The following is a 144179-nucleotide window of genomic DNA, read 5'->3' as shown; positions in this document are numbered from 1 at the left end:
TTGAGATAAGAATCTCAAGCTGCACTACGTACCTCGTGGAAGAGGATCAAGCCAACGTAGTTCGAAACGAACTCTCAAACTACGCTTCTAAAAGAAACACTCAACACTTTAGATTTTTTTAAAGGTTTTTTATGTTTTTTTTCAAATATTTTTGATATTTTTAAAGTTTTCAAATGTTTTTTTAGTTTCGAATTTCTGATTTTTTTTGGATTTTAAAGCTTTTCCAATGCTCTAAACCTTTAAATGTTTTCAATCTTAAAGGGAACACGCAAGAACAACCACAAACTAGGGCAAAGCCCTAAATCCAAAAGGGGAAACCCCGAACAAGCAACTAACGCCTCAAAGAGACGAACCACAACAAGAAAGATAGCGTCCCAAGAAGAGAGAAAACGATCCAAGATCTCAAACAAGCAAAGCTCTAATAAGACTGAGTTAGTCTCTAATTAAAATGGAATAACGACAACTCTAAAGGAGAAACTCCTAACTAAAAAAAACACCAAAGACGGAAGAACAAATGAGTCAGAGACTCTCTAATAACACTACCGAGTCAAAGACTCACTCTAAAAGAGGAGGCCACTCTAACATGAGGCTAGGTAAGCCTCCTAAAGGGGAAACTCTCTACATGAGACAAGGCTTGTCTCCGAGACACAAATGACGTAAAAAGGAATAAGAGACCCTGTGCATATTTGGCAAAGGTAAAACACCCAGCCGGGCCGGACAGCTACCTAGCCCTAGGGTGCAACAAATGTGCAACCCAATACCCATAAGGGTAGGGGTATGCTGCCAAGCCGAGTAGGGTGTTCTCCCAAAACCAAACGACGCACAAAGAGGAGGTTTAGCAAGAGAATGAGACTGGGCAAGTCTCCTATATACAAAGGAGGGGTATGCTACTCGGACTGAGCAAGTCCCCTAAGGATGGGCTTGGGCTAGCGCCTTCATCGCCCTCGCAATGAGAGGGGATTCTAGTATCTAAAGAAAATTAACAGAAATCTATAAGACTGTGTTAGTCTATCAAAGAGAGAAGAAAAGGCTACCAGATAATCTCAAATTTTCAATCAATTATTATAAAAACAAAACAAATATCCGCAAAGTATGATTTACAACTAAAGAGTGCACAATCTGTAAGAATATCAACCATAAAATGGTAAACAACATTAATTAGTCCAGACCAGCCGCTGGATAGCCTAATAAAGCAAGAAACAACATTAAACACTTATATGCCCAACCACAAGTACTACTGCCCCAATATGAGGGTGAAATCAGATGATGCTAAAGTAATCATCTGATATCACAAATACACAGGATAATATTTCTAAGCCCGCCTTGAGATCAGACAGTACTCATGTCGATAATATCGAATAGAGTAGTCATCTGATCTCCTTCTTTCCTAAAACAATTTATTTAAATAAAATTAAACAAATATGATAAGCTTCAAGATAATCTCACCTGAACAGTCCATTCATTATTGTCTTCACAACCTAACTCAATGCTTAAGATAAGAAGAGTATTAGAAATATCAAAAGATTATGATAATCCCAACTAGTAAAAATTTCAATGCATACAGGGGACATCAACTTGTGCAGATCCAAGTGCGAAGCGGTGAGCCACAAAACATAAAGGCGGGCTCCAAGTAACCTTATCATTGCCCTTTCAATGAATGGGGCTACTAATATCTAAGAGGCATCTAAAAGACTAAGCAAGTCTACTATACAAATGAGGGGAACGCTACTTGGACTGAGCAAGTCCCCTAAGGATGGGCTTGGGCTAGCGCCTTCATCGCCCAGAACCCAAGAGGAAGATTCCCAAAATCGATGGAAATGCTAAACACTTGCGAAAAACTTAAGCTCTAATGAAAAATCAAGATGACAAAGGTTTGCTCAAGAAATCCCAGATAAACCCGAATATCGATGCCAAAACCCACAGGGGTAAAGATAAAAAGAAAAAGGGGGGGGCTCCGAGTAGCCTCATCATAGCCAGCTCCAACTTCTAGAATAACAAAACCAGTCATGCCGGAGACAACACCTACTTAACACATGCCATTTTCAATTCAAAATATAGAAACCAAGGGTTAACTCAACTAAAGAAAGGTTCAGGAAATATATGAAAATGTTAAACTCCCGGAATCTACAAATGCTCCAGAAATAAGTGAAAACAAATCCATCCAGTAATACCCACAATCATAGGGTAAAGAAACAAAAATCAAGTGATACACACAAACAAACCGTCGACATGGGGTCTCCTGTGAAATCAGATAGTACTCATACCCATGACATGGAGTAGAGTAATAACCTGATTTCCTACATCAGTTAAGCATACATCCCTCCACCATCCGTTCATCACAGAAAAATAAGATTGCCATCTTGCCTTGAAGAATCAAATTAACATACAAAGCCAGAAGCAATGCCACAACAGTAGAAAACAAGATGAGCTACCATGAATCAATGTATTATAATATCAAAGAATAAAACTTCAGAACCACAAAACAATTCAGCTAGCTGAACCCTCAACATGGGTCTCCTATGAAATCAGATGATACTCATACCCTTGTCGGTATGAGTAATAACCTGATTTCCTACATCAATTAAGCCCACATTCCTCCACCATCCATCCATAAAAAAAAAATCAGATTATCACTTCATATTCAAGAACCAAATTAGCACCAACTCATGAACTAATGCTACTATATCAAAGAGACAGGAAAACAACCACATATATATCCTAAAGATGCGGAGGAATGCTAGGAATGTTACCTGAATCTTTAGGAGGGAAGTACAATTTTGAGAATATCACTATGACGGACCTGCTGCAGTGACTGGAGAAGGTAAGATGGAGCTTGAATATGATGGCCGCGGAGTTATGGCCTGATCCTTGTCAGAGTGGCCAAAGAAAGGGATGATGCCGGTGCCTTATCTATGTCTTTCTTTTCCCCAAAGTCAAGAACTCTTCCCTTGATCTCTCTATCTCTCAGCTCTCAATTTTCTCAGCCCTCGACCTCTATTTCTCTCTCTCCTCAATCTCTATTTCTCAGCCTCCTCTGCTGATTTTTCTAAACAAAATTGGGAGAGGGCTTGGGTCTTGAAAATAATGGGTGGGATGCAAGTGATGGATGGCAAGCGGGGGTGCTGGAGATGGTGATGGTGTTCGGCCGGCAGCGACGAGGATGGTCGGGAATAGTAGCTGTGGAGAATGAAAATGGTGGTGGAAGAGATGGGTTTTAAAGAGATGGAGCAGTAGGTGTAAAGATGGAATGAAAAAGGGGGTTTGAGTAGGGGTTTTAATTAGGGAAAAATGGGTTAGATTGGGGAATAAGAGATGGGTGGTGGCGCTCGAATTCCGGTTGGATTACCAGAGGTGGCAAATGGCCGTGGAGATGGGTTTTGAAATTGCAGAAGAAAAGATGGGGGTTTCGATGGAGGTTGAGGCTGGAGGTGGAGGGATCGGGTATTGAAGAATGGGTCGGATCTTGGTGATGGAGGGGATAATTGAGATGGAGAGGGGTTAGATTGCAGAGATGGGGTGAATGATGATGGCTGTGGTTGAAGATGGATTTGCAGAGATCAGAAATGAAGGTGGGTTTTGGGGATGGAGAGATGGGCGAAAATAATGGGGTTCAACTATGGCGAAGGTGATGGTAGAGTCGGTGGTCGGAGGTGGCACGGCTGGAGTGGGGACCTAGGGTAAAATAAAATGGGTTTTCTGGTGGTGGCTGTGAGGAGATGGAGGTTGAGGTTGTGGTGGTGGAGTGAAGAAGAAGGTGGCTAGTGGAGGTAGATGGTGGGAAGTGGATGAAGGACCGGATCTAATGGAGATTATGGTCGGATTCCGGTGAGAATCCGACCGGAGAAGAAGGGTTTGATGGTTTGGGTGAAATGGGCTTTGAGGAGAAAGGGAGAAGAAGAAGAAGAAGATGGAGAAGGAAGGTGGCAGACTCACCGGCGGGGATGGGTTTGGCTTGCCGGATACCGGCCGGAGTGGGAGGTGAAGATGGCGATTCGGATGGTGGTAGAAAAAAAAAACGGTTGAGGGTGGTGGAGCTCCGGTGAAAGGTGGAAGAAGGTAAGGGATTGGTGGTGGTGGCCGGTGGTCTTCTTCTCCTCCCCTCTCTGCAATCTCCCTCTCTTTCTCTGCAAGTCTCCCTCTCTTTCTCTGTTTTTCCCTCTCTGCAAATCTCTCCTCTTATGCGGCTGCCCCCCCTTCAACGAAAATAAAGACCCCCCTCCCCTTTTGCCCTAACTCGATAGGGTTTTTATAAATGGAAATGTCCAAATTCTAACCCCCTCCTAGTTCTATGGACAGCCCTCATTATGCTACTTCACACCCCTCTGCTCATAGAGAGATGCTATTAGAACTACAATATTTTGATATTCGCACACTTTGCCTGGATAATCTACCCTCCCTTTATATAAGAAATGAAACATTCAAGCCCATTTTCTCTTCGGGACAGCCACCTTTTAGCAGTGTATATGAAACCCAAATTTGTAAGAGAGTGGTTCCGGCAAGAAAGGGGCCACTATAAAAATGAAATGCTTTCCCAACTCCTTTCTCTACTAACAGATTCCCTCCATATAGTAGGTGGTGGGCCCACGAAAATGAGAAGCACTGAAGAACCAGAGCTGGTCCACCATTCACTGCTCCTTATTATTATCCATGCATGGCCGAATAGATGCCAGCTCCTTCAATAGTTTAGAACTTCACAAGGTAAACCAATACCGACACTTGACACTACCATGCTTCAATGATGCACCGCCCTTTTCTTTACTTGACACTTGTGACCTTATATACATGCTTCGATTAACACACTCACTCGCCCTGACCATTTCCATCAATTTTTTCTGAAATTTTCCAAAACTTTACTTGGGATCTTAAACTACTCTAGTGCATAGATTGGGACTCTAGATCATTACCCTGGTAGGGTTTTTATTCAAACCGAGCCGATTAGGGTATGGTCAAAATGGGGTGTCTACAGATGCCCCTCTTTGGCAGAGCGTGCTTGTCGCGTGAATGCCAAAGCTGAACAGACAACACATTTTGATCGACCCAAAAACAAAGCAAAGGAAATTTTGGATTTTAATTTCGAAACATAAAGGTAAACTGGCAAAAAGACTTTTCAGAAGACTCAAGATCTGCAAGCATTGGTGAGATAGCCTCTCTCCGACTCTTAACTCAAGAAAACATATCATGATATATCAATGAGATGGCTTCTCTTTTAAACTCTAACCTTGGCAAAACAAATTACACTGGTGAAACTACTTTTCACCTCAAGCATTCAAAACAATGGGGAAACTGCTTTCAAACAAGCATTCTAAATCAAAAGAAACTACTTTTCTCTCAAACAATCAAAACCAAAAGGAAACTACTTTTCCGACAAATATCATAAACACGAGAAACTACTTTTCTCCAAAATCTCTATCTCTGAGAAACTACTTTTCTCCAAAAACTTTATTCATAAGAAACTACTTTTCTCTCACAATCTTCAAAATCACGGGGAAACTACTTCTCGCCCGATCTTTCAATTAAAAGGGGAAACTACTTTTCACCCAAAACTTCCAAACAATGGGGAAACTACTTCTCGCCCAATCTTAAAATCACCGGGGAAACTACTTTTCACCCAAAACTTCCAATTAAAAGGGGAAACTACTTTTCGCCCAACATTTCAATTCAAAGGAGAAACTACTTTTCGCCCAAACTTTTAAATCATGGGGAAACTACTTCTCGCCCAATCTTCCAAACAACGGGGAAACTACTTCTCGCCCGATCTTCAAATCCACGGGGAAACTACTTCTCGCCCGATCTTCAAATCCACGGGGAAACTACTTCTCGCCCGATCTTCCAAACAACGGGGAAACTACTTCTCGCCCGATTTTCAAATCCACGGGGAAACTACTTCTCGCCCGATCTTTCAATTAAAAGGGGAAACTACTTTTCACCCAAAACTTCCAAACAATGGGGAAACTACTTCTCGCCCAATCTTAAAATCATTGGGGGAAACTACTTTTCACCCAAAACTTCCAATTAAAAGGGGAAACTACTTTTCGCCCAACATTTCAATTCAAAGGGGAAACTACTTTTCGCCCAAACTTTTAAATCATGGGGAAACTACTTCTCGCCCAATCTTCCAAACAACGGGGAAACTACTTCTCGCCCGATCTTCCAAATAACGGGGAAACTACTTCTCGCCCGATCTTCAAATCCACGGGGAAACTACTTCTCGCCCGATCTTCCAAACAACGGGGAAACTACTTCTCGCCCGATTTTCAAATCCACGGGGAAACTACTTCTCACCCGATCTTCCAAACAACGGGGAAACTACTTCTCGCCTGATTTTCAAATCCACGGGGAAACTACTTCTCGCCCGATCTTCAAACAATGGGGAAACTACTTTTCGCCCAAACTTCCAATACCAAGGCGAAACTACTTTTCACCAAGCAACAAAAAAAACAGGCCACTACTTTGCACTTCACTGATTAATAATCAAAAGAATTTTTTTTTTCTTCTTAAAAAAAAATGCCCCTTGTTTGGGTTTAACAAAGAAAAGATTTTTTTGGGCCCAAAGGGCTTGCAAACATGATTGATGGGTTTATCGATCTTATATCGAGTTCAATGATAGCATAGCTATCTCCTGCCGAGAATAAATGGGAGTGCATGATCATTGCTGAAGACCAGACTCGAAAGACTTGAAGGAGTTTTGGATATTGACTCTTTTAAAGAGAGGAAAAGCATTCTGCTAAGATTTGAAAACTGCAAAAGTAGGAATTCTAGACTCCGTTGGGTACTAGATTTTCTGGAACATTGACTCTTTCAAAGAATGAGTTCAATTGATGAATTTGATTCAAGAGAGCGTTCAAGCTTCTTTTGCTTATATTTGCCGAAAATATTTATCTCAATTATCTTGTATTTGATATCTTTTATGACGCAAGTCATAAAAGATGCCCCTAGTATGATTACTTCCATGACAGGATTCATTGGAGAGCAAAACCAGGACAGGCAATAAAGCTTGAGCTTGCTGGGTTCTTTCTTTGGTATATAAGCAAAAGGATATCCACAATGGATGAGTCTGAGAGAAAAAAATGTATATGGGTTTTTTTCATTGCTCACTACTCGAGGCTTTGATGTATCCGGCAAGTTTGAACAAAATGTCCCTTGCCCTTTCCTTGATTTCTAAACGAGGATCTACTCTGAATTTTCTTCACATTTCAAAAGGTATACTCTCGCTCTTCCAGTGCCAAACGCTTCGGACATTGAGAGGAAAAAGGATAAAAATAAGAAAAAGACTTCTAAAGACTCAAACGAAGAAGACTCAAATTACTCAAGGGACTTGACTTACTTTTGATTCACCCTTAGACAAAATGTGTTATCTTATTATGGTAAGGCTAGCCACTCTTAGAGTGCTCTCGAAAACCATGTCAAGAGGCTCTAGTTTCCTCCATCGGGACATCCGTCATGGTTATTACCCCCTTTGGGTTGCTCGGTTTTAATGCCCCTAGTTTAGAAAGGTATCAAAGTAAATCTTATCGACACTACTCGGATTCCGGGATCCTGCCCTATGTAGTGGTTGCTTCTCCGTCTCCTCGATTTCTCCCTTCAAAAGAAGTCAAAACCAATGCCTTCCAATTTTCGGTCTAAAAGACCACTTGTCTCAACTTTTGCTTGTTTCACCAGAAAGAGTTTCTAGGAAGGCTTGGGATCAAAAGGGTGGGATATTTAAAGTTCAAATGATTTGGACCGAATCTGGTCTAGCCAGACTACCTACGTACCCCAAAAATGGAGGATCAGATCCGCGTAGTTCGCTTTGGGACTTTTCAAAGAATGGTTTAGCATTTAGCTTCAAATTTTGAAAGGAATTTTATTCCAAGGTTTGACCGAACCTGAATTAATCAAGTTGCCTACGTACCCCTGAAGAGTTGGGGATCAGGTCCGACGTAGTTCGGGTGCATAAATGCCCCGGGTTTATAATGTGTTTAGACAAAAAATATGGTTTGATTTGACTTTTTGGCCCAAAGGGTTTACAAATGGATTTTAAAACATTAGGATTTTGGCTATAAAAGTTCAGACGTTCAAGGATGGCCTCCTGGCGTATTTGATGTACAAGCTCTTTTGCTTAAGGGTCAAAGACTATGAAATTTTTTTCGAAGAGTCTGACAGTTTTTCAGGCAAGACTTCAACCATAATGCTCCATCTCTTGTCTCGAAGATCTTGAAGTTATGCTTAAGGTTTCACAACTCCTTGTCTCTTTCTTCTTCTTTTTTTTTTTCTTTTTTTTTTTTTTAGGGCTCAAATTTATCATACAACTTCCTTGCCAGAAAGTCTTCTCTCAATATTTCATCAGCTCCACAGGATGTCTGATGCTTCACTCTTTAAAATCTTCACTTTTCAACTAGATGTCTAAAGACGATGAAGTCTTGCTTTGCTCAACGACAGGGCATTCCCCTGGTTTATCCTTATAGGATCAAGCAAGACTACCTCAAACCCCTCTAAACAGGTTTATCAATTCTTTGCGCTCCTCGGGAGATAAAATTTTGCCACTCCATCTTTCTCGAGTTTCGAATTTCGATACCATTATCAATGGCTTCGATTTCTTCTTCAAGTGGCTACGCTCGACGCTCTTCCTCTCGTTTGACCATCTTTCAGATCTCGAGGTGAATTTCGTCTGCATTCTCATCCGAGAAGGGGGCGTCTTTAGTTGTTTTAAACATTAAATCCAAGAGTGAATCAAAACATTGAAGATACAGAACCAAATGCTATATTGAATTGAAAACTTTGAAGTACATAGATGACTCACAGACATGCCTCTATGAACTCTTCATCGGTTCTGATAAAAAACAAAACACTGACTCTATATAAGAAAGACTGACAAACATGACAATTCTTTTTTTTTTTTCTCTTTTTTTTTTCTTTGACATTGACACTACACGACTCACCAACTTTCAACCTAGGAGTTGGTATAAACTTCACAAAAAACAAATCTAGAAACAAGATACTTGACATATGACTCTTGAAACATAACAGTTGAACAGAGGCGAGGACTTGGCACACAAGTAGCACGCCTTCCTCCATGATAATGCTGGCTAAGGAGTTCGACCCTGGTTCAGAAACCTTGGAAAGGGTGGTCCTCTGAAGTCCTGTTGACTTGGCCCAAATTGTCTTTGAAAACTGGCTGGTGACATCACCTTCTCTGCCTGAACATTCTCAAGATATTCAAACTCTGACATTTTTTCTTTTCCCTTCGACTTATTCTCTGGCTCTGGAGTGACATCAGTGACGGGGTCTTTGCGAGGTTGAATGGTTCGTTCAAGTGCCTGGTTCACAAAAGCATAGATTTCAGCGAGAGCAGAAGAGTCTTTCTCTATCCGGCTCTGGATTGCATGTTTCAAAGCTAAACAATTCTCCGTCAGGTGACCCGGGCCTCTATGATACTCACAGTATTGATCCATCCTCCAATTGTTGGGGAATGGTACAGGCACAGGTTTAATATCTGGAAGCCTCAAACAACCTTCACTGACCCATTTCTTCATGATGACTATAAGAGGACAAGGCATTTGAGTGAATTCTCTTTCTCGTTTCTGACCCATCTTTTCTTCCTCTATCACTGGCCTCTTTAAAGGTTGGCGAGAAGGTCCAACATTCTTAACCTCCCTCGGAGCAATGAAAGCCTGCTTAAGAGGTTGTCGAGAAGGTCTAACACTTCTAACTTCCTTCGGAGCAATGTAAGGCTTTTTCCCATTATGCAAATCAACATATCTATCAAGGATTAAACTCTGAACAGAGGCCTCTTCTGTCATAGTACCCATATCAACAAGTTGCTTTGGAGCAGAGTCACATTTAATGGACAAGTGCTGCATCTGAATTTTCATCTCTCTTACTTCCTCAGTTAGCATAGCCATCTGACCAAAGAGCTTGACCATCCAGTTTTCCATTCTGACAAGTGTAGTCCTCTCAACAGATTCTTCTACAAATCGAGTACTTGATGGGATCAGTTGGGTCTCAGAAATAGGGTGAATGAGAGATGCAGGGTCCAAGATTGGTCCTTCAGTAGAAATGACATTTATCGAAGCTAGCGGCAGGACAGCATGAACATCGAAAGGCTCTTCAATAGTGAGCTTGTCTTCATCGATCATATCTTGCACTTTATGCTTCAGAGTATAACATTTATCAGTCGTATGACCCGAACCACGATGATATGCACAAAATAAATCCTTTCTCCAATTCTTAGGCAGAGGATTAGGTAGGACTCTTTGTTCAGGCAATTCGATCTTGTTGTCCTTGATCAATCTCCTGAGAATGTACGATAACGAGCAAGGAAGCGGAGTAAACTTTCTTGTTTTCTTTTCTGCCGTCTCTTCCCCTTCCAATACTGTTTTGACTGGAGTCCTAACAGAATTGACATTATGTACCTTCTTTGGCTCGACCATAGGTCTTTTCCCTTCTGTGATATCAGATAAAGTCTTGGACCTCAGGCCTTTTACCAAAGCATCTTCAGTTTGAGTTCCCGTCTTTATCAGATGATCAAAACTTGTGTAGTGCTGAGGTGACATGAAATGAAAATATTCGGAGGATAGGCTCTTTACTACCAGCTTGATTTGATCTGCCTCTGAGAGTGTCTGACTCAATTGCGCTAACATTCTTTTCCATCGCCGGATAAAAGAGGTAAAGGTCTCCTGCGGCCCTTGTTTCAACTGCTTCAAATCCCTCTTCGTAACCTCTATTCCATCCTCCATCGAAAATTGCTCGACAAGTTTGTTTGCTATGGCCTCCATAGTTCTGACTTCTTCTGGTTTCAGGCGCAAGAACCACTGTTTTGCGATTCCCACAAGGGACACAGGGAATAGGTGTGCCATCTGTTCGGGGTTGAGTCCATGTTGTTGGGAAAGCTTTATGAACCATCCTACATGACCCCGAGGACACCCAGTCCCATTATATTTATCATAGTCAGGGGTTTTGAATTTGGGTGGCAGAATAGCCTCAGGAGGTATCATAAACTCAGAAATGTCGAACTTCTTTGGCCCCTGAAATTTCATATTCTCTACATCTTGAGCCAACTTTCTGAACTTGCCGTACATCTCCTTCTCTAACTTGTCATATATCTCTTTCTCTTTACTGACCACAGGTACACAAAATTCTTCAGCATATTGTTCATCTTCTAAATTGATTTCAAAAGGTGAAACAGCTGGTCTGTTCGAATCTGGAGACGCAACTTGAGGAAATTGGGGTACTGGCCTTCTAGAATTGGAGGCCTTGTCAGTATTCTGAACTTTCAAATGGGTAATCTCTTCCTTCATGCTCGCCATGTCGCTAGTAAGATTTCTCAACATCTCTTGAATGGCTATCATAGGATCAACTGGGTCAGCCATTGAATGAACCTCTGGTAATTTAGACAACTCAGACAAAGAGAGTAAAGGTATTCTCGATGTAATGAGAGGATCAACTGAGCCTAGACATCGAAGATGATCTAGACCAAGCAGGTTTGGCTAAGATTGTCTTTTTAGGAACAGTGATTTGCACTCTTTAGAATCCTGAAATGGAGGTTAAAACACTAGGTTAAATGGATGATAACGGAAATAAAATATCTTGTACAAATAGAGACAAAAACAGTCCTAACCATGTTTGAATTACAAAACAGGAAGGTCAATCTATGAAGGTCAAAGGAAGGTAGGCATTGATAATATGACCTACACCAACAGGATCTTAAGGAATCTTCAATTTATCCCTTTAAGTCTTTTTGAGATATGGCTGCTCTCTTTTGAGGTATGAAAAAGTTAAGAATGATAAACACCCCTAATTCTAAATGAGTTTAGACCTCAGCAATAATCATGCACTTGCGACAGATAGGCAAGATTTAGCTAATCCATCAACGATCATGGTATAAGAAGGGTAAATCCATGACGGAAAATATGAATCAATTATATGCACAAAAGATAAAAAATAAATAAAAATAAATTATGACAAAAGTCAAGAATCTGATGATAATCCACAAATGGATAAATAGGAATAAACAAAAAGATCACGATACAACAAACTCATGGTCTATCCCTGACTTTGAAGAATAGCAGTTACGCTCAAAATGCTCTAGGTAAAATCCGGCAGCATAACGGCTATACAAGAAGATCAAGGTAAGGCAAACTCATGGTTTAACTAACTATAAAGGATAGCGGTCATGCCAAAAATATTCTGGATAAAATCCGGCAGCATAACGACTAGACAAGAAAGTCCAAGTAAGGTAAGCTCATGGTTTAACTAACTCTAAAGGATAGCCGTCATGCTTAAAATATTCTGCGAAAAATTCGGCAGCATAACAACTAGACAAGAAAGCCAAGGTAAGGTAAACTCATGGTTTAACTAACTCTAAAGATAGCGGTCATGCTCAAAATATTCTGGACAAAATCCGGCAGCATGACGACGCTAGAAAGGATAGCCACAACTCAACCAAAGTTATATGAATAACGGTGGTAAGATAAGCTCGGAATATGGTTACCAAAGAAAGGTGACCAAATGAAAGACCGACTAACGGTGAGAACATATGACAACGGGTCAAATCCTATAAATAACAGATCGAATGACAGATCATGGCCAAGGTAATGGCAAGCAAAAGCCACTGACTAGATCTAGATCTGAATAAAGAATAGATATAACCAATTGAAAAGAATAAGGAACTCTAACTAAGAGGAGAGCCCTAATACACATAATCAGTATATATATATATATACACACATATATCCTAACCAGGGGCACCAGCCCTAATTCTAATCTAGCGGAGTCAAGGAAGTCTCGACTCAAGACAGACTGATGAGTGTACTAAGACCGTGTTGTAGCCATATAAAATGAGCTACCCTAGTCTACTAATGGGACAAAGTTCCTAACTCTAGGCTCCACATGTGTGAGCAACACATGTTCAACCCCATATGAATGCAATATACTTATATAAACACGGGTACCTCCTAGTTGGGTTTCACTAGGTCAATAAGTATATACATAATATATAAAAAAACAAAGTAGGGCTCCGGACTCAATCTAATGGGTACTATGCGTATGAAACATACTTAACATGTATAACACAAGTACGCCCCGTGTTATACATAGTATGCTTCGTTGCTCATCGGCTGCTGTAGACAAAAGTACGCCCAATGTCTACGACTACAGCTCTAGCGCATAGCTTGGAAATAGATTCAACAGTACCATCAGGGTGAAGACATCCCAGTCGGGTACGCATTGAATCTATCTCGTGGAGCCAAGAAGGAAAAACAATGAAAGAAATAACAAATATGATAATGCATGATGTGCAGTGTGTGAATCCCTCGTTTTAATTACGCACCTGTCTGGTGCCCCTGGATTCTAAGCGAAAAAGTTCCCATTTAAAATGATTTTAATCCAAATTTCTCTAAAGTTAGTAAAAATGGCATTTTTATAGAGTTAGGCAATGTTTCAAGAACTCCCCAGCAGAGTCGCCAGCCTGTGGACCCCGATCCGAGGACGAGTGCGGCGAGGGACGCGAGGTCCCCACAACAATCCTCAAAGATCTCCACGTGTGAAGGAGAGCTCTACCAAGGAACTCTCAAAACGGATGCCACCCTCATAGCATAGCACGAGTGGCGATATAAAAAGAAAGAGATATGTCTCGATCCTGAGCCAAGGCTCGAAACCAAGACATACCTGAAATAAACTCAGAGTCGCCATCCATGGACACGCCATGGAACCAAAACAAATGCTCTGTTTGCAATGGATAACCAGATATACGAAAGGTCCGTGCCTGATGACGAATGGAGAAGGTCCGAAGAGCGCCCCCAATTCGCCCGAGTGCGAACACTTGGTCTCTTATGCCATTTATTATTAACCTTGAAGAGTTTTAGGCGAAAATCATGTCAAATGGGAACAATCCTCAGGAGTCGTCTACCTAAGCATGCATTTCCTGAGAATACAAATAATAAGCACACAAAATAAAATAAAAGATGTGTCGCCTAATGATTGCTAGGTTATGAGTGACATACCTAACTGGTGTCTAAGTTCTGGTGGACGAACACATGCATGCTACAGCTAAAGGTATAGTTCTGCACAAGAAAGTAAGAAAACACAGCAAAATATACAATATAACAAAACAACAAATCCTAAGACTCTAAACGATTTAGCCTGAGTCCTCGGATGGTCTGATATTCATCCAAAGAAGCCTACGTATCCCCGCCTCCACGAGAATCAAGGCAACGTAGTTCTTCGCGCCTATTCTAAACTATGATGTCTAAGACACCTAGACCTCTATCTTAGACTCGATCTAAAAGAACGGACTAGTTATTAAAGCTTCTTGAATGATTATTTAAATTCCGAATGGATTGTAGATTTTAAGACACCCTATATGTCCTAGCTAAATGCAGGTTAGCCCTAAGCTAATGCAGGTGGTTCCTACAACCTATGTGTAACTAGGCTGTGCGTCCTAAGGAAAACAATGGGATCACTAACGCATCTTAGACCTAGTCATCAGTCGGCGATGTGAATCGCCAACTGACCGGACGGAGGCGCTCCTAGCTAGGACAAACTCCTAACTCTAAAACAACACAAACAAGCACACAACAAATAAAAGACAAACTCCTAACTCTAAAACTCTCTATCTAGGACAAACTCCTAACTCTAGAGGAAGATCTTGTTGAAAACAAGGTTTTGAAGAAAAAGGGTTAAAGCATTTATTTACAAAGTTTGGCTGGACTTGAGATAAGAATCTCAAGCTGCACTACGTACCTCGTGGAAGAGGATCAAGCCAACGTAGTTCGAAACGAACTCTCAAACTACGCTTCTAAAAGAAACACTCAACACTTTAGATTTTTTTAAAGGTTTTTTATGTTTTTTTTCAAATATTTTTGATATTTTTAAAGTTTTCAAATGTTTTTTTAGTTTCGAATTTCTGATTTTTTTTGGATTTTAAAGCTTTTCCAATGCTCTAAACCTTTAAATGTTTTCAATCTTAAAGGGAACACGCAAGAACAACCACAAACTAGGGCAAAGCCCTAAATCCAAAAGGGGAAACCCCGAACAAGCAACTAACGCCTCAAAGAGACGAACCACAACAAGAAAGATAGCGTCCCAAGAAGAGAGAAAACGATCCAAGATCTCAAACAAGCAAAGCTCTAATAAGACTGAGTTAGTCTCTAATTAAAATGGAATAACGACAACTCTAAAGGAGAAACTCCTAACTAAAAAAAACACCAAAGACGGAAGAACAAATGAGTCAGAGACTCTCTAATAACACTACCGAGTCAAAGACTCACTCTAAAAGAGGAGGCCACTCTAACATGAGGCTAGGTAAGCCTCCTAAAGGGGAAACTCTCTACATGAGACAAGGCTTGTCTCTGAGACACAAATGACGTAAAAAGGAATAAGAGACCCTGTGCATATTTGGCAAAGGTAAAACACCCAGCCGGGCCGGACAGCTACCTAGCCCTAGGGTGCAACAAATGTGCAACCCAATACCCATAAGGGTAGGGGTATGCTGCCAAGCCGAGTAGGGTGTTCTCCCAAAACCAAACGACGCACAAAGAGGAGGTTTAGCAAGAGAATGAGACTGGGCAAGTCTCCTATATACAAAGGAGGGGTATGCTACTCGGACTGAGCAAGTCCCCTAAGGATGGGCTTGGGCTAGCGCCTTCATCGCCCTCGCAATGAGAGGGGATTCTAGTATCTAAAGAAAATTAACAGAAATCTATAAGACTGTGTTAGTCTATCAAAGAGAGAAGAAAAGGCTACCAGATAATCTCATATTTTAAATCAATTATTATAAAAACAAAACAAATATCCGCAAAGTATGATTTACAACTAAAGAGTGCACAATCTGTAAGAATATCAACCATAAAATGGTAAAAAACATTAATTAGTCCAGACCAGCCGCTGGATAGCCTAATAAAGCAAGAAACAACATTAAACACTTATATGCCCAACCACAAGTACCACTGCCCCAATATGGGGGTGAAATCAGATGATGCTAAAGTAATCATCTGATATCACAAATACACAGGATAATATTTCTAAGCCCGCCTTGAGATCAGACAGTACTCATGTCGATAATATCGAATAGAGTAGTCATCTGATCTCCTTCTTTCCTAAAACAATTTATTTAAATAAAATTAAACAAATATGATAAGCTTCAAGATAATCTCACCTGAACAGTCCATTCATTATTGTCTTCACAACCTAACTCAATGCTTAAGATAAGAAGAGTATTAGAAATATCAAAAGATTATGATAATCCCAACTAGTAAAAATTTCAGTGCATACAGGGGACATCAACTTGTGCAGATCCAAGTGCGAAGCGGTGAGCCACAAAACATAAAGGCGGGCTCCAAGTAACCTTATCATTGCCCTTTCAATGAATGGGGCTACTAATATCTAAGAGGCATCTAAAAGACTAAGCAAGTCTACTATACAAATGAGGGGAACGCTACTTGGACTGAGCAAGTCCCCTAAGGATGGGCTTGGGCTAGCGCCTTCATCGCCCAGAACTCAAGAGGAAGATTCCCAAAATCGATGGAAATGCCAAACACTTGCGAAAAACTTAAGCTCTAATGAAAAATCAAGATGACAAAGGTTTGCTCAAGAAATCCCAGATAAACCCGAATATCGATGCCAAAACCCACAGGGGTAAAGATAAAAAGAAAAAGGGGGGGGGCTCCGAGTAGCCTCATCATAGCCAGCTCCAACTTCTAGAATAACAAAACCAGTCATGCCGGAGACAACACCTACTTAACACATGCCATTTTCAATTCAAAATATAGAAACCAAGGGTTAACTCAACTAAAGAAAGGTTCAGGAAATATATGAAAATGTTAAACTCCCGGAATCTACAAATGCTCCAGAAATAAGTGAAAACAAATCCATCCAGTAATACCCACAATCATAGGGTAAAGAAACAAAAATCAAGTGATACACACAAACAAACCCTCGACATGGGGTCTCCTGTGAAATCAGATAGTACTCATACCCATGACATGGAGTAGAGTAATAACCTGATTTCCTACATCAGTTAAGCATACATCCCTCCACCATCCGTTCATCACAGAAAAATAAGATTGCCATCTTGCCTTCAAGAATCAAATTAACATACAAAGCCAGAAGCAATGCCACAACAGTAGAAAACAAGATGAGCTACCATGAATCAATGTATTATAATTTCAAAGAATAAAACTTCAGAACCACAAAACAATTCAGCTAGCTGAACCCTCGACATGGGTCTCCTATGAAATCAGATGATACTCATACCCTTGTCGGTATGAGTAATAACCTGATTTCCTACATCAATTAAGCCCACATTCCTCCACCATCCATCCATAAAAAAAATCAGATTATCACTTCATATTCAAGAACCAAATTAGCACCAACTCATGAACTAATGCTACTATATCAAAGAGACAGGAAAACAACCACATATATATCCTAAAGATGCGGAGGAATGCTAGGAATGTTACCTGAATCTTTAGGAGGGAAGTACAATTTTGAGAATATCACTATGACGGACCTGCTGCAGTGACTGGAGAAGGTAAGATGGAGCTTGAATATGATGGCCGCGGAGTTATGGCCTGATCCTTGTCAGAGTGGCCAAAGAAAGGGATGATGCCGGCGCCTTATCTATGTCTTTCTTTTCCCCAAAGTCAAGAACGCTTCCCTTGATCTCTCTATCTCTCAGCTCTCAATTTTCTCAGCCCTCAACCTCTATTTCTCTCTCTCCTCAATCTCTATTTCTCAGCCTCCTCTGCTGATTTTTCTAAACAAAATTGGGAGAGGGCTTGGGTCTTGAAAATAATGGGTGGGATGCAAGTGATGGATGGCAAGCGGGGGTGCTGGAGATGGAGATGGCGATGGTGTTCGGCCGGCAGCGACGAGGATGGTCGGGAATAGTAGCTGTGGAGAATGAAAATGGTGGTGGAAGAGATGGGTTTTAAAGAGATGGAGCAGTAGGTGTAAAGATGGAATGAAAAACGGGGTTTGAGTAGGGGTTTTAATTAGGGAAAAATGGGTTAGATTGGGGAATAAGAGATGGGTGGTGGCGCTCGAATTCCGGTTGGATTACCAGAGGTGGCAAATGGCCGTGGAGATGGGTTTTGAAATTGCAGAAGAAAAGATGGGGGTTTCGATGGAGGTTGAGGCTGGAGGTGGAGGGATCGGGTATTGAAGAATGGGTCGGATCTTGGTGATGGAGGGGATAATTGAGATGGAGAGGGGTTAGATTGCAGAGATGGGGTGAATGATGATGGCTGTGGTTGAAGATGGATTTGCAGAGATCAGAAATGAAGGTGGGTTTTGGGGATGGAGAGATGGGCGAAAATAATGGGGTTCAACTATGGCGAAGGTGATGGTAGAGTCGGTGGTCGGAGGTGGCACGGCTGGAGTGGGGACCTAGGGTAAAATAAAATGGGTTTTCTGGTGGTGGCTGTGAGGAGATGGAGGTTGAGGTTGTGGTGGTGGAGTGAAGAAGAAGGTGGCTAGTGGAGGTAGATGGTGGGAAGTGGATGAAGGACCGGATCTAATGGAGATTATGGTCGGATTCCGGTGAGAATCCGACCGGAGAAGAAGGGTTTGATGGTTTGGGTGAAATGGGCTTTGAGGAGAAAGGGAGAAGAAGAAGAAGAAGATGGAGAAGGAAGGTGGCAGACTCACCGGCGGGGATGGGTTTGGCTTGCCGGATACCGGCCGGAGTGGGAGGTGAAGATGGCGATTCGGATGGTGGTAGAAGAAAAAAAAACGGTTGAGGGTGGTGGAGCTCCGGTGAAAGGTGGAAGAAGGTAAGGGATTGGTGGTGGTGGCCGGTGGTCTTCTTCTCCTCCCCTCTCTGCAATCTCCCTCTCTTTCTCTGCAAGTCTCCCTCTCTTTCTCTGTTTTTCCCTCTCTGCAAATCTCTCCTCTTATGCGGCTGCCCCCCCTTCAACGAAAATAAAGACCCCCCTCCCCTTTTGCCCTAACTCGATAGGGTTTTTATAAATGGAAATGTCCAAATTCTAACCCCCTCCTAGTTCTATGGACAGCCCTCATTATGCTACTTCACACCCCTCTGCTCATAGAGAGATGCTATTAGAACTACAATATTTTGATATTCGCACACTTTGCCTGGATAATCTACCCTCCCTTTATATAAGAAATGAAACATTCAAGCCCATTTTCTCTTCGGGACAGCCACCTTTTAGCAGTGTATATGAAACCCAAATTTGTAAGAGAGTGGTTCCGGCAAGAAAGGGGCCACTATAAAAATGAAATGCTTTCCCAACTCCTTTCTCTACTAACAGATTCCCTCCATATAGTAGGTGGTGGGCCCACGAAAATGAGAAGCACTGAAGAACCAGAGCTGGTCCACCATTCACTGCTCCTTATTATTATCCATGCATGGCCGAATAGATGCCAGCTCCTTCAATAGTTTAGAACTTCACAAGGTAAACCAATACCGACACTTGACACTACCATGCTTCAATGATGCACCGCCCTTTTCTTTACTTGACACTTGTGACCTTATATACATGCTTCGATTAACACACTCACTCGCCCTGACCATTTCCATCAATTTTTTCTGAAATTTTCCAAAACTTTACTTGGGATCTTAAACTACTCTAGTGCATAGATTGGGACTCTAGATCATTACCCTGGTAGGGTTTTTATTCAAACCGAGCCGATTAGGGTATGGTCAAAATGGGGTGTCTACAAGACCAAGAATGAGAGACTCGCCAACAGACCAATATGACCCCCCATGTCAAATGACATGTAAAGGTTCTTCTCTGGTAGAATAGCTCAACTGTCTACTGTCCACAAGCTATTCTAATGTGATCAGGTTCAGTACGCAATCTTATTGTCCTACCCATTCTATCTTGCTTAGGGTCCACTACCCTAGTGATTGAGATAAGTCACTCCACATCTCGTGCATGTTGGCAAGATAGATGCTAGTTGTATACAAGAGGAGATGTCCAACCTCAACCCCAACTAGGAACTATTAAGGTCTGCAAAGAACCGAAATCCCATATCTCCTTGCTCCCTAGGATCTGTGAATCTATGAGCATGGGTTTCCTACTTTGCTATCTAAGGACAAATATGTGTCAATAACAAGTAGCATGTCATACATATTTAATCTTTTAGTTACCCAATAATTGTCATGAAAAGAAACTTTTATTGATTAACATGCAAAATATACTGGGTTTTAGGGCACCAACTCTAACACCATGTCGGGAGAGCAAGGGAGCCAGATTAGGAACAAAAGAAATGCTCAGGAATTTACATTTGAAGCTGGAGATTTAGACCTCCTGAAAGACTTGAATTACAATGAGAAGCTGGTGAGGAAGGAACTCCCCCACTCCATGTGAGATTTCTCTTGGTCCGCTAAAAGAGCAATGGGCTCAGATGAGGGTTGAATCCAGAAGTAGAGAGGGGAGTCGTCATAGTTCATCCAAAAAGACAGATGATAAGGAATTGAATGTCCCCCTCCTAAAACTCCCCATTTTAGTAAAATTTTAGAGAAGGAAAGGCGCTCCCATAGACGTCGGTGGGTGGAGGAAAAGAGGGCGGTAATCAAAAACCTGGAGCAGCTACAGGACGGCCCAGTTGATGAGCTTATTATGTCCCATAATTCGTTGGGATTTGAAGTAAGTCAGCTAGTATGGGAGCGCTTGGGGCCAGTCGTGGATACTGAAGGTAAAGGTAAATTGGTGGAAGATAATTCAGGAAAATCCGAGGATCGAGGGTACTTCTCAGAGGAATTTGATGATTTGCTATCAATGGGGGATGTTTTCGGGATTGGATATGAGGAGAGGGGCCACAAAAGAAATGTTCCTGGCTATGGCGGCAAGGGATCTGGAGGGGAAAAAAAAAGAAAGAGAGAAAGAGGCTGAAAAGAAGTCTAGGGAGGGGGTCCTTGATAAGTAACGGGTTCCCATTTTTTATTCGTCCTGGCGACTTAAGTCTCTTCAAAATTAGGTCTTTCTGTATCCTTACACAGTAAACTTTTTTCCAACTCTTCGGTGTCTTAATTTCTGAGGATCTAGAAGCATCGATATATTAGGGGAGACTACCTCAGGCGCCATGGCATAGGTAGACTGCAATCCCTTGAAAAAAGTCGTGTTTTGAAATTGATGGCGTGCCTGAGGAATTGTCGGGGAAGGCGGGTGAATTTTAGGATGGAGAAGAGGTTCCTTTCAGAGTCCTCAGTTTCCAGTATTTTAATTTCAAAATTTGCGTCGATCTTTAGCATGAGTTGAGTTTAGCAACAACAGAAGTAAGTGTTTTATCGGGTTGGTATCCAGATGAACTACATTATATCTATTTAAGACTGGAGAGACTATGGTCTTTCGCCTTTAATGGCCTCTGATCTGGACCTTCCCATTCTCCTATAGTAAGATTTGGGGTGAATATTTCAATAGGCTTGATTTTTTTGATAGGTTATGGAGGGGAGTTCAACCAGCAAAGGTATGTATGGTGTATGAGGAAAGTTTCATGGAACCTCTATGGGTCGCTCTTGGTATTCTTATTGCCTTGGTAGAATGGAGACCATAAGGTTCTGGGTTTTACACTAACTTTTAATATTTAGCCTCCTGGTCCAGGGTATGTCCTGAGCAGTCTTTCTAATACTTTGTCTTATAGGATGGGACTCCTAGTCCCCATTGTAACTCTAGTATTAATGAAAATTAATGAAAAATTGTCATCTTTCAAAAAAAAATTGCAGCTTTACCTACCAAGCGAAGAACTCGATATAATCTTCAATAATTCCTAATGCAATTTAGGTATGAGTTTTTATACAGTGAATGTGCATATATCACCTACCAAAGAACTGGATATAATCTTCAATAATGGATGATGCAATTTAGGTGTGAGTTTTTATTCAGTGGATGTGCATATATTTATTTGGAAAAAAGGGAAGAATACAGATACACCCCCTCAACTATGGCCAAATTCCATTTCTAACCCCATGGTATCGAAGGTACCAAAGACACCCCTTTAGTTTTCAATAATGCTTGCTACGTGACAGGGTGGATAGGAATGAAGAAATTGTCACAAGGTGTCTTGATGAATTTTGAGCTATAGGGTGTAAAGTCAGGGGGTCTACTTAAAAATGTCAGAAAGTTGAGGGGGTGTCTTTAGTACCTTCGATACTGCGGGGTTAGAAGTGGAATTTGGCCATAGTTGAGTGGGTGTATCTATATTTTTCCCAAAAAAAAAAAAAGTATGGCCGGAAGAAGCACAAAGGAGAGGCTAAGGCTACTTCTTCAATAATCAAACTCATTTATCTCATCTGCTAGGCTACTTTTTAAGGATGATGAAACGTCCCTTTTTTTTATTTTTATAATAACTATTTATGTCCAAGTGATTGGGGAGAGGGAATTTTTGTCCCGAGTTGAAATTTGACAAGAGTCCTTATTTAAAGAAAGTCTTATATCAGGAAACTTGATAGAAGGAAAAACTTCCTAGTCCAATAGGATTAGGATGCACGAAATTTAGGAATTGTGGGACTCTTAAAGGAAATCCATAAACTCACATTAAACACAAAACGTGCAAAACTCTTGTAGACACCCCATTTTGACCGGACCCATGTTCATGCTGATTGACCAAAACCCTGTCCAAAGAGTGAATGGGTGCTCCAAATTTAACCCCAGCATAGGTTAGGGTCTCACCAAGGTCTCTGTAAAATTTCATCAAGAACCGAGCCCATTTGCATAGTGAACGAGCTGAGAGAAGGTGCGCAGTAGCAAACTAAAAGGGGGGGTGGATTATCCTAGATGGGGCTGTCCAAGGTAATAGAGGGAATGCAAATTTGGCATTTGTTTTTATAAAACCCATTTTTTCGTTACAAAAAAGAAAAAATTCATTTTCGTGGAAAAAATTTCCACAGAGGCAGAGAGGGAGGATTTTCTTCTCCGGCAACGGTGCCGGAGCTCCGGTCTACACCACCATCTCTCCATCCCAAGCCCCCCGAATCCTCTTCTCCTTTTTTCTTCTTCTTCCACCTCCTCCACCATCTGATCCTTCTCCGACCAAACCTCCATCCACCGGCCATTACCACCCCCACCGTCGGCAACCTCTACAAATCTCCCACCATCGCATCCAACAGGTCCCTAACACCATCTTCTTCTTCTTCTTCTTCTGCATCTCTTCCTCTTAGAAGCTCCGGCCGATCATTGCTAATTTCCAAGATCTGAGATCTGAAATCTCAGATCTGAGATCTTGGATCTCAGATCTGAGACCTTAGATCTGAGAAGTAGAAGGAGAGAGAGATTGCAGAGATGAGGAGAGTATTTCTCCTCCGGCAATGGTGCCGGAGCTTCGATCGGCCGGCCACCTTCTCCTCCGGCCACAAACTCCATCTCCGGCCGGTCGCCATCAAATCCGGCTGCTCCATTCAGCTCCCCAATCAAAACCCTTTCTTCGATGATCCTTAATCCCTAGATCTAATCTAAACCCCATTGATTCCGGCAATCTTGCCGGAATCCGGTCATCTTCTCCGTCAATCCTTTTCGACTGACCCTCCATCATCTACCTCCATCAAACCCCCTCTCCCAGCCACCTCATCTCTGCCTCCATCCCATTTCTGCAACCCTCTCTTCTTCTCCACCATCCCAATACCATCTTCACAGCCATCAGAACCCGCAATCAAACCCTACCTCTGTGTTTCACCTCTGATCTTCGCTTTCCGGCGAATTTATCTAAGCTCAAGCTCTGTTAGATTTGACCTTGCTTGTGCTGGATTTGTTTATTCTGGGCAAATTTCTGCAGCTCAGTGAGATCATAACGATGAGATCCGTAATTTCCAGGTAAGAATATTTCATTTGATTACATGATTCTTTGATGGAATTTCGATGTTCCTGTCATGATTGTTAATTTTGGCTTCGATCATCAAGATGTTGATTATAATGCTTTGGTTCTTTTGATTTTGAGTTTAGTGAATGGATCGAGATTTTGTCAGTAATATGTGAATGCTGTGTATCTTATTTGCTTTCAGAATTTAGGCATTTGTAGCAGGAGATAGCAATCAATTTCTCTAAACTTTGATTCTCCATTAATCACATAAAAAAAAGAAATACCTGGAACCTGTTTATATATTTAGCCCGAAACCTTTTGATCTTTCTATTAGTGAAGTTGCTCAGGTTTTGTTGAATAATCCTTTCTGAGCTGCTATACTTGGTAATAGTGTAGATTTTGCGCTTGCTAAGAGATTGATGACTCACACAATTAACATTATAGGCTGCACTTGATTCAAATGTTACTCCAATTTTGTGCTTACTGTGTCTTGAATGAATATGGAAGAGTTATTCTAATTCAGGAATCCCTGTGTAGTGTTAGAGTATGATTCATATGCTTATTCCTTATATGCTATGCCCTGTGGAATACTTAGCTTGTGTAATATTTGGCGGGTTTAGATGACATAATAAAGCAGTTCAGTTCTGTTCTTGGTTTGCATTGATTTGTAATAATAATAATAATAATAATAATAACAAGGGGGCTATGTTTTCATAGTAGACATGCTTATATTGTTAATATTTTAGGGAATAATATGTTTTAGATGAGAACCGTCCCGTTCAATAAGAAATTGTTGTCAGAGTAGTATGGCCTGAAAATTCATGTTGTTGAATCGGTAATAACTGCTCTATTAATAATCCTTTGAATATGTTTGTAAGCATGCTTTCATCTTCAACTGTTTAAATGCATTAATCAATTTGTTCTTATTTACATGACAGTTGTAGAAATTAAGAAATATCATTGCATTGCATTTGTATAATTTGTTGAAAATTTAAGATTCTTCTTTTATGTTAAGTTTTGAGTTAGGTTATGAAAATGAATGGTGTTCAGGTGAGATTATCTCAAAGCTTATCATACTCATTAATTTTATTTTTAATAAATTGTTTAATTGAAGAAGGAAATCAGATGATTTGCACTATTCGATGTCCTTGACACGAATATCGTCTGATTTCAAGGCGGTTTGTAGAAATATTATATGTGTAGGAAATCAGATGATTACTTTGGTATCATCTGATTTCATTGGAGTCCCCGTATTGGGGTTTGTGGTTGACTTTGAAGTGTTTGATATTGTTTTTACTTTATTAGGCTATCCAGCGGCTGGTCTGGACTAATTAATGTTGTTTATCATTTTATGATTGCTGCATGTTGTGCACTCTTTAGTTGTAGATCTTACTTTGCGGATATTTGATTTGTTTTTTATAATAATTGAATGAAAATTTGAGTTTACTTGGTAACCTTTTTCTTCTCTCTTTGGATAGACTAGTGTAGTCTTCTAGACTTCTTTAGATAATAGAATCTGTACTAGGAGACATACTCTGTCTCGTTAGGCAATCCTCCTTTGGAGGCAAGCCTCATTTGTAGAATCCTCTCTGAGGTTGCACCTCAATTTGTTCTTCTGTTAATTAGAGACCAATTTGGTCAATTAGTTGTCTTAGCCTTGCTTACCCCTTGCAAGGGCAATGATAAGGTTACTTGGAGCCTATCTTTGTGTGTGTTTGGGAGACCCGCCCGGTCTCATTCTCTCGTTAATCCTCTTTGTGTGCTTTTGATTTTGGGAGAACACCCTACTCGGCTTGGCTTCATACCCTTACCCTTATGGGTATTGGGTTGCACATTTGTTGCACCCTAGGGCTAGGTAGCTGTCCGGCCCGGTTGGGTGTTTTACCTTTGCCAAATATGCACAAGGTCTCTTATTCCTTTTGCTTGTAAGCTTCTCCTTATTCGATAGTTCATTCGCATAGGAGTCAGCTTTGATTAGAGAGTCTTTGACTCATTCATCCTTTAGATGGTGTTATTAGAGAGTCTTTGACTCATTTGCCTTTTAGGTGGTGTTATAAGAGAGTCTTTGACTCATTTGTCTTTAATGTAGTGTTATTAGAGAGTCTTTGACTCATTTATCCTTTAATTAGCATTAGTGGAGTCTTTGACTCGTGTTTCTTTCTCTTTTAGAGAGTCTTTGTTTCGTTTATCCTTTAGTTGGTGTTGGTGGAGTCTTTGACTCGTGTTCCTTTTCTTTTAGAGAGTCTTTGACTCATTTATCCTATGTCGGTGTTTGTGGAGTCTTTGACTTGTGTTTCCATCTCTTAGAGAGTCTTTGACTCGTATATCCTTTAGTTGTTGTCACTGGAGTCTTTGACTCGTGTTTCCATCTCTTAGAGAGTCTTTGACTCATTTATCTTTCAGTCGGTGTTTTTGGAGTCTTTGACTCGTGTTTCCATCTCTTAGAGAGTCTTTGACTCGTATATCCTTTAGTTGTTGTCAGGGGAGTCTTTGACTCGTGTTTTCATCTCTTAGAGAGTCTTTGACTCGTATATCCTTTAGTTGTTGTCAGTGGAGTCTTTGACTCGTGTTTTCATCTCTCTTAGAGAGTCTTTGAATCGTGTTTCCATTTCTTTCAGAGAATCTTTGGCTCATTTATTCCTTTGGTGATGTTATTAGAGAGTCTTTGACTCATTTATCTCTTTCGCAGTTTTCTTAGAGAGTCTTTGACTCATTTGTTCTTTCAGTTGGATTTATTAGAGAGTCTTTGACTCGCCTTTCCTTTTGCAGTCATTAGAGAGTCTTTGACTCCATTATCTTATTTTCAGTGTTTTCAGTTACTCTTATTAGAGACTCTTTGACTCATTTGCTCTTATAACGGTGATATTAGAGCATAGTTTCCCTTATTCATCCTAGGGTTTGGCCCTAGGGTTTTGCTTGTATTTTCTCTCCGGTCTTTGGCCAAAAGGAAGAAAACATCAGAAATTTTAAAATCCATAAGCATTGAAATCATTAAAAATCTCAAAAACATTACAAACTTAAAACATAAAAAATAGTTGATTTTGCTGTAAGTGTTTGTTAGTTTGAGAGTTCGTTTCGAACTACGTTGGCTTGATCCTCTCTCACGAGGTACGTAGTGCAGCTTGGGATCTTCATCCCAAGTCCAGCCAAACTTTTGTAAATAATATTTTAAACCTTCTTCAAAAACCTTTAAAACCTTGTTTTCAACAAGATCTTCCTCTAGAATTAGGAGTTTGTCCTAGATAGAGAGTTTTAGAGTTAGGAGTTTGTCTTTGATTTGTTGTGTGCTTGTTTGTGTTTGTGTTAGAGTTAGGGGTTTGTTACGCCTCCGTCCGGTCAGTTGGCGATTCACATCGCCGACTGATGACTAGGTCTTGGATACGTTAGCAATCCTATTGTTTTCCTTAGGGCACAGCCTAGTTACACATAGGTTGTAGGAACCACCTGCATTAGCTTAGGGCTAACCTGCATTTAGCTAGGGCATATAGGGTGTCCTAAAATTCACAATTCACTGGAATTTAAATAATCGTACAATAAACTTTAATAATTGGTCCGGTCTTTTAGATCGAGTTAAGGATAGAGGGCTAGGTGTCTTAGGCATCATAGCTTAGAATAGGCGCGAAGAACTACGTTGCCTTGATTCTCGTGGAGGCGGGGATACGTAGGCTTCTTTGGATGAATATCAGACCATCCGAGGACTCGGGCTAGATCGTTTAGAGTCTTAGGATTTGTTGTTTTGTTATGTTGTGTGTTTTGTTGTGTTTTCTTACTTTCTTGTGCAGACCTATACCTGTAGCTGTAGCATGCATGTGTTTGTCCACCAGAACTTAGACACCAGTTAGGTATGTCACTCATAACCTAGTTGTGATTAGGCGACACATCTTTTATCTTACTTTATGTGTATTTATTATTTCATCCCCGAGTCATGCATGATTAGGTAGACGTTCCCTCGGGGATATTTGTTCCCATTTCACATGATTTTTACCCAAACTTCTTCGAAGTTAATGAAAAATGGCATAAGAGACCAAGTGTTCGCACTCGGGCGAATTGGGGGCGCTCTTCGGACCTTCTCCATTCGTCATCAGGCACGGACCTTTTGTATCTCTGGTTATCCATTGCAAACAGAGCATTTGTTTTGGTTCCATGGCGTGTCCATGGATGGCGACTCTGAGTTATTTTCAGATATATCTCGGTTTCGAGCCCTGGCTCCGGATCAGGATGTATCTCTTTCTTTTTATATCGCCACTCATGCTATGCTGTGAGGGTGGCATCCGTTTTGAGAGTTCCTTGGCAGAGCTCTCTTCCGTTGTGGAGATCTTTGAGGATTGCTGTGGGGACCTCGCGTCCCGCCGCACTCGTCCTCGGATCGGGGTCCACAACTCTACCCTAAAGAAGAAAACTTTGGAACGTGGAGTTTGGAAGAGAGAAAAATTGTTCTTCCCTGAGAGGTATGTGAATTAAATTTATAGTTATGATTAAATAAATAAAGAAAAACAAAATTTATTCTTAGATAGTCATTAGATTGAAATCATGGATTTTCGAAAGACCTAAAATGTTAGTTTACATTAATCTGCCTGAAATCTGGGTCTGATCTCTATTACGACTTAAAAATGAAGGTCCTATGATCTGATTTAGGTTTTAATGTCTTCTGCAAAATTTTAGATTTTTTAGTCTTCTTTCAAATGGCTTTGGTTTCGAAATTTTTGGATTTCAGATGATTATTTTATGAATATTCTTGTACAGTGCGTCTAATCTGCCTGAAATCTGGGTCCGAGTTCTATTACGACTCAAAAACGAAGGTCTTATTATCTGATTTAGGTTTTGACGTGCTGTATGAAATTATAGATTTCTAAGTCTTATTTCAAATGTCTTTGGTTTCAAAAAATTTCGATTTCATATGAATATTTTATGCTGAGTGTCTAGTATGTCCAAAAAACATGTTTGGAAATCAGGCAGCACCTTTGTAGCGGGATTAAACCTAAAGAAAAATATATTCTAAAAGTTTACAAACCTTCTAAATTATATATTACTTGTATTATAGGTGATTTGGAAGATTGAACTTGGAGATTTGCAAGGGAATTGGTTGTTCGAACTGTTGGTACGTAACTTGTGAGTTTGTGTAGGAGTTTTCCTGCATATAAAATCTGTTTTAAAAGCCATGTTTGTGAACTGAAGTTATGTATTTGGAGCTGATATCTTTTGGTTATTTAAAGCATAACTTTAGCATCATTAAATACATGAAAATCGGATCAAGTACTCCGTTGTTTGCATGTTTTAATTGCACAAAAATCCGCAAGTTATTGTACGGTTTTAAAGATGATGGATTTTATTGCATGCAATATCTCTAAACATTTGATCTCTTGTATGATTATTATTGCTCTATGGAACGTGTATGATTGGGTCCGAGTGGGCCGGTTGGTGCCTTGTGCACAGTGATTGATGATTGGGTCCGTGTGGGCCGGTTGGTGCCATGTGCATGGTGACTGATGATTGGGTCCGAGTGGGCCGGTTGGTGCCTTGTGCACGGTGACTAGTGTAGCTATAAATTGGTATCCTGACCTTAACCAGTTGGAGGGTGATAACTAGTGCGTAGTCACGTAAAGATCGGTCTTTTGCCTCCATAGTGAGTGCCTGATAGTGGGAGAGTTCTCAATTTGTTACCTATGCCGGTAGGGGCTATAAAGCTTGGCCGTGATTACATGGGGCCGATCAACAACCACACCAGTATGGGATGTGAAGCAAGCATATTGTGATAGCCCGTCACTTTGGGAGGTGATCGAGGCCATAGCTATGTCTAGCGTGGAATTGTGGACGAGTTGGATTATTTGTATCATGAAAACTGTGTGTATTGTTCCAAACTATTACTTATATTGTTTTCCCGTTCTACCTCATGATACAAACCTCTTTTGAAAAAAAAGTGCATTTATTTTATCAAATGCTTTCGTTCGTATATTGTTTTGTATACTTGATCCAACCTATGCAGATTCCTTGTTATGTATTGAGCGTAAAAGCTCATCCTGCGTTGTCTATCCATTTTCAGATAATGAGGAGTAGCTAGCAGCTCGTGGGGGTTGGGAGTGGGGAAAGATTTGTTGACGTAGGAGATTCCGCTTCCATGACACTGATTAGTAGCTAGTAGGAGTTTATTTTGAATAAGCTGACATTTATTAGCAGTTTATAAGGATTTGTTTGGGTAATGAACATTTATTTAGATTGGTATTTGAAGTTTTATTTAAATTCAGTAAGGATGTGAGCATTGTTTGGCCTTGGATTTGAGATCAAATAATCTGAAGCTTTGGTTTAATAAATCTTGTTTCCGCTAGTAGCTCTGTTTATCTTTGTTTGTGTGGTGTTATTGATCTTGCCTTGCACGTTCTTGTGGTTGATGGAATGGGACGTGTGGCACTGTCACAGAGACCCCGGTTTGGGGCATGACCGATGATGGGACACACCAAAATTCTCTGCATAACTATTTTAATCCTTTTGATTTGTGGAGTTCTCTTGATCCTGTGTTGTCTTTTTATTTTCCCAAAGAGCACAAATTGGAGGCATAGAATCGTAAGATGAGGCAAATATGTGATGCATGGTGCTTTCATAGTAACACCCATCAAATAAATGGTCGGGATCATTGAACAAATGGGCTCCCTGGAATCTATCATATTGAAATTTTTTGGAACTATTCTCTCTCTTGGCCATGAAAATGCTGATCCACAATGGCTTCTCACCACTCAAATATGCCCTCCAAAATTCCTCCCTACGAGAGGTTACTATGACTTAGATAAGGTATTTCTAACTCCTCTAACCGTCTCATTCTTGCCTATGGAATCTCCTCAATTAGCCCTAAAAAATGGGAAATATAAGCCTCTTCATGAGTCACACTTCCGAACAAGGTTCTCTGCTTTAGTCCTTCACCTTTTTTTTTGTTTTTCTATATTACGCTCTGGACGTAAAATTTGTTTTATATTCATTTTTATAACATAAAACAAATTTTACTTCGAATTTTACATCCAAAGAAATGGAGCCGATTGTTAAGGGGAGAAGAGGCTATCTGTTTGGTTTGACTCTTATTCCTTTTGTTTTTATTTCTCTCTCAACCCAACACACCAAATACAAACAGCATCACATCTCTTTCATTTTATTCCTCTACAACCAACTCATCTTTTTTCAATTTTATTCCTCTACAAGTAACATCACATCTCTTTCATTGTATTCCTCTTTTCTTTCTCAACATGGTGTTCATCTCCCATTTTCTTTCTACACCTGTTGTTCATCTCCCCTTTCTTTTATCCCCTCTACTCTTTTATCCTCCAAGGCCACAAAAGGAAAAACTCAAAGCCCTTGGCTTTCTCTCTACTTCTTGTTCTGGAGGTGTGCAGCAGCAAGATGCTGTAAATCAGCGACATTTTCCTGGGGTCGACTAGTGGTAAATTCATGTGAGTCTCTATTCTTCAGGACATTTTAGTTTATTTCATAGTTTTTTTTACTTCATTTATACCTGGTTTAAATTTCTCCATCGCTCGACTTCTGATCTTCTATTGCGGGCGTTCTAATAGTGCTCGCTACATTGATGGAGGAGGAGCATTTCAGAACTGGAAGATTTTATTATTGAAGATGTAGTTGTGTATAATAATCTTACCAGAATTTCTCAAATTATAGATATTACTAAAAAAAATTATGTTTTGTTTCCTTCATTGATTCAGAGTTAGAGTTTTCTGCATTCTTTTTTTTCGATTTTTCTCATTCAAAAATTGATGAATCTAGATTTTTATAGATCAGATTGTAGTAAGCATGATTTTAGTTAGGGTTGATGAATTATTTCATGAGGAAATCTGGAAAAAAAAAAATTCAGAAAACCCTAACTATAATTACTCTAACAACAATCTGATCCATGAAAATATAGATTCATTATTTTTTGAACGAGAGGATCTAAAAAAATCATTAGTAATATCTATAATTTGAGAAATTCTGGTAAGATTCCTACCATAACTAAGGGAAGTGATATATCCGCCCCTTTTGATTACTTGGGACACCCAGCAGCAGTGTATGTGGCAATCAGCCCCATTGAATCGTTCTGACGTGAAGTACATCAGCCCATCTGCATTCATTGATACACTGCTGCTGGGGTTTCCCAAGTAATCAAAAGGAGCGGATTTATTACTTCTCTAACTAGATCATCAATCATAAAGTCTTCTGTTGTGAGAAGTTCGTCCATGACCATAAATTTAAGCAAGCACTATCAGACAACAAGCTCAAAACTCGCGCAATTTTAAAGAAATTTAAAAAGGTATAAAATAAAGTTTAAAAAACTATGAAATGACTACAATGCCCTTATGCGTATTTCCCAAATCCCTAAACCGACCGACCAACAACAGCCCAATGCCAACATGCCTATGAAGAACCAAATTTACCACTCACACCTCGTACCAGAAAAACGTCGTTGATTCATAGCATCTTGTTGTTGCACAATTCCAGATCTAGAGAATTGAATTGAGCATTGGAGCTGAAGTTTTCAGCCAGATTTTTTTTCGGGCGGCAGTACCTCCGCGAAGTCCTGTGCTGCTCAGCCCTTATCTGCTGCAACCTGTCGAGCCTTTCTTTGTTGTTAGCTATTTATCCACGATTGTATTAAGGGGCCTTTTGGATACGCGAATTTTAGAATCCAGGTTTTAGTTTGAAAACAGTGTAAAAGAGGGTTCATGATGAAGCTGTTGTATGTTGTACTAACAGCGTTTCTTGGATTTTAAGTAAGAAATCCATGTTATAGAAATCTCTCCCCGATGCTAAGATTTCTAAAACCTGAAAACATGGGACGATCTCCTGCTCTCTTGGTGTCGGAAAGAAGGGCAAGAAATCCAGGTCTTTCTTCTGTCAGTCTCCCATCTACAATTTTGAGGAAATTCAAGATTCTAAAATCCGCGTATCCAAAAGGTCCCTCAGGGTTTTTGCATTTCTTTGATTTCCATTGTTTGAAAATGCTAACTACAATCAAACTTACAACTCTCACAGATCCATGAAAATTTAGATTGGCGAACTTGTGCATTAGAAAATCTAAACCCGAACTATAATCACTAATACGATCCCCCAAACCTATGCATAGCGGGGACCCACCATTTTACCCTAATGTTATTGATAACGTTGGGTCCACCATCTCTAACTAGACCTATGCATTAGAGTGGGGACTACCATTTTACACCTCTTGCTTTGATGGTGTGGCCCATCATTTTACACAATAGCATGGGCCTTGAATATTAGTATATATAACCATGTTTCTTTCCATTGTAATTCATTTTCTTTCCAAGAAAAAAATAATTATCGAAAACCTTTTCCATAGAGAATTTTTAATGGATATTTTTCTATGGAGCGTGGATGGGACCCACCATTTTGCGTCTCAAGCTTCAATATGGTAGTGGCCAACATCTTCACCCAAACCCATGCATTATGGTGGAGCCCGGAATTTCACTACCATAAGTGGGCCCACCATCTCCACCCCAATCCATGGACAAGGTGAGACCCATCATTTTAGTATTTTACATTTTTACACCCTATGTTTTAGTGGGGGTGGGAGATTAGTATTTTACACCCAATGGGCCAAGAATTCAAATAAACGACGTGACATCTTTGACATTAAGGCCATGACATCTTTGAGATTACGGCCATGTCTTGCTGGCAGGAATTTTTTTTAATGATAAATCGGTGTCTCCAAGTGGGGAGAGAGGGGCAGGGCAGTTGGGGAAGGAGAGAGATTTGAGAGGGCACGATTGAGATGAGGTGGCTAAAAATCAGGAAAAAAGTAGATCCAATTTTGAGTGAAGCTTTTGGTTTCCTGATTTTTTTATCAGATTTTGATTAAGGCCACGTTTGGATACCCACAAGAGATTTAGTTGACATTTTGAACTAGATCAGATCCTAAAAAATTCCAAATCAGATACGACAGTGCAAAAAATTCAGATTTTCAAATCTGTTCTGCGAGACATTATTTGGAAATCAATATTTGTGGCAATTCCTTCACTGTCGCTGTTCCTCGACGTTGCTCTAGCAGCAGCGAGACATCCCTCCCTCCCTCCCTCCTCTCTCTCTCTCTCTCTTTCTCACTCTCTTAAAAACATGTTCAGGAAGATGATGGATGTATTTTGTATCTAAAACTCAAATCCAAATCAAAATACAAATGCATTTGGTATCCAAACGGGCCCTTTTTGTTTCCTGATTTTTTGGCACTTCTCATCACCGGAGACACTAGTTTCTTATTATTTGTTTCCTGATTTTTAGCTACCTCACCCTCGTCTCTACCGGGAGACACTGATTTATCATGGAAAAAAAAAATCATTGTAGTCAAACGTGCCTAAAGATTTTTAAAATGTCGGTATCAGCGAGAAAGATGTCATGACATACCATATAAATAAATCTTCCAAAAAGGAGGATTTAATTTGTCAAAGGAGGAACTGATCCCCAGTGGCTTTGGATAGTATTAGATTTGAAATACCTCCCACTTCCAACCACCTTTCTCTACCATCTAAGCACATATAAATGTGAAAATGAGAATAAAAGGGTTTCCATGTCTACTGGCACCTTGCATGTGTACCAAATGAATCGTATGTAATTTTTCTACTAAGACCCGGTTCGGATTGAGAGAAAAACATTTCTGACGGAAATTTTTTCTTTCACAATTTAGAGGGAAATAATATGGTTATGGTTAATTTAGAGGGAAATCATCATAAATAGAAGCTCCCTCTAAGTAAAAATTGAATAGGATTGATTCAAGACCTAAAAAAATTCTACTAGAGGGAAATAATATGGTTATGGTTAATTTAGAGGGAAATCATCATAAATTGAAGCTCCCTCTAAGTAAAATTGAATAGGATTGATTCAAGACCTAAAAAAATTCTACAATCCAAACAGGCCTAAAAGGAGTATTTAATAGAAGAGGAATAATAAATGGGTTGTCGTGAGACTGGTAATACCAACTGATGTCATGAATGCAAGAGGTTTTTGGTGGATAATTGCCGTGATAACACAACTATATCCACACAATTCGCGCTGACCGATCACGTGGAACATCATCGACCAAAAACAAGAGAGAACAGAGGGAAGAAAATTTTCTAAACATCGGGCGGACTACCTTGGCAGCACTGGAGAAGGATTATGACGCTACGAGTTTTTACTTGGGTTTTGGATGCCACATTATCAAAATCCCGTGTTTAGTTGCCATTAGAAGAATGAAATCCCCGAAGACCATCAGAGATGTATACTGATTGTCTCCTGCAAGTCCAGTCATGTGGCATACCAGCAAACTCCCAACAAGATTCAAACAAAAAAGGTGATTTTTTTACTTGGATTTTCTTGTGATCTGTCTCTCTTATCTCTCTCTATACTGGTAATGACACCTGATACCACAGCTCCACGAGGTTGACAACCAAACTTCTACGAGATAACTACAAGGTAACTACAACTCTACAAGGCTTGTCTCCTCCCCTTTGACTACTTATACCACAACTCTACAAGATAACTACCTGCAACCAAACAGATTGGTGATTTCTACTACCTGACAGTTGCTCACAGCATGCTTTCTCTGCAGATATTACAGGAGCATAGGAAGAAGAAAGCATGAAGTACAGAACCAGAACAGTTTGAAACTCTCTGACATCCAACATTGAGATCTCCATGCTGTCGATAATGAGGAAATAACCTGTGATACCAGCCTGTTAAGATTGCTTTATGTTGGCCTTTCAATGTGTAATGATCTTAAGCAGTTATCATAAATGGCCTCATTGTCAAGAAGATGAATTACAATCTGTGAGCTCCAAAAGAGAAATGGCCCCAAAGGAGGATTGAATTAGATAGGACACTGATGTAGGGCTCAACAACAGAGGTCTGAGACTTGTGGAGAAGGGTAAATAGTGAACCCAAGCTTAGATTTCTTCCCCGCAATTCCAACAGTAGAGATCCAAACCCGGAACCAGTTCCACTGCCAACCTAAGTCACATATCGTTCTCGGGAATTTTTCAGGAAGGGTAAATCTCAGGATATATTAATTTTTTAAAATTTTTTAGGTTTATCTGCGAAAACGATAAAAATAAAATTATCTAAAAATAAATAATTTAAGAAAATATAAATAAAAAAGGCCACTGATATTGGCATTACCATGTTTTACTAATTGCACAGCCAGCTTGTCTTTTCTGTTTTAATTAGATTCTGTGGTTTATGGGAACTATAATAACCTTTGAATAAAAAACAAGATGAGTTAGTGTAATTATCAAAACGTGGTAGTGCCAATATCAGTAGCCAACAAAAAAATATAGTAAAAATATCTTGGTAAATGATTAAACTGAAAATATTTCTCTATTTTTAAAAAATCAAGATTATTTCAGAATTTTGTCATTTTGAAAATGTCGGAGAAATTGTTGACCGGCGCCAACAGCATGGAAAATCAGCTATGATTTGTGGACAGGGACACGAGTGTCGCGTGTCAACACGGACACGGCAAACTCCTAAAATTCAGAAACGGGGACACGGCTAAAATAGAAAGTAAACGTAATCATGATTTGTGGACACCGATTCGTGTGCTGAGTTTCAACACTGATACGAGGTATCTGACATGGAAACCAACCCCCCCCCCCCCCTCTAAAAATCTAGAAATAGTGGCACAATCATACATGTACATACACGTAAAGTTCCTGACACTTCTAGTAGTACACATAAAAGTATCTAAAGGAGTGTCAACACAGGTGGACAAGGGTGTCGTGTCGGACACGACACGACAGGTGTCAGCAATAAATTCAAAGTATCCGCCAAATCATAGAAAATCAGGAACCCTTGGAAACCAGTACAGTTGCCTCAAGCTTTGAGTGAGGTGAAAACACAGACCCACAATCTCTTTCCCAATCACATAATGGTCCTCGCAGAGTTATTTACAGCGTCTTCTTTTCCACAGGGTGGAACAACAGCTGGTATGTTCCCAGTCCTCACTTCGTCTAATTATATGTTAAATAATAGATTATAATTTCAGATGTGCTTGTGCTCTCATACATGGTTGGTGATAAAAGTGTCCCCTGTTCTAACCATGGCAGCCGCCCTCAGTGTTTTTATGACTATTTTCCTTAGTTATAAAACGAGTAGAAGAGGGTGGGGCCCTAATAAATAAAGGGCAGGTTTATCATTACAATTGGAATCAATCAACAAGTAAGCTCAATCAATAATGTGATAAAGGTAAAAAAGAGTTATGCACCAAACAATCACAACTATTTGATCAAAGAACTTTTACATGTTAAGCAATAGACAACTAACTTTTTATGGTTATCAATTAATAATTCATCCATTTAACAAATATCATCCACACCAACTGAACATTAACTATTAGCATTGATTTTAACAAGCCACATTTATCCTTTCATATGTTAGATATAAAAGGAGATCACAAAGAGATGACTACACAAAGAGATGAGGTCTCATGCTGAAAGGGTATCACAATGCATGTGTTTCAAAGCGATCCAAAATTGCGATCAAGACAGACCTAATTGAATTTGTTTTCATTTTTGTGTTTATAATTTATTTCAAACCATTAAAGCATCATTTTTTTTTTTACTTTTAACATTTGTTGTTTCTTCTATTTTATTTTATTTTTCTTCATGTTCATCGCTGGTTTCATCGGAAAACAACCCTGTACAATGATGGCTCATCTTTCTCATGAGGGGCAGTTGTTTCCCGTCGTACCAAGCTAATAAATATACATCTGAGAGGGACTTCCTGCTTTTTTGCATAAACTGAACTACATATATACACAGTTAGCTTATTTTACTTCCATACCTTGATGACACCATCTCTACTGCTGGAGATCAAGAGCTTCTGGTTCAACTTCACAGATGCCAGGGAGAGTATGGAATCGCGGTGGCAACCAGCAGAATCAGTCACAGCTGCAGCAAGGACAGCTTTTGGAGTCAACTTCGCATGAGGTCGCCTGTGTGTCTCCTGTTTAACACCAAGAGGGCAAATCAATCTTGCAAAATCAGACAATGATTGCCCCAAATAGAATGGACGGGCCTTGACCCCAGGACCATTGCTTTAAATTTCGGCAGAAATATTTCAGTTTCAGCCAAGGCCGAAAAGAAATACACCATGAATCGGATTTTTACAGGATTTCGCTGGAATATCGCCTAAATTCTGAAATTTTGCCGAAATTCACGAAATTTCATTTTTCACTCTTGTTTACAAAATTTCTACCAAAATATAAAGATTTTCAACGAAATTGCCGAAATTTCCACCGAAATTTTAGACATTCCAGGGAAATTTTAAAAGGGAAATGTTCTCAGCACTACCGTATTTTGATGAGGGCACTCCTTACTTTATTAAAAGTACGGTATGGCCCTCACCATAGGATGATCCAAACCATCCATTAGATGGGCCACAGCCTAAATAGGTTGTGCCCCAAAAATCATTTCCATAGGTTGATCCTAAACCTCCGATCTGAATGTCAGAGGGTTGAACCTAACCCTCTATAGATCGGAGGGTTAGGATCAGCCTATGGAAATGATTTTGGGGGCACAACCTATTTCGGCCGTGGCCCATCTAATGGACGGTTTGGATCATCCTATGGTGAGGGCCATAACGTACTTTTAATAAAGTAAGGAGTGCCCTCATCAAAATACAGTAGCGCTGATAACATTTCCCATTTTAAAATTAGCGAAATTTTTAATCTAATTTTACATGATTTCGGCCGAAATTTCCACCAAAACCGAAATATTTCGATTTCGGTGGTGGCCGAAACCGACAACAAAACCAAAATTTAAAACCTTGCCCAGGACCCATCCCACCAATTAGAGTGAGATAATTGAAATGGCTTCTGGATCCTTTGAACTCAGGTCTCAAGGCTCGGAGCCAAAGCCAGCCAGTCCACAACTTTAGCATAGACTTATCTGAGTAGACATGAATCCAAAAGGCCAAAGCCATGCAACCACATTGCCCGGTTCATTTTTTTCCTCTCTAAAAACATGAGCTTGCTCACAAGTCAACACATTGATTAAACCTGGTGAGTCGGTTGAGAAATTGGAACTTTTAAACTATGAACATATTGGGGCTCTGCCCCATGTACTAGCTCTAAAGATAAGAGGGTCTCAGCAGCGAGGCTACAGGTTCAATCTTGACTTTCCCAACAGAAAGGAAATAAAACATTAAGACCCATTCCAGTCCCCATACCTGTACAACTTGCACCCCGTAAGTAGATCTTGCCTCATAAAACTCATCATTTCCCATGCCCTTTGTTGAAGGCCCACAGACACAGTAACTACGCTCAGGACTGTAACATGGTGACGAGCAATCAGAACAGTGACATTGGTGTGAAAGAGAATTAAAATTATGGTAGAAGATGAAATATAAAGCACAACCTGCTATGGTCCCAACGTCGTATCTTCAAGTCGGTTCCCCCAGTCAACAAATCTCCTCCTGGTAAGGGAAGTAATGAACGAATGCCAGGAAGACGAGGTGGCGGCTCATTCAACTCATCAACTCTGTACTTTGGATTGGTTTTCCGTCTCAGATCCTGTTTAGAACTCGACTTGCTGGAAGATCTCCCTAAGGCCCAAGGAATGTCGGACACTTCAGCATCACCATCAGTGTTGGCTAGTCTCAATACCTGCAAGAGAATGAAATGTAAAATCCTCTGATGGTTAAATTAGACTAGCAACAAATCGTTTCAAGGTTGCAACTTGGGTTAGGTTTTACCCTACCCGCATCGACCCGAGCTGAAAATAACATGGGTCGGGTTCAGAAATCATGGGTCTTGGGTGGGCTGGGTTTGAGATTGAAAGACCCGACTCAATCTTGGGTAGGGTCGGGTTTAAAGGAAAAAAACTGGAAACCCAACCTGACTCATATAGGTGTACTATAACTTTCATAAGTATCTCTCGAATAACATAACAGATTATTTTCCAATATATTGATATGATTGTTTTCATTGAGGTGACATGTCCGTGGTGTGAAAATATAATCTCCCTCATAAATTTATTCACTTGATGACATAAATTTAGAGATTTTTGGTGTGAAAATTTGTTTTTTTTTCCTACAATATTTAAAATTAGTCACTAACCTACATTAAAAAATAAAACCAGACCAAAAGTAGCTAGGTCCACAAAAAATGGCAAGTGGGGTGTTTCATTTCCTAAATCAATATTTTTGATGGATATTTGAAAAAAAAAAATCGGGCTACCTGAAGGTGACTATTCTCTAAAATCCGCTTGGAGGAAGACATGGAAAAAAAATGTCAATTTTGGGATCCCGAACTGGAGACTGGGTTTGCAAGGATTGCAGATGCTTTAATTTCAGATGGCGGTTTAAGTGCCGGGTTTGTAAGATCGTAAAAGAAAAAGGGAAACTCTAGCGACCTAAAGAAGTATTGGAGGAAAAATCAGGGGGTCTTTGGCCGGATTCTAGGAACATAACCTCCAGCTCTATTGACGGAATTCCAACCTTAGTTATCTCTGGTAAAGAGGTGGTGGAACGAAGTAACCTTCAAAAATCTTGTTTGGTTGGTAGGCCAAAATGGGAAAATTGGAGCCTGTCAGATATTTGGAATCGAGCGAGAAATCATTGGAAAATCCCAACTCTTCCTAGGCCAGGTAGGTACCTTCAGTCACAACAAGATTTTGTTCATGTTCACCAGAGAAGCAATGGCAGACAAGGTCTTGAAACTGGAAGCGAATGCTTGTGGGAATTTCCTCTCCTCTCTCTCCGCGTGGAGCCCGATCATCAAGCCTGAGAAGAAGGCGATGTGGATCAATTTTTCAGGAATTCCGCTTCATGTATGGGCGACATCTAAGGTAGAGGATTTTGGCCGTCTCTTTGGTACAGTTTTAAGAGTGAAGATGGAAGGAATGACGATTGCCTCAGCTCTGATCCTTCCCTCGGAGATGGATTAAATAAGGCCTTTTGTTCATATCCGAGTTCAGGAGACCATCTTCAAAATTGATATAGTCTCTCGGCCCTCCAAGCCCTTTCTTCTGGAGCTATCAAAGAAGGTCTCCCCATCCCTTGCTGATCCATTGAACTTACCACCTTCGGTTGAGCCCCAAGACCCTCGTTCAATGAGGTCGAATGAACGGAAAATTTTTGGGGCAAATGGACAACTCAGACCAAAGTCAGATGAGGGGGGTGCGGGCGATAGGCGGGATGATTTGGGACCGGTCCTAACTCAGTTGAGTCAACCCGGTATCTCTCATGTGGGCGGATCCCAAGATCTACCTTTGAAATTCAAAATTCAAAATCGTAGTGGATTTTCCAAGGCCTTAAATGATGTCAAATCCAAGGGAGGTAATACGAAATCTTTCTCTATTGGTCAGCAATGAGGACGTAATAGCCAAGTCACAAAAAGGTTGAGAAAATCTAACAGCAAAGCTTATAAACTGCTAGGAAACTTTTTGCGCAAACTTGTGTGCCACGATTCCTTCCCTCAGCTTCCAAAGTCTGGCTTATCCCGTTCGTGTCAGGTATTGCAGCATTTGATGGGACGTCAGGCCTAGAGAAAAGCCTCCTATTCTTTCCAAGTGTAGTTTTTGCATTAAGGAATCAGGTTTAGGTATTAATGGGTCCCAGACTCCTAGGTGACACGTTTCTTGCTTGGTTAGTACGTCTTCTTCCATTTTGAAAGTCGAACAGGTGTTTATCCCTGTTGGGAAAGAAACCTAAGGCCGTAATCATTATTTTGTTGGGCCCAAGTACACGCAATTATGGGTGGTTTCTTTCTACTCTATTTACACAAGGGATAATGGCAATAATATTAACTGATCGGTTGGAATCCCTTAGATAAGGTAAGTAAAACTTTTTCAGTAATTAGGAGAATGGCTTCTTCTTCTTCTTCGGCTGCTCGAACCTACAAGAGATTACGAAAAGAGCTTCCCGACTTTGTGGAATGGTCTAATCATCGCCGGTGGGTTCGCAATCTAAAATACAATGTTGTAAGAGCCTCGGTGGAAGCTCCTACCGCTCCTGAATTAGTTAAAGGAATCGTCAAACGGCAATGGAAGCAGTTTCAGGAGGACTACAGGCTCATTGCGGATGAATTTTTCCCTTTAACTGGTACTTATAATGTAAAGGATATATGTATACCGATTTATAAACTTCCTTTTTTCCTAAGCTGCATGGAATATGCGAACAACCAGAGACGGATAGAATGGGAGGCGAAGCGAACTCTTTGCATTCGCAAGATCTCAGAACTAATAGCAATCCGGATGAATCCGGTGGAAGAGGTTCCTTATCCGCAATTCGCCTCTGAATACTTCTCCAATGATCTGGAATTGGAATTAGATATTGGGATCCTATTGGTGGAATTGAGCGAATGTGCATGAAAGTTCCGAGCCTGTAGTAGTTTTGGTGCTCTGATCTGTGACAGATGGTTTTTGGGAAGTTGGAACTTAGTTCTGATTGGATGAACAAACTTTTAAAAGATGGTAAGGAAGTAGAATGAGCCTTTTTCGGCAATAGGTTAAATAGATGAGTTTTTTGGGAATTTTTGGAAAAAGAATATGGATTTTGGAAAGATATGGTCGGTGGTTGAAGTAGAGTATATAATTCTAGGTTTTTACTGACAAAATGGCGATTTTAATTTGTAGATGAAATGTTAGTGCAACTGGGCTATACAATTCCACCTCAGGTGAGTTACAAGGAAGAAGTAGATACCCCAAGGGGGTTGGTCCTTCGAGAAATCTCGATGAGAGAGAATAGGAGAGTCGGTGGTAGTTCTGGAAAGAAATTATGGCGCCTTGGGGAAGCATATATGTTAGTTGATCTGTGGAGCAAGATATGCTCTACGTCGTTTACGGTAGGTGTAGGTCTCTACGGCCTAAAGGGCTCTTTTGGGTAATTCAGGGTATGCCCTTGAATGCCTTCTTTGATACTTTGTAATGACAGTGGGACTCCTGGTCCCTTATGTAACTTTCATAGTATCAATGTATGTAAGTCATCTTTCAAAAAATAAAAAATAAAACCCGACCCGACCCGAGAAACTATCTTGGGTAGGGTCAGGTTTACGAATCTCGAGTTTTCCTATTAAAAATTAGACCCGACCGACCCACGTTGCAACCCTAGTTTTTAAGTACCTGGTGGCAGCTTCCGTTCTCTGCATTCCAGAGGGCAACTTCATTGCAACCTGCAGCAACATAAACAAGTGGCCTCGCCATAGCAGACACAGGGGCCACTGCATGGGGGATGAGTAGACACATTTTCTCCACAGGGCATACCGGAGAGTACTTCCATGAATTAACCGGTAGAAGGAACCTCAGATCCCAAAGAGTAAGTACACCCCTTGAGGACCCAGACACGAACCAAGTGCCACAAGGACCAGTCACAAGAGAAGACACATAACCATCCTCAGGAACTGCTTTCAGTGTCCATGTCGTCGTATTCGTCCTTGTATCCCACAGATGGATCCCACAACCTTGAGTACTGTACAAAATCGCTTGACTTGCAAAGCTATCTATACCATAGTTCATCAAGCTGAGAATGGCACCTTCACCAACCACTTTCTTCTTTATGTCTGCAATACCTGAATACCTCTCCACAACGCTACCCAAACCTCTGGATATATAATCAATGGAGAACATGTGTAATGTCCCGTCAGATGCTCCCACAACAACTTGAGTGCATCCACGGAGCATTGTAGCACATAATGCGCGGGCCCCGTCTAGAGGATAAGTCAGCCTCGACCTGAAAGAGATATCTTTCTCCAACTTTCTAGTATCCCAAACCTTCACGGTGGAATCGTCGGATGCACTAACAAAAAAACTGTGGTCATTTGAGATAGCAATGTCGTTGATGGGGGAACTGTGCTCCTGGAGATGTGCCACTAGGACACCCCTAGGTCTCCATCCGGTGTCTGAAACTGATGACCCTCTGGCAAAAGACGGCATTCCAGCTACATCAGGTAGTGATGACACATCATCCGCACCCAATGATGCGCTACCTGATATACCAATATCTTGAAATTTGCTGGTGACATAGGCAGTTTGATCATTCTCCCTTCCTTCTCCATCTCGCACCACTTTATAAACTTGTTTAGAGCCATTACCAATGCTGAAGGAGCCCCAAGCAAGCTTAGGTGCATTTGAACTAGCCAAGCTGAATGATTTATTAACTGTATCCATCAAAGGCATGGATGATGCGGCGGTTCCTACAGGATTCCACTGTGATGAAGAATCGGAGCATGTAGTGGTTACACCAGGTGGTCGCTTATCCATGGAAAAGGAGTACAAGGGTATACCCTCGGAAGGTCCATCACAAATCAAACTGTTCCCAGCACTAACATGTGGGGAGATAAATCCAGAGAATTGCAACTTGTCTGAGGATTGGGTATCTCGAATCTCCATAGTGCTGGTCGCATTGCGGATATAACTTCCAATTGCTCTCAACTTGGCACTATCTTCGGTGTCCGGCATCCCTGGTTGCAGCATGGAATTGTTGGCAGATTTGTTATTCTTCATTGGCTTTAAATCTCCAACTCTCTGATTCGATTCAATAGCTTCCCTCTCCTTTGAATAGGCAGATGCATTGTACCATATCTTTCTCTGTCTCTCCAACATATCTGAACTCCTGGCACTTTCTAAAACTTGGTAGAACACCTGTTTTGAGACTGGAGGCTTAAGACATGAAAGGATAGATCTTTCCGAAGTAAGTGACGATGGTTCTCTACGGAGGAAAGGGCGAAGAACAGGGGAAAGGTAAACGTAAGAATCCACAGCGCCTAAACTTTCACTGCTAGCTGCAATGAAAGTGACGGCCGACCTTCTTACCCACTGACTGGGATGACATAGTAATGGAAATGCCCGCTCAATCATTTCAAGTAGTATTCTCTTCCGCAAAAATCCACTTTTACACAGCATGGCCAAGCATTCCAACGCATTAACAATGACAGCCTCCATCCCATCACTTAAAGCCTGCTCAATATAAGGCAAAAGATATTCCTCCACACTTCTTTGTCCAACAAAAAAGCAGACAAACACAATCTGCCCATAAAAAACCGCCCTTAATTGCTCATCTCGATCGTTTAGAAATGCTGGGAGGATGGGTAACAAAAAGTCGTTACTTTGCCTCTGACCAAAGAAGCAACAGAGGTTACCAATGTTCTGAAGGAGTGCTCTCCTAATATTTAGCGTTTGTTTTTGGCCCATTACCAATTCTTGCACAACGTCAGCTATGGACCTCCTCAATTGTGTAAGCTGCGAATCACTACTTGCACTACGGAGTTGTCTACGTGTTTCGGGGGCGGAGAATTTCTGAGGTACAGTCAGCTTTTCAAGGACCCCTACCTCGCTCAAACTTTGCGAGTGAATCAAGAACCGATAAGCAGTTAGGGCAATCTTGAAAATATTGCTAGCGTAACAAATTCGGACACTTTCCTCTGGGTCTTCAGGTAGCATTGAGAGCATAGGAAGAATATACTCGGGAAATATCTTTGCATCACTGGGAGGGAAATCTTTGACTAAGGGCAGAATGTCGCACAATGTCTCCAAAGCAGCACAACGTACAATTGCGGCAGGATCAGAAAGCATTGCAATAACATAGGGAAGCACATGTTGCAAGCGGTCTTCATCATCAATATACAAGGAACACGACTTCAAAAGAAGGACAGCTACCCTTCTCAACTGGGGTAGCTTGACACTCCGTATACATGAACAAAGTAGTGATGCGATCAGGACCATTCCTTCACAGCTCAAATTATATTCTGGCTCTGGAAAAAAAGGCATTTGAAAAGTGTCGGATTGAGAATCATATCCAGACATTAAAGAATTCAAGTCGGCTTTTGAGATCTTTCTGAAAGATGGGAAATCATTTCCCTTGAGTCCAATTGGAATATTATGGGGTTGCTTGATTCTAGATTGCTTGCTATAGTACTTAACATTTTGAACAAATGCAGGAGTCTTTGTAACATCACCAGGAATATTTTCATGCTTATCCTTTGTAGAAGAATAATTGCTACTTTGTTCGACACCCCGAAAGAGAGAAGTGATATCACCAACAAGAAGAAACGGGTCTCCAAACATGCCCTTCTCAACCTCAACTCTCTTCCTTAAGGATCCGTTTAGAGAATTCAAATTTGGTTTCTCATTGTCACTCTGTTGAAAAGGTTCTTCGCTTATGGAGCTGGAGGATGTGCCTGATTTAGGAACCATCTCCTCACCCAGCCCACTACTCATCATTTGTCTATGTATCTCACAGAAAGCACTCTGTGTCACTGCAACCTACAAAATAAAAAAATAAAAAAAAGAATAGTTCAGCAATAATATTATGTAAAACCCTAATCTTTAGACATATCTAAATTCAACATATGTCAGTATGCTTTTGCTAAACTTTGTTGTATTTTACATGGTCAAAGGATAGTAGTAGCCACATATAACACTGCAGCCTATAGGATTGACACCAAGTTCGCACAAATTATTAAGTCCATCTAACCTCCTCACTAACAAAGATAGAGAAAACTAATTAGCAAGTGTAAGCTATTTTCTCTTCATTTAATTGGGAATAGAAATGTAGATTAGAGTCTACATTAATTTGAGGGTTATGCCTATTGGTGGTTCGACGTACACAAGGCTCATGATGTTGGGACCACTGGGTTGAACCCAAATTCCCTAATAATATGGAAAAGAAAAGTAATAAAAAAAAAATTAAAAAGAGGGCAATATGGTGATTATAGCACGGGCATCTTGGTCCATGTAATAATAAACACCCACGTAGAGATTTTAGAAATTAACCTATTTTTATTTTTCAAAATTCTTATGTGGGTGTAACAGTATTTTTTTTTTCAAAAATCTTAGGTGAAATACTATGTATCTCACAGAAAGCACTCTGTATCACTTGCTAAAAGTACTTACCCTTGTATCAGAATCAAGAGGAGTCAAGCAGGAAAAATATTTATGAAGAAACGGCGAAAAGTAACTCGGAAAGACAACAGATGTATATTCCTGCAAGTAGCTTTCGGAAGACAATCTTGACTCGGGATCCAATTGAATCATATGAAGAATCATCTTGCGAATTCCAGAATCTGGTATCTACACTCAGAAAACATACACCAATCCAGCTCATATGATGACTGTGAATAAGAACTAAAATGAATACAACAAAGTGTGGGAATGTAGCTAGGGAAAATTAAAGTACAACACCTTTTCAAGGTATTGGCTAGGATCGTATTGCCCTCTGCGGTAAGCAAGTAGCTGGGATAATTCAAACAATGGCTGCCCCTCAAGGAAAAGCTCCGCAAGAACACAACTGAAATAAGTGAAGACGGAAGCAAGCAGGGTAAAAACAACCTTTTGAAGAACCCCAGGTGCATGAAATAATGTGTTATAAAAAATGATTGAGAGAATGATGCTGTTTTAAATGGAAAATGCCACACCACACTAATGTCGACAGAAATTTATTATTTTGCGGACTCCATTAGAATAATTTAGAATTACGTATAAGAGCAAGCTCCTTTGCCACAGAAGTAAAGTAGGACCGCTGCAGATTGTATTTCTAAACGTGAGTACATTCAGAAGATTTATTCCGCCGTGTGTTATAGATTAATACAGATCACAGATGCATGGCTCAGTTGATCAGGATGCAGCGCATGAAGAGGTAAACACAGCAACATGCTAACCATTAAACATCATAATAATATTTCCCAGCCAACTGGGTGTCATAACTTAAATAAGAACAACTACTAATAGAATTTAAACTCTAAATCTTCAATTGAGATTATTATAGTTGTGGATGTCTGCACGAATGTTTGAAGATTTGTCTCATCTTTTGCAATTTTCAATAAAGGATAAATACACATATTACTATATATATAAATGTCATATATATATATATATATATATATATATAATGGAATGTGGGACTCCGTGGTTGTGCTACGTGGCACCCTTCTATACCCGGTATCCTCACACGATTCTCGAATAATGTTAAAGCCTTTTTTAGAGACTTCTCCCTAAAGAAAAGGAAACGTGGCACACCCTCCCTATGTGCGTGGAATTTCAAAAGTCTGAATTCCAAAAGATTTACTGCTATTCTAAGAAAAACGCAAATCTCTCATTTATTACCAAATAGTCATTATCTACTCTCTCTCTCTCTCTCTCTCTCTCTCTCTCTCTCTCTCTCTCTGATGAGCATCGAATATAAGTTTTTCCTTGATTTTCGCCCATTGATATCCTTCTTATATTGGATGTTCCATATTCCAACATCTTTTTTGGTATTCCAAACGTTTCAACTTTTACTTTCCATTTCTTCCTATTTTATACTTCTTACTTAAAAAGGATGTTTAGCTCCTCTCTCCAAGAAGATCTAAAATGCCACTTCTTTTGGGAGGTTTTGCTTTGTTCTGATGAATTAATATCTCTCTTTATCCTGCAGGGTAAAAGAAGATATCTATATATTGTTTTTTTCCATCTGTGTCTGTGTACTTCTATTCATATTTTCATCTATTCTCTTTGATCTAGAGAAAATCTCGAATTAGCTTTTTTACTCTTGGTCTATTATTGTCCCTCACTTCCCTTTGAATGTTTTTTCTAAATTGGGAAGAATGAGAAGAAGATGATGATGGTTCTTGCTTTTCTTCCTATTTTGATATTTTTTTTCCTCTTCCTGCTATTATTTTCCCCGTAATTTTTTTATGGCAATTATTTCTGCTTTATTTTGGGCGACTACTATTTTCCACTTGACAATTTTTGGTTATTTTTCCTTCCATTTTGTGGCAGCCCGGAAACCAGCTGCACAAGAAGAATAGGAACATGGAACCATCGCAGATGGAGAACACATCTTCCTATTGAGAAAGGTGTACTGACTATTTTCCTCTGCTTTTTTCTGGTGTGGTTTTTATTTAATTTTTTGACTTCACCTTTACATTTCATTGCTATTAATTTAGTGTTTATAGTTTTACAATTATTTGCCGTTTCTTTTTAAAAAAAATTCTCAATTTGTTTCTCTATTTTTTTCAACTATTTGAAGTCTGTTATTTACATTTTTTTTTTCCATCCTTCATGTTTTCTTTTGCATTTTTTTTTCATTAGTGGAACCCTAGAAGATGCATTTTAGATCAATCTTCACACGTGACCAAATTATCAACGGTCCTGAACGCTGCACACATGTCACGTGTATGAGAGAGATCCGATTGTTAACCTTCAGCACGTGACAACCAGAATACTCCGTACAAGTTTCGATAGAAAAAAAGGTACACAATACAAAAATGAGTTGGGAGAGAGAGATGGACACACACACAATACAAAAAAACAAAGGAACAGAAAAGTTCTTATCACCATTAATAGGAACCAAGAATATTCCTACTGTTTTCCATGGTTTGTTAATTTTTTTTTACGGCTATGGTTTGTTAATTTCTTTTCTAGGCAAAACATTTTTCAAATATCACCATTAATAGGAACCAAGAATATTCCTACTGTTTTCCATGGTTTGTTAATTTTTTTTTTACGGCTATGGTTTGTTAATTTCTTTTCTAGGCAAAACATTTTTCAAAGAAAACTTATATCTAAGTAAAACTTTTAAAAGGTAGCTGGAAAAGTGTTAGACAAAGTTTTTACCTAAAAAATGGTCACTATGGTTGTGAGTCATGACACTGTGATAAGGAGTTAAGGACGGAAATGATATTTTTAAGAAGCTTAAGGGGTTTTTTTTGTCTTATGTTCAAATCTGCCATCTCAGTAGCGATTTTTTTAGGTTATTGCTGAAAATCTGTGATTAGCTCAGCAACTTACAACATGCTATTTGTAAACTACTGATTTTAAGGAAGGATTAGAGAGCAGTTGCACTATCATTATTCTTACTGGGCTTTTAGTTTGATCACTATCACACAGTTTTCAGACCCGTAGGTTGAAATCTCTCTCTCTCTCTCCTTTTAATTTTTTCTTGGAGTTCTCTTCAACTTTTAGTATATTTTTTATTTTTGGTGAATTATTCCTTTATTTTGCTTTTTGTTTGGGATGTTTGAACCTACTTTGTTACATTTTCTTTATATATTTTGATTCTATGCATTTACTTCTCTGATTAATTTGATGTACACAGGATAGTTCTGTGAAAAATGGTAGTTGTCGTGTCTTGGGTCCCTTAAAGGGGTTGTTAAGACTATTCCAGTTGTAGCTGAATCACCTTCAAGATAAAAATGTTGAAGGGATTACGAAGAATTGGGCTCTAAATTTAAGGTAGCTGTTGTAATCTCTACAGCGCTGAAACTGTCCTTATACTATCCTTTTTTGGGAAAAGTATCATAAGGAAAACTAATAATTTGTACAGCTGAAAAATAATTTTTTCGGACATCTTCATTCTCACATATGGGCATTGATTCAAGAAAATAACTACAGGTTATGTTTAAGGTATGATAATTTTCTTACGGGTTGATATTGAACATTAATTCTATTATAGTTAGGAGTTTAAAATGCTATGTGATGCTGATTCTTTCCATACATTTGAGAGGTAGAGTGAGAACCACCGCTTCATCTACTCATTCATCCCCGCAGACCCTATCCTCTTCTTTTTTATCAAGAATTCTATTATTCTTCTTGCTCTGTTTTGTGCTAACCTACATGTTTCTTCTAGATGATTGAGGATTATTATTTGCTTTTAACCATTCAAAAAATATATTATTTACTTTCATGTGAAGGTTGACCTACTTTTTATAAACAATTTAGTTTTTTTCTCTCGCCCCGTGCAACGCACGGGTTTGCAACTAGTATAAATATATATATAGGGATTTGCTAGCGTCCATCGCAGAAGGCATTTTGTGTTGTGGATGGGCTGTTGCATGTGAAAGCAGCCACCTCATGAATGAAGACAAAATCTGCTGAAAAGTGAGCCTGTGTGGCGCTCTCACATGCAACAGCCCATCCGGGAAATGCCTTCTGCGATTGACGCTAGCAAATCCCATATATATATATATATATATATATATATATATAGAGAGAGAGAGAGAGAGAGAGAGAGAGGAAATAGGATAAGCTTATCTGCGCTCGAGTGCAGGAAACATGGTGGGCCCACATTTTTTTGGGTGATCCTAAGCATTCATTTGAAAGGCCCCATCATGTATGGGGTGTGTACCAAAAATCAGCTCCATTGGATCAACCTAACCCTTCCATTTGTGGGGTGAAAAAATGGGCAGGTTTGTGGACAAACAATATCTGTCCATTTTTTGACCCACAAATGGACACCCTAAGATGATCCAATGGAGCTGTGTTTTGGTACAGGCCCCATCATGGATGGGGCCTTTAAATGAATGCTTAGGATCACCCAAAAAATGTTGGCCCACCCTTGTTTCCTGCACTCAAGCACAGATAAGCTATCTGAGCTCGAGCGCAGGAACTATTTACTCATATATATATATATGAGAAAAGAGTAGGTACTCCCTGGAGTAGATAACTTATCTACTTCCTAGCTTAAGATAACAGTTGTCGCCACATTCTTTGGGTGATCCAAAGCATTCATTTGGCCCTCACATAGATAGGGTGTGTCCAAAAAATCAGCTCGATAGGATCATCCTAACCCTATGAACTGTGGAGGCAAAAAATGGACAGATTTGTGCAGGTTTATACACGTCCATTTTTGCCTCCACAGTTCATAGGGTTAGAATGATCCTATCGGCACACCCTATCTATGTGAGGGCCCATCAAATGAATGCTTTGGATCACCAACGTCCATTTTTGCCTCCACAGTTCATAGGGTTAGGATGATCCTATGGAGCTGATTTTTTGGGCACACCCTATCTATGTGAGGGCCCATCAAATGAATGCTTTGGATCACCCAAAAAATGTGGCCCCAACTGTTATTTTAAGCTACAGAGTAGATAAGTTATCTACTCCAGGGAGTACCTACTCTTCTCTCTCTCATATATATATATATATATATATATATATATAGAGAGAGAGAGAGAGAGGTGTAGCTACACATACGTGTAGCTAACTTAGCTACACCGATGGCTTAAAATACAATGGGCCCACATTGTTTGGGTGATCCAAACCATTCATTTGATAGGCCCTCACATAGATAGGGTGTGCCCAAACTACAGAAATCTATCAACTGAAACAGAGGCAACCCGACACCATCCCAAACTTGCAGGGCTACTGGTCAGTAAAGATACATAGGCCAGCTGACTCGCTACTTGAATGCTCGAGAAGCAAAAAATACAAGGCCCAAAGCCAAAAACAAAACCCTGTACAAGGTGGTTCTACTTCCCCAATCCCGACCATACCAGCTAACCGATGAAAGAAACCATTATGTGCAGTCTTGTACAATCAACATCTCCTCCCTGTCCGCTCTATTTTGGCCAACTCATCCACATCCTCATTTGACAAGAGCCTTCTAGGCAGAAATGTAGGAGCAATTGCCTCGACCAGGTCCCTAATTTCATCAATGATTGCAGCCAGCTTCCATCTTTACCTATCACATTCCAATCTTCTTACTATTTTTTTATTTTTTTTTGCTATATCAGGGACTATTACAGCCATATACAGTGATTTTCACCTCCCAACAGTCTCTTCTATCCCTTTTCTTGGCTTCTTGATTTTCTTCTTTCTATATTAGTTCTATCCACTTGATAATCCTGCTGGCACAGCCCCTTCCTTGCCTTTCTTACACTTTTCTTCTTGATTTCTTCATGTCCATCCCTAGTTCCCTACAAATCAGCACATTACTACCTTATACATATTTCCTCATTGATTTCGGTGTCTGGGCTGCACACGAGGGCATTTTCTCCATTCCGATTCCATCCATTGCGGACTGTGGTTATCTTGGACTATACGGACTTTCCCGGGTTCTCATCCATTCTCTTGGACCTCCGACACACGGGATCAGAGGGTGACACATAAGATCTAACCATATTTATTCTTTCAGTCAGTAGCCTTGATTTTGGTTCACCAACACCCATCATCCACCCACCTTTGAGCCCACTTCATACTTGAGTTTATTTATCACAGTTAGATGATTCTCTTTGGGCCCTAGGATTTATTTGTTTTGAGCTTTATTCTCAACTTGTATTTAGACTTATCTTATTACAACCATATTTATTATTGCCTACCCTTGATGTGATTTGTTGTTGACAATGCATGCTTGAGGTAGATTTTCATGTTAGTTGTGAGTTAACCCAAAGGCTAACTCAAAGTAATTTTTTTACTGTGGTGTGACTAAGTTTGAATGCATGGTCTGACTTGTGGCTGGTTTGAGTTTCTTTAATTGAAAAAAATGACTCGTTAAGCTCATAAGTTCTCCAGAATTACTCACGAACCTCCAAGTATGCACACACGAGCTAGTAGCTCTAACTAGAAGCCCACAATCCCACTCCAAATCTTCCAATACATATCCAACCAATATAAACCTCCTCAATAAAGCTTCCTATTTAGAAAACATCCAAACATATTTGTCCAAGACTTTGATGGGAGACCGAATCCTAGAGACAAGCCTATGCATGTTATCTATAATGGCCAACATTCCAAACCATCTCATACAAACTCCACATTTTTACTTCCATACCAATGTACATTGTTATACTTTTACCCAAGATGAATGCTTAGTCCCAAAAATGCTTCAAGCACCTAGCACGAATCATACTCTTAGATTACATTAAAACAGTGCAAAATAAAATAAGGGATGTCCGCAAATTGAAGGTGCAATATAGGCGGGACAAGATTACCCACGTCAACTCTAAAAAACAACTAGTTGAAAGCTTCACCAACAATCACAAAATGGAAAGGTGACCATGGATACTGCAATAGGCCCATAAAGTGCTAAAGTAACATTTAGGAGAGTCAATCATTATAATGGAAATTAATGTCAACAAAATACAAGCCTCCACCCCCATGGTGAACAACCTTCTCTGGCTTACGTACTCCCTCCCACCTAGATTGATCTTCTAAATGTCAATGTCTTTGCACCCCTTAGTCGAAACCACATTTCTCATCTTGGTTTTGCCATAAAGACTTTCGGTCACAAAGGAATGAAGGCAAAAAGAATACCAAAATCAACAGAAAATACGTTCTGTATGGCTCTCCGGTGACAAGATTTACTCTATTTCCCTACTGATTTCACTCAACAAAAAGTAAATTGTAGCACTTGAAGAGAAAATAGAACCCCAAATTAGGTAAACAAGCTTATAATTGACTAAAAGAGATCACGAGGACATATCAATGCAAATATAATATGGCGTACGATAACATGCTTGTTGAGAATATGCTAATCACAATTCTCACCTTCCAAAAAAAAATTTCTTAGCAACCCTAAAGACTATAAAAGTTATAAAATTTCAGATAGGCTTGACGAGTCAACCCCAAAATATTTTATGGCCAAACAGAGATTTATGTTGCATGCAATCTCGGAATACTGAAAATATCCAAAGTTGTGGTAAAGCTCAAAAAGCATAATTTTGAAATCCATGCAGTATGGTTTACTTCCATGCAATGGCATTTTTCCCTCCAGTTTGCCTAATTCCACTCTTCTACAAAAACTGAAAAGATTCAAAGGTGCAGTCAAACTCAAACTTATACTTTTTAAATCCACGTAACATGGTTTACTTCCAGTCTTCCATGCAGTGGAATTTTCCCTCCAGTCTTTGTTGATGGAAATCCTTGAAAGTTGAGATTCTGCCTCAAGATGTCCCTCCAAACCGTGAGAGCTTTGGGCCAAAATTTGTCATCCAATGTCCAATTACCAGCACATGAACCATACTTTGTTTCGATTACCTTCGGCTAGAGATGACTTCTCTTCTCACCAAACCTCCACAACCACTTCCCAAAAAGGGCTTTATTTACATGAGATTGACAATATATTCGCTTATCTGTAATATGTGCATATATGATGTACATGTCTGTACAAGTGAAAATGTGCCGTGTGTTAATGGAGTCCAAGTGTAGTTTATGAAGTCCAAATCTACTTTTAGCTTTCACATAAATATTGATGCACTAGAAAAACTGTTTGCAGCATTAGAAGAAGTTACAAAATTTAGTTTAGATCATGCCAAATTAAACTTTTCACTGAAATGTAGCATGATTTAATCGGCGTAACAATTTTGAACCCTAGACTTCATGGCATAGGAAATTTATTCCCTCTAACCACCAGAGCATGTTGGAGATTGGTACTGAAATGTAGCATGATAGGACTAAAAAGGCAAATGATCTGTCGCTTCCATTATGGCTTTGGGATATGCTGTGATTATGATAATGACCAGGACTGCTTAAGGCCTTCAATATATTAATCTCTAGAGCTCTATCAGCATGAACTAAAACAACAATAGTCCTCAAATGCAAGCTATATGGTTTAGAAACAATTACAGTCATGCTAAAATCCATAAATGGAACATGACCTAGTAAACATCCAAGAAAATGTTCCTAGGCATTTTGGCCATAATTTGCAGAAAATACTTACCCAAGAGAAAATATGTCCATAGATGGCCTTAAAGGTGCATCTGGTACAACTTGCATCTCACCTCCATGCTCATAAAATCTCTGAAAGTCAGTTAACTTACACAAGATCATTAATTGTCAAAAAATAAAATTAAAAAAAAAAAGGAAAATTTGAATGTGAAGTGCCAAATATTAGGTCCTTCAAGAAATAATTAACTTCATGTGTATAGGAGGCCATTTTGTAACCAAGGCAGATTGAAAACTGCAGCAGAGATAAACTAAATTTACATGAGAACACAGTAACACCACAGAAAATTAATCAAAACAAAAAAGAGAGCACAATAGACTCAGATAAATTAGCCGACTAAGAACAATAAAATATATATTCAATCCAATCTTAGTCAGAAAATGGTCATATAAATAACTTTCCAAAACCAAGTAAGCTTTCCAAATTAAATTAGAAAGTCTCGACCCCAAAAAAACCCCAAGATTATCGCCTGGGGGACTTTAAAAAAGAACTATTTAAAACCATGGTATTAAATTTTCACCGAAACAGATACGAAATGACCGAAATGTTTCCATTTCGATCACCACCAAAACGATACCGAACTGATACCAAAAAGCATATCGAAATCAAAATCATAATTCCTTTAGTGGTATACTTATTACATATTACATAATTATTTTATTATGAATTGCATGTGCAATGTGATTTATATATTATATATAAATATTTATATGAATTGCATGTGAAATGTCGTATGTACTAAATTATCAAACATGTGAGACAACACACGTCACTAGGTGTTTGATGTTATTAAACCATTATGGATACTTGTCTTGCTTATATGATAGTTTCTAAGTGTGTAATTGTGCTCATCTAGGATTTCCCGAAGTTTCATCTTAAAATTCTATCATTTGCATATGTTTTCATACATTTTCGTGATTTTACAGATTTTCTACCAAAATTTCCCTTTTTTTTTTTTTTTTGAAATGGTAAGGAAGAGGGCCGAGATGGACCCCAACCAAAAATAGAAGAGAACAAAACAACAAAAACAAAAACAATACAATTCTTAAGGAGGAAGGAAGTCAAACCACTCTAACTCCAACCTCCTAACCCCACTCCTAGCCAAAGAGTCCGCCTCTCCATTTGCGGACCTCCGAACATGATTGAAAACAATAGATGTGCCCGCAATTAAATCACCTATTTCATCAAAAATAGAAGAAAATCTCCACCAAAATTTCCAATTAAAACAAGAAAGTTCCGTTTCCGTGGCAACCAAAACCAAAACTAAAATTTCAAACAAGGGCCATATCTACACTTTTGCTCTTCCCCAAAATATTCTATTACTTTGTTCCCAACTAGTTTGGGACAAAGGCTCAGTTGAGTTGAGTTGAGATTTGTTCCTTGATTCCTTCTGTACAGTCCAGAATATGGCTAGTAGAATTATCTTCCATAGAGATCTTCCCTTAAAAGGAAGGAAAGAAAGAGCGCAGAGGTCTAGCAATTCCTCCATTAATCATGGAATGACCACATTATGCTAAACTTAGAAATCACGAGGCTTCATAAATCTGATGCAAGCAGGCAATGGGTGAGGTGGTAGACAGTCTCTTATGCTGCATAACACATCTTATATTGCTCGGGGACTTGCCAAAGCTGATGAATCAAGAGGTCAATTGTCCAAAAAAAAAAATTCAATACCTGAAGTCCAGCAGAAAGCAATCAAGAGGGCCATGAAAGACCACAACCAGAACATTGGAGCCACAATCTCAGTGGCACCTAGTAGCCAGTAATAAAAGAATTTGATTAAAAAAACCCTAAGACACCAATTCCATGCTTGTTTGCCACTCACCTCCTGATGTAGGTGATTTCTAAATGAATCAATAGACCTGCTAAAGACGTCATTCAACAATACCAAAGATTATGAAGAAAAGGTGGTTTCTCAATGGCTTAGCCCCCTCTCTATCATAAGAATCAACCTCTTTGACTGATGAAATTGTGTGTTTGATTTTCGATAAAACTACTTGGCTGCATATCATCACCCTCTTACTGTATAAGAAAACTAATTGGCCCACACAGGATTGACAAACTTACTCCAACACTTAGCTGAAATAGTGTTATTTCATCGACACAAACACACTTCAAAACACCATGGCTTCTACCACATGCACCCCCTAGATCAAGGCCAACAGAGCCTCTACCAAAGGCACTACCTCCTCCCCTTCCACTATCTTTTTTGATGGTAGAATTCATGAGAGCAAATCCATCACCAATGCTACCATTGCAGGTCAATAACATTCCAATACACTGAAGCCACTAATAGATGCAGTAAGATAAGGAAAGCTTTTTACTGGCCAAAATATGTCCACAAATTGAGTGATACTAAGGGTAAGAAATGAGAGGAATTTGGCCACTCTAAAGTCTAAACTCCTCTAGTTCTCTCTTCAGCAGCTTTAAATCATTAGACAAGGCTTGATGCACATCCAGCCCTTCCCACATACCTCAAAGTACTATGGTACTTGCTTAGAGTCTTGCTACCCTGCTGCAACAAGAAAGTATTCTCTACCAATTTGTGAACAGGAGAGCTAATTTAGTCAGATGAGTACGCCTCTAATTTATGGTTCGAAGAATCTATGGGTTTGTGTTGAAGCTACTTTAAATTAGAAGTCAACCTTTATTCGACATAATTTTGAACTTCAGAAAATTCTAGCAAAACTACTAACTCATGCAAATCAACATAACTGGGTCCTTTAGCCATTCAGAGCAACACAAGCCCAAAAATGGGTGCTGTTAATGTTTGTGTAATAATGTCAGTACAAAATCAAGTCATGATTTAATCCCCTCCTTTTATGGTCAATTTCGAACCTTCCTACTTTTAAATTAAAACTTCCAATTAAAATATTTCACAATTTTCAAATAAAAAACATAAATTCATAAATAAAAAAATCTCTCTTCAAAAAAAAATTCTTCAAACAAGAAATTCGAAGCCTATAGAACCTTTTTTCCCTTAATTCCTAACCATCCTCATTTTAAAGATCAATTGGTTGGGGAGGGAGGGCAAATAGAGAGACATTGTGGGGAGAAGGAGAAGAATTGTGCCGCTCTAGCTGTTGATCCGGAACGGAACCAAAAGAGGGGGGAAGTCGAGTCGAAGAGTGGAGATCTATGAACGCACCTCTCTTGAATCGGGGTCAAAAGATCGATAATCATTCAATCCAGAGCTGCACTATTGTCTTTTGATTGATAGATGGGCGAGACTAGACTTCTTCTGATCTGGGATCTGGGTTCCCTCCCTCGAACTCTTCGATTCAATCATTCCCCGACATCCTCCCTAATAAGGGACTCCTTTTTGGGTTGGAATTATGTCCACAAACCTCGACTCAATAGGCGTCTCATTCTCGGGAGGTGGAACTGGAATCGGGTATTTCATTGTTGGATTTAAAGGGGTCGCTCAGATGAGTACGCTTCTAATTTATGGTTCGAAGAACCTATGGGCTTGTGTTGCAGCTAATTTAAATTAGAAGTCAACCTTTATTCGACATAATTTTGAACTTTAGAAAATTCTAGCAAAACTACTAACTCATGCAAATCAACGTAACTGGATCCTTTAGCCATTGAGAGCAACACAAGCCCAAAAATGGGTGTTGTTAATGTTGGTGTGATAATGTCAGTACAAAATCAAGTCATGATTTAATCCCCTCCTTTTATGGTCAATTTCGAACCTTCCTACTTTTAAATTAAAAATTCCAATTAAAATATTTCACAATTTTCAAATAAAAAACATAAATTCATAAAAAAAATCTCTCTTCAAAAGCCATTATTCCTCTAGTTTATGGTTCGAAGAACCTATGGGTTTGTGTTGCAATGGCTTATGAACCAAATGCTGAATAATTATCTCAAACAACACAAGGGTTTGTTTCATAACCTACTATAAGTGCATCAAAAAACCAAGGAGCATCAGTCGCAAGTCATTGGCTATTCACACATAGGCCAGGTTGAAGGTAAACACATTTTGTCTTCAAGTTCTCTACGATAAATGGAACTTTAGACATAAGATTCCTTTAACGGTTTTATATTCCTTAAATATACCAACATAAACATAAAAATGAACATGGCTGCGTCAACATATTGGTGCCTCCTTTGAAAATATAGGAGAATACGGGTTTATCAATGTTCTCCAGCACTAGCATGCAATGTTCTACAGCACTAGCATGGGCAAAGCATTCATTTTTCAAGTGATAAAGCAAAATATCCAACAAATGTGAAAATAGGCTTGGAGGATGGAAACATGACAGTTTACAAGCTAAAAATGTGAAACACCGGCTGACTTGTTCAGCCAGAGATGCTAAAAAATGAGTCATCCTGTTTGGGAAAGGGGTAATCGATGGCTTATTGCATAGCACTCCAAGCAAAAACAATATTATAAGCTCGGAACTAACAAAATCTACCAAAATCACAAATTTATATCAAATATAATAGAGCGAATACGAAGAAAGGAACTAACCTCTGGAGCGAGGTAACAACGCCTCCTCCCTCCAGTGTCATAGAAAAATGAGAAATCTGAGGGATCATCATCGGGTATGTATGTGGGCTTGAACGATGCAAAGTCAGTGAGGTAGAGCCAATTCCAAGATGTGACCACAACATTCTCGCACTTGATATCTCCTGTATCGAAGTAAAGCATCAATTTCTAAGAAGGCAATACACTGTGTATGTTATCATCAACGTGGATCACAGAATTGCAAAACAAGGGCATTGGCTTCAAGATGCTCACCGTGGCAAACGCCATTCTCGTGGCACTGCTTAACTGCATAGAGTAGCTGCACAACTAGAGCACTATGTTAACAACAATATAGGGAACATTAAAAAAAAATCCGTATGAAAAAAAAAACCTAAGGTGCAACCATTGTTTTAAATTTCGGACTTCGGTTGGGTCCGAAATCAATAAATTTCGGATTTCGGTTTCAATTTCTCCCGAAATTAGGTCATATTGGCTTTCCCTAACCTGAAAAGCTAGCCATTTCTTCTCGATGAGGCTGAGGAAGGGCCGGGTGCTCAATCGGTCATGAAGATTGCTAAAGAAATATTGACGCAAAAGGTATGCCGCTTTGTCCGTCTCTAGCCAGTACTAAAAATTAACAAAAACTCAAGGAAATAAGTAAAGAATTTGAAAGATGATAGCAATTGTGGATAATGATGATGATGAGAGTGAATCCTCATTTGCATATGTGCACATAAGACAAAAGTACACACTTGGAATGGCCAGACATGGGAGTGTTGGATGCCACGGATGATCTCCCTAATCTCGAATAGCCTCCTCTCATAGTCCTGCAAAAGCATAGATATAAAGAAAAGGCAAAAACATATTAAGAGATTGTTCCTCTAACTCATGGATGGAGGGCATAATGTGAAAGGGAGAGAAGCATTAAGCCCTAAATATGTGAAAACTTGAATCAAGAGGGGAGGGGTAGAGAACAAAAAAAAAGCACCTTAAGATCAATGGAGTCACCACGCTTGAAGTAGACTTTGACAAGGACGAGACCCTCATCATGCTTGCACTGTATGGATTTGAGGAACCTGCCACGTTCTAGGACCTCCTTGAGGACAAGGTTGTAGGAGGATGGGAGGTCATGGAGGTAGTATTCTGATGCTGACACTTGGGTTGTTCGAGCTATCTTATTCCCCATCTCTTCTCTCTTATTCTCCTTTCTCTCTCATATGGATTCAATTTGGAAACATTTTTTACTCAGAGAGAGAGAGAGAGCATGTATTCTTCTTCCAACTCCTTTCCATACATTAAGGATTTGTTCAGTTGCTTGACTGGGAAAGTGTAGGGATATGATGTAGCAAATGGAAAGGAAATGGAATGGAAAACCTATGACATGGGTGAATAGTTGTCAGGAAACTATAGAGAAAATAAACAAAAAATAGAAATGTGTGGGTTTAGTTGGATAGAAAATAAACAGAGAGTTTATTGAGTGGACACCTACTTGATCTCATCCATCATGTGGAGCCCACATGTGGCCATCTAGGTAGTCAAATATGGGGTCCACATATGGTAGACACCACAATAGCCCAAAAAATAAGTGGGCCCGCATGTGACCATATATACAAATTATATGAACCAGCACATGTTGGGCCAAGTAGAACCCTCAAATTTATGTGGTCCCTAAACATGGTGGCCTCCATACATCATGTGGAGCCCACATGTGGCAAATCCAGGCCTCAACAAAATAGAAACACGTGTATTCACATCAGACCTTAAAAACATAGCATTCAAGCAGCTAAAACAGTCAATGATTCATATTCATGAAGCAAAATCAGATTTAGGGCCTTGTTATGCCCAATAATCTTTAAAATATGTATTGAAATCAAGTCTTAACAAAATTCGTGATGAAACCCAAGAATCAAGGCTGAAAAGGGCTCAAATCCTTTATATACAAAATATATGCATACCTTCAGCAATAGGGGCCACAAAGCTCCTGCTTCCACCAATTGCCCAATAGGGCACACATCTGAAACCCTACATTGAAAATGATAGCAACATCAAAATCCAACACCTTCTAATAAATGGCAGAGAATCACGACTGTTCCAAACCAATTTGCCATGATAAATTCACAACCACATCAAATCCAGATCATCCAAACACGCAAAAAAAAAAAGGCATAACCAAAACCCTAAAAAATAGCATCGCTAAAAATACCTAATAACCTCAATGAATTTGAGCAGCAAGAAGAAAAAAAACAGCATATCTTAAAGAATTTCGAAGCATTAAGAAAAAGAACTGATTTTTTCTGTTATTGGATATGTTTTTCAATTCTGAAAGTTTGTTCTTACTGCAAAAAAAAGACCTGAATATAAGAAAAAAAACAGTGGAAAAAGTCACAAGAATCTTCTACAAATCTTGATGGAGTAACACAAGAAAATTGAGCATACTGCATTTTCCCGAAGGACCAATTATCAAGACTAAAATATACATCATGACACTTCAATGAAAATTAAGAGCAAAACTAGTCGTTTCTTCTCATGGAATGCATTCATTATAGAGCACACCAACATTAAAATAATGAGCATTCTATATTTTCCCATTTTTATCCAATACGTCATTTAACCATCAGAAAGGTCATCAATCTCTCTAACATGGAAAAGGTACAATATAATTGCAGGTAGACCTTATTAAATTTTTTTGGGTAAGGCCTAAATATCTTAATATGATTGAGATCTCATTCGAAATTCATAAGCATTAAGTATAGAAATCAAAATCTCTCGTTTTAGAGTTTAGACCAAAAAAAGAAAAAGAAATAGAGCTCAGCATAGTTCATAATAACGAAGAACTCGATACACTATAGGAAAAACAAAGCCATTAAATCTCTGAGAACCTTACAAATACCCGTGTAAAGGGGCTGAAGAAAATCCTACTCGACTCGGCACTATGCGTTCGAGTACTCAATTGACGCGACTAAGTACTCGGTTGACATCCTTCTCAATAAATAAATAAAAAAGTACTCAGTTGACGTGGTCATAATTCGAGGGTCAAAGGAGTTTATATTGACTTGGTAGGGAAAATTGCGGAACGTGGATGCGATGCAACGTGGAACGCCGCCAACATAAAAGGGAGTCGATGCGGATGCAGGGGAGTTTTAAAACTATGACAAATACAAATATCATTCATAGAAACATAAAAACCTATAATAGAAACAGTAAATCGAGAAGAGAGTAACATTTTAGTCTCTTAAAAACCTAAATCGGATGCAAGCCAAATAAGTTGGTAAATATCCCTCAAATTAGGACTTGAGAGAAGAACTCAAACAGATGATTTACAAATCAAAGCCATTAAAATATCTAAGAGCTACTACAACCATTCAAAAAAAAAATCTAAGAACTACACAAATGCAAATTAAATTAAAAACCCTAAAATTACAACAGAGCGTATCTAGCATTTCAGCATGTCAAACAAAAAACAATGACTTAAAAGCACGAACTTCCCAATTAAATTGGAAACAGTATTACAACCATGGTTTTAAATTTCGGCCGAAATCGGGACCGAAATTTAAAACCGATACCGAAAGTTAAAAATTTTCGGACTAAATTATAAGATTTCCACCGAAATTTTCAGAAAATTGATCAAAAGATACATGGAAACGAAAATCAAAATCAGAATGAAATAAAAATAAAACAAGTAAAGACGAATTCAAAAGGATTTTGAACAATTTTTTACCTTGTAAGGAGTGATTATACGAAAACTATGCGAATTGTGAATAAAATTAGGGCACTCATAAATTCACCCCCGAAGATTTCTTAATCGCCCCCCTTTAACGTCCCTTTACTGGCACACAATATCTTTCTTCTTCTACTGTTCTCCTTTCTTCTTCTCCGCGCTGATCTCTTCTTTCGATTGATTGAAAATAAAATTGTGAAATAGAAAATAAAGAAAGAAAGAAAAAAATCAGAGCAGAGTGTTAGGTTAGGGTTAGGGTTACCTAGTTATTCCTTAATATGCATTGGATAATGATAAATTCGCACTCACTGTAGGATAATTCGCATCCCCAGACTTTAACGCTTCTCGACGTCAATTCACGTTAAAGGGGTGCGGGGCAGACTTTAACGATTCTTAACGTCAATCCGGGGAGCGAATTATCCTACGTTGGGTGTGAATTTATCATTGGCCTATACATATAAATAACCGTTAAAGAAAAGGACGACGAGTTTTTCTAGGGTGCAAGCACGTATATTCCAGTATTTTTCAAGAAGTGCTGTCCGGCTACACCATAGGATGATCCAAACCGTCCATTTGACGTGCATAGGTTGTACCTAGGATCCATAGATGAACTGTATATCATGGGAACCTTTATAGATGTGAGGGTTGAGATCATCCTAGGGAAGTGATTTTGGGGGCAGAACATAAATACACTGTGGCCAGTCAAATGGATGGTTAGGATTATCCTATGGTGTAAACCGTACAATACTGTTTTGAAAAAAAAATGGACCACAGGGGCTTACACCATATAAAATCTCGTAAATTTAGAAGGTAATGCTGTTTTGAAAAATAATGGACCAGAGGGGCTTAAACCATATAAAATCTCGTAAATTTATGAGGTAAAAGATTATCCTACGGTTTACACCATTGGATGATCCAGACCATCCATTTGACGGGCCACGGCGTATAAGATTTCTGCCCCATATAAGCAATACAGCCCCAAGTCTTAAGAGTGTCATATCTACAAGGATGTTTATGCCATAACTCATAAGGAGTAGTGGTCAACTTAGAGTGGTGTACTCTATTCAGGATGTGATTTGCAGTTAAAACTGCTTCTCCCCAATAGCTAGTAGGCATGCCAGCTGTCAATAACATAGAGTTTAACATTTCAGTTAACGTCCGGTTCTTACGTTCAGCTATGCCATTAGATTGAGGTGAGTAAGGAGCAGTAGTTTCAAGTATTATGCCCTGAGAGGCACAGAATTTCTTGAACTCTGTCAAAGTGTATTCTCCTCCTCGATCACTCCTAAATCGCTTAATTTTCAAGTTCAATTGATTTTCAACATGATTCTTGAAAATTTTAAATTTATCAAAAGCTTCATCTTTCGATTTTAGGAGATAAATATGACAATATCTAGAAAAATCGTCTATAAAAGTGATTAAATACTTCCGACCACCTCGAGTAGTGAAACTTTTAAAATCACAGAGGTCAGAATGTATTAACTCAAGAAGTTGTGTGCTCCTAGAAACCAGCCGTTTTTACATCCATTTGATGCACAACATACTTCTTAATAGAAGCCAAAGCAAGAAGAATTCTTATCGTTGCCAAGTGACAGACCGGTGAGTAAACATCAAAGTAGTCTATCCCACTGACTTGAGTATAGCCCTTAGCTACTAAACGTGCTTTATACCGAGCTATGGATCCGTCAGGATTAAGTTTCTTCTTCAAAATCTACTTACAGCCCACAGTCTTAGCCCCTTTTGGCAAATCGACTAGCTACCAAGTTTGATTTTGTAGCAGAGAGCTCATTTCATCATCAATGGCTTCTGCCCACAACAAAGAGTCCCTAGATCTCATCGCTTCCTTATAGGTTGATGGATCATTCTCGACATGGTAGGTCACAAAGTCCTCACCAAAGTTCTTGGGTACTCTATCTCTTGTAGAAACCCTTAAAGGTTCTGATGTAGAAATCAGTGTAGGACAGGTGTCAGAAGTATTCTGTTCAAACTCTACATGCGATTCTGTAACCATCTCAGTATCGCCAGGTAGGTTCAAACCATGATCTCTGAGAAATTTATTCTCAAATAATACTGCATCTCTAGATTCTATAACCAAATTGGTAGATAGATCCAAAAACCGATCAGCAGCACTATCTTCTGCACCACCTAGATAAACACAAGTGTTTGTTCTAGGTCCTACCTTAGGTCTCCTAGGGTCTTGGCACTTTCCTAGGATGACCTCAATCCTCCGATCTATATAGGTTTCCATGATATGAAAGTTCCTCTATTGATCTTAAGTCTAGGATCACCCTTTAGAAATGATTTTTTGGGCACAACCTATGTATGTTGTTGTGGATCATCAGATGGACGGTTTCAAATTTTCGATCATCCTATGGTGTAAGCCTCAGCACTTCCTGAAAAATACTGGACTATACAGGCTCACAACATATAAAAACTCGCCATGGGTGAGTTTTTATATGTTGTGAGCCTGTATAATCCATTATTTTTCCAAAAGAACTGTACCGCATGCACCATTAGATGATCCAAGCTGTTTATTTGATGGGCCGCAGCTTTAATAGGTTGTGCCCAAAAATCTTTTCCATGTGATGATCCTAACACTCCGATCTATGATGGTTCCATAATATATTCCTTATAGATCAGAGGGCTATCCGCTATCTTACATAAATGTTTTTTTTGGGCACAACCTAATTTATGTGCGATCAAATGGACGGTTTGAATCATCCTATGGTGTAATTCATGTAGTGCTTGATGAAAATACTGGACTATATAGGTGGTTAGCTCAAGGGTTCAACTTTGGTCACTTTCTCAAATCGAGATGACTCCAGACAAAATATGACATTATATTTTAATTGTTTTATTAATGCTTCAATGTTAACTAAGAATATTCTTTAGAGGTCATTTCCCTGTGACGGGACACCTAGTTACCTAAACAACTAGTAAAAGTCTGTAAGCCCAATGGTTTTTACCTTGGCATTCCCATCTTGTTTTGATGATTCCAATACACAAGTGATTATTTGTCACTAATATGTTTGAATGTCTAAGTTGTAGATCATGATAGTAATAAGATCAAGGATGCTTGGATTGAAGGCCAAGAAGCCTACATTGGACCACAAATTGGAAGGCCAAAGTCATCAAGCATGAAGTCATGAAGACTTGAAGACATGAAGAAATACAAATTGCAGACCATTTTTAGTCTTTTAGAATGTATTTGATCCAATCCTAGATTAGGTTTTAAAAGGCATAATTAAAGGAAATCAAACACCCCTAACAAAGTTTAAATGCCCTAGTGATTGTCCTTGTGGTGTTCCAAGTCCTTGGAACCCTCATAGCAATCCCATAATTATGGAGAGTTGGAAATCCTTGAAGCCCAAAACCATTTCAGCAAAAACAGATTTCATCCTGCTGAAAATAGGCTTCTCGGAACTCCGAGAGTTTCCTCGGAGCTCCGAGATTTGGTCCAGAAGCCAATTCCACTCCCTGGTTGAATTCACGGAACTCCGAGACTTTTTCTTGGAACTCCGAGACAGATTCTCGGAACTCCGAGAACACTATAACGGTCATATTTTGTAGCCGTTGGAGTTTTCTCTGGAATTACCACTATGCCATTAAAACGGTCATATTGGGTTTTTCTATATATATGGGTGTTCCAAACATACATATAATTAATTCTAACACTCTAAAAACTTCATTTGAATATCCAAGAGTGAATCAAGCTTCAATTGTGCCTTTCATCACCATCTTCAGATTTGGATCATAGGCTCTCAATTGTACATCATTTGTGTAACTCTTGTGAAGGGATTTTTCGTTTCTTTTCTTTCAACTTCGATTGTTGTAATCGGGCGAGTATTCGGAGAAGCGGAGCCCATTCTCCGTGGTGAGGATAGCCACCAAGGTTAAAGCTATTGTAATTGGCACCGATCTTCGCCAAGGTTAAGAAGATCAAATAGTGAAGCCATCAACGGGTTTGGTTGGTGGAGTGGAGTAGGCCTTGTGTATGAGGACCGAACCACTTTAAATCTCGGGTGCATTCTCTCTTAACTCTTTGCTCTTTAAATTTGCAATTGCACCATTATATTTAACTTATATGCTTAATTAAGTTTTTGATCTCTTAATCCTTAAAATCGGTTTAAGGTTTTCAAATTGGTAGACTCTAGTTTCTTGAACAACCGTATTCTCCCTCCTCATTGTGTTGCCAATCTACTATAACTTGGGACCCCCCTATATCGGATTTTCACTTTGTATCAGAGCCTTGGCTCTTAAAAGATTTTTTTAAATTTGTGAATTTTAATTTAAAATCTAACTAGGGAAAGACTTTTTTTGGCAACTACTATTTGTGAAATGGCACACCATATTGGAACCGGACTTCCGGAGGGCCATTCCTCAACTAGACCTCCCTTCTTCGATGGGTCCAACTATGGACATTAGAAAACAAGGATGCGCATCTATCTTCTTTCGATAGATGTGGAACTTTGGCACATTGTTGAACATGGATACAATGTCCCTTCCAAACCATTTGAAGAATGGAGTGTGGTAGAGAAAAGGCAAGCTAATTTGAACTACAAAGCAATAAATTCTTTGTTTTGTGCCTTAGCTACCGAAGAGTTTAATAGAGTTGCTCTTTTTTATTCCGCCAAGACTATTTGGGATACCCTTGCTATTACCCATGAGGGAACATCACAAGTCAAGGATTCCAAAATAAACTTGTTAAAGAGCAAATATGAAATGTTTAGAATGAGTCCTAACGAAAGCATTTCCGAAATGTATACTAGATTTTCTAAAATTTCTAATGAACTAGCTAATCTTGGTAAATCTTATCCTAACGATGAACTTGTAAGTAAGTTGCTTAGGTCTCTTCCTCCCCATTGGGATCCAAAGGTAACCGCGATTCAAGAATCAAAGGATCTCTCAAAGCTAACCATGGAGGAGTTAGTAGGATCTCTCATCACTCACGAGATGCTCCTTACTAGCCGTCAAGAGGAGAAGAAGCCAAAGGAGAAGGAGAGGGAAATTAGATCCCTAGCACTCAAGGCTTCAAAGGAGGAATCATCTAGTGAAGCGGATAGTGACGAAGAAGAAGCTCTAAGGAGATTTAAGAGCTTGTGGAGAAAGAAGCATAAGAAAGATAAGAAGAAAGTGAAGTAGAGGATGAAATTAGGTGTTATAATTGCAAGAAGGTGGGGCACAAACGACCGGATTCTCCACTTCTCAAATCCACATCCTCAAAATACAAGGGAAAGAAGAAGGATTGGAAGAAGCACAAAGGCTTAGTAGCCGGTTGGGATGCTTCAAGTGCTTCAGGCAAAAGCTCTAGTGAAGAGGAGAGTAAGAAAGAGGATCTTTGCTTCATGGCACTCACCCATGAAGATGAGGTATTTTCAAACCCTTCATATTCTTCATCTAGTAGTGATAACAATAGTATATCATTTGATGATCTATGTGAAACTTTGCACTCCCAAATTTCCAAAAACAAGGTTCTTAAAAAATCTATTTCAAAGCTAGAAAAAGAACTTGATTTTTTGAAAATTGATTTATCTTCTTCCAAATCTCAAGAACAAGTTTATCTTGCAAATCATAAACTTGAGATTGATACCCTTAAGGGTAGTTTGGATGAGAAATCTTGCCAACTTTTAAAATTTCAAAATATGGCAAGCTCTTCCAAATCTTATGAAGATGAGAGAAATGAGCTTTTAGTTCAAACATCCCATCTTCATAATGAAAATGAGAGACTTAGATTATGTTTACATGGATTTCTAAATGGAAATAAAATTATTGACATAATCCTAAGTAAAACTAGTCTTAGACCTCAACATGCTTATCATGATAGGACTAGTTCATCTAACCCTCATGTTAGATGCCATTTTTGTGGAATGAATGGTCACTACCAATTCCAATGTGCATCTAAGGGAAGGGCTAGAAGTGGGACCAAGAAATCTTGGGTTCCCAAAACCCCCATATGATTTTATTTATATTGTGTAGATTAGGGGTTTTTGAACTTTAAAATTGAATATCTTTCTTTTGTATGGTTTTTTGATAACCCCTCCTGTATTGTAAAAGTATTTTAAATAGGGGGAGTTAAATAACTCAATTTTTCTTTGAAAAAGGGGGAGCTTAAAATTGAAAATTTTAACCCTTTGTTTTTCTTACCCCTTCTTTTTGTTGATGACAAAGGGGGAGAAGAATCTAGAGTAAAGTTTCTAGAGTAAGAAAAATGTGAAAATAGTATAAGCTTTTATTTGTAAATCTCTTGTGCTTGTCATCATCAAAAAGGGGGAAATTGTAAGCCCAATGGTTTTTACCTTGGCATTCCCATCTTGTTTTGATGTTTCCAATACACAAGTGATTATTTATCACTAATATGTTTGAATGTCTAAGTTGTAGATCATGATAGTAATAAGATCAAGGATACTTGGATTGAAGGCCAAGAAGCCCACATTGGACCACAAATTGGAAGGCCAAAGTCATCAAGCATGAAGTCATGAAGACTTGAAGACATGAAGAAATACAAATTGAAGACCATTTTTAGTCTTTTAGAATGTATTTGATCCAATCCTAGATTAGGTTTTAAAAGGCATAATTAAAGGAAATCAAACACCCCTAACAAAGTTTAAATGCCCTAGTGATTGTCCTTGTGGTGTTCCAAGTCCTTGGAACCCTCATAGCAATCCCATAATTATGGAGAGTTGGAAATCCTTGAAGCCCAAAACCATTTCAGCAAAAACAGATTTCATCCTGTTGAAAATAGGCTTCTCGGAACTCCGAGAGAATTCTCGGAGCTCCGAGACTCGGAGCTCCGAGACTCGGAACTCCGAGAGTTTCCTCGGAACTCCGATATTTGGTCCAGAAGCCAATTCCACTCCCTGGTTGAATTCACGGAACTCCGAGACTTTTTCTCGGAACTCCGAGAACACTATAACGGTCATATTTTGTAGCCGTTGGAGTTTTCTCTGGAATTACCACTATGCCATTAAAACGGTCATATTGGGTTTTTCTATATATATGGGTGTTCCAAACATACATATAATTAATCCTAACACTCTAAAAACTTCATTTGAATATCCAAGAGTGAATCAAGCTTCAATTGTGCCTTTCATCACCATCTTAAGATTTGGATCATAGGCTCTCAATTGTACATCATTTGTGTAACTCTTGTGAAGGGATTTTTCGTTTCTTTTCTTTCAACTTCGATTGTTGTAATCGGGCGAGTATTCGGAGAAGCGGAGCCCATTCTCCGTGGTGAGGATAGCCACCAAGGTTAAAGCTATTGTAATTGGCACCGATCTTCGCCAAGGTTAAGAAGATCAAATAGTGAAGCCATCAACGGGTTTGATTGGTGGAGTGGAGTAGGCCTTGTGTATGAGGACCCAACCACTTTAAATCTCGGGTGCATTCTCTCTTAACTCTTTGCTCTTTAAATTTGCAATTGCACAATTATATTTAACTTATATGCTTAATTAAGTTTTTGATCTCTTAATCCTTAAAATCGGTTTAAGGTTTTCAAATTGGTAGACTCTAGTTTCTTGAACAACCGTATTCTCCCTCCTCATTGTGTTGCCAATCTACTATAACTTGGGACCCCCCTATATCGGATTTTCACTTGGTATCAGAGCCTTGGCTCTTAAAAGATTTTTTTAAATTTGTGAATTTTAATTTAAAATCTAACTAGGGAAAGACTTTTTTTGGCGACTACTATTTGTGAAATGGCACACCATATTAGAACCGGACTTCCGGAGGGCCATTCCACAACTAGACCTCCCTTCTTCGATGGGTCCAACTATGGACATTGGAAAACAAGGATGCGCATCTATCTTCTTTCGATAGATGTGGAACTTTGGCACATTGTTGAACATGGATACAATGTGCCTTCCAAACCATTTGAAGAATGGAGTGTGGTAGAGAAAAGGCAAGCTAATTTGAACTACAAAGCAATAAATTCTTTGTTTTGTGCCTTAGCTACCGAGGAGTTTAATAGAGTTGCTCTTTTTTATTCCGCCAAGACTATTTGGGATACCCTTGCTATTACCCATGAGGGAACATCACAAGTCAAGGATTCCAAAATAAACTTGTTAAAGAGCAAATATGAAATGTTTAGAATGAGTCCTAACGAAAGCATTTCCGAAATGTATACTAGATTTTCTAAAATTTCTAATGAACTAGCTAATCTTGGTAAATCTTATCCTAACGATGAACTTGTAAGTAAGTTGCTTAGGTCTCTTCCTCCCCATTGGGATCCAAAGGTAACCGCGATTCAAGAATCAAAGGATCTCTCAAAGCTAACCATGGAGGAGTTAGTAGGATCTCTCATCACTCACGAGATGCTCCTTACTAGCCGTCAAGAGGAGAAGAAGCCAAAGGAGAAGGAGAGGGAAATTAGATCCCTAGCACTCAAGGCTTCAAAGGAGGAATCATCTAGTGAAGCGGATAGTGACGAAGAAGAAGCTCTAAGGAGATTTAAGAGCTTGTGGAGAAAGAAGCATAAGAAAGATAAGAAGAAAGTGAAGTAGAGGATGAAATTAGGTGTTATAATTGCAAGAAGGTGGGGCACAAACGACCGGATTCTCCACTTCTCAAATCCACATCCTCAAAATACAAGGGAAAGAAGAAGGATTGGAAGAAGCACAAAGGCTTAGTAGCCGGTTGGGATGCTTCAAGTGCTTCAGGCAAAAGCTCTAGTGAAGAGGAGAGTAAGAAAGAGGATCTTTGCTTCATGGCACTCACCCATGAAGATGAGGTATTTTCAAACCCTTCATATTCTTCATCTAGTAGTGATAACAATAGTATATCATTTGATGATCTATGTGAAACTTTGCACTCCCAAATTTCCAAAAACAAGGTTCTTAAAAAATCTATTTCAAAGCTAGAAAAAGAACTTGATTTTTTGAAAATTGATTTATCTTCTTCCAAATCTCAAGAACAAGTTTATCTTGCAAATCATAAACTTGAGATTGATACCCTTAAGGGTAGTTTGGATGAGAAATCTTGCCAACTTTTAAAATTTCAAAATATGGCAAGCTCTTCCAAATCTTATGAAGATGAGAGAAATGAGCTTTTAGTTCAAACATCCCATCTTCATAATGAAAATGAGAGACTTAGATTATGTTTACATGGATTTCTAAATGGAAATAAAATTATTGACATAATCCTAAGTAAAACTAGTCTTAGACCTCAACATGCTTATCATGATAGGACTAGTTCATCTAACCCTCATGTTAGATGCCATTTTTGTGGAATGAATGGTCACTACCAATTCCAATGTGCATCTAAGGGAAGGGCTAGAAGTGGGACCAAGAAATCTTGGGTTCCCAAAACCCCCATATGATTTTATTTATATTGTGTAGATTAGGGGTTTTTGAACTTTAAAATTGAATATCTTTCTTTTGTATGGTTTTTTGATAACCCCTCCTGTATTGTAAAAGTATTTTAAATAGGGGGAGTTAAATAACTCAATTTTTCTTTGAAAAAGGGGGAGCTTAAAATTGAAAATTTTAACCCTTTGTTTTTCTTACCCCTTCTTTTTGTTGATGACAAAGGGGGAGAAGAATCTAGAGTAAAGTTTCTAGAGTAAGAAAAATGTGAAAATAGTATAAGCTTTTATTTGTAAATCTCTTGTGCTTGTCATCATCAAAAAAGGGGGAAATTGTAAGCCCAATGGTTTTTACCTTGGCATTCCCATCTTGTTTTGATGTTTCCAATACACAAGTGATTATTTATCACTAATATGTTTGAATGTCTAAGTTGTAGATCATGATAGTAATAAGATCAAGGATACTTGGATTGAAGGCCAAGAAGCCCACATTGGCCCACAAATTGGAAGGCCAAAGTCATCAAACATGAAGTCCTGAAGACTTGAAGACATGAAGAAATACAAATTGAAGACCATTTTTAGTCTTTTAGAATGTATTTGATCCAATCCTAGATTAGGTTTTAAAAGGCATAATTAAAGGAAATCAAACACCCCTAACAAAGTTTAAATGCCCTAGTGATTGTCCTTGTGGTGTTCCAAGTCCTTGGAACCCTCATAGCAATCCCATAATTATGGAGAGTTGGAAATCCTTGAAGCCCAAAACCATTTCAGCAAAAACAGATTTCATCCTGCTGAAAATAGGCTTCTCGGAACTCCGAGAGAATTCTCGGAGCTCCGAGACTCGGAACTCCGAGAGTTTCCTCGGAACTCCGATATTTGGTCCAGAAGCCAATTCCACTCCCTGGTTGAATTCACGGAACTCCGAGACTTTTTCTCGGAACTCCGAGACTTTTTCTCGGAACTCCGAGAAAGATTCTCGGAACTCCGAGAACACTATAACGGTCATATTTTGTAGCCGTTGGAGTTTTCTCTGGAATTACCACTATGCCATTAAAACGGTCATATTGGGTTTTTCTATATATATGGGTGTTCCAAACATACATATAATTAATCCTAACACTCTAAAAACTTCATTTGAATATCCAAGAGTGAATCAAGCTTCAATTGTGCCTTTCATCACCATCTTAAGATTTGGATCATAGGCTCTCAATTGTACATCATTTGTGTAACTCTTGTGAAGGGATTTTTCGTTTCTTTTCTTTCAACTTCGATTGTTGTAATCGGGCGAGTATTCGGAGAAGCGGAGCCCATTCTCCGTGGTGAGGATAGCCACCAAGGTTAAAGCTATTGTAATTGGCACCGATCTTCGCCAAGGTTAAGAAGATCAAATAGTGAAGCCATCAACGGGTTTGGTTGGTGGAGTGGAGTAGGCCTTGTGTATGAGGACCCAACCACTTTAAATCTCGGGTGCATTCTCTCTTAACTCTTTGCTCTTTAAATTTGCAATTGCACAATTATATTTAACTTATATGCTTAATTAAGTTTTTGATCTCTTAATCCTTAAAATCGGTTTAAGGTTTTCAAATTGGTAGACTCTAGTTTCTTGAACAACCGTATTCTCCCTCCTCATTGTGTTGCCAATCTACTATAACTTGGGACCCCCCTATATCGGATTTTCACTTGGTATCAGAGCCTTGGCTCTTAAAAGATTTTTTTTAATTTGTGAATTTTAATTTAAAATCTAACTAGGGAAAGACTTTTTTTGGCGACTACTATTTGTGAAATGGCACACCATATTGGAACCGGACTTCCGGAGGGCCATTCCACAACTAGACCTCCCTTCTTCGATGGGTCCAACTATGGACATTGGAAAACAAGGATGCGCATCTATCTTCTTTCGATAGATGTGGAACTTTGGCACATTGTTGAACATGGATACAATGTGCCTTCCAAACCATTTGAAGAATGGAGTGTGGTAGAGAAAAGGCAAGCTAATTTGAACTACAAAGCAATAAATTCTTTGTTTTGTGCCTTAGCTACCGAGGAGTTTAATAGAGTTGCTCTTTTTGATTCCGCCAAGACTATTTGGGATACCCTTGCTATTACCCATGAGGGAACATCACAAGTCAAGGATTCCAAAATAAACTTGTTAAAGAGCAAATATGAAATGTTTAGAATGAGTCCTAACGAAAGCATTTCCGAAATGTATACTAGATTTTCTAAAATTTCTAATGAACTAGCTAATCTTGGTAAATCTTATCCTAAGGATGAACTTGTAAGTAAGTTGCTTAGGTCTCTTCCTCCCCATTGGGATCCAAAGGTAACCGCGATTCAAGAATCAAAGGATCTCTCAAAGCTAACCATGGAGGAGTTAGTAGGATCTCTCATCACTCACGAGATGCTCCTTACTAGCCGTCAAGAGGAGAAGAAGCCAAAGGAGAAGGAGAGGGAAATTAGATCCCTAGCACTCAAGGCTTCAAAGGAGGAATCATCTAGTGAAGCGGATAGTGACGAAGAAGAAGCTCTAAGGAGATTTAAGAGCTTGTGGAGAAAGAAGCATAAGAAAGATAAGAAGAAAGTGAAGTAGAGGATGAAATTAGGTGTTATAATTGCAAGAAGGTGGGGCACAAACGACCGGATTCTCCACTTCTCAAATCCACATCCTCAAAATACAAGGGAAAGAAGAAGGATTGGAAGAAGCACAAAGGCTTAGTAGCCGGTTGGGATGCTTCAAGTGCTTCAGGCAAAAGCTCTAGTGAAGAGGAGAGTAAGAAAGAGGATCTTTGCTTCATGGCACTCACCCATGAAGATGAGGTATTTTCAAACCCTTCATATTCTTCATCTAGTAGTGATAACAATAGTATATCATTTGATGATCTATGTGAAACTTTGCACTCCCAAATTTCCAAAAACAAGGTTCTTAAAAAATCTATTTCAAAGCTAGAAAAAGAACTTGATTTTTTGAAAATTGATTTATCTTCTTCCAAATCTCAAGAACAAGTTTATCTTGCAAATCATAAACTTGAGATTGATACCCTTAAGGGTAGTTTGGATGAGAAATCTTGCCAACTTTTAAAATTTCAAAATATGGCAAGCTCTTCCAAATCTTATGAAGATGAGAGAAATGAGCTTTTAGTTCAAACATCCCATCTTCATAATGAAAATGAGAGACTTAGATTATGTTTACATGGATTTCTAAATGGAAATAAAATTATTGACATAATCCTAAGTAAAACTAGTCTTAGACCTCAACATGCTTATCATGATAGGACTAGTTCATCTAACCCTCATGTTAGATGCCATTTTTGTGGAATGAATGGTCACTACCAATTCCAATGTGCATCTAAGGGAAGGGCTAGAAGTGGGACCAAGAAATCTTGGGTTCCCAAAACCCCCATATGATTTTATTTATATTGTGTAGATTAGGGGTTTTTGAACTTTAAAATTGAATATCTTTCTTTTGTATGGTTTTTTGATAACCCCTCCTGTATTGTAAAAGTATTTTAAATAGGGGGAGTTAAATAACTCAATTTTTCTTTGAAAAAGGGGGAGCTTAAAATTGAAAATTTTAACCCTTTGTTTTTCTTACCCCTTCTTTTTGTTGATGACAAAGGGGGAGAAGAATCTAGAGTAAAGTTTCTAGAGTAAGAAAAATGTGAAAATAGTATAAGCTTTTATTTGTAAATCTCTTGTGCTTGTCATCATCAAAAAGGGGGAAATTGTAAGCCCAATGGTTTTTACCTTGGCATTCCCATCTTGTTTTGATGTTTCCAATACACAAGTGATTATTTATCACTAATATGTTTGAATGTCTAAGTTGTAGATCATGATAGTAATAAGATCAAGGATACTTGGATTGAAGGCCAAGAAGCCCACATTGGACCACAAATTGGAAGGCCAAAGTCATCAAGCATGAAGTCATGAAGACTTGAAGACATGAAGAAATACAAATTGAAGACCATTTTTAGTCTTTTAGAATGTATTTGATCCAATCCTAGATTAGGTTTTAAAAGGCATAATTAAAGGAAATCAAACACCCCTAACAAAGTTTAAATGCCCTAGTGATTGTCCTTGTGGTGTTCCAAGTCCTTGGAACCCTCATAGCAATCCCATAATTATGGAGAGTTGGAAATCCTTGAAGCCCAAAACCATTTCAGCAAAAACAGATTTCATCCTGCTGAAAATAGGCTTCTCGGAACTCCGAGAGAATTCTCGGAGCTCCGAGACTCGGAATTCGAGAGAATTCTCGGAGCTCCGAGACTCGGAACTCCGAGAGTTTCCTCGGAACTCCGAGATTTGGTCCAGAAGCCAATTCCACTCCCTGGTTGAATTCACGGAACTCCGAGACTTTTTCTCGGAACTCCGAGAACACTATAACGGTCATATTTTGTAGCCGTTGGAGTTTTCTCTGGAATTACCACTATGCCATTAAAACGGTCATATTGGGTTTTTCTATATATATGGGTGTTCCAAACATACATATAATTAATCCTAACACTCTAAAAACTTCATTTGAATATCCAAGAGTGAATCAAGCTTCAATTGTGCCTTTCATCACCATCTTAGGATTTGGATCATAGGCTCTCAATTGTACATCATTTGTGTAACTCTTGTGAAGGGATTTTTCGTTTCTTTTCTTTCAACTTCGATTGTTGTAATCGGGCGAGTATTCGGAGAAGCGGAGCCCATTCTCCGTGGTGAGGATAGCCACCAAGGTTAAAGCTATTGTAATTGGCACCGATCTTTGCCAATGTTAAGAAGATCAAATAGTGAAGCCATCAACGGGTTTGGTTGGTGGAGTGGAATAGGCCTTGTGTATGAGGACCGAACCACTTTAAATCTCGGGTGCATTCTCTCTTAACTCTTTGCTCTTTAAATTTGCAATTGCACCATTATATTTAACTTATATGCTTAATTAAGTTTTTGATCTCTTAATCCTTAAAATCGGTTTAAGGTTTTCAAATTGGTAGACTTTAGTTTCTTGAACAACCGTATTCTCCCTCCTCATTGTGTTGCCAATCTATTATAACTTGGGACCCCCCTATATCGGTCCCTAATAAATCTGAACCTTTTAGTTAATAGAACGACTGTTAACGTGGCAACTAACCTTATTATCATGAGCCGCGATGCAGGGGAAATTTCCTCTTTCTTTAAAGGTCAAATTGAAGTTCGGTTGAAGCATGAATCAAAACAAGGAGCTTGGGAGCTTGGAGCCAAAGTTGGAAGAATATTGAAGAGCAAAGAAAATGTGCTCAAGGTTTGAAGATTGAACTCTTTAAAAAGTTGAAGATTGGTGTAAAACTTGTGGTGTAAAACTGATCCTTCATAGTGACTTGTGGATAATAGCACTAGGGAAGTTTTAAATAATTTTAAAATCATTTTTTTAACAGAAAGTAGACCCTCTAAGATTTTAGAATGCAAAATAACGTCAAAATCCAATAAGAAACGAGGGTGATATGATTTTCCGAAATTAATTATGCAAACATGTCCAATACCCTAGATAGACGACCATCCACCTGACAATCGCCAATGGGAGTCATCAATGGATATTGCTGGGAGCAGCTAACTTTGGTTTCAAACCTCTATAAAATGGGTTCTATGGTTCCCAAAATGCATAGTCAACACTCAATGGCTTATCTTAGAGTCATATACTGAGTGTTAAACCCTCATGCCACTATTTGTGAGATCATTTGGGGGACTAGTATATGATTTCTTTGTATGTCTCTTGAGAGAGTTTGTAGTGAGCTTGAGATTGTATACCAGCCTAGTGAGAAGGTTTTATCTGTTTATTCTTTTATATAATTGGTGGAGGGCACCGTATCAACCCTCGGTTACAAGCTTGAGGATAAAGCCCGGTTGGTGAGGAAGCATTGGATCAACCTCGGACGAAGCAATAAAGCTTTGGGAGTTGATGGGAAGACACCAGATCAACTTTCGGTTTGTAAATGATTTGATCTTCACCTGAAGAAGACCGAATGGTGAAGGCTCAAGGAGGGGACATCATTGAGAGAGTGGATGTAGATCGGTCTAGCCGAACCACTATAAAATCCTGGCGCACATTCTCTCTCTCTTTCTTTATTTCTCATGTGCACGGCCGATCCCATATGTTCTTAATTTTAGTTTTTTTTTTTTTTTTGCTTTAATTTGTTATACTATTTTAAAAGAACAAACAGTTCTTTAAAGCCCAATCCCCCCTCCCTCTTGGGTTGCCTTAGCTGGAGCCAGCATTCTTTCAACCGGTATCTCTCGATTCGAAAGATCAAACTACAGAGCTTGGAAAGACCCCGTATGATGACCTATCTCAAATTCATGGACTATAAGATCTGGGATATTATTGAAGAAGGGTATTCCTTACCTTCAAAATCAAAGAAGTATAATGACAATGCTAAAAAATTGCCTTAAGTTGTTCTTTATCCTCTAAATATGTTGAAAGAATTTCTTTTTGTAAAAATGCCAAAGAAATATGGACTACTATTGAAAATATTTATGATGAAAATGTATGTCTCATGGGATTGAATGAAATTGACACAACTAGTAATGCTCAGAATCATAATGATGTTTCTCATGATGAACGACACAATGCTTGTCAAAAATTGCTTTGAGAACTAGAAAAGCAAATCTTGAAAAATAAAACTCTAAAAAAATCTCTTTCCAATACAACATATGAACTTGAAATTTTGACAAAAGGAATTTGATTTAATTTTTGTCCAAAAATGATAAGTTGATTCAAGAAAATGAAATGTTGACATAGGAAAACATGGAATTGGTTTTTAGCAATGGTGATTTGCTTCAAAAAGTGAAATTTTTGAAAGGGAAAAATGAAAAATTAAATGTTGATCTAGCTCAAGAAATTGAAATGTTGAAAAAAGAAAACAAGAGCTTAGATTTACAAGAAAAAAATATAAAATTGATTTTCAAGCATCATTTTAAAAATGCATCTCTTTGTAATAATTCTTAATTTCTTATGCTAGTCCTTCCACAACTTCAATTAAAATGCCATTATCGTGGTAGACTAGAGCGTTAGAAATTTAATTGTAAATATAGAAATATTCATGATTATAAATTTATGTAGAGGAGAAAGGAAACATCTTTTGAAACCAAGCAAAATGGACCTAAGAAAAACATCAACTTGACTATATTTTACATGCGCGTCTAGATTTAGGATAAAATTGTTTAAATGGTTTTCAAATTTGTATAATTTAAAATTTTATAAAAGGAAAAGATAATATTTATAATTAGTCGAAGGTTTCAACTAACGGAGGGATATTTTATGAAACCCTTGGTATGAAGATTAGATTTTTATGAATTATGAGCTTTCAATATGATCTATGTTATGAAATTCGTGATTTGTTTGAAGAAGTGCGTGAATGGTCATATCTTGACAAATTAGTAATGATGAAGATTTTTTAACCCCTCTAAAATTATCAGATGGATGAAAAACGCGGGAGTTAAATATTATTTTAAATTCTAACAAAGGGGGAGTTTTGAATTGTGATAATTAGGTCTATTTTTTAAACCCCATTTTGAAAAAACAACTTTTAATTGAAAATCTGTCTTACCCCATCTTTTTGTTGATGTCAAAGAAGAAGAGGAATTGGATAGTTTGAATCGCTGGAGCCGGAAATGCATAAAAAATAGAAATAGCATAAAGAGCATAAAGAAAAAAGAGAAAAACTATTAAATGAGAAAATCATTTTATCAAAATTATTTTAAACTAAGCACAAATTAAGTGGGAGTTTTTTTGTTTAAAACAATTATCTAGAGGGAGTTTAATTGTAAAATCATCCTGTGTTTGTCATCATGAAAAGGGAGAGATTGTTAGCCAAAGTGTTCAACGCTAGTCACTTTCTCAAGTCAAGTTTTGATGTCTCCAAACACAATATGATATTGTATTTTAGTTGTTTTACTAATGCTTCAATGTTATCTAAGAACGCCCTTTAAATGTCAAATTGAAGATCAGTTTAAGCACGGATCAAAGCAAGGAGCATGGAAGCTTGAAGCCAAAGTCGGAAGATGATTGAAGAACAAAGAAGACGTACTCAATTTTTGAAGATTGAAGACTAAAAGAAATTGAAGATTTGTCTCAAGTAATATAGAGTAAAATTAATTACTAATAGTAACTTATTGATATTAGCACTAGGGAAGTTTCAAATAATTTTGAAATCATTTTTAATAGAAAGTAAACTCTCTAGGATTTCTAGAATGCACAAGAACGTCAAAACTCGATAAGAAACGAGGGAGATATGATTTTTCAAAGTTAACTATCCAAACCAATCCAATACCCCAGACAGACTACATTCCACTGGACATTTTGGTTCTAAACCTCTATCAAAGGGGTTTTGTTGTTCCCAATCGCATAACTAACACTCATTGACATTATCATTTGAGGGATTCGTATATGATTTCTTTGTATATCTTTTGAAAGAGTTTGTGGTGAGCTTGAGATTGTATACCAACCTTTTGAGAAGGTTGTGTTTGTTTTTCTTTTATTGTAATTGGTGGAGGGCACCATTTCAACCCTCAATTACGAGCTTGGGGATAAAGCTCGGGTTGGTGAGGAGGCTCCATATCAACCTCAGATGAAGCATGGGGATAAAGCTTTGAGAATTGGTGGGAAGGCACCGGACCAACCTTCGGTTTTGTAAACCGATTGATGTTCACCCGGAAGAAGATAAGATAGTAAAGGCGAGGAGGGGACATCCTTGAGAGAGTGGACGTAGGCCGGGTTCGTCCGAACCACTATAAAATCCTGGTGCACATTCTCTATATCTCTTTCTTTATTTCTCTTGTGCACGGTTGATCTTGTTTGTTCTTTCTTTAATTTGTTAAATTATTTTAAAAGAACAAAAAGTTTTTTAAATCCCAATTCACCCCCCCACGGGCACATATAAAATCTCAAGGTAAAATTAGAGCTATAACTTAAAAATGTGGTGTATTTAATGAGATTTTATACGGTTCACGCCCGTGCAACCCAAATCGGAAGCATTCCCACATCAAGGAATGATCTAAACCATTCATTTTGGACCTCATCATAGACAAGGAGGGCCGTTGGATGATATGAAACTTTCTATTTTGTCAAATTAAGGAAGTAGAGGTCCATAAGTGACCAAAACCAAAATGGAGTTACATACGAACGGCAGGGCAATCTCACATGTAACGAGATCTGTGAAACAAAGATGGATTCTACGTACTATGAAAGAAAGCATCAACTATGGCTCCATTCAGTTATAGTTCTTGGGATGGAAATGACATTGGCAAAAAGAAACAGAAAAGCAAATAAAAATAAAAAAAGATTATTTTGTTGTCAAGAAAAGGAAAAACTATGACAAAGAAAGGGGGAGAGAGAGGACCGATTTTGAGTTCAAAACTAATGATTGCACTCAAAATTAAATCGAAAACAAACTGGACCTAAGCAATTACCAAAATAAGAGGCAAGTTATCAAAGGTTTAGATGAACTAGCACTACTTGCTAGTTGTGAAGGTTTGATGTGATCCATCAATCATAGACTTTATTTTAGTTAGTTTTTTTTTTCACAGGAGTCTTGTTCAGCTCTTTTATTTTGTATTTATTTCTATTTTAGTTATAATTTTTTATCATATATGTGAGGGATGTCCACATCAACATATGACCCATCATGATCATCTTTTTCCAAGCCCACACATCACTGATACAATTTGGAAACTAACTATTTATTGTAAGCACAAACTTACTATTTATAATAAGAGTGAACTTATTGTTTTTTAGTAAGTATGAACCCTGGCAAAAAAAACGCAGCCCCACTCTTGTTCAGCTCTTTTATTTAGTATTTATTTCTATTTTAGTTATAATTTTTATCATATATGTGAGGGATGTCCACATCAACATATGACCCATCATTCTCATATTTTTCCAAACCCATACATCACTAAGAGCCCGTTTGGATACCCCTTGGATTTGGATTTGGATTTGGAGGGGGATTTGAAATCAAGAATTTTAAAATTCACAAATTTATAAATAATGCCGTTTGGATGACCACGTATAGATTTGGATTTCAAATCTAAATTAATTATTTTTTTGTTTGGATGCTCTTTGGATTTGAATTTGAAATCTAACAAAACCAAAAAGCCCTAAAATACTTGATATAGGGGCATTTCAGCAATTTTCCATGATCCAGGGGTATTCTAGTCATTTTACCCTATATGGGGTATTTTGATCATTTTTTCTGTCACAAGGGTGTTTTAGTCATTTTCCATGACTCAGGGTATTTGGTCATTTTCGCCCGGTATAGGTGTATTCTGGTCATTTTGCATGACCCGGGGGTATTCTAGTCATTTTACTTAATATGGCGTATTTTTATCATTTTTATCTCATGAGGGTATTTTTAGTCATTTTTCATGAGCCATAGTTCATTTTATTGGTATTTTGATAATTTTTCATGATCTTGGTGTATTTTAGTCATTTTACCCTATATGAGGTTATTTTGAGCATTTTTATGTCATAAGGGTATTTTAGTTATTTTGCAAGACTGGGGGTATTTTGTCATTTTTACCTGGTATAGGGGTATTTCTAGTCATTTTACCTACTATGGCGTATTTTTATCATTTCTATCTCATGATGGTATTTTTAGTCATTTGTCATTTTTTATGAGCCATGGGTCATTTTTACTTGATCTAGGGGTATTTTAGTAATTTTCCATGATATTGGGGGTATTCTTGTCATTTTACCCTGTATGAGATTATTTTGATCATTTTTATGTCATAAGGGTATTTTAGTCATTCTGCACGACTCGGGGGTATTTTGTCATTTTTACTTGTATAGGGGTATTTCGGTCATTTTGCCTGACTCGGGTGTTTTCTAGTCATTTTACCTAATACGATATATTTTGATCAGTTTTTAATGTCATGTGGGTACTCAAGTCATTTAACACTTTTTTTATATATTTTAGTCATTTAAACCCCTTACTGGTCAGATTTAGATTTATAAATAACCTATCGCAGAAAGGATTTATAAATCCAAAAAATTACACTAACATGAGGAATTTGTAAATCTTGTGGATTTCACTCAAATCCAAATCCAGATGTCATAAAGGCTTGCCAAACACCGAATTTAGATTTAAAAATCCAAATTCACCTCCAAATCTAAATCCAAGGGGTATCCAAACGGGCCCTAGTACAATTTGGAAACTAACTATTTATAGTAAGCGCAAACTTACTATTTATAGTAAGAGTGAACTTACTGAAACCTGGCAGAAAAAACAAACCGCACCCCCGCCTCCTCCTCCTGCGAAATAAAAGACATGAAGGAGGAAGCCTTAGAACAAAAAAATTGGCAATTTGAATAAGGCTCAAGGAGCTCCCAACCACAAGGTATTCTCCCTTCTCCCTCTTTATAAAATATTTCCCCTTCTATTCCTTGATCTCCGTTCTCTCTCTCTCTCTCTCTCTCTCTCTCCCCCCCCCCCCCCTCCCTCTTTTAATCTCTTTCTTATTCTTGATTCACTATTCTTATCTCCTCATCTTGGATAATATTAGCATTCTTTCCTTCACTCTAACTTTCTCTCCTCTCTCTTGGACACATCATGCCACAGGTGATTGAGGCTAGACACCTAGCATGTCATTCTCAGGCACAGAAGACCTTCACTATCATTTTCAGCATCCTACTCATATTTCTCTACCCATTTAGACTGTTTCAGCAGTCCTTAGATTCGTATTTTACGCAGATCGAACCTACTCTTTATTGCCCACAATCCCTACCTTACTTTTACCATTCACTGGCCATATCTGCATCCCACTGGGACATCTTGTATGTCATACTAGTCGGATTTCATAGATCTATTTATCAAGCCAAATTTATGGTTGATGACTGATTTTTATTTCAAATTGATCATTCACATTTTGTTCGGCTTATAATATGAAACATGACATGGCTATTTTTATTTCAAATTGATCATTTACATTTTGTTCGGCTTATAATATGAAACATGACATGGATAATTTAATTTAAATAAATGGTTGAAATTTTCATCCTAGAATTTCTTTAAAAATTCTATGACGGTTTTGATTATTCTTGTTATTTTTTTGCTGATTTGGTAAGGCACTTTGTTGATTTACTAAATTGGAACTCATTTTGTTGCTTCTAAATTACCAAAAAGTTGCTTGCAAACCCTATGTTTGCATTAATTGCTATCAGAGATAGATTCATACCAAGGTTTAAGAGCTTTGCAATGCCACCGAAGAAAAGCTGCTAACATTCACGAAAGTTTCCAACTGTGGCATGGAGAGTGCAAGCAACGACATGGAGCAAAGTGCTGCTTATCAATGGCGAGATTGTAGTATCATCAATTCCCTTTTCATGATATTTTGGCTATGGGATTGTCCAGGCAATCTCGCAAAAGCAATTTTGGGAGCCCTTTTTTCAGGAGAGAAGTGCCACCTCATATGAATTAAATGAATAAGGCAAATTTAGCTATGAAGTGGCTCTTATCTCTTCCTGCAAAATTGCTTAGACATTCCTGCTGGCTACAGGATTGTCCATTCAATTTTGAAGCCCCTCTTTTTCAAGAGAGAAGTGCCATACCAATATATACTATATGATACTTTTATGATACTTTATGGTGCTTGTTTGCCAATGTAAGCATCAAAATCCCTAACAACTACCAGACAAGAAATGGTAGTAATAGTAGCTTGTCTGGCGACATGGCATCACTAGGATTTCCAAATGAAATAACTCAAAAAGAAGAAATTTCTTAGGTAATCCTCTCTCTCTCTCTCTCTCTCTCTCTCCCGGGTTAACTTGCATCCAAACAGAATAAAGCATATGACTTTACCAGGGGTTTACTGTCATCCAAAATCCTAGCCCCCTCCTTGGACTTTACTAGCCCAAAGAATGCTCAGGCATCCAAACAGAGCCATATGGATTTTAAGAGTGGATGAGCAAATGCGTCAGTTGATAAATGATGAGATGTGTCAGAACAGATATGTTATTTATTTCCCATCAAGTGGGATTTTTTTACCATCAATTATTTCCTGATTCTTAGAAATTGCTTCGTAGGGTGTTGATAATGGAAATCCAAGACACAAAATTTTTGTCACTCCAGACATTAGAATTGTTTTCTAACATCTTTTTTAACTTTTTCCAAATTTCCTTTTTATGGTGTAGACATCTATAATGGAAACATAAATGAAAAAACAAACGAAAAAAAACTCCAACAAGAACGCAAACACCCAACAAGAACGCAAGATATTTACATGGTTGGTCACATTTTGTATATAAGATCACAAAGCAATCCAAATCTTCAGATATATCAAAGATTACTAAGTACGAGGCAATGTTTACAATCAAGCCATTCACATTTTTGTAAAGGGCTGAGATGAATCACATTACTGGCATGTTTCTTAATCTCAGCCCTTCACAGAGAAGCAGAAGACTGATATTCAGGTGAACACTTAGTCGACATAGGTGAAACAAGCCCAACAATCAAGACCTCATATAATATCCCAACCTTAATCTCAGTATAAAAGTTTCACCCAAACACTATGAAAATAAGCTTAAATTGCCTGTTTCAAATATGGGAAATGGAATTTTGTTTATTTTTTCTATTCTTATGCCACTTTAACCAATACATTTTTTTTATGGGACTTTAACTCTAACCAATACATTTTTTTTATGGGACAGCTGGGTTAGAGGGGACCCCTACCGATACATGAAGGTAAAGAAGGAGAAAGGTGATAAAATCTTGAAGGATGCAAGTTCAAAAAAAAAAAATTAATGGATTTGTTCTCTGCGGGGAGAAATTCTTGGATAAGCTGTTCCTGGCAATGGCTACCTTGCTTAGATAATCTTATCTTGAATAAACTCCTGGTATCGCCTATACAAGGATACTCTAAACCCTTGCTTGCTGACCTCCAGTACAACTGAAATTCCAACGAAACCCTTGCACTACAGTGTTTTAATAATTGCACAAACTCACCTTGTCCATTATTTTTTATATAGCTGTTAAAGGTTCTTATATGATGGATGCTCATATTTTTCCAACGAAAGATATGAGGGTAGAAATACAAGTGGGGCTCACTTGTTCAATGATCCAAAGTCCAAACTGTTCGTCTTTTAGGCCTTGCTATGGATGGGCCATGCATAAAACCTACTATCAGATGGTTCTAACCCTCCAATTCATGGTCGTGATGTAGTCATATTTGCTGGCCATTTGCCATTAGAATACTATATGGACCTCCTTGAGCCTTTGAGAAATGGTTCACCAACATTTCTGTTATTGATACAGTAACAATGAAAACAATAAGATATTGGTGAGCAGAAAGTCCAAGACCATAAAACGTTTATTAATTGATTTTTTAGGGATTTATGTTAGTATTTGAGAAAATTGAGTTTGCTGAGACAAATACAATTGGGTTATCTTTGCAGATATATATTGACACTGTCCACACTCTATCAGACGGAAAATCTGAACACAATCTAAATTTCAAGACAAATCTACAGCGTGGCAATTTCGGCAACACATCATCAGATGGATAAACCTAAATATGAACTGATTACTGAAGTTGAAATACATGGCAAAACAATGTCAACAGCCATATAATAGAATTTGAAACGATGAATCAAAGAATCAAAAACAAATTTTTCGAAACAAAGATTTAAAATTTGATCATCAGTAGTTGTCTCTATATTGCATTCTCTACCCCCAACTGAATGCTAGTTTGATGACCAAAACTTGGCTTTCATTTACTCAACACATTTTCTCTATGAGACAAGGCAGAGAATGGGTGCTGAAGGAAATGGCGAGCAATTCGAAAAAATGGCTAATCATCTGTTGTCCATGTGATCAACTGTTGATTTACAAGATATTCAGGCTATAAAGATATGGCAAGGAGGGCAATGAAGACTGTCACTGAACAGATTAAAGCCTGCAAACAATTAAGAATAAGGAGAAACTATCACTATCCAAGTGACAATAGGAAACATTCAGAAGCATAAGATGCAGTGGTCTTACGTACAGCAATAGCAGAGGCTGCTAGGCCTTCTCGCTCCCTTGGGTCCTTGCGGTAGTAATTCCCGAAGTAGAGAATAGTAGCGTAGTACCAGAGAAGTGGGCAGGCAAATCCCAGGATAAAACTGGCATGAAATTCAATCTTCATCATATAAAAGACCTATTATAAGCATATATGTGTGTGTGTGGGCGGGGGTGGGTACGCACGCACGCATGCGGTTGAGCTCCATATAAGTACCACATGTGTGTGTTTATGTAGATAAATATACATGTATACAGACAAGCGGTACAACTCAGGTCGTTTTTTGGAAGTTTGGGTCGAGCCATTACCATATATAATCAATTCAGGTTCGAGTTGATTCTATAGAAGCATAAATGATTAAATAGCACTAACTCTAACAGCTTAAGCTTTTGGAGTAATTGGTTGTTTCACATGATATCAGAGCTATTTGCTTCATGACACTCTGGGTTCAAAACCCAACAACTCCTTGATATTAAAGAAAATCCACGTGTACAACCAACCAGAACTCCAAAAAGAGGGCCACACGTGAGGGGGAGTGTTGAAGTATAAATGATTAAATAACACCAACTCTAAGGCCCTGTTCATTTGAGATTGCGACAACCGATTCTAAGCCCAAAACCTATTATTGGACTTTGGAGTAATTGGTCGTCTCACACATTCCAAATTATTTTTTAGCAAAAGCTCAACCTGACCTGACCCAAGTTGCACCCCTAATACCGACATACATAGGTTCACAGTAATTGAAACTCACGAAAACCATCCAATCCCACATCCAAAGCATGAAAGAGGCTTATCATAGTGGCCACCAATGCAGCCATCACTGCCGCCAAGTTTCAGCAGAGAGCACTTCCCTTCATCGGGCGGATGTTGGGCCACCTCTTTATTCTGTTGGGATCCACCCGCACCTACAAATCAGAGTGTGTGAAGCACAACTATACTGCAACCTAGCGGATAAAATATATAGAAATAACAAAAAAATGCAACTAGTTTATGTAATGCTGTCCGGAAAAGGAATAATAGAGGAACCCAGGAGCTTAAGGGCCTCTACTGATTTACAATCTTATATGGAAATTGGTTTTGTAATTAAATATGATTCTCTGTAAATAATGATTAGAACAGTTTTAGAAATGATTTAATTAATGGCTTCCAAAGAAGCTTTAATGTCCCATTTGCATGTAAGATTAAATTAAACGGATCTTATTTGCAAATAAATACCAATTTTGGCAGCATCCAAAGAGGCGTTTAGCCGGTAACTAAAACTTTGCTGCAAAACTGGGTTGCTGAAACAGAAAGTGGAAAATTAATTATAGATGCCAACATGTTAATGGAGATATTTTCACCCTTTTTTCTTGGAACTATTACACCTCAATTATATTCATAGTAATGGAGGTTATCTAAAAGAGATACAAGCTATGTTGCATGAGTACTGATACGATAGTCGGAATCTGACACGGTTATCGTGTGTAAAAATAATTCTTGGATTCATCTAATTTTAATTCTTTTATATGATAGTATGGTTATGTATTAGAAATTTGGGTAAGTTAACTAAATATAATGTTTTATTTCCATATTAAAAAACTTACTATGATAGATAAATCTCTAAAGTTTAAACATGTGATACTTGTAAATTTATTCTAGTATTTAGGAAAATTAAAGAGATCTAGAAGTATTGAATTGAAGCCTTAAGTATTGGAATCCGACATGGGTACTTCACTGATTCAGGAGAATCCATGTAACATAGGATACAAGTAAAAAAGCAAGAACTAAGACCATGTCATCCAGAGGTCTATAATTGGCAGATATATAAGATTATTAATCATGGATAGGACAAAAAATATCACCTGTTTCCATCATTGGAACTCCAATGATGTGATTTCCAGGTGGGAATTCTTCCAGAGAACTGCTTCCAAAATCCCCTGCAACTAGTTTGTTGAAATATCATACAAGAAACCTCACAAAAACACAAGAGAGATGTTTGATTTGGAAAATGTCAGTGTCCCTTGCAATTGAACAATTAAACAAAATGAGAACTGGCATGTTCAGAGAGAATGAATCAATAGCAGACATATCTATTGCTATTCTTGATGATTTTTTAAACTCCCAAATGTTAATTAGAACCAATTTCCACATTGCATAACAAACACTTAAAAATCCTTTCGCCAAACCAGACTGACCATCATCTAAATTGGCCCAGAAAACAGAATGCCCGGCACAGATTTAGCGCAGAATCTATAGCCAACAATGTGAAGAACAAAAATCAAACATGAAATTCATGAGCATCCATTGTATTACTGAGAACTAATCCATGCGAAGGAAACCCTCTAATAAAGAAGCCCCACGAAATTACCAGTAAAGAAAACCCAAAAAATTACTTTATTGAATAATGAAATCAATAGAGCATCTATTGTAAGAAAAGAAAAGGTTGAATTTACTAAGAAGAAATCCAAACCAGGTAAAACTCTCTAAGAAAAGAAACCCCACAAAATTACTAGGAAAGAAAACCCACAAAATTACTTTATTGAATCATTCGTTGATCTTTGTTGTCAATTAAGACGGGATAAAATTGAGAAGTTTCATGTTGCATTATTTGGGTAATCCAGTAAAAGCGAAATCACCATGGAAAAACTGAGATTTTGCAAGAACTAAAAACAACATATAGAAGGGTAGGGAAACAGAATTGGTGAGAGAGAGAGAGAGAGAGAGAGAGATTCTTACCGAAGTTGGGAAGCAGAAGATTGGGGTTCTTGCATCATGCTTTTCTGTTTTTTTTTTTAATTTAAAACTCAACGGCTCTCTCCTCTAACTGACGAAACCGAAACCGCCAACGAGCTTTTGAAAAGCCAAAAAACATATTGGGAAATGATATCACCACTACCTTATTTTGATGATCGCACTCCTCACTTTATTAAAAAGTACGGTATGCCCCCGCACCATATCATGATCCAAACCGTCCATTAGACGGGCCACAGCCTAAATAGGTGTTGCCCCAAAAATCATTTCCATAGTTTGATCCTAACCCTCCGATCTAAAGAGGGTTAGGATCAACCCTCTAATATTCAGTCCCTCTATTGATAGGAGGGTTAGGATCAACCTATGGAAATGATTTTTGGGCACAACCTATTTAGGTTGTGGCCCATCTAATGGGCGGTTTGGATCATGCTATGGTGCAAGCCATACCGTACTTTATTATAAAGTGAGGAGTGTGATCATCAAAATACGGTAGTGGTGATAACATTTCCCAAAATATTTCTATTAGTCTGCACGATTCAGACTGCATGGTTATTAGAATGGCGGGATCAATCCTAAACATCACTCACCAATCAGACTGCATGGTCATTAGAGTGGCGGGATCAATCCTAAACATCAATCATTGGATTGACCTGTCAGTGTAATCGAGACCCTTGATTTTGTAGACCATCATGCCCAAGAAAAATCCTGTCGGTAAGACTTAGGCCTGTGAAAAAACATGGGTTGTTTCTCTTTGTGGACACCTGAGCTAGACTTGATGCATCAAGGGCTAGGATCGTCCGATCAAGATGGGATTGATGGGAATGGGGTACTTTGTGTTGACTTTTTTGTTGAAAAAAGTCTTTGTGTATTTCAATCTTACAAAGGGGTGTTTTTAGTCTTTTACATTGGGCTTTGATTTATGCTTTTGGGCTTCTCACTCAAAGTAAGAGCTTCCCTCCAAAAGGACTAAAGTCATGAGAAAACTTTAGTCCTAGATGGGAAGTGTGAGAGGGTGAGAGTGGCCATATATATACTTTCACTCTCTTAGTCTTGTGAATGAGCAAGAGGTCATTGGGAGCCTATGCGCACGGATCACCCACTTGGGTCCGGTGGGCTTTTGGTATTACCACACACGCGCGCCGCCCGACCGGCCGCGCGCGTGGGCCTAAGGCTTTTCTTTTATTTATTTTTCTTTTAACGGTTCAAGAGTTTATTTATTTTTTATTTTAACTCTTTTTACCGTTTGAGATTCCTTAATCGTGGTTTAGTGACCGTTTGGGAAACGTATCTCACGCACTAAAAGAGTGCGACGTTTTATCCTAACGTGTCGATTGACTTTCTATAAAATCATTTTTCAGAGAAAACAGAAAGATATCCAAGACAGATTCATCTTCTGCTTTCTTCTTTCTCTCGTTTTGATCTCGCTTCTCTTCTGTTTTCCCCAACTTTTCTGATCAAGGCTTTGGGCACATATAAGTGAGTTATTAGGCATCCGGGCTGCGTGAGGGCACACCCCTAGAGCGAGAGTTGTTGTATTCTGGATGCATACGCCGAGACGCCCATCTGCACCGTTGATTCGTCATAGTGGGGGCGAGATTTACCTTAAGGACAGCGAAGATTCTTCGTGCCTCAACTCGATAAGTGATCTAACGATTATTCCCTTTGTTTACAGTTTATTCTTGTAGAAAATTGTTACTGTTGAAATCTGCTTTTGAAGTTACGAGATTAATTTGGTATAAGGTATTCTCACATCCTAAATTACAGATTTGCACATCAAGTTTTCTAACACTTTGTACTTCCAAATCAGATCAATGGACCATTTCACGTACACATAGCATGGCGGGCCCACAAGGAGTGTTAGAAAAGAGCCCATCAGCTACCCTTTTAACATTGTCTAATTAAATATCATGCCAATCAAGTTATCACAACTGCCCCATTATAGGCCCCGTTTCTTTCTATGTAAAATGAGCGTAAATGTCGAGCCTTACTGAAGGTAGAATTTGTTGTTCAAAACAAGATATGTATGGCTCACCATATTTTTGTTGAGGAATAGAAAAAAGCAAACCGCGTTGGTGAAACCTTTTCTTTGATGCCGCGAGATGAGGCACAGATTAGGTTGCTCTCTTTAAAGTGCATATGTGCCTCTATGGAGACTAATTCTGATGCAACAGATTCCTGAGCACAATTACCTCAAGATACAACAACCAGACGCAACGTCGATCTCTGGGAAACTATAAGTTCGAAGAGATTCGAACCACACGAACACTTCAATTGCCCAACAAACATGAGAAAGAGAAAATATGATAACAATAACAAAAATAAAGAAAATAGTCTTTTTGTTTCCGATCAATTTCAGTATTCTCTAGAATATGTAAAATCTGGGTAGAATCTTATTTTATCTAGGAGAAGTGTCTGTTCAAAACATCCCTTCGAAGCACCCATTAAGAAGAGATCCGTTTTGTATACCTTATAGATTTAGCACAAGAACGGTCATTTCTCCAACAGACATGATGCAAAATAACGGCGAAGTTATTTTGGGGTTGGTGGAAGAAAAGCAGCCAAAATACTACAAGAACGGCCAAAGTTATTCATCAAATAACGGCAACGCTAGTTTAGAGGAAACGTAAAAAGCCTTGGGCCAAACGAGTAGCCGGCCGGGGCGGGCGACGCGCGTGTTGTTAAAATATATGAGATCCAACGGTTGGATTGGATTAATATCTCACCGTTGGATCATCTTGCAGATAGATTGGGCAAGTTGGTTAGAAGGGGAAACTTAGCTAGATTAGGCAATTGGATTGTATTAGTAATTAGGTTAGATTAGAATAGATGGTTTGGACATATCCAACGTAGGCCTTTGGATGCTCCGGTGAGAAGAGGTGACTTGTGCCAAATTGACGGAGTAAAAAGAGGTAGGGGTAGACCGAAAATAACATGGATAGAAACAGTGAGGAAAGACTTGATAGCTAGGAACATAACAGAGAACATAACCTTGGATATTATAGAATGAAAAAAAATGATCCACGTAGAAGAACCCAACTAGAACCAGGATTAGAGCCAGGTAGATCCCTTTTACCTTCTTCATGAATTTTTTTTCTAAAGGATTCATTTAGCCGACCCCAACTAGCTTGGGACGAAGGCTTTGTTGAGTGAGTTGTGTAGAATAGTTTACACTTATCTCTTTCAGTAGTTGCCTTGATTTATTTCTATGTTTATCGTGTAAGTGCTTTATAAAAGCACCAATTGATTGCCATTGTAAATCATCCAAGATTAATAGAAAATCTCTTTATTTTATCATGGTATCAGAGCGGGTCGATCCGACCACACCTTGAGCATAACCATAGGAGCTTCGCTCTTCGGCGGACAACCAATCTTGCCGTCCACCGGGCCTCTTGCTGCAACTCTATATAACCTCCATATTCCTTGTACCTCTGTTCTTCTTTTGTTCTCCCGTTGATCTTCCTTGCTTTCCTCGGAATTGTAGAGATGATCTCCTTCTCCATCAAGATGCCTCAGCAAATCCTGTAGCCATTGATATCTCTGAAAGCCTTCTCCTAGCCATTGATATCTCTGTAAGCCTTCTCCTACAGAGAACAGTAAACAAAAAAAAAGGACGCCAACACTTTTGTCTATCATATCTCATGTCCTATCATCAGCTTCTGTGTTGCAATTATCCATTTCCCCCTTTCCACCCTTCTCAAACTTGAGAGATTGAAGTCGCAACTCTCTCGGCTGTTCCTCAAGAAACTCCTTATACAGGGGGTGCCACAAAAGTTTTTTTTTTTAAAGAATGGATGGCTACTGTCTATACTCTAACATATAGCAGGCATACCTTGTGTTGTGCTTATCTCTTGATGGCACAAATCTTCTTTGTGCTTTGCATCAGATGGGGCCCAAGAAATATTTCCAAGCAAATGTGACTGAGGAAGATGGAATGGGCAATACTAGCCATTGAGATCGTTGACAAGGATTTAACTCTCTCTACAAAAACAAGTCAAATTTGGAAGGCATGGGTTTTGATGGTGTGTTTTGAGATGGGACGAGAAGAGATAAGTGCACCCCTTCTCTTAACATTTTCTTTCAAAATTTCCAGATACATTTGGGGCTCCTTGTTTCACTCCTTTCACCCCTCTTCTTTACCCAACTGTCCATGTCAAATTTAAGAATTACATCCCCTTGTTGCTTTTACTCAAATATATGTCCCTATATTTGATATTGGCACTGCTTTTCACACATTGTTAAAAAGTTCCAAAGTTTTATACTGTTAGAATATATGCCCTGAAAAGCCAGTAAAATGATATTTATTAATTAATACATGAATGAGTAATTATATTAATGAATGTGTATGATATGCTTGTTTATTGACACATGTTCATCCTTAGGTAGCATTGTAGAAATGTCATGCTCAAAGGATTCACAGATCTAAGGGAGCAAGGAGACATGGCATCCCGGTTCTATGCAAGCCTTAATAGTTCATAGTTGGGAAAGAGACTCGACATCTCTTTCTGTATACAACTAGCACCGGTCTTGCCTACATGCACATGCTGTGAGGTGACTTATCTCGATCATCTGGGTAGTGGACCCTAAGCAAGAAGAGTGGGTGAACCGGATCAAATAAAGAACAACTTGTAGACAAGAAAGTATAAAGTTGTTATTCCAGACAGAACCCTTCACAAATCCTTAGACCTGAGGGATCTTATTAGTCTGTCGGCCCGTTCTAGAGTCCTAGTCTATCTTATAGTGATTCTATTTTAGAGTCACATTCGGATAAAGCTATATCCTAGAGCAAACCCTCGAGACCAATAGTGATACTCAACAAGGGATTCTTCGCCTTAAAATTTAGGGATTGGCATCTACAATTTTGTCAGAGCGGTAGGCCTATTTAATAGCCTGGCCAGGCAGATTTGACAAAATATTTATTGGAAAGTTTTATGAAACATTGAATAGTTTTAAAGGATTTTACAAACGCATTTGGAGGCTGAACACCGCTTGACCAAAATGGTATATACCAAGGGTGGGCCAAGGGGGTAAATGGTGTCCACTTCTCATATGACTCAATTCAGTAGATGTGGTTACGAAGAAAGGACTTGCACATACATGATGTGATTAGGGGTATGATGATCTGACGGTCATCTTCAGGGTTACGTCCCGATGGAGGCTACTGGCCTAATGCGAGTGTAGTTTAACTACAGAGCGAGATCGCAGTGGGGCTCACCATAAGGTTCTGTAGGATCGACCGTCGGATCCCTTGGACGATCCCACTCATAATTCGAATGACCCGGTAACATCCAAATGGATCAGGATTCCGCATTTTATGTAATTGCACGGACAGATATGATCCGTTAGATTAATGTGGATATTAATTAAGTGTATATATATATATATATATATATATATATATATATATATATATATATATATGAGAAAAGAGAGTGTACACCCTGGAGTAAATAGGGTGTGTACTCCCTAAGTGATTTTCAGATTTTTTTTTAAATCTCAAAAACTATCAAAAACAAACATATCAATTTTGTAGATCTCGTCGAGCCGGTCAGTTCGACATAAAGCGGCCCAAATTTGGCGAAGGGACGAGAGAGTTATGCCCGTTTAAAGTTTTCAGTCCATAACGCTGTATTTGTTTAAGTTTTTTTTAGAAATTATTCTGTCGAATAACTTTCGGGCCTCTTCTGGCTGGAATTGTTAGAAACTGTCAACTGGAAAAGTGTTCGTTATGAGATTTACTAAAACTTTACCAATGTGTGTATTTTTTCAGAAATAATGTCTGGTGTGTCAAAAATCACTTTAAAAATTTCAGTTTTCTAGAAAAACTGCATTTGCTGTAACAACAGATTGTCGACTATTTTTGGGGCACTTCTGGCCGGAGCCATAGAAGACAAAGTTGTTACTTGAATGATTTTATAAAACTTTGTCGTTGAACAAATTTTACAGAAATGATGTTTTCAGTGTCAAAACTGAGCACGAACTTTCAGTTAAAACACTAATGTCTTTTAATGGCGATGGCTCGGAAACGGCCATTTTCCGGCCACTTCTGGTTGGATCCAAACGAAGTGGTTAACTGAGAAAATGTCATTCATGATGATATCTACAATTTTGATTAGTAGAGTTTTTTATGATTTTGATGTTTGAGGGGTTCAAAAGTCAGAGCGAAGTCGCATTGTTCACACTATATGACATAACTGTGCCATTTCTTGAAAATCACGAGCAACTTGAGCTCTATTCAATTTTAATGATTGTTTTGGATGTTTTGAGCTGGGTAGAAAGTTTTAAATCATATATTGAATAATTTTCATGACTTGTTTGGCATTTTCGACCATTTTTGGTGAAAATTGCATGTTGGGTGGAAACTTCACCTTTTTTTTTTTTTTTTTTTAAGATTGTTTTGAGCCTATATTGATTCTAATGCTTGTATTGGGATATGATGAGTATGCTAGCAAGTCACAAATCACACATTGATCAATTTTCATGATTTACTATGTATTTTAAAGCCTTATTTTTTAAAATTGCATGTTGTGTAGAGTGTTTTTTTTTTAATGCTAAATGAATGGAACCCGTGCTGCATGTCAACCTAGACATCTAAACTTCTAGGATCAATTTCAAATCATGTCTAGACTTTTCAAATTCCATGAGTCTCATCCTTAGGGGACTTGCTCAGTCCAAGTAACACTCCCCTCTTTTGTTTAGTAGGCTTGCCCAGCCTTTTAGATGTTTTTAAGAACCCTTCTCATTGCTAGGGCAATAAAAGAGTTATCTAGAGCCCCATTAGGAGACGTGTTTCTTCTCGGAAGGCAGTTCTTTTTTTCAAAGACAAGCCTTGTTGCTTAGAGTTTATCCCTTAGGGGGGGTTACCTCAGTTTGGTAGGGAGTCTTCTCATAGGAGGCATGCCCTGCCTCATTTATAGAACCCCTATTTAGAGACAAGCCTTGTCTCGTCCAGAGAGTTTCTCCTTTAGGAGGCTTACCTAGCCTCATGTTAGAGCCCCATTTCTTCTAGAGAGAGTCTTTGACTCATTTTCCCCCCATTTTGGTAGCATTATTAGAGAGTCCCTGACTCATTTGCGCCCCCTTTTATAGAGTTGTTAGACACCATTTGTCTTGTCAATACCCTTTTTAGCGTCATTGATTAAAAGTATGCCCTTAGGGTCAGAAGCTTTTTCATCTGTCATTTGTTTAGGGATCTTACTCCATAGGTTAGATATCCTCTCCTTTGGAGACTGACTAAGTCTCGTCGGCTTTTGGTCATCTCTTTGAGATTGTATCTCGTTTCAGAATCTTAATTCCCTCGTTTGTTTTCTTTTCCCCTAGGCTTTAGGGATCCCGTTTTCCTCTGTAATACTCTACCGCGATATGGTAGGTGTAGAGGCTCTTCTATCGGATCCCCTATAGCTGAAAGGGTGTTAGTGCATTTTTAAACACCAAAAATATAAAAATACTTTAGAGCATCTGAAAAGATTTGGGTCATTTAGGGATGTATTAGGAAAACTGTAGTTTCGAACTACGTTGGCTTGATCCTCTTCCACGAGGTACGTAGTGCAGCTTGAGATTCTTATCCCAGGTCCAGCCAAACTTTTGTAAATAATATTTCAAACTTCGTAAATAGACTTTGCAAATCTTTCAAAAATCATTCAAACATCGTTATAAACCTGTTTTCGAAAAGATCTTCCTCTAGAGTAAGAGTTTGTCCTAGATAGAGGGTGTTAGAGTTAGGAGTCTATCCTTGGCTTGTTGTTTGATGTGTTGTGTGTTTTGTTTGTGCTTGTGTTCGAGTTAGGAGTTTGTTGCGCCTCCGTCCGGTCAGTTGACGATTCACATCGCCGACTGATGACTAGAGTATGATGCGTTAGCCCGCCCATTGTTTTCCTTAGGACGTACAGCCTAGTTACACATAGGTTATAGGGCCCGCCTGCATTAGCTTAGGGCTAAACTTGCATTTAGTTAGAGCATATAGTGTTAAAATCCACAATCCACGGAAATATAAATAATCGCTCAAGAAGCTTTAAAAATCAGTCTGGTCTTTTAGGTCGAGTCTAGAATAGAAGTCTAGATGTCTTAGGCATTTTAGTTTAGAATAGGAGCGAAGAACTACGTTGCCTTGATTCTCGTGGAGGCAGGGATACGTAGGCAGCTTTGGATGAACACCAGACCATCCGAAGAATCGGGCGAAAAGTTTACAGTTTTAGGGTCTGTTGTCAGTATTTTGGGTTTGCATTTGTTGTTATTATTGTTCTTTGCTTATGATCATGATTGTGTGTTATATTTCTATACTTAGCTGTAGTTCTTTTGCTGCTTTCATGATTATTTGATTATCATATTTACTTCTCTGTATAGACCTTATACCCTTAGCAGTAGCCTGCATGTGTATGTCCACCAGAACTTAGACACTCATTAGGCATGTCACTCATAACCTAGCTATGCCTAGGTGACACACCCTTTCTTCATTTCTTTTGTGTGTGCTTCTTATTTTATCCCCGAGACATGCATGCTTAGGTAGACGTCTTCTCGGGGATATTTGTTCCCATTTCACATGATTTTCACCCAAAACTCTTTAAGATTAATAAATAAATGGCATAAGAGTCCAGGAGCTTGCACTTGGGCGGATGAGGTGCTCTTCGGACCTTCTGAATTCGTAACCAGGCACGAACCCATATATATTTCTGGTTATCCATTGCACCGAGGATTTATTTTGGGGATCCATGGCCTATCCATGGATGGCGACTCTGAGTTTTTATAGGTATGTCTTGATTTGAGGATTTATCCTTGGATCAAGAGGTATCTCGTTTTTATCGCCACTCGTGCTATGTTGCGAATGTGACATCATTTCCAGAGTTCCTTGGTAGAGCTATCCTTCACATGTGGAGGTCTCAGAGGATCGACGGGAGGATCTCGCGCCCCTCGTTTCGACGTCCTCGGGATCAGGGTCCACATCAACTAGCACATTTCATTGGGTTTTTTTTATAAATGTTGAAATTTTTTAGGGGGCTGAAAGTAATGAGTTTTGTAGTGGTCATATTGCAATGGATTTGGAAAGTAGAGATGCACAATGTTTTGAAATTTTTAGATGCTCATGACCTTATAATGTTTGATGAAATGCCTCAATCCTGTTTGATGAAATGCCTCAGTGTTTGATTAAACTTTTAATCTCTGATGGTTGATTCTGCGCTTGATACTGCTTGCAGATACTGAAGCTTAATGGCCTCGTCTAACCATAGCAATATTGGCTCACATGGGGAAAGCAACTGTATGTGTGGAATAAAAAGGTGTATGAAAATAACTCAGTCAAATAAGAATGGCAACCGAGGCCGGCCCTACTACACTTGTGGATTCAGTGTAAGTTTCTCTTCCATACATGTATTTTTACTTTTGAGTAAAATTTCAAATTACTAAAGATTATACAACACGGGAATTTGGGAAGAAGAATTGCGATTATTTTTTATGGTGCGACAATGACGAAGAGCAGAGGGAATTTGGTTCGAGGGACAACATGATTGGTAATCAATGTCTGCAAAGGTTTGAGGGCGAGGTTGCAGAATTGAAGCTGTTAGTGCAATAGGCACGTCAAGGCGTTAAAGACAGTGAAAGGTTGGAGGGAGAGGTTGTCGAGTTGAAGTTATTGGTGCAACAAGGGCGTGAAGCCGTTAAATTAGTCGAGAATGAAAATGGGTGGATTAAAGCGATGGGAGCTGTTGTTTTTTTTCTTAGTTGTTTTTCAATGTATCTCTAAGTAAGTTAGGAAGCATGGAATAGTCTCAATTAAAACTTCAACAGACATCTTGTAATGTTGTTCTTCTGTAATGTTAAAATGCTTTAGCGATAGTTGCACTTGTAATGCTGTCCATTCGTAATCCATTATGAGTGTTCTTCATAGCAGGTAAATAAGGAAAAAAAACAATTTAGTTTCTGAAAATTTTGAATGGGATTTTTCTCTTAGAGAAGCATAGATATGGCAGATGCTTTAAAGATAGAAGTTATATTCAACATGGCCTTCTCTTTGTTGCGAATTTCAAGTTACACTGTTGCTTTGTTAAACTGGAAATAAGCGCTTTCAACTTATGGAGGGATGCTTCAGCAGGGCATGAACTCATTGTAATACAATGAGGTGCACTCCCCCCCACTATGGCATGATTGGGCCCACCTTTAATTGATCTAAACTGTCTACTTGATATTCCTTGCTTTGAATCTCCATTGGCCCTCAAGTCATCGTAATCATATCATTGTAACTTGCACTAATATGTATTCTTATTGTCTAATGTGAACTGCACCTGGGGGTTTGATCGTCCAGTTTTTGAACCATAGGAGATGTAAAGCAAGACCTATCAATCAAAGGTGCAATAAGGGTTGATTTGAGGGGATTGTAATCTTCTTCCAATAAGAAGCTCAATGTTTGACCTACAATGGCAGGAGGCTTTGTCCTCCTTAATATGGGATTTTCCTTTCTAATCATCTTCATGAAAGATGTGAGGGCTCTTCTTTAATGGCTTTTCATCACATCTCTTCACTTTCTTATAGGGTACAGGGTGTTCAATGGACCTTCTCATTGGGGACCTTCTAATTGGCTATAAAAAATTTCAAACAAGCTGAGTAACCAATGTGAGAACTTTAAAATGTAGAGAGAATGAGGATGCAACTATCAAAACATGTGGGTGCAAATATGACGTCCTGTAGATTAAACCAGACGCAGTGCACATTTTACAAGTTTTCTGATCTGAAACTTCCAAGCTTTTCATTCATCGAAGTTTAAAGCAGACATAAGATGGGTGTGAATACATCAAAACAAGCAGGGTGGAAGTATAAGTTCCCATAAAAGAATATGGGTGTGAATTGATCAAAATAAGCAGGGTGGAAGTATCAGTTCCCATAAAAAACCAGAGAAAGAGCAATTATAAGCTCTACAAGTCTGTTAATTGACACTAAAGAATAAACATATTTCTTCTCCACAGAGGGAGACAATAGATGAAGGCACAAATCACCCAAGAGGGGGAAGCATCATGCATCTTTTTCACACAAGCATCTAGGGCTGTCCTTTGAGGGGGCTGCTACAAGCGGCTATAAACAGCAATGGAACCCTTAGCCAAGACCTTAAATCTCCTTCCATTCTTCGAATTACCTTTAGATGATCCCTGCACAAACAAAGCATTTAATACAAATCAATGTTTTAGTCGGTTTAAGAGCCTCTACTTTTAATTAGATGGTTGCCAAATGTAATGCACCTGATAAATTCAAGTTAATTCAGACACACCAAGATAAAAAAAAATAATACGAAATTCACACAGCTTTTGATTCCATAATATATGAACTCACCTCAGCCTAACTTGCAAGATTTAGCTTTTTTAGCATAAAAGATAGATCCAGATTAACAACTCTACGACGAAGGAAGTAAAAACAAATCAGTATAAATCATTAATTCAGAAACTTAATGTGTCATAAAGATGCATGTAATATAGCTCATTGATCCTTACCTGACGAACTTCCTCCTCCTCATGTTCTTCCACTCCATCTGCTATGTCTTTTTCGGTTGTACTTGGCTATTCGACCAACCGTAAAACAAATGAATAAACATATTACTACTGTTTAACATGAGAGAAAGAAGATTCAAAACATCTTCAAATAAATACTAAGAACGAATCCAAACCTTAGGCATATTTTTACACGCTGTCGTATAATGACCTTTTCCTCCACACGTTTTACACGTCCGTTGTGGTTTTTAGGATTGAGAGTCCTCTATTGGAGACTTAAACCTTGTTGAGGTTTTTTGTCGTCCCTTCGTCTTCACGACATGTGAGTCACGAATAAATATCTCATTACCTTCCACCAAAAAATTAGATTGCACTTGGCTGCCACTTGTTTCCACAATAGTTTCGTTGCCTTTGTTTGGTTCTTCACATTCCGCCACCCATAAATCAAGGTCTTCAGTCATCTTCTTGAAAACAGTCTTACTCCTTAGATGTTCATCTAGCACTCTTTAAATCCTTGATGTGATGCACCATTTCTCATATGCAGTAAGTTTGTTACTATCTCCTGTGCTTGGAGATTCCAAATGATTAACTTTATATGTAGCCCCAATCGTCCATCTATTTAACATATACTTATCTGGAATGGCTGTTAAACGCCTCTTCTTCATTATGCAAATGATGTGTTTGCATAAAATCCCGTCGATTTCGAACATAGCACACTCACATGAAACATTTATACTGTCGGATACATCGTAGACAACCTTGTACCACTCCCACTCTGGCTCATTACGCAAGCCTACCACTATCCATCATCACACACTAAAGTTGCCCAACAATCGATGCTTCTCTTAAACTCTACTTGGAACTTGTCGAACATTGCCCTTGTATAACGCTTCGCAGCATCTTCTTCCAATGTGCTCTTTGAAAGACATAGAGCATGTGATGCCTTAGACTTGAAATCTTCTTCAGCATCCTTTCTCCGTCGATCGACAAGAGCCTTGTCATATTGCACCACAAATTCCTGTAAAGTCGTACTCTGATTAACAAATCCATCAAAGAAAGAGTTAATGCTTTCGCTACGAGAACTAGATGTCATGCCAGCTGTGAATACATCTCGAAAATAGGCAGGAACCCAGTGCTCCCGTAACTCCCACATCTTACCTAACCAATGTCTTTCATCAATATTACATTTCTCCGCCAACTTTTCCCATTCCGTCTCACTATCGCTCCTGCTTCTCCTATAATACCAACGATTGTAATCTTTAGTAAACTCACTAGTTTCATCTCGCCTAGCTAGAACATGCTTCACTAGATGCCTATCAATATGCCACTTGCAAAAGCAATGCCGAGTATTTGGAAAAACACGCCTAATTGCATTTCGCATCGCAATGTCCATGTCAGTTATAATACATCCTGGAGCTTTGTCGAACATGAATTTCAACCACTCCTCAAACAACCATGTAAATATTTCCTCCGTCTCATCTGCTAGGAGGGCACAACCCAAAAGTGTAGATTGTCTATGGTGGTTGACTCCTGTAAATGGGTGCCCCACATGGGGAGGCCACATGCAAAAACGTCCAACATGGGATGAGGTGGTTGGTGACATCATATTTGCTTTGAAAAAATAATAAAGAAAGGAAGAATTTTAATTAGAAAGGGCTAATAAAGTCGGGTTAGTAAAATGGCCATAACTTTTTACCTTCTCATTCAAAAAATTTATTACTATACTTGTTTCGAACGTCTCGAAAAGATCTACAACTTTCTAGTTTATCACTTTTCCTGAATCAGCCTCAAAACAGGTCAAAAAAGAGCTCAAACGTGGACAGCCCTCTTTGGACGAAAATCATTCATAAAAGCTAGTTTCCTATGTGAGAAGGCTTCTAGATTAATCTTGAAGGATCTATATTGTGTAATTTAGCATGTCTTATTTGACAAGAAATTAAGATTAGAATCTAATTAAATTTGGAAACAAGAAAGAAAGGAAGCAAGAAGCACAAATTGGAAACATGCTAAAGAAAGAAGCTCTCACATTGGAAACTACTAATTTTCTCTCAACTCTAATCTTTTCTATAAATGCAAGCACACACAACCTTTGGCCTTCTTCTTGAAAATTCATCCAATCCTAGGGGAAGATCTGAAAATTCGTCCATCTCTCTTGCTCTTTTCTTGGAATTTTGTTCCATTCTTTTGGTGTTCATCTCTTCTATTTGGTTCTTCACAAAGAATTCTCATATTATGTGCAAGGTGAGAGCGCACGATTCCCTTCTATCCATGGAAATCCTGAGAAACATGACAGGCAATAACGTACTATAACTTAGATGTTAAATTGTGCAAGGTGAGAGCGCACGATTCCCTTTCATGAATGCGATCTAAGCATGAAATTGGTCAAGCCTTAGAGTCTTTGGTATTCCTTAGATGTTAGGAATCAGAAACCTTTTAAAGAACTGAAAATCTTTCATTTCAACAAACTGAATTGATTTAATCCATGTCTTTGGAACCGTTGGATTGCGGTCTCCCATCGTAGGATCCTTTAGAGCCCCTTAGGAACACTTACGTCCCGTTGTGTTCTAGGTTTTAGGGAGTCCTAGAGTTAGGAGTTCAGCCTCATCACGGCCGTTTGCTATGGATAGCAATCGAGTCATAGATCTAGTTACACTAGTTACCCCTTTTTCCCATAGGACAGGCCTAGTTACCTAGGATGTAGGTTCACCTGTATTAGTCTAAGGTACGTCTTGCACTTAGATATGACCATATAGCATCTTAGATGGAGTCCTAGGATAATAAAATCTACTCAACTTGAACTAAATAATCTTTTGAAAACTGTTGAAACAGTCAAGCCAGTTTAGATTGGTGTCCTAGATGTTTAGGCATATAGCTTAGTTTAGGTGCACCGAACTACGTCGACTCTGATCCCAGTGAGGCTTGGGTACGTAGGCAGCTTGGATGCTTGATAGCATACCAATCACGAGTCGGCCCCACACACAATCAGTGGGGTTTTGTATATTATTTTTTCTAAATTTTTAACTAAATTAATTAAATCATTTAGGACTTTTCTCAACTTAGAATTTTAGGATGCATGTCACATAGTTCGCACATTAATAAAGTGTTAAATGAGCAATTTAAAAGAAATTCAAGAGAGTTAACTTTTGGAATTGAAGACCGGATTATCGGACAAGAATGGTGCTTGTGGTGGTAACTCCCCATACCTTCCATTCTTGTTACCAGGTAACGAGTCTAGATTTCTGGTTATTTATCGGTCCTAGATCTCTCATCTAGGTGGCGACTCTGTCGTTCTCTTTTGTGTGGAATTCGGATTGCATTAGTGATCCCAAATCCATAGAAAAGATGAATTAAATCAATAATAAAAAGCACACGCCAACCGCGTGGGTACGAGAGACCAAGAGAGAGTGTGGCGGCTCATGCGCCCTCCCCTCTCGCGGGATCGGGTCCCACAACTTGGTGTGATAGCACTATCCAAACCATCGTTTGCAGCATTAATTGCCTTTGCAATGCTAGTAGGCCCAAACCCATCTCTACGAAGTGTGTTCATCAAATTCCTGGTAAGATTTTTCTTGTGTAATGTATTGTGTGAATGGTGCAATCGTCTTTTAAGTGGAGATGTAAGATCATGACAATGATCCTCTATAAAGGTTCTCGCTTTCCACTTCTCATCATTTGTCGACTTAATCTTCATATTCGCCTTACAACCCTCCCTTACAGTGCGACGCCGCTTCACTTCCCTATCCGTCGGTATCTGTAGATACCCCATTTTGACCAAACCCTAATAAGCTTGTTTTGACTAAAAACCCTAGTAAACTAGTATTCTAGAGTCCCAAATTTCACCCTAGGGTAGGTTAGAGTCCCGGCTAGGTCCCTGCAAAATTTCGTCAAAGTCCGAGCAAAAATGCTTAATATGACGAGTCAAGTGAGAGCAAGTGGTGAAATAGGGGAGTGTATTAGCCATTAATCTAGTTAGCTTTTACACTAGAGTGAAAGGGGGGTGATTTAGTTAATTACATTAAGAAAACTTAGCTTAGGATGTAAGCTACCTTTAAAGTGGGGTGAGTTATCCCGCATTAAGTTTTGACCCATTTTCTTCCTTAGACCACCCTTTTGCAACCAAAACCAAAGTAAAATATTTTAAAAGGGGTTGTCCTATAAACTAATGGGGGACAAAAATTAAGGAAAAACTCTATAAATAGAGCATTTGGGCTCTCATTTAAAAATATTAGGGCTTTTAATCTAATTTTAGAGAGAGAGAGATTTCTAAAGAGAGAAGAAGGAGATCTAGAGAGAGAAAGAAGGAGATCTAGAAAGAGAAAAAAGGAGATCTAGAGAGAGAAAGAATGAGATCTAGAGAAGAAAGGAGATCAAGAGAGAGAAAGAATGAGATCTAGAGAGAGAAAGAAGTTTTCAAGGAGAGCTTCAAGAGAAGAGCACAAGGTTAGTAGATTTTGAGTTTTCTTTGAAAATCTAACCTAAAATGAAAAATCTAAGTGGAAAATGCTTAAAAATGGTTAGATCTAGCAACCTATAGGTAAAATCTACAAAAGTATATTTAAAAAACATATCTCATATGAAGATCTAAGGCAATTCACTCAAATTTTGAGTTCTAGTTGAATTTCGATGTGAAAATGGAAAAACTAAGTGTTGTCCAGCCTTATTTTCTATCATTTTTCATCAATTTTTGGTTGGATTTCATAAAAATTCTCATGGAGAGGTGTAGTATCCGTTGAGATCTTCGATTTGGTATATAATGGCCCAAAATCGGCAAAGAAACGAAGAAGTTATGCCAATTTTAAGATTTCATCTCAAATTAGGGTTAAAATGGTGAATTCTTGGATGATTTTTATGAAAATCTTTAGATCTGATGTGTTAGGCTCTGAAATTAATTTTTTTTTGTGTTAATAGGTGTATGATGTGAATATCTAGTGAAATCCATGATAGATGTAGGATTTTGATGTGAAAAGCTCTTGTAAGATATTAAAAATTTTCAAAAATATATGTTGTCCAGATTTGTTTTTTGAGTTTTTCACTAAAATCTAGTTAGAACTTGTGGATCCAAATCCCGGAGGGGGTGTGGCCCACGAGGGTGTGTGTTTTAAATGGTGATAGCGCCTTTGTTCATTGATTTTGAATATGATTGCTTTCTCGTAAATTTGGGATGAAAATCCTAATTTACGATAGAAGCCATGACCAGAGTCGCCACCTAGATTAGGGATCTAGGACCCATGATTAACTCTGCATATTTGGTCTACGATTTAAATTCTGGGTAAGTTACCTGGTTACGAGATCGGAAGGTGTACCGCACGAAGTGTACAGCATCGATCTTGCCTGACGAAAGTCAGACTTCCACTTTTAATTGCATTAGTTGTTTAAGTTTTAACTAAAGGGGGGAAATGTGAGTTTTATTTGGGAAACCTAAATGCATTCTAATGATTTGGCCGTTCACAGTTTATACTCATGCGAGCCAGGAGTTCTTAGTCTTAAATGCCTAGCTAAGATGCCTAATGCCCAGCATGGGTCCTATGTATCTAGACGTAATTGCCTGAGCCTGAGAATTGAGTGTTGATTGAGATATTTGAAAGCTTGTGAAAGCTGATTTCTATATGCCTAAAATGCAGGTACTACATGACCCTAAAACTAATGCAAGGGATCCTAAGAGCCTAAGCTAAGGCTTGGGTTTGAGGTTCGAGATTGGCAATCCTTGGATAAGGTACCCTAGAATTTGGGTGCCAGGGTAAGGTATTCTAGGATTGGGATTAGATTCTCCTAAGGTTTTGGGGACCTAAGGGAAATGTTTTCTATTAGAAAGGGATTTTCCTAGAATAGGTTTTCTAAGGATTCAGAATTCCTAATACTTTAGTCTCCCAAATGATTAGAATTTCCAAGGTTAGAATTGGTCTCAATGAGTGTTTAACTCAGGTGGACTGTGGAGTACTCTGGTTATGGAACTGGGTCACTCTCAGGGCACTCTGATATTCTCTGGTTCACTCCAGGGGACTTTGTAGTGTATTTCAGAAGCATTCTGGAGTACTGTGTGTCATTCCAGAGGAATTCTGGGCTGACACTGTGAACTTCAGGTGAACTCTGGTTGATGGCTATGGGGTTGAGCTCGGGTTAGGTCGAGGCTGGACCAGTTTGGATTGAGTTAGCTAGGTTTGGGTTGGGTCGCACCGGTTTGGGTTGGGTTGAACCGATTTGGGTTGGGTTGCATCTCGGGTTGAACCGATTTGGCTTAGTTGACTCGGATTACTGTTCAGGTCCGAGTTGGACTTGAGTTGCAATTCGGGTCCGAGTTGCGGTTCGGGTCCGAGTTGGACCCGGGTTGGAATGGGTTGGATTGGAATTTGGATTTAGGATTAGTGTTCGGGTCTGTTACAGTGACAGAATCATGAGAATATAGCTACGGTATTCGGGAATGTGATGTATGGGACATGGATTGATAGTATGTGAGTCTAATGGGTTGATGGTGTATGAGCTGTAAGGTGATGAAATGGGTATATGGGTTAATGTATTAGGCTATGGGGACATGATTATGGCTGGTTGAGAAATAGGGTATGGGATCTATGTGGAGGGTGGACATGGCCATGTAATGGGACCTGGTTTGAAGTCTGACATTCCATCGGAATGTGGGCCATGGGGTGTAGGTTGGGTTGAGTTAGATTGAGTTAGGGGCTCATCTAGGGTGAGGTTGGGTTTTCGGTTGGGTTGGGATTTCGGTTGGGTTGGGTCATGGGATGGCTGGGTTAGGTGGACCCAAGTGGGTTGGGTTAGGGATGGGTTGGGTTGGGTGTGGGTGTACAGTTGGGGTGTGTATTGGGTTGGGGCATGGGTTGGGTTATGGGATAGGGTGAGTTGGATTAGGTGGGGTAGGAGTTGGGGCAGATGGGTTGAATTGGGTTTGGGTGTGGGTTGGGGTGGACCCAAGTGGGTTGGGTTAGGGATTGGGTTAGGTTGGATTTCAGGTGGGGGTGCGGCTCGGGTTGGGCTTGGGTGGGTTGGGTTTTCGGTTGGGTTTTCGGTTGGGTTGGGTCATGGGATGGCTGGGTTAGGTGGACCCAAGTGGGTTGGGTTAGGGATGGGTTGGGTTGGGTTCGGCACAGTTGGGGTGTGTATTGGGTTGGGGCATGGGTTGGGTTATGGGATAGGTTGAGTTGGATTAGGTGGGGTAGGGGTTGGGGCAGATGGGTTGAATTGGGTTTGGGTGTGGGTTGGGGTGGACCCAAGTGGGTTGGGTTAGGGATTGGGTTAGGTTGGATTTCAGGTGAGGGTGCGGCTCGGGTTGGGCTTGGGTGGGTTGGGTTTTCGGTTGGGTTGGGTCATGGGATGGCTGGGTTAGGTGGAGTAAGGTTTGGGTCAGGTTGGGTTTTAGGGGTTAGTTGGGTTGGTTGAGTTAGGTGGACCCAAGTGGGTTGGGTCAGGTTGGGCGTGGACCCAAGTGGGTTGGGTTAGGGATTTCGGTTGGGTTGGGTCATGGGATGGCTGGGTTAGGTGGACCCAAGTGGGTTGGGTTAGGGATGGGTTGGGTTGGGTGTGGATTGGGTTAGTTGGGTTGAGTTGGGTTGGTTGGGTTAGGTGGACCCAAGTGGGTTGGATAAGATGGCTAGGTTAGGTGGGGTAAGGGTTGGGTCAGGTTGGGTTTTAGGTGGGGTTGGGTTAGTTGGGTTGAGTTGGGTTGGTTGGGTTAAGTGGACCCAAGTGGGTTGGGTCAGGTTGGGCGTGGACCCAAGTGGGTTGAAATGGTTGGGTTAGGGTTGAGTCAGGTTGGTTGGGTTAGGTGGACCCAAGTTGGTTGGATAAGATGGCTAGGTTAGGTGGCGTAAGGGTTGGGTCAGGTTGGATTTTAGGTGGGGTTGGGTTAGTTGGGTTGAGTTGGGTTGGTTGGGTTAGGTGGACCCAAGTGGGTTGGGTCAGGTTGGGCGTGGACCCAAGTGGGTTGGATAAGATGGCTAGGTTAGGTGGGGTAAGGGTTGGGTCAGGTTGGGTTTTAGGTGGGGTTGGGTTAATTGGGTTGAGTTGGGTTGGTTGGGTTAGGTGGACCCAAGTGGGTTGGGTCAGGTTGGGCGTGGAGCCAAGTGGGTTGGGTTAGGGATGGGTTGGGTTGGACCCAAGTGGGTTGGGTCAGGTTGGGCGTGGATCCAAGTGGGTTGGGTTAGGGATGGGTTGGGTTGGACCCATGTGGGTTAGGATCAGGTTGTGTTGGGTCGGGTCAGTTGAGTGTGGGATGGGTTCGGTACAGTTGGGTAGGGTTTGGGTTGGGGTGGACCCAAGTGGGTTGGGTTGGGTTACGTTGGGTGGGATTGGGCTGGGTTGGATTGGGTTAGATTGGTTTGGGTTGGATTGGGTTAGATTGGGTTAGGTTTGGGGATAGATTGGGTCAAGTACCTTGGCACTGGTGCGCATTAAGTGCACACCAGGATAGGCACTGGTGGGCACCACTCTGGGCGCTGGTGCTCATTGGTTGCACACCAGGATAGGCACTGATGGGCACCAATCTGGGCATTGGTGCGCACTGGTTGCGCAGCAGGATAGGCACTGGTGGGCACCACCCTGGGCACTGGTTGCGCACTGGTTGCGCAGCAGGATAGGCACTGGTGGGCACCACTCTGGGCACTGGTTGCACGCCAGGATAGGCACTGGTGGGCACCACTCTGGGCACTGGTTGCACGCCAGGATAGGCACTGGTGGGCACCACGCTGGGCACTTGTATGCACTTTTTAGGCACGGGTTGGAGCACGAATTAGGCACTAATCTAGGCTCGGTTGGGCACATGCTAGGCACTAGTGTAGGATAAGGTTGGCGTGAGGTTAGGGTCAGGTTGGGTTGGGTTATGGGGTTGGGGTTTTGCTAAGTGGGTTTGAAGATAAAAAATGAAAAGAAAAGAAAAGAGAGATGAGAGACATGCATGCAAAATTAAATGAATTAGACATCAATATGAATTCTACTCATAGCATGCATTCTAATCTAACATGCAATTTGATCCTAACATAAATTCTAATTCGAAAGTAATAAAAGGCCAACCTCTTTTCGATGCTTGCTGCCAATTCCTCGCTTTTGATGAAATTCACCGCGGCTTGATCCTTTGATGAAATTCGGCCAAAATTGGTGGTGGGAATGGAGTATTGGCCAAGGTGGGGAGGAAGAGAGAAAGAGAGAAGGGGATCACATTGGTGGGGTTATAGGCCGATACGTCTCCAGCTTGTGTTTCAATGACGGGTAACGCGGTCGAGCTACCTGCACCTGTCTGGTCCGATCGTTTAGCGGATCTTTCTAAGAGACGGAGAGAGAGGCCAAGACTTGCGTTGGCTTTTGAGATTTTCCTTTTTTTCTTCTTTTTTTCTCTGTTGGGGTTGGGTTCTATTTATAGGCTTAGGAGAAGGTAATTTGGGGTTTAGCAAAAGAGAATAGAGTGTAGGGCCATGATTGGTTTGGTCTTGATCCAAGGACTTAGATGGGTTAGCAAGAGAGGGATAAGATCAAGAGGGTTGGGAAAGGAGATTGGCTTGATTGTGGATGGACATGCCACATAACCATGATTCGTTTGAATGGAGGAGATGAACCCATCTACTACAAGGATAGACATGTTCACATTTAAAGGGTTGAGATTATTCCATATGTTAAAGGATATGCTTTGCATTGATTTGGTGGAATGAGGATGTGCCACATGAGACAAAATAAGATAGAAATTTGCCAAGATTTGTGCAAGCTTGATGGGGAGAGGGAGGGGTGGTGAGGTGGCGGAGAGAGAGAGAGAGAGAGAGAGAGAGATTCTCTCTCCTTTTTTTCCTCTTACTTTTTCCTAAATGACAAAAAGCCCCTATCCTTTTTACAAATTGCAAGACTACCCTCTTTATTTGTAAATGGCAAATCCGCCCCTCTAGTGTAATGAGAGCAAATATATGCAAGACCCCTCTTTGTTTCCAAAGAACAATCCGAGCCGTCCATTTGACAGTCCATTGCATAAATTAATTCATCGGTCAAGATCATGTTTTCCATCACGTACTAATGGGATTATGAGATTGCGCCATGTGGCCCTTGAAGATGGGAAAACACTTTTCCTAAACAAACATTTTCTTGGACAAACAACTCCAAGGAAAGTAAAGTGATAAGGAAGATATTTTCCTGGAATAAGAATTCCATGGAAAATACCATCTTGATCACAAATGGTCAATCTTTAATGAGAGCCATCGATATCGCAGGCGACCTAAGCTCCCGTACTCTTAAGTGATTAGCGATCCAAACATTCACACCATTATCACTGAGTTGAGATAAGATGATCTCGACCGTTAATTCGTAAAACCATAGTCCAAAGTGATCTCAATTTGACGATCGTCGTTCAAAAACCGATCTCGACTCTTGATCTTGCGATCAACAGTAATCCTTCATCAAATAGGGTTCGGGTGGGAGAAAAACAAGGAGGTGGGGCCACAATAGGAGAGGAAAAATAGGAGTTGAGAGAACTTCTATATTTTAGGGGCTTTTTAAATCACTTCATAGTTGCCCGAGATATAGGACGCTCCTTCGAGACACAAAAGGGGGGTCCTAAACCTTAAGGGATACCCTACAATGTAGGACAATCCTAAAATTTAGGAAACAGCCAGAAACAATTCCATTTACTGGATATTCTTCACGGATTTGGAGTTTTTTCCCCTAGAAGGTAGGAACCACCCTAGAACGTGGGACTCTCCTACAATTTAGGACAATCCTAAAATTTAGGAAACAATCAGAAATAACTCCATTTGCTGGGTATTCTTCATGGGTTCAGAGTTTTCCTTTTTTAGACGGTAGGACTATCCCATAATGTAGGACTCTCCTACAATCTAGGACATTTCCTAAAATTTAGGAAATGGCCCCAAACGGCTCACGATATTGGATACATTCCCCTGATTCGATTTTTCCTCCTAAAATATACGTACTACCCAGAATGTAGGGCTCTCCTACAATTTAGGACTTTTCCTAAAATTTAGGGAATGGCTCCGAATGGCTCAGGATACTGGATACATTCCACGGGTCCGGGTTTTCTTTCTCAAATATAAGAACTACCCTAGAATGTAGGATTCTCCTACGATTTAGGGCTCTTCCTAAAATTTAGAAAATGGCCTGAAATGGCTTGGATAGCTTGGGTAGTTTTCACTCTAAATAGTTTTATCATAAGAATCCGGACTTCTTTGAAACGAAGCAAAATGAGGGTGTCTACAGAACTGAGTGTTGTACTTCACATAAGAGTTGTAGAGCTTGTCGAGATCTTCGATTTGGATAGTAATGGCCCAAAATCGGCCAAGAAACGAAGAAGTTATGGCCGTTTTAAGATTTCAGCTCAAAATTCGGTGCAAAATGGTGAATCTATGTGTGTTTTGTGAAAATTCTTACAGATATCCAAAACTGAAACTAGCAAGGTTAGATCTAATCCTAATCAGCATGTATTATCATATATTTGTGTCAAATTCCCATAGGCTCTGTTCACTTGCCTTCTCGAGAAATGAGAGGAAAGGAAAGAACCCAAAATTTTCTCGCAAATCTTACTTTCCGCCGTTCGCTTTATTTCCCGTGAAAATCGAAATACCAATGTGGAAATGTAAGAAAATGACGTGGAAAATGGATTTTCCCTCTAAATCACGATTTTCCTTTCTCGTGAAATCTTGCAAAAACAGTGGGAAAAGGAAAGACTACGCACGGGAAAATCTTTCTTCTTTCTCATTGCATGTCTCTCTCCTCTCGAAACCCTCATTCGACGAAACCCTCGATGAACCCGCCGGCAACATAATCTTCTCCGGTGAGCTCCACCTCCGGCGAACACTACGAAGGATAGTGCTCTTCTCCCTGACTCTCATTTGCTATTTTATTTTCTCCCAAACTCGCCATTCCCTCTCGGTTTTTCATTTTTTTCGAGATTTTTTCTGGTTTTTTCGGGGTAAAACGTTGGTCGGGTTCAGATTTCTCCTCCTCCTCCCTCATTTTTTCATTTTTTTACTGAATCTCTCCATTCCTTCTTCGTTTTCCATTTTTTGTGGGATTTTGGCCTTTTTTTCTTGCAAATATCCTCGACAAGTTCTGATCTGCACTAATTTTTTTTCATGGAAATATCAGTCTTAGTTGTTGAGAAAGCTTTTATTTGGGTTTTTAAGGGTTCGGATCCCTTTTCTTCCCTATTTTAGGGTTCGGATCTGGAGAACCCCCTCTCCCTCGGTTATACGGTTGTTGTTGGTGTATGGCTGTTTTGGGTATGGATGTGTTGGTGGTTGTTAGTGTATTTGGGTTTTAGAGTTCGGATTTGGTTGTTATGGCTGATTTTGGGGCATTCTGTTTGCAATGGCTTATCTAAAAGCTTTATTTGGGTTTTAGGGTTCGGATCCCTTTTCTTCCCTTCTCTCTTCATTTTTTTGCTATTTTTCTGTTTGCAATGGCTTGTTACGGATTTTTTTTCTTTTTTGCAATGGTTTTTATGGTTGATTTTGGGGGATTTCTGTTTGCAATGGCAATACTATATACTTCTGTCGTTGGTTGTTGGTGTATGGATGTTTTGGGTATGGATGTGTTGGTGGTTGTGGGTGGATGTTGGTGCTTTGGTTATTGATGATGGTTTAAATGTTTTTGTGGTTCTGGATGGATGTTGGTGCTTTGGTGCTTGATTGGTGTTTGGTGGTTTGGTGGTTTAGTAGTTGTGGGTGGTTGTGGGTGCTTTGTGGATGATGTTGTTTGGTGTTACGGTGGTTGTGGTTGCTTGTCGGTGCTTTGGTGGTTGGTGGTGGGTGTAGGAGTTTTGTCAATGGTTGTGATTGTGGTTATGGTGTCTTTGCCTGTTGTCTTCTTATCCTAAATTTTGTTTTTTAGTATTTGGTAGGGTTACCATCATGCCTCATCAATCAGCAGATAGGCGGATGTTGATCCTTCGAGCTGCAGCTATAGTAATCTCTGCGGCGACCGCAGTTACGCTTAGGGTTCGACTATACCTTGAGCAGAATATTACAAGAGCCCCTTACGAAAGCGGGTACTTAACCCGTAGGACCTTTCTTAGACGTATCACGCACGCAGAGGACCATTGTGTTGCTCTTCTTCGTATGGATGTTCAGTTCTTCCGCACCTTCGTGGGCATTTTCAGAAACACAGCATTGTTGGAAGACACAATTCACTGCACTGTTGAGGAACATGTGGCTATTTTCTTAAGTGTGATTGCACACAACGAAAGGAATCGTACTGTTAGGGCAACCACAAGAAGGTCAGGGGCAACTGTTTCAAAGTATTTTAATAAGGTTCTCGATGTTGTTCTCATCCTGCAAGACATCTTCAGAGTACGTCCATCAAGGGAGACACCACGGGCAATCCTTGATAATTCTAATTTTATGCCTTACTTTAAGGTACGTTTACGATAGCTACGCATTTCGACAATAGGTTGTTAGTAATTGAGGCCGGTATGCTCACACTTACGGTTGACATCGGAATGTCCTTATTATATGATTGTATTGGTGCAATTGACGGGACCCACATTCATGCATAAGTATCTCAGGATATTCAAAAAAGATATATTTGTCGTAAGCACTTCCCATCCCAAAATGTGTTAGCCTGTTGTGACTTTGACCTAAAGTTTACGTACGTCTTTTGTGGGTGGGAGGGGTCGGCATCGGACTCACGGGTGTTAGCATCTCCTATATCAAAACCGAACGAGATTCCCATTTTGCCAGGTAATAGTTAGCTTATTATTCTGTTTGTATTGATGCAGTTTCTGTAGTACTTGGCTAATTTACGTATAATCCTTTATTTGATTGTAGGAAAGTTTTACCTTGGTGATGCCGGGTATCCATGCCTGTCCCATTTTGTAACTCCAATCCGAGGTACTGGTTACCATCTCAATCAGATTAGAGGGCGTAGACCTAGAAAAGCCGAGGAGTTGTATAATCAAAGGCATTCTTCAGCCAGGAATGTAATCGAGCGAACTTTTGGTGTCTTGAAGAAGCGATTCAGCATATTAAATTCAGCACCCATGTATTCATATTTCAAGCAGATCGACATAGTGTTGGCATGTTGTTGTGTCCACAACCACATTAGGAGGGAGATGCCTGACGACTCTTACATTCAGGATGTTGACGATGAGCTGGCATCGCTTCCAGCTAAAGAGGAAGAGGAGGAAGAAGGACCTGTTCCTCCTCCTCCTATGACCAGGGCTGAGGATGTAAGGGAAGGTCGTAACATTCGAACCACAATCATGAATCAAATGTGGAATGATTTCCAAGCACGTCGTCGTTAGGAAATGACATGGTCGCAATAGTTGTGCACTTGTGTTTGGATGTGGATTTCACAATTTCGTTGTGTAGTTTGCTGGAACCGTAGCTTATATTCCTTGCTTTGTGTTGTACTATTTTTATAGATACTCATTTGGTGTGCTTTGTTGAGATTTGTTCATGTAATTTCTATGTTTGCATTACTATTGGTTAATGGGTTAAAATTACTTTTATGTTTGCATTAGTACTAATTATCAATACTTCTTTGATTGAATATTTTTTATATGAATGCTTTCGGAAATTTACAGGCGAGATGGCAACAACTGCAGGTACGACCGAAAAGAAGGTGAATGTCGCGTCGAATGGAGCTATGGATTGGGTTCTTTTGGCAGCTCTTAAGAATCAGATAGCTGAAGGGCAGAAGACTGGTGCCGGGTTCAAGGAGTGCGCTTACAATGCTGTTGCGCAGGAAGTGTCTGATGTCCTGAACAAGACCTTGACAAAAGAAAATGTCAAGAATCGGTTAAAGACACTCAAGACAACCTACAGGACTCTGAACTCCATTATTAATCTCAGTGGCTTTGGCTGGGATGAAACCTTGTGCAAGATATTGGTTGACGAAGAAGTGAAGAATGATTACTTGAAGGTAATAATTTTTTTTTGTATTTCACTATGAGTCATTTATAAGTTACATGTTTAAATCATCTCTTCGTGACAATGACAATTATTGTTTGCAGATGCATCTAGAAAACCAGAGGTTCTTTTCGAAACGGTATCCACTCTATGAAGAGATGAAACCTGTTTGCGATGATGATTACGCACGTGGAGATGAGGTGAGAGATAGGAGAGCGGTCCCCACTCAGGCGACGCAGGACACATCGGGTGCTTCTTCATCGACCCTTCCGGTTGGGCTCGATGATATGGACGACAGCTTCCTCCGTACTCCGCCTCGTGCTAGAGCTTCTTCATCTACACCTGCCGTAGATGTTAGCACGGGCTTTAGTGACTCATCTCCTATCAGGGGCCCAACTTCTGCTACTGGTGGGAAGAAGTCAAAGAAGCGTCCTAATGCTGCACTTGTATCGGAGTTGCAAGTTGTGTCTTCTAGCATTAATAGGGTTGCTGATGCCATAATTTTTACTGGTGAGGTGCACAGCCTCCCTGACCTTAAAGATGCGGTGCTGAACATTGATGGTTTCCCCAGAGGTGAGCTCCTTGATGCTTATGTGTACCTGCACGGGCGTCACAAGGATGCTGAGGCCTTCCTTTCTCTGGACGAGATGGACCGAGTTGAGATGTTGGGGCGCATTATACGGCGCTAGCCTATGCAGTTATGAGTTCCTTTTTTCGGTCGATGTTTTTTTGGTGGTTGGGTCTTTTTGTTGAACCGTTTATATTTGAACTAACCATGTGATGTCTATCTACATTTTGGTTGAATGGGTTTGATGGATTATTGCAATATATTCGGGTCATCATTATTATCTTAGACCATTCTTTGCTATTGTGTGATTGGCTGTAATGTTCCTGTCAGCCTTTTACACCAATACACTAGAATGATATTGCGGGTTTTAAGTTTTTTGCCATCTCATTGCTTATCTTCGTGGCTTATTTCGGCTAGTGAATCCAGCCAAGGTCGGCTAGTGAAGCCATCTAAGGTGCAGGTTTTTCATCTACTATTTGGGTGTAAATGCAGTGAGCATTTTCCATCCTCCAAGAAGAGCTTAAGCCCTACTTCTGTTAACACTATGCGGGCATTAAGTTCAATTGGGTTCGGTTGGGTTGCTGTCCATATTGCATCAATAGTTTTTGTATGTTATCTTATAAAGCTTGTGAATGAAATCGAGATCGATCATATGCTTGGAATGTTTTAGTTTGATTCGACAAGTGTATGGTTTGTTGTGAATGGAATGTGATAATGTTAACTGTTGTTAATTCTATTTCTCATGAAAGGGGTTATGATCTTAATGTGAAATGAGTACTTTGATGGGAGTGGTATGAGCATAGAAGGAAGAGGCACACAAGATCTCTTACATTGGTAGATAAGGATTAGTCAACATGCACGTTTTTAAATTCTTCATGCTTAGCTAATTGTTGGACCGATTCCATGGATGATATTTGCCTCTCTCCAATTAACCCTTTCATGAGAAATTCAAGGGGTTTCTATTGAAAGCTAATTGTTGGACCGATTCCATGGATGATATTTGCCTCTCATCTAAGTAAACGTTGTTTATCTATCATTTGTTATTGCAACTATTATGTGTTGTTTATATGGTACCAGGTAATGGCGAAGGATAAGTTTTATGTGGTTTTTAAGGGACGACAGGTGGGCATATTCGACAGTTGGGCAGACTGTCACCTTCAAGTGAACAGATATAGTGGAGCATCTTATCGCTCCTATGCCACAAGAAAGGAGGCAGAAGCAGCCTTAAATGCATATGATGAGCGCCATGAGGATTTGAAAGACAAGCGTGAAGAGGACATCCACAGTGTTCCTTGGTTTTTGGGGTTAGCCATTGGTGTGGGGTTAGTACCTATGACAGTAGCATTTTAAACTTTTTTTCCACTTGTTTATCACGTATGTTGACTCACATTATGGTTTTATATGCAGACTGGGCATTAAAATGGTTGCTGATGCCAAAATTACTACTGGTGAGGTACATAGCCTCCCTGACCTCAAAGATGTAGTGCAGAGCATTGATGGTTTCGTCAGAGGTGAGCTCATTGATGCTTATGTGTACCTTCACGGGCATCACAAGGAAGCTGAGGCCTTCCTCTCTCTGGACGAGATGGACCGAGTGGAGATGTTGGGGCGCATTTTGCGCCGTTTGGCTATGTGATGTTTATCTAATTTTTGTTGAACCGTTTATATATGAACTATATTTTGGGTGTATGAGTTAGGTAGAAATGTTATAACTTATGTTTAATTTCTGTTGGTGGATCATACTATGTACGTGTTGTTTATGTGGTAGCAGATAATGCCGAAAAAAAATCTAGTAAAAAATATGTTTAATATGGATTTCTGCATATTTTCCCTTGCTTTCTGGGCAAGTGAACAGTAAGAAAACAAGTTTCCTCCATATTTTCCCTCGCTTTTTGGGCAAGTGAACAGCGAGAAAGCGTAGGAAAATCACAGTTTCTTTTCCTTTCCTTTCCATTTTGCCACGTCAGATTCCTTTTCTTTCTTTTCTTTTCCTGCAGAGGGGAAAAAGAGTGAACAGAGCCATAGATCTTGTGTTTGAATGAAGTTTCGATGTGAAATGTCATGAAATTGTGTTGAATTACATGCTGTCCAGATTTTATTTTCAAATTTTTACTAAACTCCGATTAGATCTAACAAAAGTGATATACACATAAGTTGTAGATCTTTCCGAGATCTTTTATTTGGCATCTTGTGGGCCTCGCAACGGTGAAAAATGAAAAATTTATACTACTTTTAAGATGTCAGCCAAAAGCACTACATTTCCAGATTTGAATTTGCCCGGAGATGGCCGTTTTCCGGCCACTTCCGGCAAGATCCAGCAAAAATTATCAACAGAGAAAAGTTTATTTGATCGATTTACTAAAACTTTTTAGTTAAACAATTTTTCTGAAAATGTATTTTTGATCCCCTGTTTTGCAAAACCACATCAGAACATTTTAAAAGCAAAATTGCATAAATGAATTCTGAAATCAGCCCAAAGCTAGCCATTTTTCGGCTGCTTTCAGCGAGAACCGGCCAAAGTGTATAACTAATCAAACGTTTCCTGATGTATCCCCTACAATTTTGATGGGTGTATCACTTTTACTAGTTTTGTCATTTAGATAGTGTAATTTTAAATACAAATTTTCAGCTTCCATGTAGAATGCAAATGCGTGCTTTTAATGCTTGATTCATGCTTAGCCTAGTGGGCGATGAAGGTGTTAGCCCAAGCCCAACCTTTAGAGGGACTTACTTGATCATGGTTGTACCCTCTCTCTTCCTTCCCATTCCTTAAGTAGGGATTTTCTAGTCTTTTAGATACCTTTGAACTTTAGGTCTCTTATTCATTGCATGGGCAATGAAAGAGTTATCCAGAGCCCCATTAGGAGACACGCTTTGTCTCATTAGGCAGTTCTCCTTTGGAGACAAGCTTTATCATTTATAGCCCATCCATTAGGGAGTCTGCTTTAGTAGAGAGTTTTCATATATGAGGCATGCCTTGACTGATTAATTGAGCCCTCTCTAAGTTGTACCCCAATTTGTACCCCTACTACTTAGAGACCAACTTGGTATGTTAGTTGTCTTAGCTCTGGTCATTCATTGCAAGGGCGATGATAGTGATACTTAGAACCCACCTTTATGTCTAGGAGGCATGTATTGCCTCATTTATAGAGCCCCTATTTGGAGACAAACCTTGTCTTGTTTAGAGAGTTTTCCCTTTAGGAGGTTTACCCAGCCTCTTGGTAGAGTAACCCTTTCTTCTAAAGTGAGTCTTTGACTTATTTGCCTTCATTTTGGTAGTATTATTAGAGAGTCTCTGACTCGTTTACGCCATCTCTTTAGTATTGTTAGTTAGGAGTTTCTCCTTTGGAGTTGTTATTTCATCTTGGTTAGAGACTAACTCGGTCTTATTAGAGGTTTACTTACTTGGGATCTTAGATCATTTTTATTATTCTTGGGACACTTGTTTACTTGTTTGTGAATTGTTACATCTTCTTTTGGTTACATCTTCTTTTGGGATACTAGTTTGTTTGTTTGGGGTTTTCCCTTTACCCTAAGGGTTTTACCCTAAGGTGTTACTTTGTGTGTTCCCTTTGGCCTTTGACCAAAAGGGTGATAGCATTTGATATTTTAAAATCCATAAACATTGAAATCATTTAAAATCCAAGAACATTGAAATCATTTGAATTTACAAAAACATTAGAAAACTTTAAAGTCCAAAAATATTTGAAAACTTTGAAAACTTCAAAAACATTTGAAAAGTTAAATTTTTTTGAGTAGTTAGGAGAGTTAATTTCTAAACTACGTTGGCTTGATCCTCTTCCACGAGGTACGTAGGCAGCTTGGGATTCTTGTCCCAAGTCCAGTCAAATTTTGTAAATAAACCATTTAAGCCTTTTAAAAAACGCAAAATATTTCAAAAGTTTCTCAATAAACATGTTTTCCAAAAGATCTTCCTCTAGAGTTAGGAGTTTGTCTTAGATAGAGTATTTTGGTTGTTATATGTTTGTTTTATAGTTAAGAGTTTGTCCTAGAGTTATAGGAACGCCTCCATCCGGTCAGCTGGCAATACTTTCGCTGACTGATGACTAGGTTAGGATACGTTAGTTAGCCTATGGTTTTTCCTAGGACACAACCTAGTTGCACATAGGATGTAGGGCCCACCTGCATTTAGTTAGGGCATATAGGGTGTCTTAAAATCCATAATCCATAATCCATTTAAACATAAATAATTGCGCAAGAAGCTTTAATAACTAGTCCGGTCTTATAGATTGAGTCTAGGATAGAGGTCTAGATGTCTTAGGCATTATAGTTTAGAATAGGTGCGAAGAACTACGTTACCTTGATTCTTGGGAGGCGGGGATACGTAGGCGGCTTTGGATGAATACCAGACCATCCAAAGAATCGGGCGGAAAAGTTTAGAGTTTTAAGACTTGTTATTAGTGTTTTAGGGTTTGTGCCTATTGTTATCATTGTTTCTAGCTGATGGCTATGATTGTGTGTTCTATTTTAAATTGTGATCATCTCTTCATTTGTTTACTTACATATTTAGTTGTAGCTCTTTACTGCTTATATATTGTTTACTGCTCATATGCTTAGCTGTAGTTTTTATTAGTATTGATTATTATTTTACAATCATTTACTGGCATTTGTTCCCAGTGCAGGTACATCGTGTTTATATATATATATATATATATATGCATGTGCTTGTTTACCGCTTTACTAGATGTGTTGGTTAGGATTAGATGGATGTTTAGAGATAGGTAACATGGTTATCAGTTATCGGATTAGCATTAGTCTTCTCTGCCTCTTTGAGAGACAGTGAATTCTAGTGTTCATTCTAATAACAGATGATACTGGTAGTAGTTCTCTTTAGGTATGGATATTAGATGGATGTGTAGAGATAGATAACAGGGTTATCTGATATTGGATTCGCCCTAGTTTTCTATGTCTCTTTGAGAGACAGTTGATTCTAGTGTTTATTCCAATGTCAGATAATACTGATATCACTTCTCTTTAAGATTTGGATGTTATTTTTCTTTTACCTATCTCCGAGACATGCATGCTTAGGTAGATGTCTTCTCGGGGATGTCCGTTCCCATTTCACATGATTTTCGCCCAAAATTCTTCAAAAAATGAATAAATGGCATAAGAGATCAAGTGCTTGCACTTGAACGAATTGGGGGTGCTCTTCGGACCTTCTCCATTCGTAATCAGGCATGAGCCCATATAAATTTCTGGTTATCTATGGCATACATAGCATATTTGTTTTGGGGTTCCATGGCCGTATACCATGGATGGCGACTCTAAGTTATTTTAGGTACGTCTTGATTTGGGGATTTATCCTTGGATCAAGAGGCATCTCATTTTGTATCGCCACTTGTGCTATGCTATGAGGGTGGCACCATTTTGAGAGTTCCTTGGTAGAGCTCTCCTTCACGTGTGGAGGTCCACAGACTTTGGGGACTCGTTCCTCAGCATTTCTCTGGATCAGGGTCCACAGGCTGGCGACTCTGCTGGAGAGTTCTTGGAACATTGCCTAACTCTATTAAAAATGCCATTTAAATTAATTTTGAAGAAATTTGGGCCAAAATCATTATAAATGGGAATGTTATCGTTAGAAATCCAGAGGCATCAAATGGGTGCGTAATAAAACAAGGGCTCACACAGTCACTCTCATCCCTTGCATATATTCATGTTTTGTGGTTACTTTTCTGCCGTGGTTTGTTGTGGATGTGATATCAGATTACTTATTTCGGAGAGATACTATGAGTAGGAGCCGTGAGGGCTATACCCGCCTTCTAGGGCCACCGCACCAGTAGTATACTCAGCACCTGGACACTTCATGTGTAAAACGGACATAGTTCGTATACTGAAGGGAACTCATGGTATACAAGTAACTATACAACCGACCAGGTGAACCTCACAGCCTTACCCTCTCTATACATTGCATTGTCCTTTTATTTGCATATAAGGACGAACATATGTTGCTTACACATGTGGAGGGTAGAGTTAGGAGCCGTGTCCCATTTATAGACTAGGGTAGCTCACCTTATGTGGCTACAACGCAGTCCTAGTACACTTATAGTGTGTCCGCTAGATTAGATTAGGGTTGGTGCCCCTGGTTAGGATATATGTGTGTGTGTAATATATATATATATATATATATATATATATATATATATATATATATATATATATATATATATGAGGAAAGTGTCTCTAGTCTCTCCTCTAGATAAGCTTATCTACTCCTCCCTTTAAAAAAACACAGTGGGCCCACGCTGTTTGGATGATCCAAAGCATTCATTTGATAGGTCCTAACATAGATAGGGTGTGCCCAATAAATCAGCACCAAAGGGTCATCCTAGAACTTCATTTTGTGGGGCACATCGTGTCCAAAATGGACGCATATAAACGTGGACGTTTATATGTGTCCATTCTAGGTACCACAAGGCACCACAAAATGAAGTTCTAGGATGACCCTTTGGTGCTGATTTTTTGGGCACACCCTATCTATGTTAGGACCTATCAAATGAATGCTTTGGATCATCCAAACAGCGTGGGCCCACTGTGTTTTTTTAAAGGGAGGAGTAGATAAGCTTATCTAGGGGAAAGACTAGAGACACTTTCCTCTATATATATTTATATATGTATACATGCTATTTATTAGATTAGGGTTTACCTTCTAGTTAGGTTTTCTTTCATAATCTAATTAATTAATTCTATCCATTTCTTCCATGGAATATCATCAGATCATTAGTTTTTAGCGATAATCTATCATTTAGTTCATTGATCACGAGTTTGTTTTGATAATGAATTTATCTTTCTAGTATCATACCATGATCATTAATGGATTGGTTATATCTTGCCCATCTATCCCATGAGTGCATGATTGATGCTAAGATCAAAACATATTTAGATTAAGGGTGTTTATCGTTCTTGACTCTTTCATACTCGAACGAAGAAAAGTCATACCCGAAGAAAATTTAAAGGAGTTGATTGAGGATTTCTTTGAGACCCAGTTTACTTTGATCATGTCATCATTGCCTACCCTTCTTTGATCTCCACGAGTCGTCTCTATATTGACATTTTGACTTGAGGTACCAATAGATATGCTCAAGATTGCTCTTATTTCTATTTGTTCAGAATTCTTATCTCATGACTGTTGATCTAGTGTGTGTTTTCAATTCAAGAGTCTATGTTCATCAAAAGACCATTCTTCCAAAAGACTAACTATTTCCAATCATATTTGATCCAGGAAGTCTATTGCTTTACCCGCATTGTCAATATATCCTTTTGTTGCCTCATTTAGCCTAGACCTTGTGGAGTTGCCTCTCCGGGATCAAACTGTATAGTTATTATTATCATGGAGGAAGGCAAACTACTTGTGAACCTTCAGTGCTAGTTCATTACTTTTTGAAGAACTGTCTTGTGTTTTGAGAGTCTATCTTTTGTTGAATAAATACCACTTCTCATTTTTGGCAAATCAAGTTGTGACAATATTAGTCTTGAGTGTGTTGAGTCCATTAATCCTTTTCATTCAGTCAATGTTTAGTCCTTTTGAGGCTCGTTAAAAAATGTCATGTCAATCAGTCTTTCTCGTTTAGAGTCAATGTTTAGCTATTTGTTAAAATTCAATGTAGAGCCCATTGAGGCGCGTAAAAAATCATCAATGTACTTACAGTTTTTAATTCAATAAAGTTGTTAATGTCGTATCTTTGATACTCTATGATTCACTCTTAGATTTAATATTTAAATAACTAAAGACACCATTATCGGATGAGAAGGCAGACAAAATTTCCTTCGAGATCTGAAAAAGTTCAAACGAGAGGAAGAGCGTCCAGCATAGCCACTCAAAGAAGAAATCAAAGCTATCGATAGTAATATCGAAATCCGAAACTCAGGAAAGATGGATTGGCAAAACTTTATCTCCCGAGGAGCGCAAAGAATTGATAAACCTACTTAGAGGAGTTCAAGGTAGTCTTCACATAAAAGTTGTAGAGCTTGTCGAGATCTTCGATTTGGCGTATAATGGCCCAAAATCGGCCAAGAAACGAAGAAGTTATGGCCGTTTTAAGATTTCAGCTCAAAATTCGGTGCAAAATGGTGAATCTATGTGTGTTTTGTAGAACCCCCTCTCCCTCGGTTATACGGTTGTTGTTGGTGTATGGCTGTTTTGGGTATGGATGTGTTGGTGGTTGTTAGTGTATTTGGGTTTTAGAGTTCGGATTTGGTTGTTATGGCTGATTTTGGGGCATTCTGTTTGCAACGGCTTGTCTAAAAGCTTTTATTTCTTAGCTTTTATTTGGGTTTTAGGGTTCAGATCCCTTTTCTTCCCTTCTCTCTTCATTTTTTTGCTATTTTTCTGTTTGCAATGGCTTGTTACGGATTTTTTTTCTTTTTTGCAATAGTTTTTATGTTTGATTTTGGGGAATTTCTGTTTGCAATGGCAATACTATATAATTCTGTCGTTGGTTGTTGGTGTATGGATGTTTTGGGTATGGATGTGTTGGTGGTTGTGGGTGGATGTTGGTGCTTTGGTTATTGATGATGGTTTAAATGTTTTTGTGGTTCTGGATGGATGTTGGTGCTTTGGTGGTTGATGGGTGTTTGGTGGTTTAGTAGTTGTGGGTGCTTTGTGGATGATGTTGTTTGGTGTTACGGTGGTTGTGGTTGCTTGTCGGTGCTTTAGTGGTTGGTGGTGGGTGTAGGAGTTTTGTTTCAATGGTAGTGACTGTGGTTATGGTGTCTTTGCCTGTTGTCTTCTTATCCTAAATTTTGTTTTTTAGTATTTGGTAGGGTTACCATCATGCCTCGTCAACCAGCAGATAGGCGGATGTTGATCTTTCGAGCTGTAGCTATAGTAATCTCTGCGGCGGCTGCAGTTACGCTTAGGGTTCGACTATACCTTGAGCAGAATATTACAAGAGCCCCTTACGAAAGCGGGTACTTAACCCGTAGGACCTTTCTTAGACATATCACGCACGCAGAGGACCATTGTGTTGCTCTGCTTCGTATGGATGTTCAGTGTTTCCGCACCTTCTTGGGCATTTTCAGAAACACATCATTGTTGGAAGACACAATTCACTGCACTGTTGAGGAACATGTGGCTATTTTCTTAAGTGTGATTGCACACAACGAAATGAATCGTACTGTTAGGGCAACCATAAGAAGGTCAGGGGCAACTGTTTCAAAGTATTTTAATAAGGTTCTCGATGTTGTTCTCATCATGCAAGACATCTTCAGAGTACGTCCATCAAGGGAGACACCACGGGCAATCCTTTATAATTCTAATTTTATGCCTTACTTTAAGGTACGTTTACGATAGCTACGCATTTCGACAGTAGGTTTGAAAATCCGATATAGGGGGGTCCCAAGTTGAAATATAAATGGCAACTATTGAGGAGGGAGAATATGGTTGTTTAAGAAATAGAATCTACCAATTTAAAACCTTTAAACCAATTTTAAGATTAAGAGATCAAGAATCAATATTCAAGCATACAAGTTAAATCTAATGGTGCAATGCAAATGAAAGAGCAAAGAGATAGAAAGAGTGCACCCGAGATTTAAAGTGGTTCGGTCCTCAAATCCGAGGCCTACTCCACTCCACCAACCAAACCCGTTGATGGCTTCACTATTTGATCTTCTTAACCTTGGCGAAGATCGAATGCCAATTACAATAGCTTTAACCTTGGTGGCTATCCTCACCACGGAGAATGGGCTCCGCTTCTCCGAATACTCACCCAAATACAAATCTTGAAAGATGAAAGAAAGAACTAAAAAATCCCTTCACAAGGGTTTACAAAAGATGTACAATTGAGAGCCTATGATCTAAATCCTAAGATGGTGATGAGAGGCACAATTGAAGCTTGATTCACTCTTGGATATTCAAATGAAGTTTTAGAGTGTTAGGATTGATTATTTGAATGTTTGGAACACCCATATATATAGGAAAATCCAATATGACCGTTTGAGGGGCATAGTGGTAATTCCAGGCAAACCTCCAACGGCTAGAATAATATAGCCGTTATAGTGTTCTCAGAGTTCCGAGAGGATTCTCGGAGTTCCGAGAAATTCTCGGAGTTCCGAGAAAACTCTCGGAGTTCCGTGAATTCTACCAGGGAGTTGAAAAATGACTTCTGGACCATTTCTCGGAGTTCCGAGAAAACGCTCGGAGTTCCGAGTCTCGGAGTTCCGAGAATTCTCTCGGAGTTCCGAGAAGCCTATTTTCAGCAGGGTTTTAAAACTGTTTTGCTGAATTGGTTTTGGGCTTCAAGGTTTTCCAACTCTCCACAAAGTGGGATTGCTATGAGGGTTCCAAGGACTTGGAACACCACAAGGACAATCACTTGGGCATTTATACTTTGTTAGGGGTGTGTGATTACTTTAATTATGCCTCTTAAAAACCTATTCTAGGATTGGATCAAATACATTCTAAAGGACTAAAAATGGTCTTCAACTTGTATTTCTTCATGTCTTCAAGTCTTCATGACTTCATGCTTGATGACTTTAGCCTTCCAATTAGTGGTCCAAATGTGGGCTTCTTGGCCTTCAATCCAAGCATCATTGATCTTACATTATCATGATCTACAACTTAGACAATCAAACACATTAGTGATAAATGATCACTTGTGTATTGGAATCATCAAAACAAGATGGGAATGCCAAGGTAAAAACCATTGGGCTTACAATCTCCCCCTTTTTGATGATGACAAGCACAAGAGATTTACAAATAAAAGCATATACTCTTTTCACATTTTTCTTACTCTAGAAACTTTACTCTAGATTCTTCTCCCCCTTTGTCATCAACAAAAAGAAGGGGTAAGAAAAACAAAGGGTTTAAAATTTACAATTTTAAAGCTCTCCATTTTTCAAAGAAAAATTCAATTTTAACTCCCCCTAGTTAAAATACTTTTTCAATACAAGAGGGGTTAACAAAAACCATACAAATGAAATATATTCAATTTTAAGTTCAAAAACCCCTAATCTACACAATATGAATAAAATCATATGGGGGTTTTAGGAACCCAAGATTTCTTGGTTCCATTTCTAGCCGTACTCTTGGATGCACATTGGAATTGGTAATGACCATTCATTCCACAAAAATGGCATCTAACAAGAGGGTTAGATACACTAGTCATATCATGATAAGCATGTTGAGGTCTAAGACTAGTTTTACTTAGGATTATGTCAATAATTTTATTTCCATTTAGAAATCCCTGTAAACATAATCTAAGTCTCTCATTTTCATTATGAGGATGGGATGTTTGAACTAAAAGCTCATTTCTTTCATCTTCATAAGAGTTGGAAGAGCTTGCCATATTTTGAAAATTTAAAAGTTGGCAAGATTTCTCATCCAAACTACCCTTAAGGGTATTAATCTCAAGTTTATGATTTTCAAGTATAACTTGTTCTTGAGATTTGGAAGAAGATAAATCTCTTTTCAAAAAATCAAGTTCTTTTTCTAGCTTTGAAATAGATTTTTTAAGAACCTTGTTTTTGGAAATTTGGGTATGCAATGTTTCACACAATTCATCATAAGGTATGCTATCACTATCACCACTAGATGAAGAATATGAAGGGTTAGAGTTTACCTCAATATTATGAGTGAGAGCCATGAAGCACAAGTCATCTTTGTTTGCTTCTTCTTCACTTGAGCTCTTGCCCGATGTGCTTGTAGCATCCCAACCGGCTACTAAGCCTTTATGCTTCTTCCAATCCTTCTTCTTACCCTTGTACTTTGAGGAAGTTGATTTGAGAAGGGGACAATCCGGTCGTCTGTGTCCCACCTTCCTACAATTGTAACACCGAAGTTCACCCTCAACTTCACTTTCTTCTTTCTTCTTCTTTTCCTTTTTATGCTTCTTTCTCCATAAGCTCTTGAATCTCCTTAGAGCTTCTTCTTCGTCACTATCCTCTTCACTTGATGAGTCTTCCTTGAAAGCCTTGAGTGCTAAGGATCTAAATTTCCTCTCCTTCTCATTTGGCTTCTTTTCCTCTTGTCGGCTAGTAAGGAGCATCTCGTGAGTGATGAGAGATCCTACTAACTCCTCCATTGTTAGCTTAGAGAGATCCTTTGACTCTTGAATGGCGGTCACCTTTGGATCCCAATGAGGAGGAAGAGACCTAAGTAACTTACTCACAAGTTCATCGTTAGGATAAGATTTACCAAGATTAGCTAATTCATTAGAAATTATAGAAAAACGAGTATACATTTCCGATATACTCTCGTTTGGACTCATTCTAAACATTTCATACTTGCTCTTTAACAAGTTTATTTTGGAATCCTTGACTTGTGATGTACCCTCATGGGTAGTAGCAAGGGTATCCCAAATAGTCTTGGCGGAATCAAAAAGAGCAACTCGATTAAACTCCTCGGTAGCTAAGGCACAAAACAAAGAATTTATTGCTTTGTAGTTTAAATTTGCTTGCCTTTTCTCTACCACATTCCATTCTTCAAATGGTTTGGAAGGTACATTGTATCCATTTTCAACAATGTACCAAAGTTCCACATCTATCGAAAGAAGATAGATGCGCATCCTTGTTTTCCAATGTCCATAGTTGGACCCATTGAAGAAAGGAGGTCTAGTTGTGGAATGGCCTTCCGGAAGTCCGGTTCCAATTTGGTGTGCCATTTCACAATTAGAAGTTGCCAAATAAAATCTTTCCCTAGTTAGATTTTGAAATAACTTTCACAAAAATTTTAAAATCTTTTAAGAGCCAAGGCTCTGATACCAAGTGAAAATTCGATATAGGGGGTCCCAAGTTGAAATATAAATGGCAACTATTGAGGAGGGAGAATATGGTTGTTTAAGAAATATAATCTACCAATTTAAAACCTTTAAACCAATTTTAAGATTAAGAGATCAAGAATCAATATTCAAGCATACAAGTTAAATCTAATGGTGCAATGCAAATAAAAGAGCAAAGAGATAGAAAGAGTGCACCCGAGATTTAAAGTGGTTCGGTCCTCAAATCCGAGGCCTACTCCACTCCACCAACCAAACCCGTTGATGGCTTCACTATTTGATCTTCTTAACCTTGGCGAAGATCGAATGCCAATTACAATAGCTTTAACCTTGGTGGCTATCCTCACCACAATAGCTTTAACCTTGGTGGCTATCCTCACCACGGAGAATGGGCTCCGCTTCTCCGAATACTCGCCCGAATACAAATCTTGAAAGATGAAAGAAAGAACTAAAAAATCCCTTCACAAGGGTTTACAAAAGATGTACAATTGAGAGCCTATGATCCAAATCCTAAGATGGTGATGAGAGGCACAATTGAAGCTTGATTCACTCTTGGATATTCAAATGAAGTTTTAGAGTGTTAGGATTGATTATTTGAATGTTTGGAACACCCATATATATAGGAAAACCCAATATGACCGTTTGAGGGGCATAGTGGTAATTCCAGGCAAACCTCCAACGGCTAGAATAATATAGCCGTTATAGTGTTCTCGGAGTTCCGAGAAATTCTCGGAGTTCCGAGAAAACTCTCGGAGTTTCGTGAATTCTACCAGGGAGTTGAAAAATGACTTCTGGACCATTTCTCGGAGTTCCGAGAAAACGCTCGGAGTTCCGAGTCTCGGAGTTCCGAGAATTCTCTCGGAGTTCCGAGAAGCCTATTTTCAGCAGGGTTTTAAAACTGTTTTGCTGAATTGGTTTTGGGCTTCAAGGTTTTCCAACTCTCCACAAAGTGGGATTGCTATGAGGGTTCCAAGGACTTGGAACACCACAAGGACAATCACTTGGGCATTTATACTTTGTTAGGGGTGTGTGATTACTTTAATTATGCCTCTTAAAAACCTATTCTAAGATTGGATCAAATACATTCTAAAGGACTAAAAATGGTCTTCAACTTGTATTTCTTCATGTCTTCAAGTCTTCATGACTTCATGCTTGATGACTTTGGCCTTCCAATTAGTGGTCCAAATGTGGGCTTCTTGGCCTTCAATCCAAGCATCCTTGATCTTACATTATCATGATCTACAACTTAGACAATCAAACACATTAGTGATAAATGATCACTTGTGTATTGGAATCATCAAAACAAGATGGGAATGCCAAGGTAAAAACCATTGGGCTTACAAGGTTGTTAGTAATTGAGGCCGGTATGCTAACACTTACGGTTGACATTGGAATGTCCTTATTATTGGATTGTATTGGTGCAAGTGATGGGACCCACATTCATGCAAAAGTATCTCAGGATATTGAAAAAAGATATATTTGTCGTAAGCACTTCCCATCCCAAAATGTGTTAGCCTGTTGCGACTTTGACCTAAAGTTTACGTACGTCCTTTGTGGGTGGGAGGGGTCGGCATCGGACTCACGGGTGTTAGCATCTGCTATATCAAATCCGAACGAGATTCCCATTTTGCCAGGTAATAGTTAGCTTATTATTCTGTTTGTATTGATGCAGTTTCTGTAGTACTTGGCTAATTTAAGTATAATCATTTATTTGATTGCGGGAAAGTTTTCGATTGCTAATAATAACGATCGGTCGTGATGAGGCTGAACTCCTAACTCTAGGACTCCCTAAAACCTAGGACGCAACGAGACGTAAGTGTTCCTAAGGGAGCCCTAAGGGTTCCTAAAGGAATTTTGAATCCAAAAGCTCTTAGGAATTTCGAGTTCTTTTTGGGTTTGTTGAGTCTTTTAGAATTTTCTTAAAGCTTTTAGTTATTTGGGAGTTTTTATGTATGGTTGGTGTCTTTTAGATTGTTTATTTATAAGGCTTTACTTTCACTTGTGATTTTTAGTGGTCTTTTGGTTGATGGTTTTTAACAGATTTAAATCGGTGGTTTTTAAGTCGGTGAATTTTGAATTTGTGACTTTTAGGTTGGATGTATTTTAGATTGGTGTCTTTTGATTTTGGTTTGGAGAATGATATTACCACAACTATGTTTTGACGATTGCACAAATTCGACAAAACATTGACCATTAAAAGATCTAACAAACGCAGCCCACTAAAACTATCATACCTCTTTAACTGCTTGGGAAAATGTAACGTACGAATATGCGTTGGAAAGATCTTTCAATGGGCTACAACTTTGTAGTTTAACATTTTTTGTGAATCTATTTTTTAGGTGCTCGAAATCTGGTCAGAAGACAGGCAGCCAGCACTATGGCGGGAATGATATTGGCACCACTACGTTTTGTCTTAGTACTTCTCGTCTTTTAATGATTAGTGAGTGTAGACACCCCATTTTGACCGAACCCTAAGTGAACATTTTTGAATAAAAATCTTTTAAATCATTGAATTGGTGTCTCAATTTTTTTCCTAGGCTAGCTTAGGGTCCCATTTAGGTCCCTTTAAAATTTCGTCGAAATCTGCCATGAAATGGCAAATAAGACGAGTGTAGTTTGTAGCGTTGTGTGGTATAGTGTAGCAGAAGGGGGGTGTATTATCTTGACCAGGGGGTTGCCTGGGAGAAATAAAACGTGTGTAATTTGCAGTGAGCGGTGTCCCTGGGCAATGAAAAGGGCCGAAATTCATTTGCTTAATTTTTCATTAAACTTTTTTCACTAGACCACCTATTTTCTTTACAAGCAAGTTATAATATACTAAGGAGGGGTGTCCCAAGGAAGAAAGGGGGCAAAAATTAAGGAAAAACTCTATAAATAGAGGATTTGGGGCTCTCATTTTGGGAGAGAGATTAGGATTTTTAATCTCTTTTTTGGAGAGAGAGAGAGAGAGTTCTAGAGAGAGGGAGAGAGCTTTCTAGAGAGAGAAAAAGAGCTTTCTAGAGAGAGAAAGAAGGAGATCTAGAGAGAGAAAGTAGATCTAGAGAGAGAAAAGGAGATCTAGAGAGAGAAAGAAGGAGATCTAAAGAGAAAAAAGGAGATCTAGGGAGAGAAAGAAGGAGATCTAGAGAGAGAAAGAAGCTTTCAAAGAGATCCAAGAGAAGAGCATAAGGTTAGTAGATTTTGAGTTTAATTTTGAGTTTTCTTTGAAAATCTAGCATAAAATAGGAAATCTAAGTGAAAATGTTTACAAATTGTTAGATCTAGCAACCTATGGCTAAAATCAATCAAAATATGTTTGAAAACATATCTCATATGAAGATCTAAAGCAATTCACCTTGGATTTTGAGTTCTAGTTAAATTTTGATGTGAAAATGGCAAAGTAAAGGGCTGTCCAAGTTTATTTTTGCCATTTTTCATCAATTTTCAGTTCGATTTCATAAAAATGTCTCGCGGTGAGGTGTAGTACTCGTTGGGATCTTCAATTTGGCGTATAATGGCCTAAAATCGGCCAAGAAACGAAGAAGTTATGCCAATTTTAAGATTTCAGCTGAAATTATGGTTTAAATGGTGAATTCTTGGATGATTTTTGTAAAAATCTTTAGATCTGATGTGTTAGGCTTTGGAATTCAAAATTTTATGTGTTAATATGTGTTTGATGTGAAGATCTAGTGAAATACATGATAGATCTAGGGTTTTGTGTGAAATGCTCTTCTAAGATGTTGAAATTTTTCAAAAATGTGCTGTCCAGATTCATATTTTGCGTTTTTTACTAAAATTCAGTTAGAACTGAGAGTTGAACTTCACATAAGAGTTGTTGATCTTGTCAAGATCTTCGATTTGGCGTATAATGGCCCAAAATCGGCCAAGAAACGAAAGAGTTATGCCAATTTTAAGATTTCAGCTCAAAATTAAATGCAAAATGGTGAATCTATGAGTGTTTTTGTGAGAATTCCTTAAAGATCTTCAAAACTGAAACTAATATGGTTAGATCTAATCCTAATAAGCATGTATTATTATATATTTGTGTCAAATTCTCATAGATCTTGTATTTGAATGAAGTTTTGATGTGAAATGTCATGAAATTGTGTTGAATTACATGCTGTTCAGATTTTATTTTCACTTTTTCAGTAAATTTCGGTTAGATCTAGCAAAAGTGATAGACAGAAAAGTTGTAGATATTTCCGAGATCTTCGATTTGGCATCTCATGGGCCTCTTAACGATGAAAAATGAAAACGTTATTCTACTTTTAAGATGTCAGCCAAAAACACTACATTTCCAGTTTTGGACTTGATCGGAAATGGTCGTTTTCCGGCCACTTACGGTAAGATCCATCCGAAATTGTGAACAAAGAAAAGTTTATTTGGTCAATTTCCTAAAACTTTACAGTTGAACACTTTTCTTGAAAATGTATTTTTGATCTTTTGTTTTGCAAAACCAAATCAGTACTTTTGAAAATCAAAACTGCATAAATGAAATCTGTAATCAGCCAAAACATGGCTGTTTTCGGCAAGATCCAGCCAAAATTGTCAACGAAGAAAAGTTTATTTGATCAATTTTATAAAACTTTGTAGTTGAACACTTGTTTTGAAAATATATTTTTGATCTTTTGTTTTGCAAAACCAAATCAGAACTTTTGAAAAGTAAAACTGCAGAATTGAAATCTGAAATCAGCCCAAAGATGGCCATTTTCCGGCTGCTTCCGGTGATAACCAGCCGAAGTGTATAACTAATCAAATGTTCCCTGATGTGTTTCATACAACTTTGATGTCTATCACTTTTGCTAGTTTTGCTATTTGGATAGTGTAATTTTAAATACAAATTTTCAGCTTTCATATAGAATACAAATGCGTGCTTTTGATGCTTGATTCATGCTTAGCCTAGTTGGTGATGAAGACGTTAGCCCAAGCTCAACCTTAGGGGACTTGTTTAGTCCAAGTAGCTCTCCCATCTCTCATCTAGAAGACTTGCTAAGTCTTTTAGACGTGTTTAAACCATAGAATCATTCCTTCATTGTAAAGGGCGATGAAGGAGTTATCCCAAGCCCATCCTTAGGGGGACTTGCTAAAGTCCAATGTCCCATTCTCTTTCTTCATTTTAGGAGATTTTTCAAGTCTTTTAGATATTTTCTTTAGGCATTACATCCCCTCTATTATTACAAGGGCAATGAAAGAGTCATCTAGAGCCCCCACAGGGAGACACGCTTTGTCTCATTAGGCCATTCTCCTTTGGAGACAGGCCTTGTCATCTAGAGCCTATCCCTTAGGGATATTACCTTAGTTTGGTATAGAGTTAGCCCATAGGAGGCATGCCTCGCCTCATTTATAGGACATTTCTAAGTTGTACCTCAACTTGTACCCCCTACCAGTTGGAGACCAACTTGGTCTGTTAGTTGCTTCGTCCCTATTTATTCATTGCAAGGGCAATGATAAGGTTACTTGAAGCCCACCTTTGTGTCTAGAAGACTTGCACAGTCTCACTAGTATCTTTGTTTATGTCTTTTCCCTTCCAGAAGTCAGACTTTGACTTATTTTTACCCCTTCATAGAGTGTTAGTCATACTGTGTTTCATTTGCACCCTCTCTTTAGTGTTGTTTGTTTAGAAGTCTGTCTTATAGACTCATTGTTTGCTTTTTGATTAGGAGTCATTTTCCTAAACATGAGTCTGTCCTATAGCCATTGTTTCCTATTTTAGAGACTAACTCAGTCTTGTTAGAGCCTGCCTATTTGGGATCTAACTTTCATATTGGAGACACTAGTTTACTTGTTTGTATGCCCTTACTATTCTGGGACACCAGTTTACCTTTTCAGTTTTAACCTTTTGGCTCAGGGAGTTTTACCTTATGGTGTTTGTACTCTGCCACGATTTGGATTACAGAGTATTTTTTTTCATTTGTTCCCTTTTGGCTCAGAGTATTTTTTTTCATTTGGATTACCTTTTGGCTAAGAGAAAGATAGGAATGAGTCCCTAGGTCAATTCCTTTAGAAAATCTAAGACCCAGATGATGGAGTCAATGAGATAGATTGAATATGAGTCGTCTTCACTATTTGGAGACAAATGAGAGTTGCGGAATCTTGAGCATAAATTCAAGATTCTGAGATAAGAGTGGAGCACCGTGGTTGAAGTCTTGCCAAAAAACTGCCAGACTCTTCGACAAAAATATTCAAAGTCTTTGAACCTTAAGCAAAAAAAGCATGTATGTCAAATACACAAGGAGGCCATCCTTGGACGTTTGAACCTTTATAGCCAAAATCCTAACGTTTGAAAATCCATTTGTAAACTTTTTGGGCCAAAAATTCAAATCAAACCATTTTTTCTAACTGCATTACAAACCAGGAGCATTTTTTTATGAGTTTGAACTACGTTATGACCTGATCCCCATCTCTTCAGGGGTACGTAGGCAGCCTGATTTATTCAGGTTCGGTCAACCTTTGGAATAAATGTCAATTATTCCCTTACAAAATTTGAAGCTAAAAGCTAAACCATTCTTTGATAAACCCCAAAGCGAACTACGCGGACCTGATCCTCCATTTTTGGGGTACGTATGAAATCTGGCTAGACTAGGGGTTGGCTTATGCAAAAGCAAAGTTTGAGTTGTGGTTATTCCAAATAAGAGTCATGTATTTGTTAAGTCAACAACCCGAAAGGGCAGCCTAAAGTCATGTATTTGTTAAGTCAACAACCAAAGGAGTTGGCTTATGCAAAAGCAAGGGTAGCGAGTTACGGGATTGGAAAACCTGAGAAAGGAATCCAGCCAGGACAATAACTTCTGACAAAGAGTGAGCTGATGAGATACAGAGGGAGTTCCTCCATCACGAAGAATTCCAAAGTTTGAGTTGTGGTTATTCCAAATAAGAGTTGAGACAAGTAGTCTGCAAGACTGAAAGCTTGGAAGACAATAGTTGTGACTTCTTGCAAAGAGAGAAGTTGATGAGATGGAGAAGCAATCATTACACAGGGCAGGATCCTAGAGTCCGAGTAGAGTTTGTGAGGTTTACTTTGACATCTTTCTAAACTAGGGGCATTAAGACTGAGCAATCCGAAGGGGGTAATAACCATGACGGAGATCCTGATGGAGAAAATTAGAACCTCTTGACATGGTTTTCGAGATTACTCCGAGGGTGGCTAACCTTACCATAAAAAAATGACACATTTGATCTAAGGGTGAATCAAAATTGAGTCAAGTCCCTTGAATATCGTAAGTATTCTTTGAAAAAGTCTTTAGGAGTCTGTTCCTTGTCAATATTTGTTCTCTTTTTGAAGCCTAAAGTGTTTGGCACTGGAAAGAATGGGTGTACATCTTCCAAAGTGAAAAGTAAAATCCGAAGTAGATCCTGGTTTAGGAATCAAAGAAGGGCGGAAAACTTCTTATTCAGACCTTCTTGAAACATCAAAAGCCTTAAGTACAGATCAAGGATAGAGAGAATTCTCAGATTCAGCCTTTGTGAAGATGGTTTTACCACTATACCATAGAAAGAACCCATATAAATTCAAAATTTTCCTACTCATCTTGGTTTTGCTTTCTTAAGACTTTTGTCATGGAAGTACATCATACTAGGGGCAACTTTTATGACTTACGTCATAAAATATATCAAACATAATGATAACTGGGATAGCTATTCTCAGCAAATAGAAACCAGAGAAGCTTGAGCACAATCTTTGAGTCAGTCTCTTCAATCAAATTGTTTTCTTTTGGAGTCAAGTTTTCAGAAAATCTTATCCCTAGTGGAGTCTAGAATTTGCTCCTACAATCTTCAAACCCCCCCAGCAAAATGCTTTTCACTCATTTTAAAAGGGTCAATACCTGAAATTTTCCTCAAGTTTCTTGAGTTTTATCTTCAGCAATGATCATGCATTTTCAATCGTTCTTGGCAAGGGATGACTTATTCACCTTGTGAAATCGATCAAAGTTGGTAATTTCTTCAATCATTTCAATGAATTTTCCTTTAATTTTGTAAATATTTTTGCCAATGGCTCCGTAATTTGGAGTTTGGCATTTTCTTTCATCATTTTGTAAATATTTTTACCGATGGCTCCGTGTTTTGGAGTTTGGTATTTTCTTTCATCGTTTTGTAAATTTGTGCTAATGACTCCCTGTTTGGGAGTTTGGTATTTTCTTTCATCATTTTGTAAATTTCTGCCAATGGCTCCGTGTTTTGGAGTTTGGCATTTTCTTTCATCATTTTGCAAATATTTTTGCCAATGGCTTCGTGATTTGGAGTTTGGCATTTTCTTTTATCAATTTGTAAATTTCTGTCAATGGCTACGTGTTTTGGAGGTTGGCATTTTTTTTATCATTTTGTAAATTTCTACCAATGGCTCCGTGATTTGGAGTTTGGTCTTTTCTTTCACCATTTGAAAGATTTAAAAAATATTTCTGCCAATGGCTCCGTGATTTGGAGTTTGGTCTTGTTCTTTCACCATTTGAGAGATTTAAAAAATATTTCTACCAATGGCTCCGTGATTTGGAGTTTGGTCTTTTCTTTCACCATTTGAAAGATTTTAAAAATGTTTCTGCCAATGCCTCTGTGATTTGGAGTTTGGTCTTTCACCATTTGAAATATTTAAAAAATGTTTCTGCCAATGGCTCCGTGATTTGGAGTTTGGTTTTTTCTTTCACCATTTGAAAGATTTAAAAAATATTTCTGCCAATGGCTTCGTAATTTGGAGTTTTGTCTTTTCTTTCACCATTTGAAAGATTTAGAAAATGTTTCTGCCAATGGCTCCGTGAATTGGAGTTTGGTCTTTTCTTTCACCATTTGAAAGATTTAAAAAATGTTTCCGCCAATGGCTCCGTGATTTGGAGTTTGGTCTTTTCTTTCACCATTTGAAAGATTTAAAAAATATTTTCGCAAATGGCTCCGTGATTTGGAGTTTGGTATTTTCTCTCATCATTTTGTAAATTTTTACCAATGGCTCTGTGTTTTGGAGTTTGGTCTTTTCTCCCAACATTTTGAAAAAGTTTTAAAAGGAAATCGTAAATGGCTCTATATTTTGGAGTTTGACTTTTCTCTCATCATTTTTTGTGGAATTTCAAAGGAAATCGCCAATGGCTCTGTATTTTGGAGTTTGGCATTTTCTCTCATCATTTGAAAAGGTTTTAAGAAGAAATTGTCTCTGTATGTTTGGAGTCTGGTCATTTCTTCATTTATTCGAAAGGTTTTCTTAAAGAAATTTCCAGTGAAGAAGCTCCGCATGTTTGGAGTCTGAACTTTTCTTTAACCATGAAGAGTTTTTTAGAAGTAAGAAACCACCAGTGAAGAAGCTCTGAGTTTTGGAGTCTGGTTTTTTCTTCTTCGCCTGTGACAATTAACAGTGAAATGCCAAGTAGTGGCCTGTTTAATCGTCACTCCGCAATGTACCGCTACCTAATGAATTAGGAGTCAGGTATATCTGTGCGGATTTATATGGAGCCCTTTCCACAGGACCATATGAATCTGGGGTGATTCGCTACCTTGAAAAAGAGGAGTCAGAGTTACCCGGATAGCTAAACAGATGGATTTACAGCAATGGTCTGTATAGTTATCGCCCTTTAGTTTTGAAGTAGTTTTGACGACTGACCAAGCGATATTTGGTCTGATCGTTAAGACTTGCTCATCCCTTTTTAATGATATCATTTTAGCAGTGGACCAAGAGATATTTGGTCTGATTGTCAGCAAAAACCCTTATTCATCGATACAAGTGTGTGTTTGTAGTACGATTTTATCCTTTAAGTGATTTGTTTCGTGTTTTACTAAAAGTCTGGTTTACCAGTAAAAAAAGAGTGTTTTGTGCTTATTTGTTCTGATAAAAGTCCTTGTTGACTAATATGGATTGTCGTTATTGTCGAGTATAGAGAGAGGCTATCTCATTTGCATATCATGATCACTGAGTTAAGATTAGGTGAGAGGCTATCTCTCCAATGTTTGCAGAGTTTGTTTTTTGTTGAAAACCTATTTTACTAGTTTACCTTTGTGAATACCATTTTAGAGTCAAAATCCTAAAAATTTATTTTCAGGACGATCAAAATGTGTTGTCTGTTCAGCTTTGGCATTCGCGTGGCAAACACGCTCTGCCAAAGAGGGGCATCTGTTGACACCCCATTTTGACCGAACCCTAAGTGAACCTTTTTGAATAAATTTTTTTTAAATCAATGAATTGGTGTCTCAATTTTCTTCCTAGGCTAGCTTAGGGTCCCATTTAGGTCTCTTTAAAATTTCGTCGAAATCTGCCATGAAATGGCAAATAAGACGAGTGTAGTTTGTAACGTTGTGTGGTATAGTGTAGCAGAAGGGGGGTGTATTATCCCGACCAGGGGGATGCCTAGGAGAAATAAAACGTGTGTAATTTGCAGTGAGGGGTGTCCCTGGGCAATGAAAAGGGCCGAAATTCATTTGCTTAATTTTTCATTAAACTTTTTTCACTAGTCCACATATTTTCTATACAAGCAAGTTATAATATACTAAGGAGGGGTGTCCCAAGGAAGAAAGGGGGCAAAAATTAAGGAAAAACTCTATAAATAGAGGATTTGGGGCTCTCATTTTGGGGGGGAGATTAGGATTTTTAATCTCTCTTTTGGAGAGAGAGAGAGAGAGTTCTAGAGTGAGGGAGAGAGCTTTCTAGAGAGAGAAAGAGAGCTTTCTAGAGAGAGAAAGAAGGAGATCTAGAGAGAGAAAGTAGGAGATCTAGAGAGAGAAAGTAGATCTAGAGAGAGAAAAGGAGATCTAGAGAGAGAAAGAATGAGATCTAAAGAGAAAAAAGGAAATCTAGAGAGAGAAAGAAGGAGATCTAGAGAGAGAAAGAAGCTTTCAAGGAGAGATCCAAGAGAAGAGCACAAGGTTAGTAGATTTTGAGTTTAATTTTGAGTTTTCTTTGAAAATCTAGCCTAAAATAGAAAATCTAAGTGAAAAATCCTTACAAATTGTTAGATCTAACAACCTATGGCTAAAATCAATCAAAATATGTTTGAAAACATATCTCATATAAAGATCTAAAGCAATTCACCTTGGATTTTGAGTTCTAGTTGAATTTTGATGTGAAAATGGCAAAATAAAGTGCTGTCCAGGTTCATTTTTGCCATTTTTCATTAATTTTCAGTTCAAATTTATAAAAATGTCCCTCGTTGAGATGTAGTACTCGTTGAGATCTTCGATTTGGCATATAATGGCCCAAAATCGGCCAAGAAACGAAAAAGTTATGCCAATTTTAAGATTTCAGCTGAAATTAGGATTTAAATGGTGAATTCTTGGATGATTTTTGTAAAAATCTTTAGATCTGATGTGTTAGGCTTTGGAATTCAAAATTTTATGTGTTAATATGTGTTTGATGTGAAGATCTAGTGAAATCCATGACATATTTAAGATTTTGTGTGAAATGCTCTTCTAAGATGTTCAAATTTTTCAAAAATGTGCTGTCCAGATTCATATTTTGAGTTTTTTACTAAAATCCAGTTAGAATTGAGTGTTGTACTTCACATAAGAGTTGTAGATCTTGTCAAGATCTTCGATTTGGCGTAAATCGGCCAAGAAACGAAAAAGTTATGCCAATTTTAAAGGGCGATGAAGGAGTTATCCCAAGCCCATCCTTAGGGGGACTTGCTAAAGTCCAATGTCCCATTCTCTTTCTTCATTTTAGGAGATTTTTCAAGTCTTTTAGATATTCTCTTTAGGCATTACATCCCCTTTATTATTGCAATGGCAATGAAAGAGTCATCTAGAGCCCCCACAGGGAGACACGCTTTGTCTCATTAGGCCATTCTCCTTTGGAGACAAGCTTTGTCATCTAGAGCCTATCCCTTAGGGATATTACCTTAGTTTGGTATAGAGTTAGCCCATAGGAGGCATGCCTCGCCTCATTTATAGGACATTTCTAAGTTGTACCTCAACTTGTACCCCCTACCAGTTGGAGACCAACTTGGTCTGTTAGTTGCTTCGTCCCTATTTATTCATTGCAAGGGCAATGATAAGGTTACTTGGAGCCCACCTTTGTGTCTAGAAGACTTGCACAGTCTCACTAGTACCTTTGTTTATGTCTTTTCCCTTCCAGAAGTCAGACTTTGACTTATTTTTACCCCTTCATAGAGTGTTAGTCATACTGTGTTTCATTTGCACCCTCTCGTTAGTGTTGTTTGTTTAGGAGTCCGTCTTATAGACTCGTAGTTTGCTTTTTGATTAGGAGTCATTTTCCTAAACATGAGTCTGTCCTATAGCCATTGTTTCCTGTTTTAGAGACTAACTCAGTCTTGTTAGAGCCTGCCCATTTGGGATCTAACTTTCTTATTGGAGACACTAGTTTACTTGTTTGTATGCCCTTACTATTCTGGGATACCAGTTTACCTTTTCAGTTTTAACCTTTTGGCTCAGGGAGTTTTACCTTATGGTGTTTGTACTCTGCCACGATTTGGATTACAGAGTATTTTTTTTCATTTGTTCCCTTTGGCTAAAAGGGTGAAGCTTGCATTTTGAAAATCTAAAACCGTTTGAAATTTGAAATCCAAAACCAGAAATCCAAAAAATATTTGAAAACCAGAAAATCTCAAAAATATTTGAAATATCTGAAAAGTTTTTATAGTTTTTAGGCGTAGTAGGAGAGTTTGTTTTCGAACTACGTTGGCTTGATCCTCTTCCACGAGGTACGTAGTGCAGCTTGGGATTCTTATCCCATGTCCAGCCAAACCTTTGTAAATAATATTTCAAATTTTGTAAATCTTTCAAAACATCATTTTCGAAAAAATCTTCCCCTAGAGTTAGGAGTCTATCCTTGATGTTTGGGATGTTCTAGAGTTAGGAGTGTGTCCTGTATTTGTTGATATTTTGTGTGTGTCGTGTGAGTGTCCCTAGAGTTAGGAGGTCTCGAGTCGTGGTCGGTCAGACACTTAGTCGAGCCGATAGCTAGACTAGGATGCACTAGTTAACCCATTGTTTTCATTAGAACACACAGCCTAGTTATACATAGGATGTAGGGCTCACCTGCATTAGTTTAGGATAATCAACCTGCATTTTAGTTAGGGCATATAAGGAGTCCTAAAATCTATAATCTACTTGAATCTAAACAATCGCACAAGAAAGCTTTAAGAACTAATTGAGCCTAGTGGATCGAGTCTCGGATAGAGGTCCTAGAGGGTTAGGCATCGTAGTTTAGAATAGGTCACCGAACTACGTTGACTCTGATTCTTCCCGAGGCCGGGATACGTAGAGCAGCCGGGATGGATGGCCATTCTGGTTTGAGTCTAAAATCACATTAGAGTCTTAGGGTTTGTATGTTTCTATTTGATGTCATTAAATGATTATTTTCTTTATACGATTCGCATGCTTTAGTTGTATCATTTATTTGCTTACTTGTCTTGAACATATGCTTAGCTGTAGCATTTATTTGTTTATCTATTTTGATTATATGCTTAGTTGTAGCTTATTTATATTTTTGCACAGACCTTATACCTTTAGCTGTAGCATGCATGTGTTTGTTCACCAGAACTTAGAAACCAATTAGGCTTGTTATTTATAACTTAGCTGTGCTTAGGTGACACTTCTTCTTATGATTTTTGTATGCGCTTATTATTTTTCATCATCAGGAAATGCATGCTTATGTAGACGACTCCTGAGGATTGTTCCCATTTTACACGATTTTACCCAAAATTCTTCAAAGTTAATAAATAAATGGCATAACAGTCCAGGTGCTAGCACTTGGGCGGATTGAGGTGCTCTTTGGACCTTCCTCATCCGTAACCAGGCACGAGCCCAAATATTTCTGGTTATTCATGGTATACAGAGCATTTTCTTTTTAAGGATCCATGGCCTTATACCATGGATGGCGACTCTGAGTTTTGTTTTGTTTCGAGAGTTCCTTGGTAGAGCTCCCCTTCACGTGTGGAGGTCCAGAGGCCGTCGGGGGCACGTCCGTCGCTGCTCTCGGATCGGGGTCCACAGTGAGCTGTGATTATTACTTTCCAATGGGCTGTTTTGGGAATAGATTTTGTGATCCAAGTGACTGTTTGGGAATGGATTTTGGGTTTCAAGTGGGTTATTTGGGAGTGGATTTTAATTTCCAAAGGGGTTGTTTGGGAGTGGATTTTAATTTCCAAAGGGGTTGGTTTGGGAGTGGATTTTAATTTCCAAAGGGGTTGTTTGGGAGTTGATTTTAATTTCCAAATGGGTTGTTTGGGAGTGGATTTTAATTTTCAAAGGGGTCGTTTGGGAGTGGATTTTAATTTCCAAATGGGTTGTTTAGGAGTGGATTTTAATTTCCAAATGGGTTGTT

The 144179-nt window shown here is 38.9% G+C and overlaps 3 protein-coding genes and 1 long non-coding RNA gene across 6 annotated transcripts; 1 reads left to right on the top strand and 3 right to left on the bottom strand.

The window, feature by feature from the left end:
• Positions 1-36902: 36902 nt before the first annotated feature.
• Positions 36903-63580, bottom strand: LOC143887639 (serine/threonine-protein kinase VPS15-like). Of its 3 annotated transcripts, XM_077391750.1 has the most exons (15): positions 63562-63580; positions 63300-63466; positions 61537-61603; positions 60570-60955; positions 60334-60408; positions 60086-60208; positions 59855-59900; positions 59585-59745; positions 55102-55181; positions 46869-46974; positions 46581-46757; positions 42813-45950; positions 39108-39355; positions 38920-39019; positions 36903-37695 (listed from the first exon to the last, which is right to left on the bottom strand). In XM_077391750.1, the coding sequence occupies exons 4-15, from the start codon at positions 60765-60767 to the stop codon at positions 37522-37524; spliced, it is 4626 nt and encodes a 1541-aa protein (XP_077247865.1). In that variant the 5' UTR covers positions 60768-60955; positions 61537-61603; positions 63300-63466; positions 63562-63580; the 3' UTR covers positions 36903-37521. The 3 variants fall into 3 exon arrangements, with proteins under 3 accessions (XP_077247865.1, XP_077247864.1, XP_077247866.1); XM_077391749.1 differs by lacking the exon at positions 63562-63580 and having other exon boundaries at positions 63300-63535; XM_077391751.1 differs by lacking the exon at positions 63562-63580 and having other exon boundaries at positions 61537-61595; positions 63300-63535.
• Positions 63581-87042: 23462 nt separating this feature from the next.
• Positions 87043-90343, bottom strand: LOC143887088 (uncharacterized). Its single transcript, XM_077391199.1, has 5 exons — positions 90319-90343; positions 89445-89519; positions 88355-88508; positions 87589-87706; positions 87043-87498 (listed from the first exon to the last, which is right to left on the bottom strand). The coding sequence occupies exons 2-5, from the start codon at positions 89455-89457 to the stop codon at positions 87445-87447; spliced, it is 339 nt and encodes a 112-aa protein (XP_077247314.1). The 5' UTR covers positions 89458-89519; positions 90319-90343; the 3' UTR covers positions 87043-87444.
• Positions 90344-101125: 10782 nt separating this feature from the next.
• LOC143887638 (uncharacterized) lies at positions 101126-111281 on the bottom strand. The gene is made up of 2 exons (XR_013254317.1): positions 110820-111281; positions 101126-101462 (listed from the first exon to the last, which is right to left on the bottom strand). It is a non-coding gene; the product is annotated as an uncharacterized LOC143887638 (long non-coding RNA).
• A 3368-nt stretch (positions 111282-114649) lies between these two features.
• LOC143888571 (uncharacterized) lies at positions 114650-118851 on the top strand. The gene is made up of 7 exons (XM_077393017.1): positions 114650-115153; positions 115381-115477; positions 115565-115975; positions 116323-116660; positions 116752-117303; positions 118293-118537; positions 118623-118851. Exons 1-7 carry the CDS (start codon positions 114650-114652, stop codon positions 118849-118851), a joined length of 2376 nt encoding a protein of 791 aa, XP_077249132.1.
• Positions 118852-144179: the final 25328 nt, after the last annotated feature.

This window comes from Tasmannia lanceolata, unplaced genomic scaffold (genome assembly GCF_043159265.1).
Source record: "Tasmannia lanceolata isolate RefF3 unplaced genomic scaffold, GAP_Taslan_0.1 ptg000012l, whole genome shotgun sequence".
NCBI classification, from domain to species: Eukaryota; Viridiplantae; Streptophyta; class Magnoliopsida; order Canellales; family Winteraceae; genus Tasmannia; species Tasmannia lanceolata.
Note: the sequence above shows the minus strand (reverse complement) of the source record. Positions and strands in the feature narration are given on the sequence as shown.

Coding starts and splice junctions, on each gene's coding strand:
- LOC143887639 (XM_077391750.1), bottom strand. CDS start 60,767: ATGGGGAATAAGATAGCTCGAACAACCCAAGTGTCAGCATCAGAATAC. Junction 59,901..60,085: donor AGAAATGGCTAGCTTTTCAG/GTTAGGGAAAGC, acceptor CTAGTTGTGCAG/CTACTCTATGCAGTTAAGCA. Junction 39,020..39,107: donor CGACGTTGGGACCATAGCAG/GTTGTGCTTTAT, acceptor ACCATGTTACAG/TCCTGAGCGTAGTTACTGTG.
- LOC143888571 (XM_077393017.1), top strand. CDS start 114,650: ATGCCTCATCAATCAGCAGATAGGCGGATGTTGATCCTTCGAGCTGCA. Junction 116,661..116,751: donor TGAAGAATGATTACTTGAAG/GTAATAATTTTT, acceptor TATTGTTTGCAG/ATGCATCTAGAAAACCAGAG. Junction 118,538..118,622: donor GGGTTAGCCATTGGTGTGGG/GTTAGTACCTAT, acceptor TTTTATATGCAG/ACTGGGCATTAAAATGGTTG.
- LOC143887088 (XM_077391199.1), bottom strand. Junction 87,707..88,354: donor TGTGGGATTGGATGGTTTTC/GTGAGTTTCAAT, acceptor ATTTCATGCCAG/TTTTATCCTGGGATTTGCCT. Junction 87,499..87,588: donor TAGCAGCCTCTGCTATTGCT/GTACGTAAGACC, acceptor AATTGTTTGCAG/GCTTTAATCTGTTCAGTGAC.